At 38.3% G+C, this 144,179-nt stretch overlaps 4 protein-coding genes across 5 annotated transcripts; 3 read left to right on the top strand and 1 right to left on the bottom strand.

Moving 5' to 3' along the window:
• Positions 1-68,222: 68,222 nt before the first annotated feature.
• LOC104221153 (UPF0481 protein At3g47200-like) lies at positions 68,223-70,244 on the top strand. The gene is made up of 3 exons (XM_009772150.2): positions 68,223-68,419; positions 68,664-69,177; positions 69,288-70,244. The coding sequence occupies exons 2-3, from the start codon at positions 68,680-68,682 to the stop codon at positions 70,179-70,181; spliced, it is 1,392 nt and encodes a 463-aa protein (XP_009770452.1). The 5' UTR covers positions 68,223-68,419; positions 68,664-68,679; the 3' UTR covers positions 70,182-70,244.
• Positions 70,245-70,829: 585 nt separating this feature from the next.
• On the bottom strand, positions 70,830-76,766 carry LOC104221154 (metal tolerance protein 10-like). Its single transcript, XM_009772151.2, has 6 exons — positions 76,482-76,766; positions 75,694-75,806; positions 74,249-74,494; positions 73,035-73,115; positions 72,215-72,445; positions 70,830-71,424 (listed from the first exon to the last, which is right to left on the bottom strand). The coding sequence occupies exons 1-6, from the start codon at positions 76,663-76,665 to the stop codon at positions 71,080-71,082; spliced, it is 1,200 nt and encodes a 399-aa protein (XP_009770453.1). The 5' UTR covers positions 76,666-76,766; the 3' UTR covers positions 70,830-71,079.
• A 1,596-nt stretch (positions 76,767-78,362) lies between these two features.
• On the top strand, positions 78,363-87,831 carry LOC104221155 (probable methyltransferase PMT7). 2 transcript variants are annotated; one of them, XM_009772153.2, is made up of 8 exons: positions 78,363-78,759; positions 83,684-84,098; positions 84,759-85,048; positions 85,444-85,827; positions 86,023-86,269; positions 86,355-86,493; positions 87,215-87,405; positions 87,491-87,831. In XM_009772153.2, the coding sequence occupies exons 1-7, from the start codon at positions 78,549-78,551 to the stop codon at positions 87,371-87,373; spliced, it is 1,845 nt and encodes a 614-aa protein (XP_009770455.1). In that variant the 5' UTR covers positions 78,363-78,548; the 3' UTR covers positions 87,374-87,405; positions 87,491-87,831. The 2 variants fall into 2 exon arrangements, with proteins under 2 accessions (XP_009770455.1, XP_009770454.1); XM_009772152.2 differs by having other exon boundaries at positions 78,375-78,759; positions 87,215-87,831.
• Positions 87,832-111,241: 23,410 nt separating this feature from the next.
• LOC138889098 (uncharacterized) lies at positions 111,242-115,974 on the top strand. The gene is made up of 6 exons (XM_070171658.1): positions 111,242-111,436; positions 111,658-111,713; positions 111,975-113,147; positions 113,492-113,690; positions 113,892-114,366; positions 115,427-115,974. Exons 1-6 carry the CDS (start codon positions 111,242-111,244, stop codon positions 115,972-115,974), a joined length of 2,646 nt encoding a protein of 881 aa, XP_070027759.1.
• Positions 115,975-144,179: the final 28,205 nt, after the last annotated feature.

Genomic DNA, 144,179 nt, shown 5'->3' with positions numbered 1-144,179 from the left:
ATCTATTCACGAATATGGTGAAAATCTATGAGGAATTCAGAAGCTAGATACAAGTTTTAACAAGTAAAAGAAGTAAGGTGAAGAGGGGTACGAGGCACCCAGATAATGAAGATTATCAATATTTTCAAATCAGGCAGAGAAATATAAGCATTTTGGTACCTTCATCAATGACAGAGGTAAGTACAATTGGCCACACCCATCTCAGTTATGTTCTATGGGAGCTAACAGATATTATTTAAGAGAAAGATGGGATATCAGGATCCAGTTGGAGTTAGAGTAACCCAAAAATTGTGGATAGGTTGTTATCATTAACTAACGTTTCCGAAAGATGGTGCAAATGTGGTAATAGATCTCCTACTAAGACACCTAGATGGTGAAATCTAGAGTAGTACAATCAGATACGAATACTGGAATATTCAAAAATTTTAGAAGACATGCAGTGGGATCCTAGAAGGGACAAATATTTACCTTAGTATGACTCTAGCCCCGAGTAAAAAAAAGAATGTTAGGCATTCCAAAGAGCCAGTGAGATGAAGCTAGGGGAGCTTAAAGGGAAAGAACTTTTTGTTGAAGTTTTCAGAATAAAGTGATAGACAAAAAAATATTATCCGGAGAATAAGAAGAAAATAAATGAAGCATCATGAGTAAGATGTGATATAGGGATAATAACAGTAAATCAAAATATGACACGATGATAAAGTCTATAGTCAAGTGAAAGAAAATACAAGAGGTGACAAGCCTTAAGGCAATAAAAGAGTATAAGCCATAAAGTCATATTCTTATTTCGAGAAATGAGATGGTGACTTCAACATGATTACCAGGAGGAAAGGTTAGACCCCAGAGTAATAACAATCAGTATGAGTTGGTGAACAAGATAAAACCGAACATGAATTATGGACCGGAGGATTTGATAATGGTCGACATCATGAGAATTTCAAAGATCGTGCTCCAACAATAATAGAATAGACAATAGACGAATAACCTTTAAAGGTTATTTAGGAAGTTGCTTACCTAAAGCAAGAACTCTGAGCAGAAATCTTAAGGGACTAAGTGTGCCAGTTACCGTAGGTGTCACCTTCGTGCGTAAGAAATTTAGTTATCTCTTGTACAGAAGGTTACCATAAGGTGATTAAGGTTCATTGATAATGTGAAAAGACGCCAAAGATGAAGAGGTAAAACAACTATAGGTAGATCGTCGTAGTACTAAATCTTAGTACTCCCCTGAAGGGGGGAATATGGTGTGATATGGTATTAAGTTGGAGTTAAGCAGTTCAGTTAACTATGGAATGGTAAAGGAAGAATGTGGTAAAAAGAAGAAAGGGATGATGTTGCATTTATTCAGTTCCTGCAGATATGTTGCGACTCCAGAACATTATACAAGCACGACACCGGGGAGAGGCAGTAAAAGTTTTCCGCCAGGATGTTATTGATAAATAAGTGTGAATGGATACTTGATACATCAAGAGCTAGTGGCGAGAGATAAGTTAAGACAAAGGATATATCCCAAGAGGGATTATATATATATATATATATATATATATATATATATATATATATATATATATATATATGAGAATGGACCAACGAGTAATTAGTAGTTGATTCAGGAAGAGCCCAGTTATGGCTAGACAAGAGGTTACAAATAAATCAATAGATCATGCAAGATAAATGTAGTGAATCGCAGCATAGTGAATTCAATCTCGCAGATACGAGATCACAATCATTTGGAAAAAAATTTCAGATAGGAGTTGAGGCAGTTAAAGGTACTATTTTTAAGGTTTATGAAAATAAGAGAGAGTGCCACTAAGGAGACAATAAATTTTTTAGCTTAGAAGTAACCCTACGAGCACAAAGGCATAAATTTATGTAACTAAGGATTATTATGGGCGAGTAAGAATAACGAAAATTACCTTCGGGTGTACGATATATCAAGCTCGCAACTTTACAAGAGCCAGAAAGGTCTCCCTAAGTACTACAATGAAAGACTAGTTGAGGAAATAAGGAAGAAGGTTTCCACCTAAGCATAGTGAGCTAGAGAGTAAATGATCCTGTAACAACAGTCTCACTACAATATTGTATACACTCCATAAGAAAGTGGCACCTATCATGGCTAATGAATGGTAAAAAAAAGAAGCTATCAAAGGTGATGTTTGAGATCATATAAGGTACAAGAAATTATAGTATTCGTGGGCAAAAAGGACAAGCCAAGTATTCATGCAACAAGTGATAGAACGACCATCAAAAGTAATTGCTTACATTTAAGGACAACTGAGAAGGCACAAAAGGAAATTTATGGTGCTATCAAGTTAAAGGAAGGTTGGGAGTAGTATAAATAGATCGGTGTAGGTCCTAAGGTAAAGTATTGTAGAGCAACAAGGTTTTAGGTAGATAGGAGTAAGGATATGAAAAGATGAGTGAGAAGGTGACGAGAATATGTATGTCCTCGGGATTAAACCCATCAAAACAAGGGAGCTGATGATTTCCATATGAATAAAAAACTCTATACAGCCTGAATGAACCCAGAGGAGTCTAAGACTAGGTGCATTTAGAAGAGATGGAATGTTGCCCTGGCGGTAGAATAAGGGTGTAATTGTGATAGATAAGAGGATGATTCTTAGGCCTTTGATTGAGTAATGATTTAACGAGAAAGGGATTTCATTAATTGCACGGGATTAGAATACCCCCATAAGATGAATCGCGTTGGGATGCAATGAAATATGGTTATTGAAGTATAGTATTATCCCTAGGTGGATCAGGAAAATCACTTCAGATGTTCCCCAATAAGATGTGAGCCCTAGTGACAGTGTATTACGTAAGAGGTTGCAAGTTATCAGTGATAGATTATAGATCAACATTAAGGTGAATAAACAATAGATGGGTACAAGTTCCAAAGTATGAGATGAGATTTGTTTGTTATTCTTAAGATGAATAAAAATGAGGAAGCACTAAAGGACTTAGATTTATACATATAGGATAAGCAGCGAGAGAGTAACCTGGAGTTGGGTAGCAAGCCTCGGTAATTATAAAACGAAGTAAGTTTTATGGTATAGTATAACCTGCCTAGATGTAGTAAATCCATAAGGATAGATATGCAAGGCTATGAAACAAGAGATAGCAATAGTCTTAAGTTCGATAAAGTACCAAGCGAAAGACATCAATACACCTATAGATTTCTAGAGGGACAGCTTTTCATAATTCTGTATATGTTCATACGGTGAGGCTTATAGATTGGCTAAAAGATGGAGGAAAAAGGGAAGACGAGTCGCTAGGCACTCATATAAGGACACAGTCGTACATACTGCATGATATAAGGTAGCAAATGTTACGATGTTGGAAAAATTCCGACCACATGTCATGGCGTGACAAAGAGGCCTAAAAGGGGGGAATGCCCAAGCGTTTGGATTTATTCACAAAACTGTTGCTTAGATGGCAAGATGAACATTAAAGTATTCGTAAGAGCCATAGTTTATGAAATTGATAAGTGCATCAGTCAACATTCGAGGACGAATGTTCCAAAGGGGGGAATGATGTTACACCCCAAGTTTTCATACGTGAGAGTACATCGTAAGTCATTGATGTAAGCTCGGAAATGAGATTCTATTTGGAAGCAAATAAAGTAAGTTAATAATGTTACCTTGGAGGTTACAAATATTTAAGATCATGAATAACGATTACCAAGAGGGTTGGAAATCTTAGAAGCTAAACCAATTGAAGAAAATAAGTTTCGTCGAAAGTCGACAAGTTTCGAATGTTATAACATGTACTTTGGGGTGAGACTAGGGTTATTAACATGATAAGGAGGTTATTCTATGAGTTATTTTAGTCGTATGATATTCATTTTCTACATTTTGAAGGCAAACAAGTTGTGGAACAAGAGTTGGCAAAGGTCATCACAAGTTACATTCATAAATTTGCTGAAATTTAGGTCAAATGTATCTGAGAATTTCTCCAAATATACTTAGAATAATGGGTTGTTCTACCTACCAAATTGAAGGTCTACGAGTCTAGTTTCTAACGCATTAAACCGTTTATCAATACGACATCGGAGTAGAGAGATATTTGCATTTTCGCGAGACCGCGCAAGCAGCTCCCAATGGGACCCACTTAGGCGGTGGTTGACCTACTTCAATTTATAAACGATTTGGACGCCTATTTTTGCTCATTTTTCAACTGAAGTTCATCTCCAAACTTCTCCTAACCCTCCTAAACATATATCACAAGGGTTTGAAGTGATTCCAAAGTGATTACACCATATTTCAACATCAAAACTTAGTTCTAGTGAAGAACAACACCTCTTTGAGGTTGTGTTGTCATTGAGGATTGTTGTGGGCTGTATTTGGATGAAATTCCAAGTTGTTGCTGCTGTATAAGGTGAGTATAACAACCTACTAATTGTGCTTAAGCTTGCTTGTATGTTGGTTAAGTTGTTAGGATGATAAACTATAAGATAATACTTGGACTAGCTTAAGTCACTTCTATGGTGTTGTATTGCTATTAAGGGTTGTTGTAAAATGAATATAACTTGGATTTTGACTTGAAGTTACTGTAGGAGGTATGTATATTATGTTCTTGCTTGTGCCTAAGGTTATCTTGATATTGATTAAGTTAAATGGATGGGCTAGACCTGAACTAGTGAATAAAGTTGCTAGTTGGGGATAGTTGAAGTTGTGGATTATTTTCGTTGTTATAAATATATGGTATAAGGCTGGAATCATTGATTAATGACTTCATTATCAAGTTAATGATACTTTTATGTTGAAGTAAGAAGTCTATAAGGATTGATAAGGGGTATACGGATTCCAATCGGAGTTTGCCGCTCGTCGTAATGTAGTTGTGACTTGTTGTGGTTATATGGTGTCTTGATATTGATAATTATGTATTGATGGATTGCTCTGGTCATTGTTGTTGGTATATGGTATTGGAGGAGGCCCTTGTTACAATGGAGATGCTGCCCAAATTTACGTAAACGAGCTACTAGCTTAAGTTATAGACTTAGCCTTTGCTCAGCACTGATTTTGAATCTCCTTATACTATGATAGATTGAGTTGACTTGTTTGAAGAGTTGCTTGGAAGGGATTAAGGACTCAACGGGTTTAAGGTATGTTAAGGCACTTTCTTCTTTCTTTTGGCATGGTCTAAAATGAAATGAACATAAACGATACGCTATTTCATAATGACTCTACTCCTAGAAACTAAGGTTGTCCATGTTGTTCTTTCCTTATAAAGTTATTCTAAACAAGTGTGTATGATCCTTAAATCCCACTAAGGTTCATATTGATGGTAGGGATGTCCATAATGTTAATCGAAGGTGCAATGACCTTACATCACTCCGAAAGGGTTAGAACGTGATTCCATGAGTCGAGCATGCATTATATATATGTATCTATTTTACTCTACCGAGCCGCGCTATAGTCGGCCGGGTATGGCACCTATTGTGCAACCACTGATCAGTTGGGTTTACCGAGCTTCACGTGGCCGGGTACGATTCTACCGAGCCTTATGATGGCCGGGTACGTTTTTACCGAGTCCTCTTTAAGGCCGGGTACGGTATGATGATGATGATGCCCACAGAGGCGAATGTTTTTAAAAAGTTCATGTATATATATGTATTATGCATTTCATGTCAGTAGCCCCCAGAGGCACTCAGATGTTACATGTTGTATCTCCTTTATCTCTTTCTTTACATTACTGTTCTTGTTTATGCTTTCCTGCCTAACATACTCGGTACTTTATTCGTACTGACATCCCTTTTGCCTGGGGACGCTGCATTTCATGCCCGCAGGTCCCGATTGATAGGTTGACAGTCCTCCTAGTAGGCTATCAGCTCAGCGAAGGTGTTGGTGCACTCCACTTGCTCCGGAGTTGCCTATTTGGTCAGTATGCTTTGGATATGTATTGATTGATATGGCGGGGCCCTGTCCCGACCTTTATGATTTTATGTACTCTTAGAGGCTTGTAGACATATGTCAGGTGTATGGATAATTGTATGGCCTTGTCGGCCTATGTTTCGAGTTTACTAATGGTCATGTCGGCCTTATAGGCCCGTATGTCACATATATTAGTTTGTATATCATGTTGGGTCTTCATATATTGACTATTCCCTTATGTTTTATTCTTGTTATCTCAGGACGAGTTTTCTAGCTCATTTACTCATGATAACATGATAAGAAAGATATGTTACGTTGGTACTCGGTTGAGTAAGGCACCGGGTGCCCGTCGCGGCCCTTCGGTTTGGGTCGTGACAGAAGTGGTATCAGAGCAGTTCTGAAAAGAACATTGGAAGAAAAGATGAAGTTTGAGATTATAATTATGTCTTTTACTCGTTTAAAGCTATTAGTTTAAATTTCAGTTTTGTTTTAAGTTATTTAACATGGTAGTATGCTTGACATAACGACTATAGTTAATCATTCCCATTGGAAGTTCGCATAAGTATTGTAATAATGTTATATATTTCGGAATTTTCATTAAGTGAAGTCATGATTGAATTATCAAGGTAGGGAACATGGCATAAAATGGGCCATTAATTACATCCCGTAACATTGTTAGCTAAATGTAAAGTAGAATGGAAGTATCAAGAAATTACATTATTAGCATATCTTGTAAAAATCTGATTTTTGTTTAGATTGATATAAGTTGTATGTTTCATACATGGCATGATGACGGGTATATATATAATCATATGTGAAAGGTGAGTTGATATAGCTCGTTACGATGTTAGAATGTTATGAACGGTTCAGACGTACAACTATGTTGCATGTAATGCAATTTTATTAAGTCAATTTGTATAACAACCCCTTTTTCATCAATTTGATTATTTATCGTCATAAACAAATTAACTAAGCAATTATAACTTTGGATTAAAAATAAGTATATGAGAATGAGATGGGATGTATAAGCACGAATTGCAACATTTTATATCAATGGTATGTAGAAATAGAGTTTGCACTAAATAAAATAATAAAAATTCTTCGAAAACATCTCTTACTTTTATAAATCAATTTTTTTTTAGTTTCATATGCAATTCACTTTTTGGGTATACATATATTGGATTTACGAGAAAAATGGTAGTATTAATCACACTTTGTTTATTTTTACTCCTAAAATTTGAATGGCTCGGAAGAATATAATTCACACGTAAAAATATAATCAGCGGTCAACATTTAAAAAATTGTGAATTCTTTTCAAAGAATTTAAGGGCATCTCAAATAGGGATTTCTCATGATTTTTCACATAAAAATAATATGGATGTAATAAATAATTTGTAAACAAATTTATATTACCATCAAGAATATATTTGTGATTAGGGATACGTTCGCGTAACCTGATTATATTTCTAAAAGCAATTCGGATTATGCGTTCGCGCAACTTCGAGCGAATATTTAATAAAAGGGATTTCTCCGTGGATGTTAAAATAATTTCATATAACCCGAGATGTGCAGTTCACTGTTTAAATATAAGGGTGACGATGTTCTTAATTTTATTTTAAATTTCGAACGTATGATATTTTAATAAAAAAAAATAATATTGTCAATCTTATTGGGTACACATATGCGTGACACGATTCTTTACGTTTATAAAAATAGACAAGGCGAATATACGTACGCGTGATTCGTTTCAAGAAAATCTTTAATTTGTAAACAATCTAAACGAAAGCGGTAATAAAATCAGGTAACAAGAAAAAGGGTATTTACTAAATCAAGATAATTAAGCCAAGAATAAGAACAGTTAAGCGACCGTGCTAGAACCACGGAATTCGGAAATGCCTAACACCTTCTTCCGGATTAATAGAATTCCTTACTCAGGATTTCTGGTTCGCAGAATAACAAACAGAGTCATATGCTCCTCGATTCAGGGATTAAAACTGGTGACTTGGGACGCCTTAAAATTCCCAGGTGGCGACTCTGAAACAAATAAACAAATCCCGTTTCGATTGTCCTTCAATTGGAGAAAACTCCCTACGCGCCCTCACGGGGCGGCAAAAAGGAGGTGTGGCAGCTCTGGCGACTCTGCTGAGGATCAACGTTTTTCTTCTCGGGAAAACTGTAACCCAGAACCAATGGTTCAGGGTTTAAAGAATTCGAGCTTAAAATAACTGTTATAGTTGGTTTATTTATTATATGATTTTCACACGTTTATGTTTAATATGCTAAATGTTGCTTTTTACCGCTTTAATATTATTTGAATTGTGAATATATACAACTGCTACGAAACCCCCTTCTTTCTGAGTCTTCTAAATTTATGGTGCACACGTGCGCGTGGCCCACCTTTCTGTTAAAGTCATACCAAATAAGACGAAGTTGGGACAAGTAACTAGGCCGGGTAGACTTTCGTGCTCCCGGTACGTTGCCCCCACTTCGGCTCAAACTGTCCGTTTGGGTGAGCCAGGTTTAGAACAATATGCCTCAGGTTTTTCACCTAGAATAACTCAGCCATGTACCGGATCCCTAGTAGGAACGTCTATTTGCATCATGTACATTTGGCCTTGGAGACTCAACACAGGGGTTGGGTCTGTCTAGGACAGGTGAACCCGAAATAAAAAGACCATCCTGATGCATCCTACTTGCTACCTGTGCATTCATTTGCCTCGGATTTGCTTGTTGACCAGCTTAATTGAAAATATTTTTGAGAGCCGAGGAATAAAATGGGTTATTTTTAAGAAATTCCCAAAAATAATTTTAAATCTTGAAATAAAAAGTGTTTAATAAAAAAAAAAATTTGAAAATGATTTTTTTAGTGTATATTTTCAAAATGAGTTTTGATTTTATTAAAATTAAATTTCAGATACAAAATGAGCACCACACAAAACCCCTCATCCACGAATACAGACGAGTTTCTATTTCAGCTTCAAATGTGGTGGTATGAATTAGGAGAAGATGGTAAAAAATGGGTCGTCAAGCATTTGGGAAATCTCACGGATATTATGAAAGTTAAACCACGTGATGATCTGATTGCGGCGTTAGTAACTTTTTGGGACCCTGTTCACAATGTCTTTCGTTTCTCTGATTTTGAGCTTACTCCTACATTAGAGGAGATAGCTGGATATGCTGGTTTTGACGGAAGTCTATGAAATCAAAACCTGATATTCACAAAGGCTCCCTCGGTACATCGATTCTTCAGTCTTCTGAACATCAGTAATCAAATCAGGAAAAGCAATGTCATCAACGGATGTTGTTCTTTCAACTTCTTGTATTCAAGGTTCGGAAAGCCAGATGGATTTGAAATTCACGAGAAAGGCCTTACTAACAAGCAAAACAAAGACACCTGGCAGATTCACCGTCGCTTCGCCTTCATAGTGGCTTTTCTAGGAATCATGGTCTTCCCAAACAAAGAGCGAACAAGTGATATTCGTACCACGAAAGTTGTGCAGGTCCTCACCACCAAGGAAAATCATACCCTTGTCCCAATCATTCTCTCAGACATTTATCGGGCGTTGACTTTATGTAAATCAGGAGCAAAAGTCTTCGAAGGATGCAAAATTTTGTTGCAAATGTGGGTGATTGAACATCTCCAACAACAGCCCAAGATCATACAGTATGGGCCAAGCAATGATAATTGCATCGAGAGTTATGAGGAAAGAACAAAAGATTATAAGTCGCTCGCGGGGCGCGTGGGGAGTTTTCTCCAATTGAAGGACAGTCGAAACGGGATTTATTTAATTATTTCAGAGTCGCCACCTGGGAATTTTAAGGCGTCCCAAGTCACCAATTTTAATCCCTGAATCGAGGAGAATATGACTCTGTTTATTATTCTGCGAACCAGAAATCCTGAGTAAGGAATTCTGTTAATCCGGAAGAAGGTGTTAGGCATTTCCGAATTCCGTGGTTCTAGCACGGTCGCTTAACTGTTTTTATTATTGGCTTAATTATCTTGATTTTACTAAATACGTTTTTATTGCATGATTTTACTACCGCTTTTTACTTATTGTTTACAATTATATGGACGAATTACGCGTACGTATATTCGTATTATATACTTTTTATAATTACCGGGGATCATGCCACGCGTACGTGTACACAATAAAATTGTCCATGTTATAGTTTTTATAAAAAATATATGTTCGAAATTTAAAATAAAATCAGGAACATCATCACCCTTTTTATTTAAATAATGAACTGCACACCTCGGGTTATATGAAATTATTTTAACATCCTTGGAAAAATCCTTTTCTTAAATATTCGCTCGAAATTGCGCGTACGCATAATCCAAATTTGCTTTTTTTTTTAAAAAATAATCAGGGTACGCGAACGCATCCCTAATTGCGTAAAATTTTTGTAATAATATTATGGATTTTCCACAAAATTGTTTATTATATCTACACATTTTTATATGAAATTCCTGTAAAATTCATATTTTAGGGGATGCCTTTAAATTCTTAAAAGAATTCACAATTTATTAAGTATTGCCCGTTGACTATAATTTTCGAGTATTAATTATGTTCATCCCAAGACTATTCAAATTCAAAGTAAAATAAGAACATGATTAATACTATTCTTCACAAATACAACATATACATATACCAAAGGATGAATGCCATATGAAACTCACAAAAATAATTTATGAAGGGAAGAAGTATTTTTGAACAATTTTTATTTATTTTAATTAGTGCAAATTCTACTTTTATTTACCATTGATATAAAGTGTTGCGATTGGTTCTTATACATATCACCTCATTCTCACATGCTTGTTTTTTGATCCAGAATTATAATTGCTCAGTTTATTTATAACGATAAATAATCAAATTGATGAGAAAAGAGTTATTATTCAAATTGATTCAATTCGAACTGTATTACATACAACATAGTTGTACGCCTAAACATTCATAATATTCTTAACATCATGACGAGCTATACCAACTCACTTTACTCATATGATTATACCTGTCATCATACCATATAATAACTTATACCAATCTAAACAAAATCATATTTGTTACAAGATATACTACTAATGTAACTTCTTAATATTTCCATTCTACTTTACATTTAGCTAATGGTATTATGGGATGTAATCAATGGCCCATTTTTATGCCTTACTCCCTGTTTTGACAATTCACATATACCTATACCAATGAGATTTCGGAATGGCTAACATTATTACAAAGCTTTATATGAATTTCAAAATAAGACAATTAACTCATAGCTATCAAATTGAATTCACTACTAGTTAACTAACATGAAACAAAAAAAATGAAATTTAAACTAATGAACTTGGACAATTGGAAACAGAATTGCAATTCAGGCTTCATGGATTTGTCATGTTGAATCTCTTTTCAACATAAAATTCAAAAGATAAGTACCTGGAAATGAAGGTAGAAGAAGTAAATTTCAGCAGTAGCAGCAGTAACAAAATACTGGCAGAATATCAGTATTTCCACAGATTTGAGCAATAACAAGACCCGAGAAACCCAGATTCACAAGAGTAAAGCTTCTTAAAGAACTTCAGATTTTAAGACCAAATAGTATCAGTACACAGACCCGGACAGATTCCAAAAAGAACAACAAAGTTTCGGATTTTTTCTTTTCTTTTCTATTTTTTCTGTTTCAGCTTCACTGTGTGTGTGTGTGTGCGAATATTTTCTTTTCTATTTCTTTTTCTAAAAGAACTCCTAAATCAGATTTCTTCTCTTTTCAAAATCAGATTTTTCTTCTTAAAATCTTTCTGTTTTAAAATCTGCCTCTATCAGATTTTTCTCTTTCAAAATGTGCCCTCAAATCTGATTTTTTTTCTCTTTCAAAAAAATCTCTCTTATCAGATTTTTCTCTTTCAAAATCTGCCCTTAAATCAGTCCCAATCCCCCTCTATTTATACAGGGCTGTCCTGTACCCTTCTAGTGCTGCCTGGACCCTTTTCTCCTTTTAAAATCAGAAAATTTTCCATTAAAACTGCTTTTGAATACTTTAAATCTAAGTGCTCTTATCCTGATTTTTCAACAGCCCATTACCCTTTGTTTCCCATTAGTATCTTAAATTATAGCCAACCAACATTCCACTTTCAGTCCACTATTCTATCACATTACCCTCACTATTCTGTCCCAAAAAATGTCCCAGATTTCCTACTGTAATTACTGTTATTACTGCCTTAAATTCAGAATCTAACAATACAGATTTTAAAATCTGTTTAAGCAGCTATAACCAATCCTAAAGTTTTAGACTGAATCCTAACTAAGAATGTAACCTTCTAACACAATTACATCTAATCAACATTTGTAAAATCACACTGAATTCAGAACTAACATCATAACAACATATTACTGAAATTATTATAACAATTCAGACTGGAACTTAACATTGAACCATGATCAAACACACACAGGAGCATTGTCAATATACTGACAATGCCCTGTTCAGAAAACAATACATACACATCATACATTTGAATTTACTAATTTGTAAACAAACATGATTTAATTGACGAGTATTAATCAGTTGATTATTTACAACATTTGTCCATAATCAGTTTAAAACAATAGAAGCAGATTGTTTCAATCAGCATCATCATAAATGAGAATTCATAATATAACTAATCGACGAACTTAATCGAGTCGATTACTTACATTGTGAATAATCACAACCAACAGAAACAGTTTCATATTTTGATCATATAGACGGGCATGAGACAAAGATGACAGAATTAATCAAAACAAAAATGTGAAAAATTAACAAGTTATTAAAACAAACGAAAATACATACAGAATACACAAACAGAAATAGAACAGTACCTCTGAATTTTAATCAAACTCGAATTCAACTTGGCTTCGGATTTTGTTTGAAATCAAACAGACCTTAGTCGAAGTATTTTCCACTGAAAATACTTCGACTAAGGTCGATTAAACCTCAATCTTTCGTCTGAAGTGAACAGAATCCAAAAGTCTGGTATTTCTAGGGTTCTTGAAGGTTCGATTTGGGACTTAACCATTTCTGGTCAGATTCGAGGGGGACCAAATACGACACAAGGGTGAGGGTAGCCTAGGGGTCATTTGGTGTCAGTTTAGAACGGATCTGAGTTTGTTCTTGTTTGGTCCGAATCTTCAAAAGAAGATTCGAGAAGCTCGGAACTGATTCGAGCCAAACAAACTTCAGATCCATAACGAGGCATGCTAGGGGGTACTATGGTGTTATTTTGGAAGCCATTGGAAAGGTTTGAGTTTTCAGACCCACCTTCGATTTAGTATTCGAAGAGTTGGGGTCTGATTCGAAGGAAACTAAGGTCAGATTTGTGTAGAGGATGTTCAGGGGGTTCTAGGGTGTTATTTTGGTGACCGGCGACGTTGATGCCGCCGGGTTTCAGGCGGTGGGATTCTAGGGCAGCTAGGGTTAGGGGTGGGGTTTGGGGACGATGATGAACAGTGAGAGGAGGGGGGGGGTGTTCAGTTAGGGGCCAGGGTAGGGATTTGGAATTTATATAGGGGGAAGGTGAATTGATACTAACCGTTAGATCAAGTAGAATGAAGGGCCAGGATCAGTTCATTAAACCAAACGATGTCGTTTGGTTTAATGCCAGGGTCGGCTGAGTCGGGTCAATGGGTCGGGTAGAGGGTTCCGGGTAAGGGCAAGGTATCTCAGCCGTTGGATTGATTTAATCCAACGGTCCTTGATGAAGCGGGACCAAACGTCGTCGTTTGGATTTGCTCCTGAGTTGGACCAGACCTGGGTTGTTTTGATTGGGCTGGGGGGGGGGTTAACTTGATTTTGGGCATGGATTTTAATCCAGGTCCGATTTTTTATTTCTTTTTCAATTATTTCATTTTTCTAATTTAAATTTCTAATTTTAATTATAAAACAATTTTAACTTCACAAAAATATATTAATTACTTTATAACAATTATTTAACACATAGACAAAACATTAATCACACAGTGGAATATTTAAAATAGAACTAATGCATATTTTTTTTGTGATTTTATTTAAATTATCTTTTAAATGCATAATTAAATCCTATATGCATGCAACATATATTTTATTTTATTTTTCATTTTTATTATGACAAAGTAAACATTTACGGACATAACACAAATATTTAACACCACGCAAATTCAAGAATTACACAGTAAAAGAAATTTATTTTATTTTTTGATTTATTTTGGAGTAGTTTTCGTAAGGCAAAAATCACGTGCTCACAGCTGCCCCTCTTTGTGCGGAAACTCGAAGAGTTTTCGTGCAAAGATAAAGTGAGCGGATACATTGAGTGGACTTTGGGATGGCTCCCGATGAGGGAAGTGATACACATGTCAACCTCAAATAGTTATTTGCTACTATTGGGATTGAGAAGCATCCAGCCATATGCGCCACTAAGAGTTCTAAGACAACTAGGGAGATACCAAGTAGTTCCTGATGATGAAGATTTGAGTATGCAAGTAATCGAATTACACCCGGAAGCCACTATTCCCGAGGCTCTAATTCAGCAGATGTGGAATGGATGTCGAATACTTGAAAAGTGATACTCAAGTCCCAGACACTACAAGGGGTGAGATAAATCCTGGATATGCAAGGTGGTTTGAGAAACGGTCTCGCGTGGATGATGTACCAGAACCCGAGCTAAGAAGGCCAACAAAAAGACCCATGTTCAAAACTTTAATGATAAAATCCAAGAGCGGTTGATTTGGGGAGAAAAGGAAAAAGGGTACAAAGCAACTATCCATGCCCTAAAGGAAAATCTGAGGAGCCTCAGTCTGGAGAAAGATTTGCAAGCACAAGAAGCCGAAGGCGAGAAGAAGAGTTTAGCTTGTGAGAATGAAAATCTTCACGCTCGATTTCAAAAAATGAAAAGAGCTTCTGAAACACCAATGAGGAGTTGGAAGGATCAAAAAACCATCGCCAATCTTTTTGAAAGAATGCAAGATTATGATTCCATTCTTGCAGAAAACGAAAGGGCGTTGAGCAAAGCTAAAGAAAGAATCCAACAATTAAACGAAGAAGCCAGATCTAATAAGGAACACCAAGTAAGGCAATCCGAAGAAGACAGGGCACAATTCAAAAAGGAAAAAGACCATTGGATACGTTCAGAAGACCAACTTCGTGCACAACTGGAAGAGGCGAGAAGATACAACAGAGAACATCAACAAGCAGACATCGACAGAGAAAGAGCGCAGGCAAGACTCGATCTGGCCAGACTCCAAGCTCAGTTAGAGTCAGTTTTAGATCATGAGGACCGTATCAGAGATATAGCCACCACTCGCCAGCAGCAATTGCAGAACCAAGACCAACGTCTCCAAGATTTCAGGGCACAAATCCACGACCTGGCGGTCTACACCTCTCAAAGTTATGTAAACTGCCAAGGAATGGATTATGAAAGGTTTACAGAGCATGCACCTATTTTTGCCCGTCATCTGGCAATAGAGTTAGAAAGGATATATCGTACGCTGGGAGGTCATCCAGGTCAAGCCCCACATTGAGCAGATAATCCAATAATTGACAACAAAAGTGGAAAGTGGGGAATGTTGTGAGATGTTAAGAGTTGTATCTTTTATTTTGATTTGAGTGTGTGTGTTTCAAACCATTTTCTTATAAAGGTTTTCAAATGTAATGTCTGTTCCATCTTTGTATAATGAATAAAAGTGTTTGCCTTATGACCGAATTACGCAAGGTCTGATTCATGCGGGGGCATGATACGTAGGCAATCTCTATAAGATTCGACCACAATAAAAAATATATAAAATAAATTAAGAGTGAGTAACAATAAAATTTTCAAGAAAGCTGGGATGACACAAGCAGCCGAGCAAATGCATAATAGAAAGGGGATATTTGTCTAGGAGCATTGCATCTCAACGTGTAATTATATATGTGTTAAACTCTCAAAACTAACAAGTTTGTTCATTTCCAGAATTCAAGCAGTTAGTTTCTCTAAAGAGTATACTGGCATATTATCATTATCACACGAGATCAAAAGGACCAATACCCGAAAGTATGTCTATCCCAGATGTTGACACATGTATTGAGCTAGAAGAGATGGATGTCGGGAAAATGAAAGAAGAGATGTTTAAACTCAAGCAGCAAATGGCTGAGATGTACCAGGCCTGGTCTATAGGGCAGTTACCCCCATCTTACCCAACTAACCCTGCTCCATCAATGGCCCAAACTCAGGATAATCTTACCACTGAATTATCCCCAAATTTCCCCATTTACCAACACTACCGAGGCACCACCTCTCAGACACCGCAGTCCCCCCCTCCTAAACCAGTTCCATACTTTCCTCCACCTGTAACTCCTGTCTTTGTGGCACCTCCCACAGCTACACTCCACAAATCTCCTAGTGAGCCTACATTCCAGGCCCAGGACAACCAATATTACCCCCAGAGCCCACCCTCAAAGCCTCCGAAATCCATTCAACTACTCCTCGTTTTGACCTCCCAATCGAAATTGACAATCCAGCCAAAAATACTGAACAAGAAGAGATGTTCAAGAAGGTCAAAAGTCTAGAACAATCATTCCGAGACATGCGAGGGTTAGGTGTGCAAGTCAGTGTAGCATACAAGGATTTGTGCTTGTTCCCAAATGTACAATTACCAGTTGGCTTCAAGATGCCTAGATTTGACCTATACAATGGGCACGACGACCCAGTAGCCCACTTAAGGGGTTTCTGCAGCAAGATGCGAGGAGCTGGGGGAAAGGACGAATTATTGATGGCTTACTTCAGTCAAAATTTAAGCGGATCAGCTTTGGAGTGGTATACACGCCAGGACCATGGGAGATGGTACACCTAGGATGACCTGGCACAGGCATTTGCATACCATTTCCAATACAATCTGGAAATCATCCCAGATCGACTATCTTTGACAAAATTTGAGAAAAAACACAATGAAAGTTTCAGAGAGTATGGCTTCCGGTGGAGAGAACAGGCAGCAAGAGTGGATCCTCCTATGAAGGAGAGTGAAATGGTAGACTACTTCCTCCAAGCCTTGGAACCGACTTACTATGCCCATTTGGTTTCAGCGGTTGGGAAATCATTCAACGAAGTAGTAAAGATGGGAGGTATGGTGGAAGAAGGCCTCAAGACAAATAAAATCATGAGCTATTCAGCAATTAAGGCAACTACTCAAGCTATTCAAGGCGGGGTAGGAGGAATCGGAAGAAAGAAGAGGGAGGAAGCAGCGGTAGTTGATTCAGGAATTTGGTCGGGACCCAGAGGTTCACCGCCTTACTATAATCAACAACGACCTCGCCAATCAACTTACCACCACAATTCATCCCAACACTACTATCACCCTTCGGAGCCTCATTTTTCCATTAACCATGCACAAACATACAATCAGCCACCTGTTCACGCTAATTGGCGCGCTCCTGCCATACTAGGTACTTACCCACGAGCCTATCCCGGACCAGGTTTCAGGCCTAGGCCAGCATTCAGGGGAGAAAGGGAACAGAAAAAGAAGACCTACACTCCATTGGGAGAGTCCTACACTAGTCTGTTCCACAGGCTGAGACAGCTGGACATGCTAAGACCAATACAATCCAAGCTACCCAATCCTCCTCCAAAGAATCTGGACTACACCATTAGCTGTGAGTATTGTTCCGGTACACCAGGCCATGATACGGAAAAATGCTGGCATTTAAAAAATGCAATACAAGAGCTGATTGATACTAATAAAATCGAGGTTCAAACCCCCGAAGCTCCCAATATCAACAGAAATCCAATGCCAGCCCATCAGGAGGTTAATATGATAGAAATCGTACAAGCTGATGGGGAGACAAAGAAGCCGTCACAAACTGTCATGATGATCAGATCTCATGAAGCCAAACCAGATAAGCAGTTAACAGAGGAAAAGCCGGTACCTAAGCAGAACAGAAATGGTGATGAACCATCTGTGGTAGTCAAGAAGGGATCTTCGAGCAAAGTTGCCACAAAGCAAGAAGGGCCGAAAGTGATAGTACCAGGGGTTACCAGCAAACCCATTGTAGTCGTGGAAGGAGCCCGTATAGATCGGGTTATTATCAAACCTGTAACCCAGCTACCAGTGGTCAACAACAAGGCCATTCCATGGAAATATGAACGGGTGACAGTAATGTACAAGGGAAAGGAAGTCAAGGAAGAAGTTTGTGAGGTGCAAGGTTTGACTCGTTCGGGAAGATGTTTTACTCCCGAAGAGTTAAGAAAAACTAAAAATAATCCAACACCAATAAAGAGAGCTGTGACGGAAGAAGAAGCAGAAGAGTTTTGAAGAAAAATGAAGCTCCATGACTATTCTGTTGTGGATCATCTGAAGAAGACGCCTGCTCAAATTTCATTATTGTTATTACTGATCCATTCAGAGGAGCACCGTTTGGCTTTGATGAAAATCCTAAATGAGGCTCATGTTCCTGAAAAAATCTCTGTAAATCATTTGGGAAGAATAGCCAACAGAATCTTTGAGGCGAACAGAATTACGTTTTCTGATGATGAATTGCCTGTGGAAGGGACTGAGCACAACAGAGCTCTTTACCTCACCGTGAAATGTGAAAACTCCGTAGTAACCCAGGTATTGGTTGACAACGGGTCAAGTACAAACATCTGCCCTCTCTCCACTTTAAGCAAATTGAAAATCAAAGAGGAAAGGATCCAGAAGAATAGCATTTGCGTACGGGGGTTTGACGGTGGAAGCAGAAATTCATTTGGCGACATAGTGTTGGAACTGATACCTATGACCAGTTGAATTCACGATGGAGTTTCAAGTACTGGACATAACTATTTCTTATAATCTGTTGTTGGGTCGACCATGGATCCATGCTGCCAAAGCAGTCCCGTCAACACTACACCAGGCAGTCAAGTTTGAATGGGATCATCAAGAAATAGTTGTGCATGGGGAAGAAAGTTTAAATGCTCACAGCAGTGCCATTGTTCCGGTCGAGGGAATAGAAAATGACCAGGGACCATGGGTATACCAAGTGTCCGATACAGTGTCGGTAGAGAAAATTCCAGAGGGGAAGTACCTTCCGAATCCAAAGATAACCTCTGCATCAGTCATGGTAGCCTATGAAATGTTAAAAAATGGTTTTATACCCGGCAAAGGTCTGGGCTCATCTTTGCAAGGAATTATACAACCAGTATCTCTCCCCGAGAACTGGGGAACATTCGGTTTGGGGTTCATACCCACCGTCAACGGCGTAAAAAAGGCCAGAAAGCTGAAACAAAAGGCATGGGTTCTTCCAAAACCAGTCCCACATCTATCAAAGTCTTTTGTCAAGACCGGTGCTAAAAATCGCCCGATAACAACAATTCCTAAATCCCTGGTCAATCCTGAGGAGGAATTAATTGAAAGATTCGAGAAATTGTTTGACGATGTGAATATGGTGGAAAGCGGGGAAGGTTGTAGCAACGCAGAAGTTCAATTCGTTGGGCCAGAAACAAAGCTTAATAATTGGAAAGCCACTCCTCTCCCCATTCGAAAGGAGTCTTGGTAGTTTATTTTGATTTTCTTTCAGTTTGTTTGGGTTACCTCAGGGTTGTAATCCCAATGCTTATCTTACAGTTTGTTTGAAGTGTGCAAACCTTGTTATCTTTCATCATCCAATAAAATACAGTTTCCTTTTTCATTATCATTCCTGATAGTTTTCTTTTTCCCTTTCTTCTTTTTCTGTACAGTTCTTTTTACGCTGGCTCTAGTGATATGGCATGCATGAGGAATCCTCAGCCCAGTCTTAAAAATCAATCTGGTTCCGAAATAATAATTCAAGAAATATATTGTGATTATGAATCAGAATATGATGAAGATGAGGTTTTTGAAGAGATTAGTAAAGAGTTAATTCACTTTGAGGAAAAAACCAAACCTAACCTGAGTGATACTGAGGACATCAATATAGGGGACACGAGTAATATCCGGGAAACTAAAATAAGTGTCCATCTCAAACCAAGGATCCGAGAAGAGTTAATTAAAACACTCATAGAATTCAAAGATGTTTTTGCATGGTCATATGACGACATGCCGGGCCTGAGCACTGATTTAGTGGTTCACAAATTTCCCACCGATCCAACGGTGCCTCCTGTCAAGCAGAGGCTGAGAAAATTCAAGCCTGATATGAGTGTGAGAATTAAGGAAGAAATCACCAAACAGTTGGGAGCAAAGGTCATTCGAGTCACTCGATATCCTGTTTGGTTAGCTAATATCGTTCCTGTGCCAAAGAAAGATGGCAAAATTAGAGTATGCGTCGACTACCGCAATCTCAACAAAGCAAGTCCGAAGGATAATTTCCCATTACCCAATATCCATATTTTGATCGATAATTGTGCCAAGCATGATATAGGATCTTTCGTGGATTGTTATGCCGGGTATCATCAAATTCTAATGGATGAAGAAGATGCAGAAAAGACGGCATTCATCACACCATGGGGAACTTATTGCTACCGGGTAATGCCATTCGGTTTGAAGAACGCCGGAGCAACCTACATGAGAGCGATGACCACAGTGTTTCATGATATGATACACAAGGAGATTGAGGTATACGTGGACGATGTGATCATAAAATCAAAGCATCAGGCCGACCACGTTGGGGATTTGAGGAAATTCTTCTTAAGACTTCGCAGGTACAACCTCAAGCTTAACCCTGCCAAATGCGCATTTGGAGTTCCATCTGGAAAGTTGCTGGGATTCATAGTCAGTCGGCGAGGCATCGAGCTAGACCCATCAAAAATCAAAGCCATCCAAGAATTGCCACCTCCAAGGAACAAAACTGAAGTAATGAGTTTGTTGGGAAGGTTGAATTACATCAGCAGGTTTATTGCTCAGCTTACGACAACCTGTGAACCTATTTTCAAATTGTTGAAAAAGGATGCTGCGGTCAAATGGACCGATGAGTGTCAGGAGGCGTTTGATAAGATAAAAGGATACCTGTCAAACCCGCCCGTGTTAGTCCCGCCAGAGCCAGGAAGACCTCTGATTCTTTACTTAATGGTTTTGGAAAATTCATTTGGTTGTGTATTGGGGCAACATGACCTCACCGGCAGAAAAGAACAGGCCATCTACTACCTTAGCAAGAAATTCACAGCTTATGAGGTTAAGTATACTCATCTGGAGAAGACATGTTGCGCCCTGACTTGGGTAGCTCAAAAATTGAAACACTATTTGTCGTCCTACACTACTTACCTCATTTCGCGTCTGGATCCGTTGAAATATATTTTTCAAAAGCCTATGCCAATGGGAAGACTTGCAAAGTGGCAAATATTGCTCACAGAATTTGACATCATCTATGTGACTCGAACTGCAATGAAAGCCCAAGCACTGGCTGATCATTTAGCTGAAAACCCGGTCGACGAGGAGTACGAGCCGTTGAAAACCTATTTTCCCGATGAAGAAATAATGCATATCGATGAGATCGAGCAAATTGAAAAACCTGGCTGGAAACTTTTCTTCGATGGGGCTGCTAACATGAAAGGAGTCAGGATAGGAGCTGTAATCATTTCTGAAACAGGGCATCACTATCCTATTACGGCTCAACTACGATTTTATTGCACCAATAATATGGCTGAATATGAAGCTTGTATTTTGGGGTTAAGGCTAGCCGCAGACATGGGTATCCAAGAAATATTAGTCATGGGAGATTCGGATCTTCTGGTATATCAAATTCAAGGAGAATGGAAAACCCGAGATTTGAAGCTCATACCATACCGACAATGTCTACATGATCTTTGTCAGCGGTTTCAATCAGTGGAGTTCCGGCATATTCCAAGGATCCATAATGAGGTTGCCGATACATTGGCTACCTTGGCATCAATGTTGCACCATCCAGACAAAGCTTATGTGGATCCACTACATATTCAAGTCCACGATCAGCACGCTTATTGCAATATGGTTGAAGAAGAATTTGATGGTGAACCATGGTTCCACGACATCAAGGAGTATATTAGGATGAAGATATATCCCGCACAAGCCACAGGAGATCAAAAGAGGACCATTAGGCAATTGGCAAATGGATTCTTCTTAAGCGGAGGAGTTTTGTATAAAAGAACACCAGATCTTGGATTATTAAGATGCATAGATGCCAGACAAGCTACGGCTGTCATGTCTGAAGTACATTCGGGAGTTTGTGGACCCCACATGAGCGGATATGTGTTGGCAAAGAAAATCCTCCGAGCTGGTTATTATTGGCTTACCATGGAGCGAGATTGTATCAGTTTTGTGCGCAAGTGTCATCAATGCCAGATACACGGAGATTTGATTCATTCTCCACCATCCGAGTTGCACACAATGTCGGCACCATGGCCCTTCGTTGCCTGGGGCATGGATGTGATTGGACCAATTGAGCCGGCAGCATCCAATGGGCACAGGTTCATTCTGGTAGCCATTGATTATTTTACCAAATGGGTTGAGGCCAAAACATTCAAATTAGTGACCAAGAAAGCTGTGGTCGATTTTGTCCACTCAAATATCATATGTCGATTCGGAATCCCAAAGGTGATCATCACAGATAACGGTGCTAATCTTAACAGTAACTTAATGAAGGAAGTATGTCAACAGTTTAAGATTACACATCGCAACTCTACCCCATATCGGCCCAAGGCGAATGGAGCAGTCGAGGCAGCCAACAAAAACATAAAGAAGATACTTCGGAAAATGGTAGAAGGTTCAAGACAATGGCATGAAAAACTACCATTTGCGTTATTGGGATATCGCACTACTGTTCGCACTTCAGTAGGAGCAACTCCTTATTTGTTGGTATACGGCACTGAAGCAGTAATTCCTGCAGAAGTTGAGATTCCTTCCCTTCGGATCATCGCCGAAGCAAAGATTGATGATGATGAATGGGTCAAAACCCGTCTGGAACAGTTAAACTTGATTGATGAAAAACGATTGGCCGCAGTATGTCATGGTCAATTGTATCAAAGAAGAATAGCAAGAGCATACAACAAAAAGGTGCGTCCACGGAAGTTTGAAGTGGGTCAACATGTGCTGAAACGTATTCTTCCACATCAGGTTGAGGCAAAAGGCAAATTTGCCCCGAATTGGCAAGGACCATTCATTGTGACCAGAGTATTATCGAATGGTGCACTATGCTTAACAGATATTGAAGGCAAATGCATAGACATGGCGATCAATTCTGACGCGGTAAAGAGATATTATGCATAACTTTTTGAATGTTTGTATTTAGCATTATTTCGAAGATTGGAATGACAAAGGCAATTTATTCTGCTATCCAAACACTATACCCTTTGCTTCCCCTTTGAGCCATATTTGTTTCTTTCCTACCCTCTCTTGGAATCAATGAAAATCAAATATGAAATAATAATAATAAAAAAAAAAAAAAAGAAAATCACTATTATTTAGTGAACTACGTTTGACCTGATTCCTCAGAGAAGGATACGTAGGCGCCTCACGGCTCGGTCATAGGGTGCACGATATGCATAATGTACACAAAAAGAAACATCAAGAGACCCCAATCAAGAAACTGGGGCAGGAATTGTATTGGAAATAAGAAAAAGATTCCAAGAGTTGTAATTTTAAACCCATATCAAAGTTGTTTAACATTTTTGATACCTTTCCATTTCCAACCACATACCAAAAAGACCTTTCGATCAATCTTAGAAAAATGCTGAGTCAAGCAAATAAAGATGGTTCATAACACTCTGGTACAAACAAGAAAAGAAAGAGAAAATGAGAGTCTTATAGGTGAAAACCCACACGGGCACCATAAGACGACGGAAGTTGAGAGAAAGTAAAATGAGAGAGTCTTATTGGTGAAAACCTTCGCAGGCACCATAAGGCGAAAAAGAATTAAGAAATGAACAAATGAGGAAGGTTTGTCGGTGAAAACTCTTTAAGATATTGCAAGTCAAACAGGTCTGTAAAATGAAAAAATGAAGTTGGTTTATGGAAATTTTGGGAAAACAAAATGAGACAATTGAAAGGAGATTGATTAAAAGACCGGGTTGATTAATCCAAAATGCATACCATGATCATTGGTGCCAGTGACTCTAATCAGATAAGTCCTTTATTCCTTCTCCAACAGTCATCCAAATTTGGATTTTTCTTTTCATTCTAGATTGTCGAAATCATCATGTTTTCGTCACTAATAATCTTACTCTTCTAAAGCTTTTGAGATGAGTTTTGTTCCAAACAAATAAGAAAGAATGTCAAGGTATACTACCAAGATTCAAGGTTGCATAGGACAAAAATACGGCCATGATGGGCAGGAGGTAATAAAAAATAATAAGATATGGGTGTAAGAAAAGTGGAATCAAAAGCGGATCAGCAATGTCAGGAGAACATATGATTACGGTTAAAAGGGTTTGAAGGAAAACATACAGTTGGGGATCCTATAGTTAAGGATCAATTACAAGGACAGACAGTCCTTTCAACCATTCCAAGGCAATAAAACAAAGACGAAGAGAAGCCCCATCGTCGGCGAGAATGCCCCAGTTAACCGTCCTGCTTTAAAACTAACAAAGTTTTCTTTGATTTAAAATAGGGGCAAAAACAACATTTGTGTCAGGAAACACCTGGAGAAAGAATTAAAGGAGAAATCAGGCGTCCACCTGGAGAATGAGGATGAAAAACTAAAGAAGAAATCAGGCGTCCACCTGGAGAATGAGGATGAAGAATTAAAAGGAGAAATCAGGCGTCCACCTGGAGAATGAGGATGAAAAATTTAAAAAGAAATCAGGCATCCACCTGGAGAATGAGGATGAAGAATTAAAGGAGAAATCAGGCGTCCACCTGGAGAATGAGGATGAAAAATTAAAGAAGAAATCAGGCGTCCACCTGGAGAATGAGGATGAAGAATTTAAGAAGAAATCAGGCGTCCACCTGGAGAATGAGGATGAAGAATTTAAGAAGAAGTCAGGCGTCCACCTGGAGAATGAGGATGAAGAGATAAAGAAGAAATCAGGCGTCCACCTGGAGAATGAGGATGAGGGATAAAAAAGAAGTCAGACGTCCACCTGGAGAATGGGGATGAAGAATTAAAAAGAAATCAGGCATCCACCTGGAGAATGAGGATGAAGAATTAAAGGAGAAATCAGGCGTCTACCTGGAGAATGAGGATGAAAAATTTAAAAAGAAATCAGGCATCCACCTGGAGAATGAGGATGAAGAATTAAAGGAGAAATCAGGCGTCCACCTGGAGAATGAGGATGAAAAATTAAAGAAGAAATGAGGCGTCCACCTAGAGAATGAGGATGAAGAATTTAAGAAGAAGTCAGGCGTCCACCTGGAGAATGAGGATGAAAAATTGAAGAAGAAATCAGGCGTCCACCTGGAGAATGAGGATGAAGAGATAAAGAAGAAATCAGGCGTCCACCTGGAGAATGAGGATGAGAGATAAAAAAGAAGTCAGGCGTCCACCTGGAGAATGAGGATGAAGAATTAAAAAGAAGTCAGGCGTCCACCTGGAGAATGAGGATGAAGAATTAAAGGAGAAATCAGGCGTCCACCTGGAGAATGAGGATGAAGAATTAAAGGAGAAATCAGGCGTCCACCTGGAGAATGAGGATGAAAAATTAAAGAAGAAATCAGGCGTCCACCTGGAGAATGAGGATGAAGAATTAAAGGAGAAATCAGGCGTCCACCTGGAGAATGAGGATGAAGAATTAAAAAGAAATCAGGCGTCCACCTGGAGAATGAGGATGAAGAATTTAAAAAGAAGTCAGGTGTCCACCTGGAGAATGAGGATGAAGAATTAAAAAGAAATCAGGCATCCACCTGGAGAATGAGGATGAAGAAATAAAGGAGAAATCAGGCGTCCACCTGGAGAATGAGGATGAAAAATTAAAGAAGAAATCAGGCGTCCACCTGGAGAATGAGGATGAAGAATTTAAGAAGAAGTCAGGCGTCCACCTGGAGAATAAGGATGAAGAATTGAAGAGGAAGTCAGGCGTCCACCTGGAGAATGAGGATGAAGAATTGAAGAAGAAATCAGGCGTCCACCTGGAGAATGGGGATGAAAAATTTAAGAAGAAGTCAGGCGTCCACCTGGAGAATGAGGATAAAAAATTAAAGAAGAAATCAGGCGTCCACCTGGAGAATGAGGATGAAGAATTTAAGAAGAAGTCAGGCGTCCACCTGGAGAATGAGGATGAAGAAATAAAGAAGAAATCAGGCGTCCACCTGAAGAATGAGGATGAAAAAATTAAGAAGAAGTCAGGCGTCCACCTGGATAACAAGGATGAATGATTGAAAAGGCAATCAGGCATCCACCTGGAGAATAAGGAAATACAATTGAAGGATCAGCAGTCAGGCGCCCACCTGAAGAACAGAATGACAATATAGTTTGACATTACGGGTGAAGTCAAAAGCCCGCCCATGTGAGAAAGGAGCACACGTAAAGTCAATAAAACAGAGGATTCCAACCAAATCCCTAGCAAGAACAACAAGAAGTCCCAAACAAATAAAGGAAATACGGGACACAATGAAAGGAAATGCAGAACAAGTCAGAAGCAAAAGATGCCCAAAAGTCACCAAGACATCAAGACAACAAGAAACGCAAGGGCATGATCTAGATAAGATTCTGTAATTTATATACCATAGTCTAGTTTAGCTTTTGTTTTACCTTTGAAGCAAGGTGTAATAAGGAGGTCAGCAAGCAGTAAAAGCAGCACAAAACAGCAGTAACATCACAGTCCCACGGTAGTCCCAGCTACCCAAAACTTCCCGAACTACATTGACCTGATTCCTTTATAGCCAAGGATATGTAGGAAACCTTTGAAGCAGAGGTTCAGTCAACTCTTTCAAAAAAAAAAAAATACTTCCCACGGAGTATTTAAACGGGCAAAAATCGCTCGTATCCGCTCACTTTATCTTTGCACGAAAACTCTTCGAGTTTCCGCACAAAGAGGGGCAGCTGTGAGCACGTGATTTTTGCCTCACGAAAATTACTCCAAAATAATTCAAAAAAAAATAATAATAATAAAAACAATTTTTGCTTAGTGTGCAATTTTTAGAATTTGTGTGGCGTTTATTAAATATTTGTGTTATGTCCGTAAATGTCTACTTTGTTTGTTAAAATGAAAAATAAAATAAAAACACATGTTGCATGCATAATTAGGATTTAATTATGCATTTAAGAGTTAATTAAAATAAAATCACAAAAAATATGCATTTATTCTATTTTAAATGTTTCACTATGTGATTAATATTTTGTCTATGTGTTAATAATTGTTAAAGGTTGATTAATGTCTTGAAATATTAATTCTTGTTTTTATAATTTTAATTAGGATTTTAATAATTAAATTGGAAATTAAAAAGAGTGGAAATTAAATGGGCAAAACGGATCTGGGCCAAAAATCCTGAACAAAATCAGGCCCAAACAAATCAAACCCCTCAGCCCAATCCAAACCCTACGTCTGGTCCAATTTAATCGAACCAAACGACGGCGTTTTGTCGCGTTTCATCAAGGACCGTTGGATTAAATCAATCCAACGGCTGAGATCTCACAACCCTTACCCATAACCCCCTACCCGATCCACTGCCCCGATCCAGCCTGACCCCAACATTTAACCAAACGATATCGTTTGGTTAAATGAATTGATCTCAACCGTGCATCTTAATTGATCCAACGGATGAGATCAATCCACCCCATCCCTATATAAATCCAAATCCCTAACCCGGCCCCCTAACTAAACACCCCTCTCTTCACTATTCATCATCCTCTCCGGAATCACACCCCTAACCCTAGCCGCCCTCATTCCCCATTGCCTGAAACCCGACGGCAACAACGCCGCCGGTCACCACCTTAACACCCCTGAACCCCCTGACCTTCCTCTATCCGAATCTGTTAGCCACTTGGCTCGAATCCTCCCGAAGGTTCTCGAATCTTCATTTGAAGATTCGAGCCAAACTCAGATCCAAACTCAACCACCTCCGATGGTCCCCAAATTAACACCGTAGCTTCCCCCAACTACCCTAGCTATGGATCTGGTGTTGGTTTGGCTCGAATCACCTCAGAGTTCTTCGAATCTTCTTTTGAAGGTTCGAACCAAACATGAACTCACTCAGATTCGTTCCAAACTAACACCAAATGACCCCTAGGCCTCCCTCACCCTTGTGTCATCTTTGGTTCCCTTCGAATCTGCCCAGAAGTGTTCGAATTTAAGATCCAAGAATCTGAAACCCTACAAATTTTCCAATCTTGGAATTTTTCCAATTCGAGTGAAGGATTGAGGTCTAAGAGACTTTAATCGAGGTATTCTCAATTGAGAATACTTCGAATAAAGTCTGTTCAGCCTCAAAAAGGTCCGAATCCAAGTTGAGTTTGAGTCCGTATGAAATTGAAGATTCAGAGGTATTTTCCTATTTCTTTTGTTTCCTACATATGCTGTTGCCTATTTTAGTTGTCTGTTAATTTTTTCATATTTTTGTTTGTTTAATTCTGTTATTCTGTCTCATACCCGCTTACTTGATCAAAGTGTGAATTGTTTCTGTTGGTTATGATTGTTTATAATATGTGTAATCGACTCGATTAAGTTCGTCGATTAGTTTTTTTGTAAATTCTTATTGCCATTAATGCTGTTTGTAATACCCTGTTTATCTGTTTGGAATTGATTATTGTCATTTTGTTGAAGTCAGTTAATTAGCTCTTCCCAATTAGTTGCTTCTTGTTTAATAAGTCAAAAAGTTTGTCAATCATTTGTGTATTGATTTCTGGGCAGTTAGTTTCAAAACTGACAATGCCCCTGTTTTCATGCCGACTTCAATTTCGATTCAAATTTTGTTCTGTTGAAATTGTTAATATGTTTGTATGCAAGTTCAGTGTTCAATCTGAATTTAGCTTTTGTACATTAGCTATTGCATTTCCTTGTTTAGCATAATCTGTAAAGACAGAATTGTTTGTTAATAGGATTGGTTATAGCTGTTTAAATCAGAAAGATAATTAAGCCTGAACAGATTATAAAATCTGTTTTGTATCAGATTCTGATTTTTTTGTTTTAAGGGCAGTAATAATAGTAGGTTTTCAAGGGTATTTCTGGGATAGAAACAGTAGGGTAATGTAATAATAGTAGTGTACTGATAGTGGTTTGGTAATGGCTATTATTTAATGAAGTAATGGGAAACAAAGGTTAATGGGAATGCTGGAAATCAGGAAAAGTTCACTTAATGGGATTTAAAGTAGTTAAAAACAGATTTTGGATATGATTTTCTGGTTTTTAAAAGAAGAAGGGGGTCCAAGCAGCACTAAAAGGAAAGGGGTAGACATGTATAAATACAGGGACTGATTTTAAGAGAGAAAAACGGGGATTTTAAGAGAGATCAGATTTTAAAAAGAAGGAAAAAGATCTGATTAAAAGAGAGAGAGAAATAGATGAACACAACCAGATTTTAATACACACAGATATAGAAATTAAGAGAGGAAAACACACAGAAGCAGAAACAAAAATCTGAAAAGAAAGAAGAAAAATAGAAAAAGAAACAGAAAATAGAGTACTCATATACACATAGAGTCGAAAACAGATAATAGAAAAGGAAAAAGAAAATCTGAAACATTATTTTTCTGGAATCTGTCCGGGTCTTGTTTGTTGATACCGCTGGGTTTTAAAATCTGAAATTCTTTAAGAAGCTTTGCTCCTGTGCATTTGGGTTCCTCGGGTCCTGTTTTTGTTGCTCAAATCTGTGGAAATACTGGTATATTTTGCTGCTTTGCTGCTGCTGTCACTGCTGAAATTTATTTCTTCTACCTTCATTTCCAGGTACATATTTTTAAGACTCATGTTGTGAAAAGAACATTGGAAGAAAAGATGAAGTTTGGGATTATAATTATGTCTTTTACTCGTTTAAAGCTATTAGTTTAAATTTCAGTTTTGTTTTAAGTTATTTAACATGGTAGTATGCTTGACATAACGACTATAGTTAATCATTCCCATTGGAAGTTCGCATAAGTATTGTAATAATGTTATATATTTCGGAATTTTCATTAAGTGAAGTCATGATTGAATTATTAAGGTAGGGAACATGGCATTAATTACATCCCGTAACATTGTTAGCTAAATGTAAAGTAGAATGGAAGTATCAAGAAATTACATTATTAACATATCTTGTAAAAATCTGATTTTTGTTTAGATTGATATAAGTTGTATGTTTCATACATGGCATGATGATGGGTATATATATAATCATATGTGAAAGGTGAGTTGATATAGCTCGTTACGATGTTAGAATGTTATGAACGGTTCAGACGTACAACTATGTTGCATGTAATGCAATTTTATTAAGTCAATTTGTATAACAACCCCTTTTTCATCAATTTGATTATTTATCGTCATAAACAAATTAACTAAGCAATTATAACTTTGGATTAAAAACAAGTATATGAGAATGAGATGGGATGTATAAGCACGAATTGCAACATTTTATATCAATGGTATGTAGAAATAGAGTTTGCACTAAATAAAATAATAAAAATTCTTCGAAAACATCTCTTCCTTTTATAAATCATTTTTTTTAGTTTCATATGCAATTCACTTTTTGGGTATACATATATTGGATTTACGAGAAAAATGGTAGTATTAATCACACTTTGTTTATTTTTACTCCTAAAATTTGAATGGCTCGGAAGAATATAATTCACACGTAAAAATATAATCAGCGGTCAACATTTAAAAAATTGTGAATTCTTTTCAAAGAATTTAAGGGCATCTCAAATAGGGATTTCTCATGATTTTTCACATAAAAATAATATGGATGTAATAAATAATTTGTAAACAAATTTATATTACCATCAAGAATATATTTGTGATTAGGGATACGTTCGCGTAACCTGATTATATTTCTAAAAGCAATTCGGATTATGCGTTCGCGCAACTTCGAGTGAATATTTAATAAAAGGGATTTCTCTGTGGATGTTAAAATAATTTCATATAACCCGAGATGTGCAGTTCACTGTTTAAATATAAGGGTGACGATGTTCTTAATTTTATTTTAAATTTCGAACGTATGATATTTTAATAAAAAAAAAATAATATTGTCAATCTTATTGGGTACACGTATGCGTGACACGATTCTTTACGTTTATAAAAATAGACAAGGCGAATATACGTACGCGTGATTCGTTTCAAGAAAATCTTTAATTTGTAAACAATCTAAACGAAAGCGGTAATAAAATCAGGTAACAAGAAAAAGGGTATTTAGTAAATCAAGATAATTAAGCCAAGAATAAGAACAGTTAAGCGACCGTGCTAGAACCACGGAATTCGGAAATTCCTAACACCTTCTTCAGGATTAACAGAATTCCTTACTCAGGATTTCTGGTTCGCAGAATAACAAACAGAGTCATATGCTCCTCGATTCAGGGATTAAAACTGGTGACTTGGGACGCCTTAAAATTCCCAGGTGGCAACTCTGAAACAAATAAACAAATCCCGTTTCGACTGTCCTTCAATTGGAAAAAACTCTCTACGCGCCCTCACGGGGCGGCAAAAAGGAGGTGTGACACATGAAATAAGGGAACTATGGGAGCAACTAAGACAAATAAACAATAGCATGCAAGAGACTTGGCTGATTATTGGAGATTTTAACAATGTCTTGTACAACATGATAGACTCAATGGTCAACCAGTACATCAAGCTGAAATGATAGAGTTTCAAGAGTGCGTAAAGGATATTGGACTGGTGCAATTAAACAAAAAAGGATGTGAATGGTCATGGTGTAATAAAAGAGGTGTTGAAGAGATAATTTATAGTAATATAGACTGGGCATTTGAAAATGCTTCCTAGCTAACTCACTACAGTAGCCTTGAAGCAATTTACGAATTGCCAGGTATTTCAGATCACTCTCCCATCATTATCAACACTGAGGTAATGAGGAATCATATACCTAAACCCTTCAGATTATATACCGTATTACTTAAGCAGGAGAAGTTTGAAGAAGCAATTTCAGAGGTATGGAGCCAAAAAATTCAGGGCTATACAATGTTTTCTGTTTGGAGAAAGTTGCAAAAGCTAAAGGAGAGAACAAAGATAATGAATAGAGAACTGAATTCACTAGAGAAAAAGATAGGACATGCTAGAGAATAGTTGAAAAATGTTCAAGGAGAAATTGGTGAAGACCCTTTTAACATCCTGTTAAAAAACATAGAGAAGGAGCTGCTAGTACAGATTGAAAAATGGAAAGGTATCAATGAACAGGTACTAAGGCAAAGATCAAGAGCAATGTGGATTTAGGCAGGAGATCAAAATTCAAAATTTTTCCATACTCACTTGAAGGCCAAACAATCAAGGAATAGAATATCAACAATCTTTAATGACCAAGGGGACAAATTGACATATGCTGCTATGATAGAACACGAATTCAGAGGATTTTTCCAAGCTTTATTGGGTACATCAGCTAGATAATTGCCTTATATTGATATTGAAATAGCAAGGGATGGTCACTGTCTTAGTAATGAGCAACAAGAACTCCTTAGTGCAAAGGTAACAGAGGAGGAGATTGACAAAGCAGTTAGAGAATTGCCTAATAAAAAAGCACCGGGAATTGATGGATTCCCAGCAGAATTCTTCAAAACCTATTGGAGTATGATTGGAGAAGAAACCAAAGAAGCAATTCAAGAGTTCTTCAAAGAAGGCAGAATGCTGAAAAGTATAAACTGTACTACTATGACTTTGTTTCCAAAGGTCACAAGTCCAAGATTTGTCAAGGAGTTTAGACCAATAGCATGTTATACTACCCTGTACAAAATTATAGGAAAGATCATTACAGATTGATTGAAGCTGGTAGTTGAATCTATTGTGGGACCTGCTCAGTCTGGATTCATAGAGGGGAGGAACATATTGGACAATGTAATTATAGCTCATGAGCTGGTAAAAGGGTACAATCAAAAAGGGGTTTCACCTAGGTGCTGTATCAAAATTGACATAAGGAAAGCATATGACTTTGTGGAATGACCCTTCTTAAGGATGACTATGATGGAGTATGGATTGCCTGTGGGATTTGTGAAACTGATAATGGAGTGTGTGACTACAGTCAGCTATTCTTTTATTGAATGAGGGATTAACAGAAAAGTTCCAAGCCAAAAAGGGATTAGGACAAGGAGACCCTATGTCTCATTACTTATTTGTGTTGGCGATGGAATATCTAAATAGATCTCTGAAGAAGCTGAAACACATTCCAGATTTCAACTATCATCCAAAATGCTCCAGGAATCATATAACACATATCTGCTTTGCAGATGATACAATACTATGTAGTAGAGCACACAGGATTTCAATACAACTATTACTAGGGAGACTTAATCATTTCTCTGAGGTTTCAGGTCTGCAAGCTAATATGGAGAAGAGTGCACTGTATATAGCAGGGGTTTTAAATGAATTTAAGGAACAGATACTAGAAGAGCTGCAATTCACTATAGGTGACCTTCCATTCAAGTATTTAGGTGTACCACCATCTTCAAAGAAGTTGTCTATTCAATAATGGATGCCTCTTGTTGAGAAGATAACAACAAGAATTAACTGTTGGACAGCAAAATTCTTGTCGTACAGTGGGAGATTGCAGCTGCTAAAGAGTGTGGTTTTTGAGATGCAAACGTACTGGGCACAGGTTTTTTTACTAGCTAAGAAGATCATCAAGCTGATAACTACATTATGTAGAACTTTCCTGTGGACTGGAAGTAATGAACCTTTTAAGAAAGCATTGGTAGCTTGGGATACTATATGTAAACCAAAATCTGCAGGTGGACTTAATGTTCTGGATCTCCACTATTATAATAAGGCTGCTCTATGCAAGTTATTATGGGCCATAACTGAACGAAAGGAGACTTTATAGATTCAATGGGTTCACAGCTTCTACATCAAAAATAAAAATATTGGAAATATGAGTACTCCAAAGCACGCATACTGGATAGTAAAGAAGATTTTTGATGCAAGGGAGTGGTTTAGGCAGAATAATCCTACTGAAACTCTGAATAACTTTTGTAAGACAGGTAAGTTTTGTATTAAGAAGTTATACATTGCCTCAAGACCACAATATCAGAAGTACAATGGGAAGAGACTAACTATTGCCTCAAAAGCAATACGTAGGCACCAGTTTATCCTTTGGTTGGCACTACATAGGAGATTGTCTATAATCGAGAGACTACAAAAATGGGGAATAGTAGTAAGCAAAGATTGTGTACTGTGCATAAGTAACGTGGAGGAAACATTTGAACACTTGCTATTTGATTGTGCATACTCCAAAACCATGTGGGCTAAAATGTTGAGCTGGGCAGAGGTAAAGTATCAGATAGGAAGCTGGGACGAGGAGATTGCATGGATAGCAAAAGTAGTTGTAAACAGAAGGAAGGGTGAAATATTAGTATTCTTATTTACATCAGTGGTTTATCATGTATGGAATGAAAGGAACAATAGAAGATTTCAAGGAAAAGAGATAACATGCAACAAGAGAATCAATGAGATTGTTCAAATGTTACACATAAGAGGACAGAGTGTAGAAAACTGGAAAAAAGAATTAGAACAGCTCAACAGTTATCTTAGCTAGTTAGTCTGTAATTAGAAAGCTAGGTATTGATAGCAGAAGTGTTTCCTTTATGTTTTGTTTATTGCTTATAGATATGATGTATAAGAGCTAGCTCTAGAGTCCATAAGAGCTAGGAAAATGTAAATATTATACTTGGTTAAATAAAGATTTTGATTTTAACCAAAATAATAATAATAATGAAGTTCGTTAACAAGACTAATAGCCTGTTTGGCAAGCTTTTTTTTGGCTAAAAGTGTTTTTTTTTTTGCCAAAAGCACTTTTGGCCAAAAATCGAGGTGTTTGGCCAAGTTTTTGGATGAAAAAAAAGTACTTTTGAGGAGAAGCAGAAGCAGTTATGGAGAAGCAGAAAAAAGTAGTTTCTCTCTAAAAGCACTTTTTTAAAAAGTACTTTTGAGAAAAATACACTTAGAAGCAATTTTTTAAAGCTTGGCCAAACACTAATTGCTGATCAGAAGTGCTTTTCAAATTAATTAGCCAAACACAAACTGCTTCTCACCAAAAGTACTTTTGAGAAAAACACTTTTGAAAAAAAGCACTTCTCAAAATAAGCTAATTTTTACAGCTTGGCCAAACAAGCTATAAAATCTATTCCCAACTTATAGATATCACCTGTATGGACTCTTTCTTAATTGTATCATATCTTCAGCTAATTCAATATTGATTCCAAGAAATTATAGGTCTTGCGAGACAACTCACTTACATGTGATTTTAGGTCTACCTCGTCCTCTTTTATCCTTTACTCGCCATAGTTTTACACCTACGGACCGGTGCATATATAGGCCGACGTAGAACATGACCAAACCATCTTAAGCATAATTTTCTCTTATTTTATCCTCAATGTGTGTTACTTGCATCTTCTGACGAATATGATCATTTTTAATCTTATCTAGTACTGTATGACTGCACATCCATCTTAACCTCCGCATCTCTGGAACATTCATCTTGTGAATATGTTGGACTTTAGCAACTCTAGAAAGATAGTTCTTTCTCTACTTGAAGTTGTGTATTTCTCTAATATGGAGATAATTGAAAATACCGAAATGGAATATGTTATTTTTTTCCCTGCATTATTCTTATCAAATTCACAGTTATACGTAGACTAGATCAAGTGAAAGACGAATCTAAAACAATATTCGTTGCATGTGAAGAAGACATGGATGAAGCATTGTCAGCTGGGAAAAACATTCTTATTCTCATGACGATTGACTTACTATAAGTGGTGTTATACTCAACATCTAATATTTTTTCCAGTTTCATCAAAATGTTATTATATTTATCAGAATGTAGTATTTTTGATGTGGAGTATAGATTTGAACCTTAAATTTGAAAGCATCAAGTTAAAATCCTAAATCTGTATTGGTTGTGGACAAGCTTTCTCCATGAAACTCTGTAATTTATATTGCAAGATCAGGCCACCCTGCTTTAGAGATAAAACACACACGAAAAAGTAGATATTATTACAAATTCGTGTTGCATAATCTCAAAATACCAAAAAATAAACTCGAAAGTCATGGTGAGGCGATAAGTATAGGTTACTAGGCCGTTTCATATAAATTTGCGAAATTTCAGGTCAATTGAAGTTCGTAAAAAAAAATTCTTCAAAATCAATATGTAAAAATACACACGAAAAATTAGAATTATAATAATAAATTCGTGTTGCACAACCCCGAAACACCATAAAATAAACTTGAAAGTCATGGAAAAATAATGAGTATGTCACTAGGCCGTTTCCTACGGACTTACGAAATTTCAGGCCAATCGGAGTCCGTCAAAGAAATTCTACAAAATCATCATGTACTAATATACACGAAAAAGTAGATACAATCACAATCATATTGCATGACCCAAAAATACCATAAAATGGATCCGGAAGTCATGGCAAAGCAATGAGTATATATTGGTCACTAGGCCGTTTCATATACACTTACGAAATTTTAGACTAATCGGAGTCCGTCATTTTTTTATGTATTAATATACATGAAAAAATAGATATTATCATAGATCCGTGTTGCATGACCATGAAACGCCATAAGATGAAACTGAAAATCATGGCGTAACAATGAGTATTTGTCACTAGGCCGTTTCCTGTAGACCTATGAAATTTTAGGCCAATCAGAATCCGTCAAAAGAATTCTACAAAATTATGAAAAAGCAATGAGTATTGTTCACTAGGCCATTTCTTAAGAACCTATGAAATTTCAGACCAATCGAAGTCCGTTTAAAAGATCCTATGAAATCAGCATGCACTAATACATATGAATCACGATACATCTTCGTGACACATGGGTGAGTGGAATACTGTGCACTATGAGCCTCCTCAAGGATCAACTCTCTCGTCCCATAAACATTCAGAACACAAATCCGGACCTGAAGCCGCATAATACCATCATCCGCAATCACAACCTTCTTAGAATCACCCCGCTGCACCACGTCTGTAAACACCAACAAGTGAGGGTCATCAAACTAGCAAGCCTTGATGCACTCTAATGAATGACTATTGTTCATTTGATCGTTTCTGAAGGGTCAAATTTTTTTTTAGGCGATCCGAGGCTGGTTACCCGAATTCATGAAATGGTGTGGACATTAGCACACGAAAAATTAAAAATCATGTTGAATTCCAGTTTTATGGCCCTAAAACACTAAAAAAGAGGAACGATCATGGAGAAACAATTACTATGGTTCAATACGTCGTTTACGATGGGCCCACAAAATTTTAGGCTATTCGCCGGTTTCCTGAATTCATGAAGATGGCGTGGACATTAGCACACAAAAAATTGAAAATCATGCGAAATTTTTATTTTATGGCCCTAAAACGCTAAAAAATAAGGAACAACTATGGAGAAGCAATGACTATTATTTATTAGGTCATTTATGATGGGCCCAAGAAATTTTAGGCGATTTAAGCCCGCTCGCGAATCACCTAAAATTTTGGCGGCCATAAAAAACGACCTAAAAACAATATTCATTGATTCACCTTGACCGTTCCTTATTTTTTTGGCGTTTTAGAGCCACAAAACTACAATTTCATTCGATTCCTAGATTTTCGTATGCTATAGCCCACGCCATCTGCACGGGTCGGGGCGATCAAACCTGGATCGCTTAAAATTTTGACGGCCCATCAAAAATGACCTACGGAATAATAGTCATCGTCTCGCCTAGACCGTTTCTCGTTTTTAGCGTTTTAGGTCCATAAAAATGAAATTTCACTTGATTCCCAGATTTTCATGTACTATAGCCCACACCATATGCATGAGTCCGAGCGACCGGAACTAGATCACCTATAATTTTGTCATCCCATAATAAATGACCTAACAAACAATAGTCATCGCATTGCAATGACCTTTCCTCATTTTTTGGAAATTTATACCATAAAACTGAAATTCCGCCTGATTTTTAAATTTTCTTGTGCTATAGCACACGCCATCTGCATGGGATTGGACAATCTGGCCCGGATCATCTAAATTTTTGCCGACCCATAAACAATAACCTAAGGAATAATAGTCATCGCCTCGCAATGATAATTTCTCGTTTTTGCCATTTTATGGCCGTAAAACTCGAATTCTGTCCGATTTCTTGATTTTCGTGTGCTATAGCCTATGCCATCTGTATGGGTCCGGGCGACTAGATCCGAATTGCCAAAAAATTTGTTGGCTCATAAAATATGACCTAAGGACGATAGTTATCACATCGCCATGACCTTTTCTCGTTTTTCGGCGTTTTAGGGCCATAAAATATGTATTCCGCACGATTCCCAGATTTTCGTATGCTATAGCCCACGCTATCTGCATGCATTGAGGTGACAGGATCCGGATCGCCTAAAATTTTGTCGGCCCATAAAAATCGACCTAAGGAACAATAGTCATCGCTTCTCTATGACCGTTCCTTAACATTTTTGGTGTTTTAGGGCCATAAATGTGGAATTCCACCCGATTCTTAGATTTTGGCGTACTATAGCCCGCGCCATCTGTATTGGTACATGCGACTGGACCTGGATCATCTAAAATTTTGTCGGCCATAAAAAATTACCTAAAGAACAATAGTTATCGCCTCGCCATAAACGCTTCTCGCTTTTTGGCATTTTATGGCCTTAAAACTCTATTTTCGCCCGATTCTGAGTTTTTTCTGTGCTATAGCCCACGCCATCTGCATGGATTCGGGCAACCGGACCTCGATCGCCTAAAATTTTACCGAACCATAAAAAATGACCTAAGGAATAGTAGTAATCGCCATGCCATGACTGTTCATCTTTTTTTTTTGATGTTTTAGGGCCATAAAACTGAAATTCTACCCGATTCTCAGATTTTCTTGTGCTATAACCCACGCCATCTGCATGTATCTGAGAGACTAGACCCGGATCACATAAAATTTTGTCAGTCCATAAAAATCGACCTAAAGAACAATAGCCATCACCTTTCCATGATCGTTCCTCATTTTTTAGAATTTTATAGCCATAAAACTAAAATTTTGCCTGATTACCAGATTTTTGTGTGCTATAGCCCACGCCATCTGTATGGGTCCAGGCGATCGAACTCGGATCGCCTTTATTTTTTTCGGCCCATTGAAAAGGATCTAAGGACCATAGTCATCGCCTCGCCATCACCGTTCCTCATTTTTTGGCGTTTTACAAACAAACAATAAAATTAGAATTTTTTGGCATTTTTGGCTTTTTAAGGCAACAAAATTAGAATTCTGCCCGAATCCCAAATTTTCGTCTTCTATAGCCCGCACCATCTGCATGCATCTGGACGACTAGACTTGAATCACCTAAAATTTTTCCGACTCATAAAAAATGATCTAAAGAACAATAGTCATTACTTCGCCATGACCGTTCCTTTTTTTTTTTGGTGTTTTAGGGCCATAAAAAAGGAATTCTACATGAACCCTAGATTTTTGTATGTTATAGCTCACGCCATCTGCATGGTTCTGGGCGACCGAACTTGGATCTCTTAAAATCTTGTCGGCCCATCATAAACGACCTATGGAACAAATTCATCGCCTTGCCATGACCGTTCCTTGTTTTTTGGCGTTTTAGGGCTATAAAATTGGAATTCCGCTTGGTTCCCAGATTTTCGTATGTTATAGCCCATATTATCTGCATGGGTTGGGGTGACCGGACCTGGATTGACTAAAATTTTGCCGGCCCATAAAAACGGCCTAAGGAACAATAGCCATCGCCTCGCTATGACTGTTCCTCATTTTTTGCTGTTTTAGGTCCACAAAATTGGAGTTTCGCCCGATTCCCAAGTTTTCTTATAATACAGCCACACCATTTGCATGGGTCCGGGAGACCAGACTCGGATCGCATAAAATTTTGTCGGCCCATAAAAACAACTTAAAGAACAATAGTTATCTCCTCCCTAAGAACGTTCCTTGTTTTTTGGCGTTTTAGGGTCATAAAACTAGAATTCTGTCTGATTCCCAAATTTTCATATGCTATAGCCCACACCATCTGCATGGGTCCGGGTGACCGGATCCGAATCTCCTAAATATTTGCCGGCCCTAAAAAATAACCTAAGGAACAACATTCATCACCTCGCCATTATCGTTCCTCATTTTTTGCGTCTTAGATCCATTAAATTGGAATTTCGCCCGATTCCCATATTTTCGTGTGCTATAGCCCATGCCATCTGCATGGGTCCGGGCGACCGGACTTGAACGGCCTAAAATTTTGTCATCCCATAAAAAATAACCTAAGGAACTATAGTTATCGCTTCGCCATGATCTTTTCATATTTTTTGGCGTTTTAGGGCCATAAAATAGGAATTCCGCACTATTCCTAGATTTTCGTGTGCTATAGCCCATACTACCTGCATGCATCCGGGCAACCAGACCCGGATTGCTTAAAATTTTTTTGGCCCATAAAAAATAACCTAAGGAACAATAGTCCTAGACTTGCCATGACTTTTTCTTATTCTTTTTTGTGTTTTAGGGTCATAAAACTAGAATTCCGCTCGATTCCAAGATTTCGTGAGCTATACCCACGCCATCTGCATGGGTCCAGGCGACCTGACCCAGTGCGCCTAAAATTTTGCCGGACCATAAAAAATGACCTAAGTAACAATAGTCACCGCCTCGCCATAACCGTTCCTAATTTTTTGGCGTTTTAGGGCCATAAAATTAGAATTTCACCCGATTCCTAGATTTTCGTGTGCTATAGCGCACACAATTTTTATGGCTCCGGGCGACCGAACCCTGATCGCCTAAAATTTTGTCGGCCCATCAAAAAGGCCCGAGGAACAATAGTAATCATTTCGCCATGACCGTTTCTCATTTTTGGGTAATTCAAGGCCATAAAACTGAAATTTTGCCCGACCGCCTAAAACTTATCCGGACCATCAAAACGACCTAAGAATATTGGTCACTATCCCTCCATGACCGTTCTTTGATTTTTAGCCTTTTAGGGCCATAAACGAGAATTCAGCCCGATTCACATATTTTCGTATGCTAGGGCTCAGGCCCCCAGATCCAAACCGTCTAAAATTTATTCGGACCATCAAAACGACCTAAGGAACATTGGTCACCGAAAGGCCATGACCGTTCCTCATTTTTTTGGCATTTTAGGGCCACAAAATGAGAATTCGGCTTGATTCCCATAGTTTCATATGCTAAAACCCACGCCTTCCGCATGGGCCCAGTTCTCCGAATCTAGACCGTTTAAAATTTACCCGGAGCATCAAAAACAACCTAAGGAACATTGGTCACTGTCCTTCCATGATCGTTCTTCATTTTTTGGCATTTTAGGGCCTTAAAACATGAATTCAGCCTGATTCCCATATTTCGTGTGCTATAGCCCAGGCCTTCCGCGTAGCCCCTAGCCCCTAGACTAGGACCGCCTAAACTTTATCCGAACCATTAAAAATGACCTAAGGAACATTGACCACCGCCCCACCATGACTGTTCCTCATTTTTGGTATTTTATTGCCATAAAACAAGAATTCGGCGTGATTTTTATATTTTCGTGTGCTATAGCCCATGCCTATCGCGTGGACTTGGGCCCCTGGACCCGGATCGTCTAAAATTTATCCAGACCATCAAAAATGACCTAAGGAATATTGGTCACCGGAAGGACATGATTGTTCCTCATGTTTTGGCATTTTAGGGCAACAAAATAAGAATTCGGCTCGATTTCAATATTTTCGTTTGCTATAGCCCACGCCGTCCATGTAGGCCCAGTTCCCTGAACCCGGACCATCTAAAATTCATCTGGAGCATCGAAAATAACCTAAGGAACATTGGACACCGCTACGCCATGCCTGTTCATCATTTTTTGGCATTTTAGGGCCTTAAAACCAGAATTTGGCCCGATTCCTGTAGTACACGAAAATATGAAAATCGAGTGGAATTCAAGTTTTATGGCCGCAAAATATTATAAAAGGAAGAACGGTCATGGCGTGGCGGTGACTATGATTCCTTAGATCTTGTTTAATGGATCGAAATTTTTTTAGGCGATCGGGGTCCAGGGGCTAGGGTCCACATGGAAGACTTGGGCTATAACATACAAAAATATGGAAATCGGGCGGAATTCCAAATCTATAGCCGTAAAACACTAATAAACGAGGAATAGTCATGGTGGGCGGTGACTATAGTTCCTTAGGTCGTATTTTATGGCCCGAAAAAAAATTAGGCAATCTGGGTTCGGAGGCTTGGGCCCACACGGAAGGAGTGGGCTATAACACACAAAAATATGGGAATCACGTGAAATTCCAATTTTATGGCCGTAAAATGCCAAAAAATGAGAAACGGTCATAGCGGGGTGGTGACTATAGTTCCTTCGGTCATATTTGATGGATCGAAATTTTTTTAGGCTATCCGGGTCCTGAGCCCAGGCCCACGCAGAAGGTGTTGGCTATAGTACACGAAAATATGAGAAATTGGCTGGAATTCCAGTTTTATGGCCGTAAAAAGCCAAAAAACGAGGAACGGTCATGACGGAGTTCCTTAGGTCGTATTTGATGGCCTGAAAATTTTTTAGACGATCCGGGTCCGGAGGCTCCGGCTCACACGGAAGGCGTAGGCTATAGAACATGAAAATATGAAAATTGGGCGGAATTCCAGTTTTATAACCGTAAAATGCCAAAAATGAGGAACTGTCTTGGCAGGACGGTGACTATGATTCCTTAGGTCGTATTTGATGGCCTGAAATTTTTTTAGGCGATCCAGGTCCTGGGTCCGGACCCAAATGGAAGGCGTGGGCTATATCACTCGAAAATGTGGGAGTCGAGAGAAATTCTAGTTTTATGACCATAAAAAGCCAAAAAACGAGGAACGATCATGGCGGGGGTGTGACTATGGTTCTTTAGGTCATATTTGATGGCCCAAAAATATTTTAGGCGATCCAGGTCCGCCATTTTCAATACAAACTTCATTCTAACATCAAGCATTGCTTAGCTGGTGATTTCGTGATCTTTATATTATGTGCATTGACGAGCGCAAAACACAACACAATATTATTGCTTGCTTGTCAAAGATAATAAATTCACATGGATTGGATTTAAATAATGTTCGAATAATCTCCAGTTGATTACTATCCAGGAAAATTAACATTTGATTTGATGACTATTACTATGATTAACTACTAAAAATTAAACAACTAACAATTGATCAAAAAGACAACAGATGAGCGACGAAGAAATATCAGCGAGAGGAATAAGGGTATTTGACCAGATAGGTACAAGATAATTGACTCGAGATTCAATTCTTGAGTTAATTCACTCTATAATACGGTTGATTCTCACGAATTCAACTAATAATCAAATTATACTTGAAGTTAATATTCCTCTTTCGATTAAACGTTAATTTCAGTAATTAATCCAATTGAAGCACGGTAAACAATTGCAATAATAAAATGATAGTTATGATCTAAAGGGCAACTTCTCACGAATATTTCCCTATTTTCTAGTTCGATTAACAATTCAAGAGGCTCTTTTGATAACCTATTTGAATCACGAATTTAAATTATAGCATAAAATGTGAAGAAATTCAATCTCCTCTTTCGATTAAGCAAAACAATAAATAACTCCACAATTAAAGCTCCATCAATTAATTCTAACAATTATCAACAATCGAATCCCTAATCAAGTTATTGAAACACTGTATCTGTTGTCACACCTCCTTTTTGCGCGCCCGCCCCGAAGGGTAAGATGTGCGAGAGAGTTTTTTCCAATTTAAGTGACAATATTCGAAATGAGATTATTTATTTAATTCAGAGTCGCCACTTGGGAAAGGTTTGGCTTTTGGTGTCCCAAGTCACCGGTTTATCTTGAATCCCAAATCGAGGAAATTTTCGACTTTTCCAAATGAAGTCTGCGAACCAGAAATTCTAAGTAAGGAATTCTGTTGACCCGAGGGAAGGTGTTAGGCACCCTCGGATCCCGTGGTTCTAGCACGGTCGCTTAAATTGTTATAATGGCTAAATATCTGATTTGAATACATGTTGTGACTTATGTGCTTTTATTAAGTTTAAACCGCTTTTATTATTATCATTTGTTTTTATAGAATTGCAACGTCGTGAAAATGCATCTCGAACCACGTCACAATCAATGCACCCGTAGTTGTTAACACATTTCGATTCCGTTGCGATTTGAATTTGGGTCACATAAATGCGCACCCGAATTTAAGAATGTAATTTAATTAAGTCGCGCCTAAAGAGTCTAACGCGTTATTATCTTTGGGGAAGGCAGCGACATTCACTAAACAGTCCATCCCAACTTCTAAGTATTTACTATGACCAATTATTGAGGGCCCCGCAATTTGCACTTTTTATTTGGCGAGGCTCGTCCCGTTATTTTAGAAGGATATCCTAAAGTGGCTACATTTCTATTAATTTCGTTTCTAAAAATAAGAGAAAGGAAAATCTTATTTAGTTACGTGCTACGAGCATAACATATTGCATACTAGATTAAGACAAATGTCAACAGAAGAGAATGTTACTTAAAATTTGAAATATAAATAAATACAAAATCGACAAAATAATATATTCAAAGAAGATTAATTATTCTATAACTAGGTTAGCTTCACATAATTATGTGGATAGACCAATAATTATTTTTGGACTATTCAAAATAAACATCAACCTTGAGTCTTAGTGCTTATTCGAAAGTTTATTAGATCTAAATTTTAACCATCTTGCTAGATTCACGCCTATTAGATTAAAGCTCTTAACCCCGCACCATTGATTCGTACTCCCAAATATGTAAAACCTGCCGATTCTATAGAATTAATAGCCGCTTTATTTACATGGTGAGCCGATGCAAACATTAATTATTAAACTACACTATTAAACCTATATTGAAACAGGGAATTCAAACAAGAGAGTTGACATTAATGGTTAATCCATTGGCATTAACTAACATAATATGAAATTTGCTTGAAATATGCGTTGAAATCAAACTTGAACGGGCCATGGTAAAACAGCTCAAAGATCCAACGGGATACATACAAATGCCTGCTAATATTCTGTGTTATGTTATCATCACCAACCAAACTAAATTGCTAAAACACATGGACATATGTCTAATTGATCTAGCACTGTACTATTTAAGAGTCCCAAAATAGAGTTCGAGTACGTTCCAATTCATGAAAAGTAAATACAATTGGGATGAACCTAAACAACCACGAACTACTTTATCATTCATTCTATTACTACATCTTGAGCACAGACATTGGGAAAGCATGTGAACATTTCATTTCTTTGTTTATTTCAATTCAACTTCCAATTCAAGCTTACATCCACCCATAGTTTCAGAAGTGTGTACCTAGATGCTGAAATGCAAAAGAAGAAGCAGAAGGTAGAGAAATCAGCAACAGTAGCAGAAGATAGCAGCAACGACAACAAATACAGCAGCAATGACAACCCCAGGTAGAATAAACCAAGCAGTAACTCAATGATACAGGACCCAATGTTGATTTTTCAAATACTCAAAGGAAAGATCCTAAGTCTGACAGAACCAGTAGCAGCTTAATGCTAATTTCCAAACAGAAAGGATGAGGAAAAGCAGTGTTTTCAGTTTCAATCAAACAAACAAAAATTTCTTTTCTATCTCCCTCCCTGATTTCTGAACCCTCTCTTTCTGATTTTCAGAACTATCTTTGCTTCCTTATTTCAGAACTATATTTTCTGATTTTTAGAACTCTCCCCCTCTCTGAACTCTCCACTGTCTTTTCCAGTTTTTTCTAGCTTCTGTCTTGTCTCTGTCTTGTATCCCCTTAACTAATGGAAATACTCCTCTATTTATAGCCTAGCATCATACCATCCACCAGCCTGTTAAACAATTCAAACTCCCCATCCCCCCTCCTGTTTTTCTCCTGTTCTTTCCACTCATTAGATTAAAATAAAACCCCCTCCATGAGATTCCCCTGACATCCCTTCTTTAAAATGGTTTATTATTTATAAACTAAATCAGGGTATGGGCAGCCTGAATATGCCCTGACAGCACATGCTGTCCAATACACCCTAACTCATTCATAACTGACAATGCACATGCTGTCTACGTAGGGACAGATTTTATGTCAATTTGAACTTTGAAACCTATGTTAAAACTGCAGCTATAAGCAATCCTTAAACAATTTTTGATTCAAATGCACAGGCTAGACATAGTGCATTTAATTCTCAGACCTTAATCGACCAATCATACATATCAGTCAAATAAATACCATTCCAAATTAAAACTCATTGACGACATATATCGACTCGACTATACTAATTATAACACAGAACAAGCAGTTGACCAAATAAACAACATAAATAAGGCAAAAACTGTTCTTGACAAATTCACACGATACAGGTGAAAACTACAGGCATTATTGATTTGACGATATCAATCGAATTGAAATATGTATACTACTATACGGATTCAACATAACAGAATAAAAAATCGACCAAATAAAAGGTCTTATGGAGATGGAGAACAACTGACAACAGAAATCCCAAAATAAACAAACAAACTAAATAAACATGCCGATAAACTAATCTAAACTAAAATAGACAACAAAAGGTAGAAGTGAACAAACCAGAAAAGCTTAAACACAGATGACCCAGGCCCGAGCTTGATTTGCCCATTTGAGGTCGAACAGATCTTAATCGAGGTGTTCTCGACCGAGAACACTTCGATTAGGGTCTATTAGATCCCGAACTTCCGTCTAAATCTAAACAGACTCCACAAATTCTTGTGCTCTAGGGTTCAAATCTTCAGATTTGGGGTTTTGGGATTTATGGGTAGATTCGGACCAAACCAAACTTGGTTTGGTCACGAGGAAGGTCAAGGGGATACCTGGTATGAATTTGGGGGGGGGGGGTTGGTGTAGGTCGAGGTTCGGCTCGAATCTTCAAATGAAGATTCGAGATGGTGGGGGAAGATTCGAGACCCACGGCTGGTGGATCTGTGTTCAGGGGGTCGAGGTGGTCCTAGGGTGTTAAGATGGTGGTCACCGGCGTCCTTGCCGCCGGATTTACGGTGAGGGGAAAGGGGGGCGGCGCTAGGGTTTCGTGGGGTTTGGGTCTGGTGAAGACGACCTAAGGGCGAGGGGGGTTTGGCTTAGGGCACGGGGTGAAGGGGGAGGGTTTATATACAGGACGGGGGATTGGATCTCTGGCCGTTGGATCATTGGTGATCAACGGCCGTGATCTCTTGACTTAAAGAGACAACACCGTTTGGATTAATGACGGGCCCGAACTGGACCGTTAGATCTGTTTGACCAACGGTTCAGATGGGGGGTGCCAAAAAACAGCGTCGTTTCCTTTATGTCTGGGGCCGGACTGGGTTAGTGAGTTTGGGCCTAAGTTTTGGTCCAATTCACTGGCCCAACTCCGTTTTAACTTATTTTCTTTTCCCTTCTTTTAATTTTTGATTAAAAATACAATTCCTATTAAATTGCAAAAATCAAAAATAAAATCACACAAATATTAATTAATACTCAAACAACAATTATCACTCACATTAAACATCCAATTAAAATAAAATCCCTTAATGACGAAAAAATAGAATAAAAGATGCATATTTTGTGATTTTCCCTTTAAACCAAATTATGGTTTTGATCAATTCCTTATAGTAGAACAAAATCCCATCTTTATGTGCGACATATATATTTTTTGTATTTTCAATTGATAGAACTAAACAATCACAGATAAAACTACAAAAATGACCGGCAAATTTACAAAAATTATACACGAAGACAATTTATTGTTATTTTGATTTCTCTTGGAGTAATTGTCTTGTAAACAAAAATCACGTGCTCACAGCTGCCCCTCTTTGTTCGAAAAAACATGAAGAGTTTTCGTGCAAAGATAAAGTGAGCGGGTATGAGCGATTTTGTCTGTTTGACTACTCCGTGTGAAGCACATTTTGAAAGATTTGACCGAACCTTTGCTTCAAAGATTTCCTACATATCCTGGGCTAAACAGGAATCAGGTCAATGTAGTTCGGGAGAGTTTGGTAGCTGGAACTACCCTGGGATTGCGATGCTTGCCATTACTGCCGTTGCTGTTGCCACTACTGCTTACCGACCGCCTTATTACAACCAAAGGAAATTGAAACTGAACTAACTATTTATGCCTGTCAACCGCTAGTTACAAGATTCCTATCTATAATTCTTTTGCAACTTGATCTTGGGTCTTAGCTGATTCTGCTTGTAAACTTCGATCCGAATCTTGATGCTTGCAAGTTGTAGGCGCCTGTTTATTTCTGCGATATTGAGTGAGAAGGGATTGGTGGAACTCGGGACCTTGATCAAATTTGGAGCGATCTGCCCTTTGTTTGTTCCAATATCTCGGAACATCTTCTTTTTGTCCTTTTCTTCTTTTCTTTATTCTGGATTGAGACTCATCCCGTAGGTCGTCTCGATCCATGCGCCTCGAGGTCAGACCGCTGAGACAAACAAAACAAACGAACAAAATATTTCTGCCCCAGTTTTACTAGGAAAATTTCATGAATTAATCGCCATAACAACTTACAGAATTGATGAGGGGATTGGAAAACTTTAGTCTACAAAAAGCAACTCAGGGATTGGGGTCCTAATGTCGTCATAAGGTAAAAACGCTCAGTTCAGGGATTGGAGCCCTAATGCTGGCTAACAGAAAAATGCTCAGTTCAGGGTTGGAGCCCTAATGCTGGCTAAATGGAAAATGCTCAGTTCAGAGTTGGAGCCCTAATGCTGGCTAACAGAAAAATGCTCAGTTCAGGGTTGGATCCCTAATGCTGGCTAAATGGAAAATGCTCAGTTCAGGGTTGGAGCCCTAATGCTGGCTAACAGAAAAATGCTCAGTTCAAGGTTGGAGCCCTAATGCTGGCTAACAGAAAAATGCTCAGTTCAGGGTTGAGGCCCTAATGCTGGCTAAATGGAAAATGCTCAGTTCAGGGTTGGGGTCCTAATGCTGGCTAAATGGAAAATGCTCAGTTCAGGGTTGGAGCCCTAATGCTGGCTAACAGAAAAATGCTCAGTTCAGGGTTGGGCCCCTAATGCTGGCTAAATGGAAAATGCTCAGTTCAGGGTTGGAGCCCTAATGCTGGCTAACAGAAAATGCTGGTGATTCTAACTGACCCTCTTTTTGAGTTTTCTTCTTTTAGTAAAATGTAAAAGAGAATTTTGGGGAAACTTCCCTTTCGAGTGGATTCCTTATTGCCAAGCCGTTTCTTGTACTCATGAATTTCTTTTCTTTTTGGGCGACAAACTGCTTCTTGTACGGTTGCTTTGGGTCACACCTGTTCCAATTTTCCAAACAAAGAACAATTGTCAGTTCGGAAATGGCGGTTGGTTCGGTGACCTTGATTGTTCCAGTTGCTTTGTTGCGTCCTTATTTCTGTTGAGAAACTCTGCCATTGATTTGATTCACAGGCGAAACCCTTTCAGACTGCTCAGACTCGCATTTCCAGATTCTGTGATGATATGCCCGTGTAAGGCTTCGGTTCTTCCATCCCATTATACTTGGGGATTTTTAGTGGGGAATTTTATTGGGGAGACTCTGTGGGGATTTGTACAAGGGGAGACCCATGTGGGGATTTGTCTAAAGGAGGCTCTGTGGGGATTTTTACAAAGCAGACTCGCTGGGGATTTGCTGGGGCAGACTCTTTGGTGAATTTTTACAAAGGGAGGCCCTGTGGGGATTTGTACAAAGGGAAACCCTGTGGGGATTTGTCTCTCTCTCTCTCTTTTTTTTTATATGTGTGTGGCTCTACTTCGAATGCAGCCAACATCATGATCCATCGGGTTTGGACAAACGTACCACTGAAGCGGGGTATTTTCTTCTTACGAAACGGAACTCCGTAAAACCGGCCCTGCCACCTATTCTTTCCAGTATATCTGGAACTTGGGGTTAAAAAGGGAAGGGATTCAAAGAAAAGGAAAACAAAGAACGGAGAAAGAAAATTTTAGAAGAGAAGTGTCTCTTTCGGGACAAGAAGGACTTATCTGATGGAAACATGCTGCCTTTAAATTGACATGACATGCTTTTTGGACTGGACGCCTGACCTTCAATGAACTTGCATTTCCTCATGAACCAAAATGGATCTATGCTTCCAAACCGGTGGAACTTTGCCGAGACTTCCTGAGGTGGAGTCATCCTTTCGGCCGACAGCGCCCTTTGCGGGTTTTCGCTAGTTGACCTCTCTCATTTCTCTTCTTGTTGTCGCTTGATAGCACTCTTTGCGAGTTTTTACTAAACAAGCTCTCTCATTTTGGTTTCTCTACTCCTATCGCCTTGCAGTGCCCAAAGGTTTTCACCGACAAGACTCTCTCGTTTTATTCCTCTCAATTCTGAATGTACCGGCCTCCAATCGTGATATCTCTTGGCTCCCCTACCTTTGGTAATTGATCCGAAGGACTTGTGCTTGGTAAAGAATGGTAGATGAAACTACAACTTCTAAGCCGTTTGGTGTGCCCCGGTTTCAATCTCAGGGTAAATTGGATTTTATTTTGGTGTGACTGAACCTCAGAGAGAGGCTGCCTACGTATCCTTTCGGAATCAAGTCAGACGTAGTTCAGGCTCAATCAATGTTTTGTTTTGTTTGTTTTTTTTTCTTTCTTTTTTTTTCTTTTTTTTTTGATAACCCAAAGAAATGTAACCGACTCAAAGGGCTTGTAGAGAGAGTTGATAGTGTTTGGGGTAGTGGGAATAAAACCTTCATCATCTCAAATGTGTCAGGACCAATTGGAGTATAACTCAGACATAGTACCTTTTGACTGCATCCGCATTCACTGCTGTTTCAGGATCATTTCCTTCAATATCACCTAGATACAACGCTCCTCTCGGTAATATCTTCCTGATGATGTATGGGCCTTTCCAATTTGGAGCAAATTTTCCTTTCGCTTCCTGGTGATGGGGCAGAATGCGCCTCAATACCAGTTGACCCACTTCAAAATTCCTGGGTTGGACTTTCTTGTTGTAAGCATGGGCCATTCTTCGTTGGTACAATTGCCCGTGACAAACCGCAGCCATTCGTTCTTGTCAATCAAAGTCAACTGCTCCAATCGAGTCTTAACCCACTCGCTATCTTCAATTTCTGCTTCGACAATGGTTCGGAGCGAAGGAATTTCTACCTCTGCTGGTGTCACAGCCTCGGTCCCATAAACCAAAAGATAAGGGGTTTCTCCTACTGACGTGCGTACCGTAGCGCGATATCCCAACAATGCAAAGGGTAACTGTTCATGCCACTGTCGGGAACTCTGGATCGTCTTCCTCAAGATCTTCTTGATGTTCTTGTTTGCTGCTTCCACAGCGCCATTGGCCTTGGGCCGATAAGGAGTGGAATTCCTATGCGTTATTTTGAACTGTTCGCATACATCCCCCATCAAGTGACTATTCAGGTTTGCCGCGTTATCTGTGATGATAGTTGCAGGAATACCAAAACGACAAATAAGATTTGAATGCACAAAATCCACTACAGCCTTTTTAGTGACCGACTTGAGAGTGACAGCTTCCACCCATTTTGTGAAGTAGTCGATAGCAACCAATATAAATCTGTGTCCATTTGAGGCCTTCGGCTCGATCGGACCAATGACGTCCATACCCCAAGCAACGAATGGCCAAGGTGTAGACATGGGATGCAGTTCTGTGGGGGGCGCATGAATCAAATCACCGTGCACCTGACACTGATGACACTTTCGAACGAAGCTAAAATAGTCCTTTTCCATGGTCATCCAGTAATAACCTGCTCGAAGGATTTTCTTTGCCAAAACATACCCGTTCATGGGGGGCCTGCACACTCCTGCGTGTACTTCATGCATGATCCTTCCCGCCTCCTCGGCGTCAACACATCTTAGCAGATTGAGGTCCGGGGTCCTTTTATACAATACCTCGCCGCTCAAAAAGAAACCTCTTGCATGCCGCCTGATAGTCCTCTTCTGATCTCCGGTAGCATGTTCGGGGTATTCTCGTGTCTTTAAGAACCTCTTGATATCATGGTACCATGGTTGTGTACTCGATCCTGCCTCGATTACGTTACAGTAACCGCGTGTCTCCCTGATTTGGATTTCCAAGGGATCGACGTGGGCGTTGCCTGGGTAGGGTAACATTGAAGCTAAGGTAGCAAGTGCATATGCTAGTTCATTGTGACACCGCGGGATATACCTGAACTCTATTGATTTAAAACGCTTGCCGAGATCCTCCACGTGCTGTCGGTAAGGAATAAGCTTGATATCCCGAGTTTCCCATTCACCTTGGGCTTGCCGGATAATCAGGTCAGAATCTCCCATAATCAATAAATCTTCAACATCCTGATCGATCGCCATATGCATTCCCATGATGCAGGCTTCATATTCAGCTGTATTGTTCGTGCAAAAGAAGCGCAGTCTAGCTGTAGCAGGATAGTGCTGACCAGATGGTGAGATCAAAATTGCCCCAATTCCTACACCTTTGGCATTTACGGCCCCATCAAAGAACATCTTCCAAACATGAGCGTTTTCCGAGACTACTTCTACGGTGTTTATTTCTTCATCCGGAAAATAAGTACTCAACGGTTGGTATTCTTCATCAACCGGGTTTTCGGCCAAATGATCTGCTAACGCCTGGGTTTTTATTGCCGTGTGGGTGACATAGACTATGTCAAATTCAGTGAGCAAGATTTGCCACTTGGCCAGTCTTCCAGTAGGCATTGGTTTCTGAAATATATACTTCAAAGGATCCAGCCTGCTTATGAGGTAAGTAGTGTGAGCTTGGAGATAATGTCTCAACTTTTGAGCAACCCACGTCAAAGCACAACACGTTCTTTCTAGCAGAGTGTACTTGGCCTCGTAGCCGGTGAATTTCTTGCTCAAGTAGTAGATCGCTTGTTCCTTCTTTTCGGTTATGTCATGTTGCCCGAGGACGCAACCGAAAGAATTTTCCAAGACTGTCAGATACAAGAACAGTGGTCTCTCTGGTTCTGGCGGGACCAAAACCGGGGGATTTGAAAGATATTCTTTGATTTTGTCAAAAGCTTCTTGACACTCAGCCGTCCATTTGATCGCTGCATCTTTCCTCAATAGCTTAAATATGGGCTCACACGTGCTCGTCAGCTGGGCAATGAATCGACTGATATAGTTTAACCTGCCCAACAGACTCATCACGTCTTTCTTCGTTCTTGGGGGAGGTAGATCTCTGATAGATTTTATCTTTGTTGGATCTAATTCGATACCTCTCCTGCTTACTATGAAACCCAAAAGCTTGCCCGATGGGACTCCGAAAGCGCATTTGGCTGGGTTCAGCTTCAAGTCGTACTTCCTCAGTCTCTCGAAGAATTTCCTCAAGTCTTGGATATGATTGTCCCGCGTCCTGGACTTGACTATCACGTCGTCCACATACACCTCTATTTCTTGATGCATCATGTCATGAAAAATGGCAGTCATGGCCCTCATGTAAGTTGCCCCAGCATTCTTCAGACCAAACGGCATAACCCGATAACAGTAAGTGCCCCAAGGTGTAGTGAAGGCAGTCTTCTCGGCGTCTTCTTCATCCATCAACACCTGATGATACCCAGCATAACAATCTACGAAAGACTGTATCTCATGTTTGGCGCAATTATCAACAAGGATGTGGATGTTGGACAATGGGAAATTGTCTTTGGGACTCACCCTATTCAAGTCTCGATAATCCACACATACCCGTGTCTTCCCATCTTTTTTCGGCACTGGAACTACATTCGCCAACCACGTGGTGTACTGGACTACCCGAATTACTCCCGTTTCAGCTGCTTGGTGATCTCTTCTTTAATTTTGTCTCTGATATCAGTTTTGAACTTTCTTTGCTTTTGTTGAACTGGAGGACAATCAGGGTGGATTGGCAATTTATGCACCACCAGATCAACGCCTAGTCCTGGCATGTCATCGTATGACCAAGCAAACACATCTTTAAATTCAAAAAGGAGTTGAATTATCGCGTCTCGCATTTTCTCGTCCGTGTGAATACTTATTTTGGTCCCTCGGATTTCTTCAGGAGTTCCCAAATTAACCGGTTCAGTGTCATTCAGATTCGGCTTAGGTTTATTCTCAAAGTGTTCCAATTCTCGGTTTATTTCCCTAAAAGCCTCTTCTTCGTCATATTCTGGTTCTTGGTTCATTATTTCACAATTAAATAGCTCGTTGTGATCTGGGCGTGAAGTCCGCAAGCATGTCATATTATTTAAAGCCGCATTATTATAACTGAAAGAAAAGATAAAGGAAAAATAACAAAAATCAGAACAAAGGAAAAATGAGAAAACAATGATTTTTATTTTCTTGGAATTTGGAAGATAACAATGTTTATAACTCAGGAATTCAAAACAACAATTGAAGGGAAAAAACATCCAAGTTATATCCTGGGGATAACTCGTGATGCAGGAAAGGTGGCAGGACAGGTCTACCCGGACTCCTGTCTAGTAGGGAATGGCGTGGCCTCCCAGTTTCGAAGCTTGGCGTTTGGCCCCACATATAGGATCTCAGCGGTGCTTGTGCCTTTTCCTAGTTGAACCATGTGAGCTTCGTAGAGAATTTCTCTCATTGCCCCACATATCTCCTCGATCTCTTCGACCGTGAAAACCTCATCGTCTTCTTCTTCGGTGTATTTTGGTCCGATGAAAGTTTCATATAAATCCGGCAATGGCCGAGGCAGTTTCCAGCCCTCATTTTTCCTCTTCTTTGCCCACTCTTCATCTTTTGGAGTGGGTTGAAAACCTATCCCAAAAAGTTTCTTGGTGGAAGGCAAGGTGATGGGTTCCGTTATTCCTTGCAATGTTCCTCCGAGCCCTTTCCCTGGCCTGAATCCATGCCGGATCATCTCTTTAGCCACTATGATTGAGGCGTTAGACAAGAAAGGTTGGGGGAAAGGTCTTCCCTCTTCATACTGCTCCACTAGCACGACTTCGAAAGCCTGATAAACCGTGTGCTTGCTCCCTTCCCTTAGTTCAAGATATGGGATGGATGGGTCCCGATAAATAGACTGTTCGTCTTCTCCGTGGACCACAATTTCCCCGTCTTCATACTCAAACTTCACCATTTGGTGAAGAGTGGAAGGTACAGCCCCTGCCGCATGAATCCAAGGTCTGCCAAGGAGAAAATTGTAAGACGTATCCATGTCAAGCACCTGGAAAGTTATTTCAAACTCCACTGGTCCTATAGTCAACACCAAGTCTATTTCCCCAAGGGTGTACCTCTTGACACCATCAAAAGCCCTTACGCAGACATTATAGGGGCGGATTCTTCCGGTCCCAATTTCCATTCTCTGTAACGTGGAGAGCGGACAAATGTCAACACCTGAACCTCCATCCAACATTACCCGCTTGACGTAGTAGTCTTCGCATTTAACTGTCAGATTTAAGGCTTTGTTGTGAGCCGCTCCCTCTGGAGATAAGTCGTTCTTGCTAAAAGAAACCTGGTTAACGGCGAAGAAACTCTCCGTCATTCGTTCTAGTTGTTCGACTGAGGTTTCAACTGGTACGTATGCTTCATTCAGGGTCTTGAGCAAGATCTTTTGGTGTTCAGCCGACCTTATCAGCAGAGATAGCATGGACACTTGCTCGGGGCACTTGCGTAGTTTATCTACCACTTCGTAGTCTGGCATTTTCATCTTTTGGAAGAAAACTTCCGCTTCTTCAACGCTTACAGGCTTTTTTGGTGGGAAGCGTCTCCGTGTGGCGTTGTTTAACTCTTGAGTGTTCGAATACCTTCCAATGAAAGTATTTTCCGGAAGTTCTCCCGTGACTTCTCTGCCTTTGTACGTAACCAACATTCTTTGATAGTTCCATGGTACTGTGGACGGGTTTGTCATTGGCTTTTGTGGCACGCGTCCGATAACCACTGGCTCATTCAGCCGAGGTGGTTGAATTGTCCCCCGGACCACATAGGCCCCTTTTGGTACGTACATTGGTTTTGCCCTTTTGACTTCGAAACTCTGCGGTTTCTCTGCTCGACCTCGTGGAACGTAAAGAACTTCATTCCTTACAGGCACCATCATTACTGTCTCTTTCTCCACCTTCTCTTTGGGCTCGCCCTTGACAGTACTGACCTTCTTTTCCCCTTTCTCTAGCTTCGGGGTGGTTTTAGGCCTTTTCCCTGCATCGACGATGGCGATTATAGCTTTTAAAGCAGGATCAAATTCTTTGTCCTCGCAGATCATTCCAATCAGCGGCCCGTTATTGTGAGCAGTCAACAGATTGTTAGTCACATTTGGGACCTCCTCGTCCCTTAGTACTATTTTCCCTTGCTCTATTAAATTCTCGACCACCCTTCTCAAAGCCCAACAGTCATTTGTATTGTGCCCTTCCGCTCCTGAATGATAGGCGCACCTAACACCGGCTTTGTAAGTAGGTGATGCCGGATTGTGCCTTGTCTGAGGGACTGGCTACAGGAAACCCAACTGGACTAGCTTTGGGAACAAAGTAGAATATGGTTCACCGATGGGTGTGAAAGTCCGTCTTCTAGGTGGTTCCTGGGGGCGGAAGTTATTTTGAGGAGGCTGTGGATTATAGTGGTTGCGGTAGGGAGGCTGATTTCTGGGAGGTGGAGCTTGGCCTCGATTGGCTTGCTGTGGCGGATGGACATAGGGCTGGGTATTCATAACCATGTAGGGTTGAGGAGCATATGTCATATTTTGGTGGGGGTAGTAGTGTTGTGGGGTTCTTTCTGGAAAACGGGGCCTGGGATTACGATATTCCCTTGCTTCTGATGCTGCCATGGACGTTTCTTCCTTTTTCTTCCCTCTTGCCATTCCTCCGGACCCGCTTTGGACGGCTTGGGAGGTTGCCCTTATGGCTGCCTGACTTAAGATTCTACCCGTTTTCAAACCGTTCTCCACCATCTCCCCGATCTTGATTGCTTCCGCGAAAGGCTTTCCCATGGCTGACATCATATTCTGGAAATAGTCTGATTCTTGAGCCTGGAGAAAAGTAGTGACCATTTCTATCTCGTCCATGGGAGGTTTTACCCTCGATGCCTGCTCGCGCCACTTAATAGCATATTCTCTGAAGCTTTCTGAAGGTTTCTTCTTCAAGTTTGACAGAGAATTTCGGTCTGGTGCAATGTCGATGTTATACTGGAATTGTCTCACAAAATCTCTGGCGAGATCATCCCATATATGCCATCGAGATATGTCTTGGTCCATATACCATTCTGAGGCTATTCCTACCAGACTTTCCCCGAAGTATGCCATTCCTCTTTTCCGCCGGCTCCCCGCAATTGGTTGCAATATTTCTTGAGATGAGCAATGGGGTCGCCGTGCCCGTCGTACTTCTCAAACTTTGGGGTTTTGAAACCCACGGGTAGGTGCACGTGAGGGAACATGCATAGATCGGTATAGGAGACACTCTTCTGTCCGCTTAAACCTTGCATGTTTTTCAAACTCTGCTCAAGGCTCCTCATTCTTTTTGCCATCTCATCTTGTTCAGCAGTTTTAGGGTTTTGATCCTGCCCAGGTGCAAACTCGCATTGAGGCTGTGGAGGATGAGTGCTGGTGGCGAACCGAGTTGGTTCCAGTGAGAAAGATGGTGCTTGGAATGTGAATGAGGATGAGTCAAAATTTGGCTTGTGTGTAGCGGGTTGCGCCACGATCGGACAGGGAGGTGCAGTGAATATGTTCGTAGCTACGTCTGTTGTTGACAACCGGGGATAAGAATTAGAGGGTGATCCAGCAGAGAAGGCCGAAATGGCTGGGTACCCGAATAGCTTATGGGGACGTTGGAAGTCCCACTTGTCCTGGAGAACAACTCAGGGAACCCAGGGATAACACTTGGCGGCTCTTTTCTGTTACTCCAGTCATCCAGCATTTCCAACATGCGGAGCCGCAGGATTCTATTTTCCTCCGCAGTTGCGGATTCGGGCGTGAGGACGGCCGAGATCGAACTCTCCTCGGAAACAGGAACTGTCGGCAACGGAATTTCTGAAGACATTTCTATGCTTCCCTTTGATCTTGTGAAGTAAGTGTGAGTACCCCCTCTTGACTTAACAACAGGTAATTGAACACTCCCTTTCGACCTCGTGAAGTATGAATGTGAGGCCAGACTTTCACCAAACCAACCGCCATTTCTAAAACCTGGAAGGACTCAACGACAAAATGAACGGTTAGTTCGAAACAAATAACAGATAGGTAATCTCACGTTGGGGCATGATGCACCTATACAGTTAAGTGAATTCCTACATGTTTGCAACGAAAGCATGCGTCATTCCGGCTTCCTTTTAGGCTTCCCCTTTATTTTATTATTATTATTTTTTTTATTATTATTTTTTTATTTTCTTTCTTTCTCTTTTTATTACTGTTTACAATTTTTGCAGTTAAAATGTGACCGGATCCGATGAGGATTGCCTACGTATCACGATGCCGCGTGAATTAGATCATTACGTAGTTCAAAACAGATGAGTGTAAAAGAAGCACACGTTTTATTACTGAAACGATCTATTACAACCAACATTTTTGAAAAAGGAAAAATAACAAACCTTGAAAATAAACATAGACTCAAACAGACTAATGCACCCTGATGCGAAAAGACGGACAGAAGATGCTAAGATACAGACTCGACCTATGAATACATTAAGGTTTCGAAAATTGGTGCCCGCGGGGCATCGTTCGGCCTCGCCGCGGTCCTGGGTGTGAGATCCCTTTCAAGTCAGCTCATGCATGGTCTGCTTGACATAACCCATCACTGCCGAGAGAACGGTAATGCTGGTCATGTTCTCACACCGTAGACACCGTCTGATGATAGCATGGGCAATGGTCCTGATCTTATCTCTAGTTTGCTTCTTCTCTATGAGCAGGCGTTTTATCTGATCACTGCACGTCTTTAAAACCTAAGAATCTTGCATATGCTGATTCTTCAGTTGTCGTACTTCTACCTTCATCCGGGCCAACAAGTCTTAACAGTATTTGCTCTCAATTTGGAAATCCTCGGCCTGATTAACTGCTTTAACCTCAAGTGTAGCCATCTCTCTCTTCATTTCGGCAACAGTTTTCACGTGGTCGCGTTTCAATTGATTCAAGTATCGGTGATGCTTATCTGCTCTTGTACCCCACTGTACCTTGAGCTCTGCCATGACGTTTTCAGACTTTTCTAAACCATCTCGCCATTCCCTGACTTCACTTTTCAGCCCTTTTATCAACTGCTCGTCTGATCGACTCCTTAGTTGTTTATCAAGAGCCAATCTCAATTTCTGAATTTGGGCCCTAAGTTCTTCATTTTCTTGGGCCAATCTATTCTTTTCGCCTCGATCCGTAGCGATTTGCATACTGTTAGTGAATTTTAGACTGTCAACCTGTTGCTTCAAATCACTGATCTCTGCCCGATACCCCTTTTCTTTTGCTAACCAGTTCCATTGCTCTTGGGATGACTCAACGAAATCTTTGAGATGAGGTCTTTTAGCTGGTCTCTCGCAGGATATGTCACCTCTAAACCAAGCGTGATACCCCGGGGCAACTTCCCCTTTAGCCGTATCCATCACACAAGTGTTTGCTGTCAGGTGTTGGCACTCACTCCAGATTTGGCGGACTTCTTCTTCGGGGAAACGACCGTCTGGACTGATTTCAATCACTTGGGTACTCAAGTCTTCATCTTTCGGCACTACTTGATACCTCCCAAGTTGCCTCAAAACCCGATACGGTGCATAAGGTTGGATGCTTTTAAGTCCCATCAACAGAAAGTGGGGCCTGGTTGCCGGCATGTATATGATTTCCTCAACAGGCAACCATCCGAGCGTCCACTGGATTTGGTTGGCAGTGAGAGTTCGAAAAAATGACGTCCAAGCTATGACTCCCTCGGGTAGACTAAACCCTTTGATTCTTGTGTAGAATCTCCAATACAAGTTTTCTCGGGCGAACCGTAACCCAAGAGTAGGGAGCGGTGGCATAAATGATCGGTCATCCACATTTGCAACAATAGGTTACATCCTTCGAAAAAGTCACCCCTGGCTCGGCAAGCAGTGAGAGCCCGGAAGATGTCAGCCATAATCACAGGCGCCAGAGTACTTTTATCTTGGGTGAGCAAAGTACTGACGACCCCAGTTACTTTTAGATCGATGTTTCCGTCTTTCCTTGGGAACCCTATAAGACCCAAAAAAGTTGTTATAAAAGCTACCAGCATGTGTTCATCCCACTTTTGTCGGTTACCTCTACTGCATAGTTTGAAGTCTGGCTTATTGAACCCGCCCACGTGGCCGTATCTAGCATATATGAGGTGGAGACTGCAGAAACCTTTGGCAAGATCTGGATGGTGAAATGTTCGGGGTATTTTAGAAACCTGTGTACCGTGACGGCCCTAGGTGCAATCAAGTACTTGAACCTTAACGGGGCTTCATCACCTCCGATGTATCCCGCTATTTCTCCCAATGTCGGGGTGAGCTCAAAGTCCGAGAAATGAAATACATTGTGTGCTGAATCCCAGCAAGTGACCAATGATCTGATAATATCACCCCGAGGCTGAATGTCTAGTAAATCCGGGAGATCTTTCAGATACTTCTTTACTTTGTCTTGCCCCTCCCTTGCCTAAATCATTCCACCATAATCGCAACTCGAAAGGGATCTTGGTCATTATTGAAAAGGGTTTGTTTTGTATCGTGCTCATCCTGCACATTTATTAAGGTGATTATGCCAACGAAAAGCTTTCATTAGACTCAAAAAATAAAACTATGTTTTCTTTTTTTGTAAAATGATGGACTCGGTTTTCGAATGCGGCCTTTTAGCACTTCGGGAACAAAGATTTTAAGGCTGCGAGGATCAACCGGTCGAAAATAAAAAACGATGACCAAAGACGACCGTTTATGCAATGGCAGCCTTCCGCCGTCCCTTTCGGGAACATTCGGCTGTTTTTGACAACGAAAGCATCACTCGATTTTTTTTATTTATTATTATTTATTTTTTTTAGGAATGGTGACCCGATATTGGGAACATGGCCTCGCAGATCCTCGGGGACGAGGATCCTAAGGCCATTGGGCGATTTGGTCAAATTTAAAAATGACTAAAATGGCTATTTATGCAAAGATAGCCTTTCGGCGTCCCTTTCGGGAACATTTGGCTATTCTCGACAAAAATGGCATCACCCGACTCACAAATTAAAATTCTGGTATTTTGGCTATTTCCGAAAACGGGGAGGTTGGACCCGATGAGGGTTGCCTACGTATCTTGCACCCTGGATTTTTTTTTATATTTTATATTTTTTTTATTTTGAAAAGAGATAAAGACTAAAGAAAAATCTTTTTAAGGAAGTATTTGGACTATTAGTCTGAATTTATAAAAGAGATACTACAAAAGAAATAACATTTTTTGAATTTTGAATTTTTCCTTCTTTTTTTACTTTTACAAATTTTATTTTGAAAGTGATTAAAAGAATTTTATATATATATATATATATATATATATATAACAAGTCAAACTAAAAGACAATTTTTTTTAAGAAAATTCTGGCGAGATTTTGACACTACTTGGACATTGGTTTTATTTTTCCAAAATAAGTAATTATCTCCCTACACTATTATTTTCTCTTTTTTTTTGAACCCTTTTTAGAAACCGGTCAGCATGCAGATCTGAAGCAAATAAATGCGCAAAACAAACGAGATGCAGCAAGATGGTCTTTTCATTTCAGGTTGCCTGTCCTAGACGGACCCAACCCCTGTGTTGAGTCCCCTATGTCAAATGCAACATGATGCAAATAAGCGTTCCTACTAGGGATACGGCATGAGGTTTCGTTATACTAGGTTTATAACCTGGGTATATGTTCTAGACTGTGTACCCGAGCGGACAACTCGAGTCGAGGAGGGGACAACTTACCGGGAACCAAAAGGCCATCCGGCTTCGTAACTTGTCCGAGCCTCTTTTTTATTTCAGGGTATTGACACTAACAGAATAGGGAGTCTCAACCAGTAAGCACATCCCCGGAGGTGAAGAAAGAAGGGTTTCGACACAGTTTATATACAGTTCAGATAATATCAAAGTGGTAAAAGACAACATTTAACACATTATGCCAAAACATGTAATAAAGATCAGATAATAAAGCCAAATATAACAATTATTCTAAGCTCGAATTCTTGAACCCTGAACCGGAGGTTCTGGGTTCTAATCCCCAGCAGAGTCGCCAGAGCTGTCACACCTCCTTTTTGCGCGCCCGCCCCGAAGGGTAAGATGCGCGAGGGAGTTTTTTCCAATTTAAGTGACAATATTCGAAATGAGATTATTTATTTAATTCAGAGTCGCCACTTGGGAAAGGTTTGGCTTTTGGTGTCCCAAGTCACCGGTTTATCTTGAATCCCAAATCGAGGAAATTTTCGACTTTTCCAAATGAAGTCTGCGAACCAGAAATTCTAAGTAAGGAATTCTGTTGACCCGAGGGAAGGTGTTAGGCACCCTCGGATCCCGTGGTTCTAGCACGGTCGCTTAAATTGTTATAATGGCTAAATATCTGATTTGAATACATGTTGTGACTTATGTGCTTTTATTAAGTTTAAACCGCTTTTATTATTATCATTTGTTTTTATAGAATTGCAACGTCGTGAAAATGCATCTCGAACCACGTCACAATCAATGCACCCGTAGTTGTTAACACATTTCGATTCCGTTGCGATATGAATTTGGGTCACATAAATGCGCACCCGAATTTAAGAATGTAATTTAATTAAGTCGCGCCTAAAGAGTCTAACGCATTATTATCTTTAGGGAAGGCAGCGACATTCACTAAACCGTCCATCCCAACTTCTAAGTATTTACTATGACCAATTATTGAGGGCCCCGCAATTTGCACTTTTTATTTGGCGAGGATCGTCCCGTTATTTTAGAAGGATATCCTAAAGTGGCTACATTTCTATTAATTTCGTTTCTAAAAATAAGAGAAAGGAAAATCTTATTTAGTTACGTGCTACGAGCATAACATATTGCATACTAGATTAAGACAAATGTCAACAGAAGGGAATGTTACTTAAAATTTGAAATATAAATAAATACAAAATCGACAAAATAATATATTCAAAGAAGATTAATTATTCTATAACTAGGTTAGCTTCACATAATTATGTGGATAGACCAATAATTGTTTTTGACTATTCAAAATAAACATCAACCTTGAGTCTTAGTGCTTATTCGAAAGTTTATTAGATCTAAATTTTAACCATCTTGCTAGATTCACGCCTATTAGATTAAAGCTTTTAACCCCGCACCATTGATTCGTACTCCCAAATATGTAAAACCTGCCGATTCTATAGAATTAATAGCCGCTTTATTTACATGGTGAGCCGATGCAAACATTAATTATTAAACTACACTAATAAACCTATATTGAAACAGGGAATTCAAACAAGAGAGTTGACATTAATGGTTAATCCATTGGCATTAACTAACATAATATGAAATTTGCTTGAAATATGCGTTGAAATCAAACTGGAACGGGCCATGGTAAAACAGTTCAAAGATCCAACGGGATACATACAAATGCCTGCTAATATTCTGTGTTGTGTTATCATCACCAACCAAACTAAATTGCTAAAACACATGGACATATGTCTAATTGATCTAGCACTGTACTATTTAACAGTCCCAAAATAGAGTTCGAGTACGTTCCAATTCATGCAAAGTAAATACAATTGGGATGAACCTAAACAACCACGAACTACTTTATCATTCATTCTATTACTACATCTTGAGCACAGACATTGGGAAAGCATGTGAACATTTCATTTCTTTGTTTATTTCAATTCAACTTCCAATTCAAGCTTACATCCACCCATAGTTTCAGAAGTGTGTACCTGGATGCTGAAATGCAAAAGAAGAAGCAGAAGGTAGAGAAATCAGCAGCAGTAGCAGAAGATAGCAGCAACGACAACAAATACAACAGCAATGACAACCCCAGGCAGAATAAACCAAGCAGTAACTCAATGATACAGGATCCAATGTTGATTTTTCAAATACTCAAAGGAAAGATCCTAAGTCTGACAGAACCAGTAGCAGCTTAATGCTAATTTCCAAACAGAAAGGATGAGGAAAAGCAATGTTTTCAGTTTCAATCAAACAAACAGAAATTTCTTTTCTATCTCCCTCCCTGATTTCTGAACCCTCTCTTTCTGATTTTCAGAACTATCTTTGCTTCCTTATTTCAGAACTATATTTTCTGATTTTTAGAACTCTCCCCCCTCTCTGAACTCTCCATTGTCTTTTCCAGTTTTTTCTAGCTTCTGTCTTGTCTCTGTCTTGTATCCCCTTAACTAGTGGAAACTCTCCTCTATTTATAGCCTAGCATCATACCATCCACCAGCCTGTTAAACAATTCAAACTCCCCATCCCCCCTCCTGTTTTCCTCCTGTTTTTCCACTCATTAGATTAAAATAAAACCTCCTCCATGAGATTCCCCTGACATTCCTTCTTTAAAATGGTTTATTATTTATAAACTAAATCAGGGTATGGGCAGCCTGAATATGCCCTGACAGCACATGCTGTCCAATACACCCTAACTCATTCATAACTGACAATGCACATGCTGTCCACGTAGGGACAGATTTTATGTCAACTTGAACTTTGAAACCTATGTTAAAACTGCAGCTATAAGCAATCCTTAAACAATTTCTGATTCAAATGCACATGCTAGACATAGTGCATTTAATTCTCAGACCTTAATCGACCAATCATACATATGAGTCAAATAAATACCATTCCAAATTGAAACTCATTGACGACATATATCGACTCGACTATACTAATTATAACACAGAACAAGCAGTCGACCAAATAAACAACATAAATAAGGCATAAACTGTTCTTGACAAATTCACACGATACAGGGGAAAACTACAGGCATTATTGATTTGACGATATCAATCGAATTGAAATATGTATACTACTATACGGATTCAACATAACAGAATAAACAATCGACCAAATAAAAGGTCTTATGGAGATGGAGAACAACTGACAACAGAAATCCCAAAATAAACAAACAAACTAAATAAACATGCTGATAAACTAATCTAAACTAAAATAGACAACAAAAGGTAGAAGTGAACAAACCAGAAAAGCTTAAACACATATGACCCAGGTCCGAGCTTGATTTGCCCATTTGAGGTCGAGCAGATCTTAATCGAGGTGTTCTCGACCGAGAACACTTCGATTAGGGTCTATTAGATCCCGAACTTCCGTCTAAATCTAAACAGACTCCACAAATTCTTGTGCTCTAGGGTTCGAATCTTCAGATTTGGGGTTTTGGGATTTATGGGTAGATTCGGACCAAACCAAGCTTGGTTTGGTCACGAGGAAGGTCAAGGGGATACCTGGTATGAATTTGGGAGGGGGGGGTTGGTGTAGGTCGAGGTTCGGCTCGAATCTTCAAATGAAGATTCGAGATGGTGGGGGAAGATTCGAGACCCACGGCTGGTGGATCTGTGTTCAGGGGGTCGAGGTGGTAATAGGGTGTTAAGATGGTGGTCACCGGCGTCCTTGCCGCCGGGTTTACGGTAAGGGGAAAGGGGGGCGGCGCTAGGGTTTCGTGGGGTTTGGGTCTGGTGAAGACGATCTAAGGGCGAGGGGGGGTTTGGCTTAGGGCACGGGGTGAAGGGGGAGGGTTTATATACAGGACGGGGGATTGGATCTCTGACCGTTGGATCATTGGTGATCAACGGCCGTGATCTCTTGACTTAAAGAGACGACACTGTTTGGATTAATGACGGGCCCGAACTGGACCGTTAGATCTGTTTGACCAACGGTTCAGATGGGGGGTGCCAAAAATGGCGTCGTTTCCTTTATGTCTGGGGCCGGACTGGGTTAGTGAGTTTGGGCCTAATTTTTGGTCCAATTCACTGGCCCAACTCCGTTTTAACTTATTTTCTTTTCCCTTCTTTTAATTTTTGATTAAAAATAAAATTCCTATTAAATTGCAAAAATCAAAAATAAAATCACACAAATATTAATTAATACTCAAACAACAATTATCACTCACATTAAACATCCAATTAAAATAAAATCCCTTAATGACAAAAAAATAGAATAAAAGATGCATATTTTGTGATTTTCCCTTTAAACCAAATTATGGTTTTGATCAATTCCTAATAGTAGAACAAAATCCCATCTTTATGTGCGACATATATATTTTTTGTATTTTCAATTGATAGAACTAAACAATCACAGATAAAAACTACAAAAATGACCGGCAAATTTACAAAAATTATACACGAAGACAATTTATTGTTATTTTGATTTCTCTTGGAGTAATTGTCGTGTAAACAAAAATCACGTGCTCACATCTGTCAACAACCTAATAGAAATTACTCCATAGCAATGGAGTATGACATCTCAATAAGGTTCAAAAACAAAGAAAATATCAATTCTAATGATTCGATACAAACTCCCATATTGCGCTGATTGCAGGTTGAAATATTGATAAATTCTTGAGTCTTCTTGCCTTGGTTGGTTCTCCAATCTTTTTGTAGGTTAAAAGTCCTCTCAAATCGTATTTTTGGTATATTTATACCATGTAGAAACAAGACCGAACGAAACTACCCTCTCCTAGGTGAAGTAGGAAACTACTCTGTAACTTTTGTACACCCGCGCCGCTCCATGCGTCGCGCTTGTGAGGAAGTTCAGAGAGGTTGCCAAAAGTCTGTCAGACCACATTTGCATTGTGGTGCCGCGCTTCGCGGTGCGGTTGTGCCTTTTTCTTAGAGTAAATTCTCTCATCTAACTTTTGATATCCAGACTTGGAGCTCAACCCCTGAACGTGATCTCGACTTAATTTTTTGGGCTTCTACTCAGACTTCAAAGCTCCAACTTATTTTATTTAGCTACGACTTACCTTAATAGCTCGGAATCGTTTCCCGCAAGGCATAAAATACGTAATAAGTGTAATTCACTATCATTTAAGCTCAAACACACGTAAAATACAGTAATTAGAGTGCAATATTAAGGTTAAAATACGGGTTTCTAGCTTACCATCATGCATGCCCATGACTATTAGAGTGTCATTTAAGTATATGCATTACACGTCAAACAAAATACTTAATTTGTTCTCAATTTCCATTTCAAATGTACCTACAACATTCATTAGTACCCAAATAAGTATAAAATGCCATAATCAAAATAAGTTGGGCATATTCAATATCGAATACAAATAAAAAGCGGTAAAAACATGAGTAAAGTAACATTAAAACATATACAAGTATGCCCTACATCACTGTAGCGCATGAAAATGTGGGAATCATCATGTTCCTGTTTGTTGGCCCTAAAAACCCAAAAAAAGGGAATGGTCATGCCAAAGCGATGACTACTATTCGTTAGATCGTTTTTTATAGGACCACAAAATTTGAGGAGACTCGGGGCCGATCGCCCAGAATGCATGCAGATGGCGTGACCTATAGCACATGAAAATCTGCGAATCGTCCTAGATTCCTTTTTTGGCCCTAAAACACCAAAAAATGAGGAACGGTCATGTCGGAGCGAAGAGTATTATTCGTTAGGTTATTTTTTATGGGCCCGTAAAATTTTAGGAGATTCGGGGCCAGTCAACCGGATGCATGCAGTTGGCGTGGACTATATCATATGAAAATCTGGGCATCGTCATAAATTCCTGTTTTTGGCCCTAAAATACCAAAAAATGAGGAACGGTTATGTCGGAGCAATGACTATTATTTGTTAGGTCTTTTTTGATGGGCCTGCAAAATTTTAGGAGATTCGGGGCTGATTACCCGAATGCACACAGATGACATGGACTATGTAGCACACGAAAATCTGAGAATCGTCCTAAATTCCTGTTTTTGGTCCAAAAAGGTCAAAAAACGAGGAACGGTCATGCCTAAGCGATGACCATTATTCGTTAGGTCGTTTTTTATGAACCCGTAAAATTTTAGGAGATTCGGGCCCGAATACTACTTTTGAGTTCCATTCACCTCAGTCATTTGCTAGATATAATAAGTGACAAACTTCAAATCATATGACTCGTTGGACTGTAACTGATCATGAACTTGAATCGAATATATCATCTGTCCGACTAATCAAAATTCGCATTATGTAACTAGCCTGTTTCATTTCCAACTCTTTTATATATATTTCAAGAAAGCTAGGTGAATGGTTTCATTCATTGGTTCGTAACTTGTATTGTATATTTAGCTAATCTTGTTGCTGAAACTTGAGATGTAGACTCAATTCATACCTTATTTATTTCAGCGAAACATCAAAAAGAAAAAGAATAACAATATAAAACAAAAAGAACTGATTTGAATATATTTTAAAAACTCTTTGCTAAAATCTTATTCTCAGAAAGAAGACGACAAAATAAAACATCTGATTATATTCTCAATTAAAGTAATACTATATGTCTTTATTTTTTCTAAAGCACCCAAATGGCACTTTAACATTTATTCTTGCCATGAAAGGAAGGCTTGTATATTCCAGCCTTCATAATCCTTTAAAAATGCTGCATCCCTGTCAAACAATATCATTCTTTTTAGTCTTCATTACATATTGTAAGCCTCTTGTACATAGCATCAAGTCTTGGTATTTTCACCATCAAAGGTTGTGGTGGCCAGTTTAGTAAATACCTCTTCGCCATTTACCAAAAGTCTCTGATTCAAGCTCGGATTGGAATCATCTTTGGTAGGAAGCACTATACCTCCAAAGTGGAACTTAGTGGAGCGAATTAATCCGAATTAATTGGAACTAGACATCGGGTGGTGAGAAATCTATAAAAGAAGTCTATAATTTTCTTTTTATCTAATTTCTGTTGACTACCTTTTAACTAGTATTTAAGTTACATATTACATTATTAGTACAATTTAACATGTGATAATAGGTTAGTTTGTCATATAAATTTTCATACAATTACGTTATATATAACTTGATTGTGTAAATATTTTCTTTTTTGCAACGTCATTGCATAAAACTTAAACTCTTAACTAACATCGTTTGTTCAATAAGGTATGTACGAAGAAAAATGTCCTTAGAATCTGAAATGGTGGACATCATTACAATCTCAAGACTACAATCTATACCAAGAAGGCGTCAAATACCAAAAGTTCCATTATTCATGAGAATTGACAATCAAAATAGTGATGACTATGATCCTAAAGTGGTTTCATTGGGACCTTACCATCATGGAAAGCCAGAGCTCAATTTTGTTGAAGATTTCAAGCCTAAGTCTCTAGAAATGTTCATTCATGGCAGTAATAAAAATCAAAATTTTTTCCTCGAAAAAATTCTCGAGGAGATCGAGGATGTTAGAAGTTGTTACCTCGAAGAAGTCACGAATAAGTATAACGACTATGATTTTGCTCGAATGATGCTCCTTGACGCATGTTTTGTTCTAAATGATATCGAGATAGTAACAAGGTCTACACCAAATTCTGCCTCTAAACAAACCAACACAATCAAGCATCTTGGTATTGCAGTTTATTTGATCACTAGACGTGACCTATATTTGCTCGAAAATCAGGTACCCGGCCTTTGTCTGGAAAATTATATTGATCAAATATTACTTTTTTATATATGAATATTAAATTTTGAACATACGTTAGTGAAAATCCTGAATTCGCCACTGGACAGGTACCCTTTCGGATTCTCAAGCTCTTGGTTACGTTGAGATATGGTGATGATGAAGGTAGTGATCAATATTATCCATTTGAAAACAAAGTGAAAAGCTATTGTTCTCAAATGTTTTTTGATAAGCAAGAGGACAACATAGAAGAGAACGCGATGATGGAGATAGAACCTCCTCACCTTCTTGAAGTTTTTCGACGAGTACTTGTCACTGGTAACGATGAAGAAGTAATTAATGTCAAACAATCGCGTTGTGATTTCATCTTTGATTATTTTCTTGATCGTTTTAGAAAGAATCATGAACTAGTACACAAACCAGCATTGCTCATAAATGTGTTTCGTTCAGTTATGGATTTAAAATCAAAGGGCATTCATTTTAGGCCTAGTGGAATTGATTCTTTAAAAGGTGTAAGATTTACATCTCACTATTACTATGCAAAACTCAAATTACCATGTTGGTATGTTTCAACATACACTAAAGTATTTTTCATGAACATGATAGCTTATGAATTGTGCCCAAATAGTCCTAATGATAGAGCTGTGGTATCTTACATAAATTTCATGAAATCTCTCATTATTTCACCTAATGATGTGAAAGAACTAAGAGAAGAGAAGATTATATTCAACACATTGGGAAGTGATGAAGAAGTTGTACAAGTTTACAAAGGATTAAAGACTTATGGGGCAGATGATCCTTTAATTTTCAAGAATGTGAAGAGGAATATTCAAGAACATTATAATAGCAAAGGGAAGACTTGGATTGCTGAATTAATAGATACATATTTTAATAGTCCATGGTCTCTAACTGCTTTAGTTGTTACTATTTTTCTTACTTTCTTGACTGTTGTTCAGACTTACTATGGTAGCCCATTTTATCATTCTCATGAAGAGAATATGTGATTTATTTACTTTGTGTGTCTGATTCATGTTTGTTCTAATAATGTGGAATAATCATTCGTACAACTTCATTAATTTTAACTTTTCTATTTAGTTTCATAGTCTGTGGTCACAAAATACTAAAATAGTTGTAGCACTAGGAGTCTACCACCTTCCTGCCAATTCTTATTTGAGCAAAATACAAAACTGGCAATTTGGCTGAAAGTAATTGCATTTTCTAGCCGAAAAGTGTAGAAACACATGTAAATTTTTTGTATACGACACACATATACACAAAAAATACAAATTTAGGCAATTAATTTTTTGAAACGGCTAAAGATATACATCTCTCTTATTATAGCGGCTAAAGATATACATCTCTCTGACTATTTCTCCTACAAAACCTAGACCGTAATTCTTAGGGGTGAGTGTATACAATATAGAGATTTTTTCACTATATTACGGTTCAGGCCCAACTATCAAGGTATTGTTCACTTTGACCAGATCTCTCTGAACCACCTCAAGCGTTTTGAGTTTGACGAGTTATCCTCTTAGATTTTAACCAAAAGGTGTCTCAATAGTTAAATCATGAACTCGCCCTTAAACCCCATCTTGAGTTCAACCATTAACGATCCATAAGCTGTTATAAATATATGTAGCTAAACCATATAGTGGGATTATAAATACGTAGGTATTTACCTGTGTTCATGAATCATTAGGCATCTTGAGTTAAAAATAAACATTAGGTTACATAAATTTTGAGAATGCAAATTCAACAAGTTTCAACATTGTTGGGTTCTCCACATTAAAGAACTTTTTTTTTGGTAAGTTACTACTTTAGGTGCAAGGAAACAGTGTCCAAAGAATAAAGTTAAAGCTCAAACTAATTATTAATTATTAATTACCTAGTTTATTTATGTCATTAGACCATAGTCTTGTGCTCTGGTCTATGAGTGAACTCGAAATCAACATGCACAAAAGCTCTCTCAACATCAGGAAGCTGCTCTAATTTTTCTTGCAATGTTTCACCAATATTATGTGCTTGGCTTAGAAGCATGTCCTCTGGCAAAACTATATCAACTTCCACAAAGTAATTTGCACCAAATGTGTATGCTCTCACTGTGTCAATGTGCTTTATCTCTTTGTGATGATTCCATATAAGATATGTCAATTTCGCCAGAAATTCTGGTGGAGCTGTTCTTCCGATGAGTGATCGCATGTTTTCGATTACTGTCTTTGCCCATGTGCCAATTGTGTATAGTGCTATCTGCAAATACATAATGTTATCGTTAATAATAATGGAAAATTTGGAGGGATATCTTTGAAATTTTCTACTCATTTTATTTGCTCATTCATTTAGTGATAGTCGTCCACCACAATTGGTTTAGCACGACTAGACATGAAGTTTAAGAAATAAAAGAGATAACTGACACAGAAGTTAAATATGCTTAATATATAAGTCAGTAATACCATATATACGTACATAAAGGTGTCAATCTTGATATAAAAATATAAATAAATGTTTGGAGTTTCTAAAGCTATAAAGATGTCAATCTTGTAGGACAAAAGAAAAAAAAGGAAATAGTGCCTAGTAAATTGAGACAGATGTAGTGTCGTATGTGTGTGCACGATGCATCCACGAGTATGACCTAGTGGTCAATAAAATTGGTATAAAGGTTGAAATTAGGATTCCATTACTAGTAGAGACAAAAAATACGAGTTATTCCACACGCCTAAGCCTTGGTGAGTAACAAGGTGTCCGGTAAATTTTTTAGTGAGAGATAACATGTACTAAGTGAAATAGTTGAGTTGTGCGCCAGTTGATGCAAACATCACTATATATGTGCAAGTTCTCTCCATGTGACCTAAAGGTTACAGGTTCGAGCCGTGGAAGCAACCACTAATCCTTGCATTAGGGTAAGATGTCTACGTCATACTCTTTGGGTGCGACTCTCATTCGGATCTTGCGTGGACTTACAATACTTTATGCACCGGACTGCCATCTAGAAAAGTAGAGATAAAAACAAAAGAAGTATAAGTGATGATTGTGAACTCACCAATATAGCTCCCATGGGATCAATCCACCAGCAGAATCGAATTGCTAAAACTGCAGTCACTAATCCAACAGAGTTGGTAATGACATCAAAGAAATGGTCTTGAGCATAGGCTCTTACAATTTCATTCTTGAATCTTCGACAATACAACATCAGCAGAAATTTTACCACAGTGACAGAGACCATGATCCCAATCATCCATTTTTCCTTCTCAGAATCCGTATTAGGACGAGACTGATGATCATAAGCATTAAACCAGAAGAAACAATAAATCTGGTGTTAAAGAGTGGAGCATTAAGCATTTTACTAGTGAAATTCAATTACTTTTACGGTCGGACCTCTCTATAACAGTATCCCTATATAACAACACCTCACTATAAAAGCCAAACTTTTTCGGAACCAATTTTTAAATTATGTTATAATATATATTCTCTATAACAACATTTCGCTATAACATCCAAAAATATTCGAAATAAACGAGATTGTTATAGAGAGGTTTAACTATGCATAAATTTAAGATAAATACACTGACAAAATATTTTTTTATGATATAACTGTAGTTTAACTTGTGATAGTAAGTCAATTATCATGTTTACCAGGTTACCAATTACTCAATTTATTTGATTTTATGTGACACTCATTATTTATTCGTCTGTCCAAAAAATAATGACACATATCTAAAGTTGAAAATAATTTAGCCTTAAATTTTCATTTTAACCTTAAAGAAGTTTTTTATAGATTACAGAAATGCCTTGATAGGTTTAAAACTATAAGTTTAAATCTATTCCTAGTATAGAATCCTTCAGAAAACTGAGTCACATACCTTATATATGAGTTCCTTACCAGACTCAAATAGTATTTGTAATCCAAGAGTTGCCATCACAGATGCGAAGACAATAATACCCTGTAAATATGATATGATAAAATGTTAAAGAATGCGAGGGTCTCCTGGAAACAGCCTCTCTGTCCCTCGGGGTAGAGGTAAGGTCTGCGTACATATTACCCTCCCCAGACCCCACTTGTGGAATTACACTGGGTTGTTGCTGTTGTTGTTGTTGGTAGTCTTTAATTAAGAAGAAACAAGGAAATAAAGGATTTTGATATGATAATTAAAATGTTAGTTTTGGCTACCTTTTCATTTAGAGCTTAGCTTGTGTACACCGAGCGGTTAGAAATTTTTTACACTGTCAAATTATAATAATGGCATATAATTACAGGTAACTATCTATAGTAACCCTAATTTGATAACTTCAAATATAAAATAATAGGACAAAATACACAAATAGTATACTTAACTGCTCTAACGGACAATGTAAATAATTAGTACATTAATTATGAAGTTAATTGACAAAAAAAGTAACTTTTGATACCGGTAACATGATATGATAACCTATAAGGGATGGTACACAACCTATTACAGCAAAAATAATATAAAAATTAATGTATATAAGTTAACTCCAATCTTTTGTCAATCTTTAAGTATGAAGAGGAGGGTAGATGTTTTGCTTCTTTTAATTGTGTATAAAGGCCAGTTTACTTACCAGAAAAGGTGGCAAAATGGTTTAAAAAAACAGTTATCCATCCATATTATCCATTAAAACATGGGTTGGATAATGAACCATTTAAAAATGGGTCGAATATGGATAAAGAACCATATTATCCACTCAGAAAATGGTTAACCAAATGGATAACTAATATGTTTAGCTTATACATTGTAAAGCTTCAAATTGGAGTTCCTCAAAGTTTGGAAGACAAAGAATTCTCTCATATGTACTGATCATATTTAAGAAGCCAGGGATAATATGGATATCCATATACGCCGGATAAACCCGTTTTTATCCATTTCAAATACGGGTCGGGGCGGATAATTTGTCCATTTTTTTAAATTATCCGTTTTGGCTCGCTCATACCCGACCCGGCCCGACCGTCTGCCACCCCTACTTACAAGTATAAATCTTAAAATCACACTGCACACTGACACAAAGTATAAAATGCATGTAATAAATATCAAAATGTGGCATTATATTTGAAACTCACCACAGGCTGCATTCTCTTTTTACCAATTGGATAGTGGTATTGGTTTGGTTTTTTCATAGCATAAACAGTGAACCACAGAATAAATCCAGACAATAAGTCTAAGAGAGAGTCCAAAGTTGATGCAATCACAGCCAAAGATCTGCTTGCAATAGAAGCATAGATTTTTGCAATGAAAAGAATCAAATTTGCTATGTTTGATACATGAATTGCCATCCTTTCACTCTTAGCAAGCTGCTTCATTTCATCCTGTCAAATATCAAGTGTAGACAGCAAACATGTTTTATTAGGTTGTCTGTTCCACTTTTCAAGTTACTAATTATAGCAAATAATTTTTTTTGCGATATCAGTGTATATATATTGTATTGTATTATATTGTACTGTATTGTTTGATAAATACAATGTTTGAATAGATTGTATCGTTTGTCGTCGTTTCATGATATCAAGTACCAGCAATATGAAGAATACATTTGCAATATCATAAAGAAAAATTATGACACGGAATAAAATTATTACTATATAAAGAAGCAGGGTAAAAGATAAAATAAAATAATTTAATTATAATGAAGGGCGAAATGAGAGAAAAGACAAGGTAACGATGAGACCACACCAAATTGGTCGTTACACAAAGTAGTACTTTTCGTCGTTACGTAACGACGGATTTAACGATACGATACAATAAAATTTAAGTAACAATCAATGATGGTTAATTGATCACCCTTCATCAAAAAATTACACTGATTATATAGGTAAAATATTAATCTTTATATATATATATATATATATATATATTGAACACTCTTTAATTTATTGGAGATTTTTTCATTTCTTTCAAGTTTGAACACCCTAAATTCCTTGAAAAATTTCCTAAGTGAAGTAAGGAACTTGAAAAGTAGGAAAGTAGACCTCCCACAAGTAAACTTATGCCGAAAGCAGTGGCGGAGCCACTCATTGGCAAGGGGACTCAATTGGCATCCCTTCACCGGAAAATTACACAGTGTAAATATATTAAATTCTTAATTTTATGTGAATATACTATATGTTGACTCTCCTTGATTTTTTGTGTGCTTACTTATTTATATTTTGACTCCCCTTAGTTAAAATCCTGGCTCCGCCACTAGCCGAAAGCACACAACTTCAGAAGAGTGGAACACTTATACAAGGAAAGATGTACGTAGAAGAAGAATTTTCACTAAAGCAAAACTTCCAAAAATTTGACATTTCCTAAGAGTAAGAAATTAAACTTCGAAAAGTTAGGGAACACCGGCCCCGACATCATGTCACCTATCTGTGAAATATTGACGTAACAAGAAAACTTACACTATTAGTATACATATCGTATAAGATATTGTTTGTCTTATATTTCAGGTTACTAATTTTATTTATTATAAATAAATAATGGTAATAATTTTTTAAGTAACTTAATAGTGTGAGGAAAAGAGACAAACCTCGGTTAGACTTCCGGGTAAAAAGCCAGATTCATGAACAGTGTCCATCTCATTGAACCCTTCAAGCAACCTTTCTTGCTTCTCGTAATATTCAGCTACTTTGCCTTGTTTTTCTATATATAGAGATATTAAAATGATCTCATCAAGTCGTGTAACATAAAAGACAAAATCCTTAAAAATATGATTTAATTTATAATAGTACTTAATTCATATATATATTCCAATTTATATGTCATACTTTCCGTTTTAAGCTATCGAAAAAAATGTCATACCTCTTTGTTTAAAAAGACTAAAACCAATTTCTTTAGTTGAGTAGTTCTTGAAGACAAAAGAAGAAGAAATTAAAAGGATATCCAAACCAAAGTTAGAACTTAAAACCATTGGTAGAATTGAGTTGTACTTAAAAGAGCAATTTACTTTTTAATCTTGTTTTAAAAAGAATGACATGATCTTTTTTATATTTAAAAAATAATATTACTTTAATTTTTTTTTAATTTTACTGCACAAATATGTTGAAATGTAACTCATAAGTTTCAAAGCCGTTCTTTCTTAAGTTTTCATCTTTTATCAAATAGATTCACATAAAATAAAATCGAGAGAGTAGTTTTCTAGGAGATAGTTAAATGAATTCAATGACAATTAAAATGCAATGATTTAATACCTTCAGATTAATCAATATTTGTCTTAATTCAACCATTTATTCAAGTAGTTTTTACTTCGACAAGTGCAAAAAATGGAAAACAATATCATAAAAGGACAAAAAAAAAGATAAATTGAAGGAAAATTACTAGAAGGGCGACGCAAGAGTCGACGTAAACTGAAAGATTGACGATGATCACCAGTGCCATATTCAGGGACACGAAACTCCCCTATATTCAGCCTCCACGACGCCGACGGTGAAGAGGAAGATAACGGCACCGGCTGATGGGTGGCGCCGCCATGATCACCGCCGTTGCTGCCAACGATCTCCATGAAAATTGTTACTAGTATTTGTACGAGTGAAAATGTACTTGTGTTTTGATATTTATCATTTGCAAGTAGGGAGAAGCAAAAGGACTCTTCTATATATAGGTTTAGTTAAAGATACTTTTGAGGAAATATTACACATAGATATAATGAGAGGAAAAATAGGCTCAAACTGTGGGAGTTTGTTGCTACGTAGGAAGTTTCCTTCAATTTTTTACCCCATGGAAATAGATACAGTAACAAATAGTAATATGGTTCACTAACCATAGGAGTTACACGTTTCTAATAACATTCACATAAAGAACTTCACCCTGCCTAAATATAAACATGTATGATAACAACAACATCGGTAAAAATTTATTGGCATCCAAAGTTTGCATAAAATTAAACTACTCCCTCGGTTTCATATTATATGATGTAGTTTGACTCGTGACGGAGTTTAAGAAAAAAGAAGAAGAATTTTGAACTTGTGATCTTAAAAGCTTGAGGAGTAAAAAGTTTGTGGGGCCATGACATTTGTGTGGCTATAAAAGCTTATCATTAAGGGTAAATGAGTAAAATAAAAGAGGGGTTGCTCTGATGGTAAGCAACCCCCACTTCCAACCGAGAGGTTGTGAGTTCGAGTCTCCCAAGAGCAAGGTGGGAAGTTCTTGGAGGGAAGGATGTCCGGGGGTCTATTTGGAAACAGTCTCTCTACCTTAGGGTAGGGATTATACTGGGTTGTTGTTGTTGTTGTTGTAGTAAAATAAAAGAGTTTAAAATTGAATTATTTCGAAATTTAGAAATGTGTCATTTGTTTTAAAACAGACTAAAAAGAAAAATATCTCGTTTAATATGAAACGGAGGGAGTAATTTATTATAATTAAATGGTGGATGGTTGTATTCGCAGGAGAAATTCAAAAATAGTAGCTAGATTTACAAGTGGTCATTCAAAAATAGCCACAGTTTAAAAATAATTAAAATTTAGCCACTTTTTATTTAAAAATAAATCTGAACGAAAATACTGTTCCAAATCCGGAAAATACTCCACCATAATATACTGGAATTCAAGTATAATATAATGGAACTCCAGTATATTATACTGCAATTCCAGCATAAGTATATTGGAACTCCAATATATTATACTGGAACTATACTGGAGTTCCAGTATAATATACTGGACTTCCAATTTATTATGTTGGAACTTTCCGTATTGCAGCAAAATAGTGACTATTTTTCAATAACTTTAAAAATGTTAGTTATTTTTCAATGATTAGTCCGAAAACTGGCTGGCCCGTACTATTTTTACTGTATTCGCCCATGATTGAACTCGCCGTCAACTTCCTAATACGCAGTTGAACGGCTGCATCCGCCCTTGATTGAACTCACCGTAACTTCCTAATACACAGTTAAACGGCTGCATCCGTCCCTGATTGAACTCATCGTACCTTTAAAATTATGAAAAAAATGGAATATACCATTTGCTAAAATTTTGTGTAGTAACTTTTATAATTAAACTGCATATTATGTTAAAAATACTATTCAATTAAACCCATAGCTCAAAAGCTACATCCACATACTACTAGTTATATCAAACAGAGAACGAGGGAGCAATGTGTAACACACAGTAACTTTAGGGAAGGCCTTCATAATTAAAAGGCTTAAATTATTTTTTCTTGCCTTTATAGAAACCTTAAAAAAGGAAAATAAAATTATGTTATGTTAAAAATGGAAATTTCACTCATCATTTCCACTTAAGCTCTGAACACACACAAAATCTGAACTCTCTCGATCTCATAGTATAAACACTATCTTTCCTTAAGCTCTTTTCTTGATCATTACCATTCTAAGTCACTCTACAGATCCAAGATTTTAGTGTATATGTAATATTTTATTTAAATTTCTTAAACATGGGATCTTGGATAAACATGAGGGCATTTGATTGGAATACAGGGCAAACAATTATGATAGCCCTTTTGGTAATGGTAGGATCTTTTTATACTGGCACACTTTTTGGGCAAAACCCATCTTTGTATTTGCCTCAACAAGAGCAAGAACAGCTTCAACAGCAACAACAATTGTCTCTTGCTTCTAATTTTAGTTCCTCAGAATTTACCTCAGGTTTTTACTTTTATTTGTCTCTCTATTATTCCCTCAGTTCCAATTTATGCATCGATATTTGATTGGTTATGGAATTTAAGAAAGAAAGAAATGCTTTTGAAAATTGTGGTATGTGCCTAAAAATTATGTAAAATAGAAAATTTAAAGCTAAATTGTTTCTAAATATAAAAATGTATTTTTTTGTATAGACTAGAAAGAAAAGTGTAGTAACATGTAGTTTGAAACTTTTGAGTCTTAATGAGGATGATGCTGAGAGTATTTGATTTATAGTGGAAGCAAGTTTTGTTCTTTATCAGATCGGTATCAGCTTCACATTTTCTCACCGGGTGCCAGAAAGAGAAATAGGATCTTTGTTGTGCAAAGTTATTGTATTTCTTTCTTTCTTGTTAGCTAATAACATGACGAGAAAATTATTTAGAGTTGCATAGACAATGGGTGTTTTTTTGGGGGGAGGGGGTATAAAGGCAGAAAATGGATTTTCTGCCTTAGAAAATCCCATGTGGGCAAGATGGCCTTTGAGCGCATTATACCAAGCCTGAGGAGCTTGCTTCAGGCCATAGATTGCCTTGCGCAACTTACAAATATGAGTTGGATTATCAACACAAGTAAAGCCTGGAGGTTGCGTCATGTACACTTCTTCTTCAAGGTCACCTTGAAGAAAAGCATTGTTGACGTCGAGTTGACGAAGGGGCCAGTGAAGCCGAAGGGCAATAGCAAGTATGATTCGCACAGTAGTGGATTTAACAACCGGACTGAAAGTCCAGTGAAAGTCAACGCCCGACCTCTGAGTGAATCCTTTTGCAACTAGTCTCGCCTTGTAACGATCAACTGATCCGTCTGCTTTCCTTTTAATCCTGAAAAGCCACTTATATGAAACAACATTCTTAGAGGGGTCATATGGAACTAGTTCCCAAGTATGGTTTTTCAGTAAAGCATCAAATTCTGAATTCATGGCTTTCCTCCACTCAGGGTGCTTTTGGGCTTGTTTGAAGGTGTGTGGTATAGTTCTGAGTAGGCTAGGTAATCAAAAATCTGTTTTGGTTTCTGGATGTTGTTCTGTGAGCGGGTGACTATACGAGTTGGAGGGGTGGGTACGTGTGGTGGAGCAGGGGGAGGTGCCATTGAAGTGATGGATTTGGAGTGTGGGGAACGACGATTGTAGACTATCAGAAATGGAGTGGGTGATTTTATAGGGGGATTGGAAGCTTGGGGTCTCACAGAAGGCTTAGGGGATGGGTTTGGGCAGCAGGGATCTTGGGGAATTGGAGTTGGAGGAGGAGTAGTACACATACCTGGAGTAGAGCTCTGTGAAGGAGGGGAATCCGCATCTTTCGCTGGTGTTGCGCCGGATATGGTGGACTGAGCCGTGTTTAGTGGAGAGAGGAGAGGAGGTATCGTTGGGGGCTGGGACTCAGAGGTTACGTGGGGGGAGGGGCGGGTGTTTTGATGAGAGGGGGCAAATCAGAAAGAGGGGAAAGGTTGGGGTGGATCTGGGTAAATCAACAGTAGTTGTATTTGTCCAATCTAACTTAGTGGGTCTAATGGTAGTATTAGAGAATAAACTTTTGAAAGGAAAATTATTTTCAAGAAATTGCACATCTCTTGATAAATAAATTTTAGAAGAAATAGGATCAAAGCACTGATGACAATGACGGGACAAAGAGAACCCAAGATATACACATGGTTTAGATTTAGGTTCAAGTTTGTTTTTAGAGTACAGTTTAAGCCAGGGATAACATAAGCATCCAAAAGTCCTTAGAGAGGCATAGTCAGGTGACTTGCCAAATAATTTTTCAAACGGGGAAGAGTTATTCAAGAGTGATGTGGGTAGACGATTAATTAAATACACATTATGGTGACATGCGAGAACCAAAAAATCGGTGGAAGAGACGCCTCATGTAAAATTGTTCTTGCAGTTTCAATAATATGACGATGTCTACGCTCAGCAAGAGCAACTCGTTGAGGCGTATAGGGTGGGGTGGAAAGATGTTCGATACCATGAAGCGAGAGATAAGAGTCAAGACTTTTATACTCTCCTCCACCATCAGTATAAAGCGATTGAATTTTGGTACCGAAATATTTTTCTGTTAAAGGGTGGAATTTTTGGAACAACTCCTTGACTTCGCTTTTATTTTTTAGTGTATAAAGCCACATGTATCTTGTGTATTGGTCAATAAAGATGCAATAATATAATTTTTTATCAAGGAACAAAACAGGAGAGGGCCTCCACAAATCACTAAAAATAATTTGAAGCGGTTTAGAGCTTTCCAAAGTTAATGTATGGAACGGAAGCCGATGGGATTTATTAGACAAACAGGAATTACAATAATGAAACTTATCTCGTTCAACAAATGGTAGCGAGAATTTATTCAAGACATAATTACGGACTCTAGAGTGCGGATGACCCAGTCTTTGATGCCAAGTGGTCAGAGAGGTTGTAGTGGTAGATATGTGAGCTTGTAGATGTGAATTGGGCCACTCATACAGTCCATGTTTCTTCCGGCCGTACACCAGCGGGGTTCGCGTTTTCAGATCCTTCACAACAAAAGAAAAGGGGAAAAATTCAATAGATGTTAGATTATCATGACATAGCTTGGATACAAATATAAGATTGTGTTTAATGGCTGGAGCACATAGAGTATGGTTTAGCTTAAAACATTATTTGATGCTTGTAACTGTGTAGAACCAGTTTGTGAGATGGGAATTTTGTTACCATCACCCATGGAGACATCCTCGTTACCGTGGTACGGTTGTAGGTTATGCGGCTCCGTTGTGATGTGATGTGTGGCACCAAAGTCAACTATCCATGGGTTAGCAGTAGTGTTGAAACCTGTGATGTAATTGGTTTAACCTCAAAGTGATTGTGTGACTTGGATCGGCAAACACTTGCAACATGGCCAATCTTGTTGTATAATTGACAACGAATAACAACAGTGGTGTTATTGTTTGGGGGATGATATTGGCTGACATTATTGGGGCGAGCATTCTGGCGCCATGGTTGAGAGTTATTGGTGTTGTTGTTGTTGTAGTATTGGCGGCGATTATTGCGATAGTTGGAGTTGTTATTTGACTTGTTGTGAGTGGCAACTGCTGCTGTGATAGGACCAGGGGTTTTCTTAGCTTCCTCATGCCGAAGAAAGAGCTCATGGTCAAGCAGCTTTTCATATAGTTCTTCATAGGTAACTGTAGTATCACGTGCCCATATGGCAGTCGAGATCTCACGAAACTCAGGGCCAAGTCCACTAAGGATTTTGACTATGAGTTCGGAATTAGTGACCGGGGCACCGGCAGTAGCAAGTTCATCTGAAAGGGACTGAATACGTTGAAGGTACTCGGTGATAGGAGTGGTGTCTTTGGTGATTCGGCCAAGTTGATCACGAAGACTGAAGATTCGAGTCTGGGACTTGTTTGCGTAGGCAGTATGCAAAGAGTCCCAAGCCTGTTTTGATGTGTTAGCAGCGACAACTGTGGAGGCTATGGTAGGGTCAACGGAAGCCATAAGGGCGTTTTGAATAAGTTGATCCTGACGGAACCAAAGTGTGTAAGCAGGATTAGGAGTTGTGTTGGTTCCAAAAGTGGTGCTCGGAATGGGGGCTGGGGTGGATCCATCAAGATGACCATAGAGGTCATGGTCATACATAAGCATGAAGAACTGAACTTTCCAAGTAGCAAAATTGTGACTGCCACTAAGTTTGATAGGTAGTTGGGAAGCGGGGTTGAACTGAACTATGGTGATGGTACCAGCAGTGTTGTCGGCAGTGACAACTCTGGTTGTGTTTCCATCTTTCGTCATTGGAGGATTTGGTGTTTGGAAATATAAAAGATCTAGCTCGTTAGAGTAGTATAGGTTCTGATACCATATAAAGACTTGAGTAGATGATGGAAAATACTGTATGAGTTTAAATACAAGATACAATAAACATCTTTGTCGAGTTCTATGTAAACCTAATAACTGATGAATCCTATCTAAATCAAAGGGATAACTCTAAATGTCTAACTATAATATCATCTTATTCTAGAAGATAAATGCAATCTAATCTAAAGAGATAAATACTAAAAACAAACTGATCAAGAACTGGTGATCCAATAGGGGGTTTGGGGGGGGGGGGGATAAGTGGAAATGGATAAGCTTTTGTGAGGAAGCTGTTAAATTTTCATTGTGGGTGGGTAAATTGGATAGAGATTTGATAATTTAGAGTTGTTTTGCTTTTTTACTAGAGCAATATGACATCCTCAATACAGAAAGAACAAATCTTTTCCTTTGTTGTTTGCTGTCTTTAGGCACTTAATCATAGTTGGTACTAGACAGAACTAAAGGTGATGTGCTCTGATCAAATTTAGGTAAATGCTGTGCCGCGCTTATATAACAAAGGTACAGCTCTAGTACTTCCCTATATAGGAAAGACAGTGAGGTGGATTATTAAGTGCTTGGCTTCTATAATTGCTAATTGGTTTGGTTGTCATTGGGTCTGAGTATATGCTGAGTTTGGCCTGAGAATTTATCATCAGAAACTTTGATTTTATAAGGTATAAGACGATGGTTGGATCACCTTGCTTTAGAGTTTATGCAGATTAAAGTACCTAGTGTTTGATGGTGAAGCAACAGCTTTCTCTTAGGTAGTCTATCCGTTCACTGTGTGGTTGAGGCTGATAACTATTTTGTATAGCATAGCGTCTTTGATTAAAAGCTTTATATAACATTTTTGATAGAGAACAAATATGAAGTCTCATCAAGAGTCACTCGTGAACATCATTATGACACTTAGCTTTTGGGATAAGTCATGCGCTATTTGTTACACCCTTGCACAAGAGATATCTTAAACTGACTAGGAGTGCCGAAAATATAGAGAGCGCACTGACTATACAATGACTTATTTTATTGGGTTTCAGAGAATTTTAATTCTGATTCATATTATGCATGCAGGTGCTTTGAAGTTTAAAAACAAGGTGTCTCTTTCGTATCGGGTGATACCGTTGAAAATCCCTGAAACTGGGGTAAATGTTTGTCCTTTGAAATTTAACGAGTATATCCCATGTCATGACATGTCTTATGTTAAAGAGCTAATGCCAAAACTAGATCTTTCAAGGAAAGAAGAGCTGGAGAGGCATTGTCCTTCGGTTGACAGGCGCTTGTTCTGCTTGGTGCCACCTCCAACTGATTATAAGATACCAATAAGGTGGCCGATTAGCAGGGACTATGTGTGGCGGAGCAATGTGAACCATACGCGTCTTGCAGAGGTAAAAGGTGGACAAAATTGGGTGCACGAGAAGGATCAACTTTGGTGGTTTCCGGGTGGTGGAACTCATTTCAAGCATGGGGCTCCAGAGTATATTGAGAGGTATGTATAGTCTCTTTTCTTTTTCATGTTCCCATCTGTCATTCTTGAACTTGCAGATTTTGAGAATTAATTTTTTTTCTGTCAAGAGCATATGTAAAAAAATCGATAAGGATTTATAGAAGTCTTACGCCACTCCACCTATTGCCATTGCCTTAAGGTTTAGGACTAAATGCTCACATATTCTCATACAGAACATATAAGGTGATATTTCTCTTACCAGCTGCGATGAACTTTGAGTAATCGATGGAAGTCCCTTTAGTTATTGATCTACTGGTCTTATGGTTCATGATGATCTGAATACACTATGATACATAACATTTACTAAAGCTCTTGAATAACAAGCATGCCTATCCTGATATAACTATCAGTAAATCTCTTTTGGTACTACATTGTAGTTATCCTAGAAATTCATAATTCGATATGAACAGGGAAAATATCCTTTTGCACAAGAAACACTAGGTATATAAGCTGCTAAAATATCTGATAAAAATGTTGGTGATATTATGTTTAAGTTAACAACGATATACTCTGGAAAGGGAAAAACTTTACTGAATATTTCCATTATAGTCATCTATTTCTTCTTAGGTTTGAGTTAGTGTCAATCTTGTGTCGACCTTTGCATTTATGTATCTCATTAATTTAGTTATTTCTTCGGCGCAGGTTAGGAAATATGACAACTAATGAGAGAGGTGACTTGCGTTCTGCAGGGGTATTTCAAGTGCTTGATGTTGGTTGTGGGGTTGCCAGTTTCTCCGCCTATCTTCTTCCTTTAAGTATAGAAACAATGTCCTTTGCTCCCAAAGATGGTCATGAGAATCAAATTCAGTTCGCTTTGGAACGAGGAATTGGTGCTATGATATCTGCTTTAGGAACAAAGCAGCTACCATATCCTAGTAACTCTTTTGAGATGGTGCATTGTTCCAGATGTCGAGTTGATTGGCATGAAAATGGTGAGCGTTGTCTTCACTATATAAGAAAAGATTAAACTTAGATGTGTTGCTGCTATTTGAAATAGGCCTATTTTTTCTCCAAGTTAGACCAGTGAACCGATAGGGGATTTAGGTTTTTTATTTCATGGAGTAAAAATGCGGCTCTCATCATCAATAAACTCTTGAAACTCTTCCTAAATGTTTGGCTTTTACACCCTGCATATTCATTGGCTATCGGAAACAGCCTCTCTACCTTCACAAGGTAGAGGTAAGGTCTGCATACACACTACCCTCTCCGGACCCACATATGGGACCGCACTGGGTTTGTCGTTGTTATTATGTCCTGCATATTCGTTAGTGACACTCTTCCTAAAAGAAGTTACTGTGTTCATTTTTTTTCCTGGGTGTTGGTGCAGATGGTATTCTACTCAAAGAAGTGAACCGCCTATTAAGATCAGATGGATATTTCGTCTATTCAGCTCCACCAGCTTATAGAAAGGATAAGGATTTTCCACAGATATGGGACAAATTAGTAAACCTGACTTCAGGAATGTGCTGGAAGCTCATTGCACGGGAAGTTCAAACAGCAATATGGATTAAGCAAGAAGATAATTCATGTCTCCAGCATAACGCAGAGGAGAAACTCGTAAACATATGTGATTCTCAGGATGATTTTAAACCATCATGGAAAACACCTCTGAGGAACTGCATTACCCTAAGTGACACATCATCTAATACAAAGAAACTACCGCCTCGGCCACAACGTCTTTCAGAGTATTCACAAAGTCTTAGTCGGCTAGGTTTGTGAATTCTATTCCTTTGTGCAGTTATATTAATAAAGAAATTATCCTGTTGGCTCAGTTGTTTAGTTTTGGCAACAATCTTAAAATGCCTGAAAATGTAATACGGTATTGATCGTGAAAAGTTCTTATATTGAGCTTTCATCTTTGAGTAACTATCATTAGTTGTGACATGTTATAATCTATTCTCTGTAGGTATTGATCGTGAAAAGTTCTTGGCGGATACAATTTATTGGCAAGATCAAGTTCGCCATTACTGGAGACTGATGAATGTAGAAGAGAAAGAAATACGTAATGTAATGGACATGAGTGCTTCCCTTGGTGGATTTGCCGTCGCCCTCAGTACATGGCCTGTCTGGGTGATGAATGTAGTTCCTGTAACGATGAACAACACCCTTTCTGCCGTTTATGACAGGGGTCTTATAGGCACTTTTCATGACTGGTATGGTGTTATTTAATAGCTTATACTTTATACAGTTCTAATCTAGTTAAAGGGTGCCATAACGATGCAATACTGGGATTTGTAGGTGTGAGCCATTCTCCACATACCCACGCTCTTATGATTTATTGCATGCCAATAATCTTCTCTCTCACTACAAAGGCCGTGAAGAAGGTTGTTTGGTCGAGGATATCATGCTGGAAATGGATCGTATTATACGACCTCAGGTAAGCATATCGCATTCAGACTTTTGAGGCTTATGAGATTACAAAATGTCAATCAATTCATAAGCTGAACACCTGATATTTCATGGAACCACACTCTTATTGCTTGTGCGTTCAAACATGATATTTCACAAGACGTCCGTTCCTTGTATAGAAGACTTCTGCCAAAAGATTAATGTATTCTTAAAAAGTAGTAGCATTTAAAGGTATCTTCACCTTTACATCAGTTCACAGAAATGCTGAATGCATTAAACAGGCATCAGACTGTGAGCAAAGAATTGGAAGTGAAATAGAAGCAAAACTCAATTCTCCATAGGAAAACAGAAATATACGGGATAATCATAAAGCAAGATTATTATTAGTTTCATGCTGCCTTAGTGAAGGGGAACCTTGGAACAACGGTGATGTTGTCTCCTTGTGACATATAGGTCACGGGTCCGAGCGGTGGAATCAACAATTGATGCTTGCATCAGGGTAGGCTGCCTACATCATACCCTCTTGGAGTGTGGCCCTTCCCCGGACCCTGCGGAAACGTGGGATGCTTTGTGCACCGGGCTGCTCTTTATGCTGCCTGTGAAAGGGAGTCCATCTTTCAGAATATACACTAACGAATACAAAGTTTCTGATTGTCATTGTTCCATAAACCTTAACACAATCTAAAACTATCCTATGCTCGAAGTTTCAACTATGATCAAACTCAATTTTGTCGTCAACTGATGTGCAGGGATTTATCATTATCAGAGATGAAGAAGCCATCATATCGCGTATACAAGTTCTTGCACCAAAATTTCTTTGGGACGTCCAATTACATTATCTAGAAGACGATCAGAGAAAAATGGGACCAGTCTTATTTTGCCGGAAAAGGTTTTGGGCCATTGTGTAATGCAGTTTTTGCATTATGTTTGTCACTGAAAGGTGATTTCTAAGTATCCATGCTAATTTCTTCAAACTTAGTTACTGGATAGTAGTGAATCAAATCTGTATATCTCATCAAATGCAGTTAACTTTTTCACCAGTCTGCATGCCATTATATACAACAACAATAACAACAACAACAACAACAAAGTAAAAATTTCATAAGTGGGGTCTGAGGAGGGTAGTGTGTACGCAAACTTTACCTCTACCGTGGTATGGTAAAGAGGCCGCTCCCGATAGACCGATGCCAGGATGTAGTCTTTCTTTTTGCCCGCTTTGATCTCTTTTTGAGTTACTGTTTTGTTTGGAGTAACAAAGTTGTAAAATTTATATGAGAGAACAGCTACTTCAATGTTGTAACATAGAGGACAGTGAATTCTTTGTCACCATAAAGAATTAGAAATGCAAAATATTAGTTCATTGTAATTACATTTATTTCCATGTGGTATTCATGACCTCGTCTTTGCAACATTATTAGCGTAAAATCAGCAAAACAAATCTTAATTGCTGTTATTGGTCATCACTCTCAGATTTGACGAGGAAGAATTTAGGGTTAAGGAAAGATAGAGAGGAAGTTCGAGATATTTCTAATTGATGAAGAGCAAAAAATGAACCGTCTGTTTATTACAAAACAGGGTCCTTTTGTATATATACATGGCCCAATATATATAAAGAAAGAAAAACTGACTAATGGACCTAATCTAATACACATAAATAAACAATAATTGGGCCTGGACCACATTTGTTTCAGCCCATCTCTAGACTCCCAACATCCCCCTCAAGTTGGAGGGTGAGAGAACCCCAACTTGTGAATATGGAGATGATGAGAAGGCCCACACAGAGGTTTAGTGAAGACATCCGCGAGCGGAGAAGCACTGGAAGTGTGAGATAAACTGATGAGACCTTCAGCAAATTTGGTACATACAAAATGACAATTCAACTCAATGTGTTTGGTCTGCTCATGGAAGACAGGATTGTGGGCAATGTGAATGGCGAAGATGCTATCACAATAAAGGGGAACAGGAGAAGCAGAAGAAACTCCAAGATCAGACAGGAGCCTGCATACCCAAGTGATTTCAGCCACAACCTTGTTCATAGATTTATACTCAGCTTCAGCTAAAGACAAGGAGACCACTGCCTGTTTCTTGGATTTTCACCCAATGAGACTGCCACCAAGGAATAAGCAGAAACCAGAAACAGATCTCCTGCTATCAGGGCAGGAGCCCCAATTACTGTCACAATAAGCCTGCAAGGATAGATCAGGAAAGTTCGAGAAGATGAGGCCAAGATCAGAAGTGCCTCTGAGATACCTCAATAGGTGCAAGGCTGCCTTCATGTGAGGAAGGCAGGCTGCATCATGAACTGACTAAGATGTTGCACAACAAACCTGACGTCAGGCCTGGTGTGAGTGAGGAAATTGAGCTTACCAATGAGGCTTCTATAATCTTCAGGATTAGGGAGAGGATCCCCTTCTTTAGCCTTCAACTTCACATTTAACTAAAGAGGACAGGTTACAGCAGAACAATCGGAAGAATAAAAAGTAGCTAAAAGGTCATGAATAAACTTTGTCTGATGCAGAAGAACCCTAGAAGATGTATGAAGAACTTTAATCCTAAGAAAGCAATTAAAAGAGCCAAGATCTTTAATTTTAAATTGAAGATCCAAAAAGGTCATGAGAGAAGAAATTTCAGAATCACCAGTGCCAGTCAATATAATATCATTCACATATACAACTAGAATAACCATAAAGTTGCCAAAACCCTTGGTGAACAAAGAGTAATCATTGAGTAAATGTACATAAACCCTAGAATGTAAGGCTTGAGATAACTTAGCATACCACTGCCTGGAAGCTTGCCTCAGCCCATATAAAGGCTTTTGAAGCTTGCAAACTAAAGGAGCATAGGAAGAAGAAAACCCAATAGAGAGACCAGGAGGGAGTTTCATAAAAACTTCCTCATCAAGATCACCATGCAAGAATGCATTGTTGACATCAAGTTGGAACATAGGCCAACCTTGCTTGATAGCCACAACAATTAGGTCTTAACAGTAGACATTTTGACAATAGCGGAGAAAGTCTCATGGAAGTCGACACCCTCCACATAAGTATCACCCTTTACAACTAATCTAGCTATATAACTTTCTATATTCCCATCAGCTTTATACTTTACCTTGTAAACCTATTTGCAGTCAATAGGCTTTTTGCCATGGGGCAGCTGAACAATTTCTCAAGTTTTCTTAATCTCCAAGGGCTCAAATTCCTTCCTCATAGCATCCTGCAACGCAGGGACAGTTGCTGCCTAGGAGTAGGAGTGAGGCTCAGGAATATGAAGTTGAGTAATAGAGGGAGCATCATGACTGGATGGAGGTATTAGAGAAGAAGAATGGCAGACAAAATCTTTAAGATAAGTAGGGGGATTATGGGGTCTAGAAGATCTTCTCAGAGGAAGATCAGAAGTAGGAGGATTGAAAGAATGTGAAGGAAAATCAGAATAAGAAGGAGGAGAAATAACAGGGGAGGAAGAAGTATGGGAAGGAGGAGAAGAAGAAGAAGAAGAAGAAGAAGAAGAAGAAGAAGAAGAAGAAGAAGAAGAAGAAGAAGAAGAAGAAGAAGAAGAAGAAGAAGAATGAGAGGAGGAAGGATAAGGGTCAAAAGTGTCTGAAGAGAGAGGAGAGGAGAGGAAAAAGTGGGTAAGCCAGCAGATGAACTAAGGAAGGGGAAAATGTGTTCTTTTAAAGTAACTTTCCTAGAGATGAAAACTGTTTTGCTAGAGAGAATATATAGTTTATATTCCTTCTTAGCAAAAGGATATCCTATAAAAACACATGGAATAGGTCTAGGATGAAATTTGTTCTTATGGGGTTTAGTATCAGTAGAATAACAGAGACACCCAAAAGCTCTAAGATGAGAGTATGCAGGTACAGTCCCAAACGACAGTTCATAAGGACTTTTCCCAAGAAGTAAGGCAGAAGGAAACCTATCGACTAAGTATGTGGCAGTAAGAATACAGTCTCCCCAGAATTGAATAGGGAGGTGAGATTGAAAAAGAAGAGCCCTAGCTGTTTCAAGCAAATTTCTATGTTTTCTCTCGACCACTCCATTTTGTTGTGGAGTGTATGGACATGAAGTCTGATGAATAATTCTGTTATCGGAGAAATAGTTAGTTCCTGAAGTACTGGACCCCAATTCAAAGGTATTATCACTTCTAATAGTTTGGATTACAGACTGAAACTAAACTATGGTAATAAAACTTTTGAGAAGGTCAAAAGAATTGCTCTTGGCACCCATTAGAGGAGTCTAAGTGTCTCTTGTGTAGTCATTAACAATGGTTAGAAAGTACTTAGAACCAATATAGATAGGTGTAGAATATGGACCCCTGGTATCTATATGAATCAATTGAAATGGTTTAGTAGTTTGTATAGAACTGTCATGGAAAGGCAGTCTTATTTGTCTTGCTAAAGGACATATAAGACAAGTAAAAGACTGTTTAGAAGAAAAAATACAACCAATATTATTCATATGTTTCATTTTAGAGAAAGGGATATGTCCAAGTCTATAGTGCCAAACAACATCAATACTGTTGACTTTATTAGGTACATCAGTGGTATTTACAGAGGATGTATCACTAGTTACAGGAAAAGAACAAGAAACAGAACTAGAGATATTAACAGTAGGAGAGTTTGGAACACAACATTGTTGGGCAACAGAAGTAGCTTGTTTAAAGAGACTGTTAAGACCATTGTCCAACCTACCAAGCACCACTGACTTCTTTAGTGAAGGGTCCTATAGAGTGCAAGCAGCCTTGGTAGACTGTACAATATAAGCATCATGGCACAATAACTTGTGAACACTAATGAGGTTATATTGGAAACTAGGAATATAAAGCACATTGTGAAGAATAAGATCAGGAAATAAGACTAGAGAACCAATATTAGTAACTTTGACTTTATAGCCATTGGGAAGGATAACTAGGTGAGGAACAGGTAAGGTTTGTATGTTAAAAAGCAAGCTTTTAATGCAGGTCATATGATCAGATTCTCCTGAATCTATTATCCAAACTATTCTATCTATTCTGCTCATCATACGTGCTCCATAAGACACTCTTTTTTTTTTGGGGGGGGGGGAGGTGGGGGAGGCAACATACCAGCAAAATTGGCAGACCCTATGAGGCTGGAACCAGGAGGGGAAGCAATGATTTGGGCTTGCTGCTGAAGTAACATTATCAGTTGGGAATACTGGTCCTTGGTAAGGCCAGGCACTGCAGATGGACTCTAAGACTGAGACACATCAGCACCACACTCCATAGTAGGAATACCATGCATTGTGTTGGATTCAAGATCAACATGAGCAGTTGATCTTTTAGGGCCCAAATTCTTTGCAGGTTTGAAATTGGAGGGAAAGCCATGCAGCTTATAACACTTGTCAATGTTGTGACCAGATTTTACAATATTTGCATACCCCAGAAAACCTAGTAGACTCAAAGGAAAATTTAAAAGGAAAATTAGGCATTGACACTGTAGTATTATGTGTTGATGTAAACTTCAATATACCAACAGTGAAGGAAGCAGAATTAGAGGGAAACTGAGTCCCAACAGATACCTACCTATGCTTCTCATAAGACAAAAGAATATTGTATACTGTACCAACAGAAGGAAGAGGCTTCATCCTTAAAATGTTACTCCTAGTTTGAATATAAGTTACATTTAGACCCATAAGGAATTGATAAGCTCTTTGTTCCTCATCCTCAGCTGATTTGGCCCCACAGGTACAAACCATTGCCCTACCAACTGAGATGGAGACAATTTCATCCCACAATTGTATTATTTTATTGAAAAATGCTATATCAAGTGACCCTTGAGAAATATAGGCCAGTTCTGAAGGTACAAGAGGGGGTGAATTGTTGACTATTTAAAATTTATTCGACTAACACAAGTATTAGTTGACTAACCACAACACAGAATGAATGTAAGCAGTAAATAAAAGTAAATAATACACAGCGATTTATACTGGTTCGGTACCGTTGTGGTACTTACATCCATTTTTCCTTGGGCCACAAGGGTTCCCTTAAGATCTTTGGACAAAGTTACAACACAGATGGTTTTTAATGCGTTCACCACCAATAAACAGTATCAATACTGAGTTCAAAATAGTTGACACAACTCTCTTTTATGTTGTAGATCTCCCTCTCTTTTGAGACACTGATAACTAAGGATTACAGTGTTTGAACTAAGAAGTAGATAGACTTTGAATACAATATGTATAGTTGCGCAATCTTCTTCTTGAAAGATTAGGCTTCTTATAGGAGAGAAAAGAACCGTTGAGTCTTCAGCGAAATCAGAGGCACAAGATCTTTGATTAAGGGATTTGACCCAAGGGGTGCCTCTTCGAATCTTGCTCTTTGAAGAGCCCAGATTCGATTGTGAACTTCCTTGTCACAACTTGATTTAAGGAGTCATTTACGCCGGGAGTAGCTTAATTCACGAGCGTGGTAATTGATGACTATCTTCTTAATTATAGAATCCATGATTGGCAATCTGAGTTTCCTTGATTGAGGACGAGTCAATCTGCTTCTTTTGATTGCTCATTAATGTAGTAACATTATCTTCATTATTTCCTTACTTGCTATTTCGAATCCATTAGCAATCTTGCTGAGCATCTCCATTCTTTCCTTTTTGTTTGTCCTGCAAATATAACATAAGATAATATAGTCATCATTGAAACTTAAACTTAAACCTATCAAGTTCCTTTTTCAACTCAAAAACCTTGGCACCATCAGCCTTACCATATCTCTCTTCTAATTCATTCCATATATCCTTAGCAAATTCAGAATACTCTACACTTCAAACAATATCTTTAGACAAAGAGTTTATTAGCCAAGATATTACAAGATCATTGCACCTCTGCCATTGTCTGGCTAAGGGTGACCCATCAGGAGGTCTCCCAGTAGCACCAATTATAAAATCAGTTTTATTTCTAATAGACAAATCAACTAATACAATGCGTCTCCAACTACCATAACAGGTTCCATCAAAAGGAGTGGAGACAAGAGAGGTCCCAAATACATCAGAAGGATGAACATATAAGGTGTGATAGGGAAGGATATAATCGTCCTCATGAAACACAGTACACGAACTAGTAGAAGATGTAGGGGTTTGAGTGGGATCAGAATTACCATTCGTCATATTGGCAACAGAGTAAAAATTAACTAAGATAATGAAAATACCAACAAGTATATCACTAGAATAGAGGAAAATAGAACAGGTATACCAGCCTCTTTCGCAACCAGAAAGAGAACAACCTTCAATGATAAGAAAAATGGAGCAGAAAACCCTAGCTCGGAAAACAGTCAAATTATGAAGAATATCGACGAATCTTTTAGATTAGATACAGAAAAACTCCATCGCGCTGAGAAAACCCGCCAGAAACGAAAGAATCAACCGAAAAGACCACCGAATCGACGATCACTGTCGAACTTCGAAAATTCGATGAAAACCGGCGAGGGTAGAATCGATCAGAAGTGTAACACTAGACGAGCACTGATCTGTGCTCTGATACCATGTTAATAGTCATCACTCTCATAGATTTGACGAGGGAGAATTTAGGGTTAAGTAAAGATAGAGAGAGAGTTCGAGATACTTCTCATTGATGAAGAGCAAAAAATGAACCATCTGTTTATTACAAAATCGGGTCCCTTTGTATATATACATGGTCCAATATACGTAAAGAAAGAAAAACTAACTAATGGATCTAATATAATACACATAAATAAACAATAATTGGGTCTGGGCCACATCTGTTTCATCCCATCTCTAAACTCCCAACAATTTCTTTATGCATAAGTTTTGTAAAAATAGCACGGTATAACCAGTTTTCGGATTGGTCATTCAAAATAAGTCAGCGTTTACCAAGTCAATGAAAAATAGCCACTATTTTACTGCAACAGAGACCGGTCCAGCATAATATACTGGAGTTCGGTGCACCTGTATATGAACTCCAGCATATTATGCTGGACCGATATACTTTGCTAGCTCCAGTATAATATACTGGAGACTGGAGCACCGGTGCTCCCAACTCCAGTATATTATGCTGGACCGGTATACTTGCTAGAACTCCAGTATATTATGCTGGAGTTTTAGTGTACATATGCTGGAACTCCATCATATTATGCTGGAGTTCCAACATACTTATTCTGGAACACCAGTATAATATGTTGGAGTTCAAGTATACTTATGCTGGAACTCTAGCATAATATACTGGCGTATTTTCTGGGTTTTAAATAGTATTTTCGCTCAGATTTATCTTTACATGAAAAATGACTAAATTTCGATTCCTTTTGAAATTGGGCTATTTTTGAACGATCAGTTGTAAATCTGACTATTTTTGAATTTCTCCCATAAATTTTAGTAGATAGAATTAGCCATGCTAGGAGAGAGCTAGCATGTATCTACTAGAACAGTCGAGTTAGGCACAAGTTAGTTAGGACTTCTTCGGTATACAAAAGTCTTTGTCATTACTATCGCTTTTCATTTTTTGCTGGTCTTTTCAGATTGAACTATCACCCTAACAAAACAGGGCTATATTACGATAAATAACTACATAGCGTTGAAACCTCTTCATTTGATACAGATTGAGTGTTACTTTTTTTTTTGTGGGTAAGGACTTCTTTACTCTCTTTTCAACTGTAATTTTCATTTAGTGGGACCAGCTGAATAACAACCCTAGACTATCTGGAGAAAAGTTTAGCTAAATTATGTCCAAGAAATAAAAGAACCAACTATTAGAAACCAAAAAAAAAAAAAAACATAAGTACATATCTGTAATATTTGTTTTTGAAAATTCACAAGAAAAGAAAAACAGTGAAAGACAATGCCAAAAGATGAAATGTCGCCACCCTTAAAGCTAGAGGCCGCGCCAATGGAGGCAATACCATTCATTTGATCATATGATATTAATTTTTTTTCTAATTCGTTTTGAAAACATTAAATATATTTTTATATTTGAAACCCCTGTCGATTCTAATATTCTTACATACCCGTTATGATACTCTCTCATGAAAATAACAAATACTCTTTCTATTTTAATTTATTTCAACCTTTTCGGAGTACGAGAGTCAGATGAGTGTAAATTCGAACATAAACATTTTATGTTATTTGAAATAAAATTTATATTTAAAAGCTACATATATAGATATTACTATAAGTTACAATAGCGAACAATTCAAAATATTTAAAAATTATTTTATAAAAAATATAATTAAAGCAAACCTTGCTTTGACTCCCTAAATAGTAGTAATACCTTTCATTCTTTTTAAAACTGCAGGAGTAACAGGTTCATTCTTTTTCAAACGATTTAAAATCACAATATTCAACTTATAATATGTGAAAAGTTCATCTTCTTAAATTTTATACACGTTCAAATATATTATCTTATGTGAAATAAACTGTTGTTAGGGTTAATGACATGTTGTTTACAAATATATAAATATCATATTCATATAAGGGAGAGGAGCACTATTAAATGAAGTATTTTAATTTGACATGACAAGACAAACCCCACGCTTGTCGGACATTGATATTATTACTCTCCAATCTTCCACTCCTATCTGCCGTTATGTCTTTTTTGCCAGTTCAGCTCTAGCTCTGTTTCTGCAACAAAACCAAACCTGTGGTTTCTTGGATTCTCACACTTGCCTTTTGATTAATCCCAAATGCTTGTCTTAATTTATACTAGTAGTAGTTTCTTTAATTTACGTCAAGAATTGAGTCTGCTCACGTGCATGCATGAACAACTTAGTAGCTGTAATTGCTCTAGTAGCTTTTGTAATACCAGGGGCGTACATAACCTAAAGGTGAGGAGTTAAACTGAATATGTGTTTCATAGGTTAAATTTACTACTTTATGTTCAAACCGGGTGAAATTTAGGGGGACCGAAAGGAGGCTGGGATCGCTTTTGCCGTAAAATTATATTGTATGTATAAGATAAAATTCGTTAAGCATTCTATATATTATAATTTGTATCATCTTGACACCGCCCAAAAACATATCTTAAGGAGTCAAAACCTTTGTGAGGTTGTAGTTTGGTTGTAGGTTCTATTCCCATGGCTCCACCCCTTGTTCAAACTCTTTATATGTAAGTGTTGAAAATAGAAAGAATCTAACTTATATATACCAGTAGCATAAAAAAATATTTATATTGATTAAATTATCTTATCTTCATATAATTATTTTATTTTTAAGACTACTAGTATCATTGTTTTATTAGAGAGTTACCTTTAGATATCTTTGGTATAATCCACCATTACTGATGTGTCGCTCCAACTAGACTTTATTTTTTTAACAATCTGAGTTTGTTTATCTTTGTGAATCGATAAACAAAGATTAACATGATATATATTGCAATACAATTATTCAATATGGTAATTAAAATTGCAACAAGAACAATATTTGTATTATGATTATATCTTGAATTGAAAAATTATATGCCGTGCATACCACCTCCACCTACAATGTAAACACGCTTAATTTTACCAGACACAAGTAAAATTGCTAAATATAATTGCATTCATTTCATGGAAAAGAACAAAGACATATTTCAGTTGACCAGTCAAACAGACATATAATTAAAGTCTCTAACCAGCATACTATAGCCCGAATAAATAGAGACTAAGCCATTCAAGAAAATCAAAGTAGCTAGGGAACAAATAAATAAATGTAGTACAACTGTAACTGCAGTTAGGTACAGTTTATTTAAAGCAGGTAAGACCTGAGAAAGGAAAGATAGATCAATGAGAAAGCAAAAGGAGAGGCAAAAAGAATGAGAGGAGGAGAAAGACTGATCATAGAAAGAGACTCTTTACATCAGATTGAATCACTTCTTTTCCTTTATTCAACAGCCAAAAAGTTAATACGCCTCTTTGATAATTTTTTGTAAAACTAGTAATCTTAAATATGATATGAAATTTATGAAGCTATACAAGCATGTCACAAGAATAAGCTTTAATATAATACATAAAGTATATACTATTAATAATAATTATATGTTTATTTAGTACAACTTTCACTCTCTCTATATATATATAATTCTCAAGATATTGTTTTACAGGTCTGTTTAGCTGATGTTGTAATAACACAAGTTGTACACTGCCAACATATTCTTTACCGCAAAGAAACATTGATATATCATAATTAAAACAATTAGTTAGTTGTAAACAAAAACTTTCCAGTTCAAAAGACATAGAATCTAAAATATACGTTAAGAATCACTGGAAATTTTGGATAAAATATAGACATGAAATTTGACTCAAATATCACAAAATAATAAGAAGGGGGGGGGGGGGGGGGTTGAAAGAAGAGGAGAAATCTGACCTATTTTTTTTTGGTCAACGAGAAATCTTACCTCAATGACTTGCTACTGAAAATAACCTCAACTAATTTAGTCTCAATATAATACTACTAGAGTAGGTTCGAATATTGTTTGTAGTCATTTCCATCTAAATCAGCCTCAATTTCCAAAGCTCAAGATCCAAAAAATTAATGCTTTATTATTTCTTATTAATATATAAAAAAAATTATTTGATTCGATTTATTTTGATTTATCAAATAAAAAATTTATTATAATTGTTTGATATGATTATAAATTTATATTGAGAGCTACAATTTTAATAAAAGTAGCTTAATAATCAACAACAATAATATACATATCCGGTGTATCTCCACAAATGAGGTTTGGGATGGTAGTATATATGCAAACCTTGTTAGGTGTTTGTCCTGATTTTCTTACCATAATTGATTTTCCTATTTCATGAAGGAAAGGACAACATACCATAATTGTGTTTTTCTTTTCCTAGAAGGAAAATATAATTTTTTCATATTTGGCTAATCCCTTTTCTTGTAGGAAAACGTTTAGAGTTCTATAAATTGAGCATCCACAATGTAGCCATGTGGCGCTTGAGAGTCATGTTTAGGGAGTGAACTTTACGGGACAAGTGTTAGCGTGTCACTTGTATTTGCCTCTTCGTGAGGTTGTTCTCTCGATATTTTGTACTCTCTTTTATTATAGTGGATTGCGCATCTTCGCCGTGAACGTAGGTCAATTGACTCAACCACGTTAAATATTTGTGTCTCTTTTTGGTATATTTCTCTTTATTATATGATTTATCGTCGTTCAAGGTTTGTTTTATTAACGTTCGCATAACACTTGATTTTCCGATCCTAACTTACTCCTACCTTACGAAGGTAGAAAAACTGTTTCCGAAATACCCTCGGCCAAGGAAACAAAAATAGTTTAATAATCGATTCAACAAAATTAGGTTCAGCCAATTTTTTAAGAATGATTGGAACTCCTAATCGTTAGTAAAAGAGAAAGTGGTAAAACAAGAAGTTAGGCAGACAAGTGTAAGTGCAGTGCATTATTAACACATGAAAGTCAGTGCCTCTGCACCTCTTCTTGGCATAGACCACAACTGCAATAAATCTAGGGAAGAGAGAGTTTCTTGAGACTAAATGGAAGAAAATAAAAAACTGTAATGAACTGAAAATTCTGAAACCTCAGTATAGTTAGTAAAAGTACACATCTTTGTGCAGACTATGGAAAGAAAGATCATGGGTTTTTGCCACGTGTCAAGATAACTGTGTAGTTTGAGAGACCTACCAGGGTGAGTGAGAAGGAAAGGTCATTCATTAACTCACAAGTGCAATTGTCATATCCCTCTCACATGTATTTATTTGTCTTGTCACATCAACCTAGCTAGCAACCAAGAAATGAGTAAGAGGAGACTAGAAATACAAGTTATTAGGGTAATTTTTAATCCAATTATATTTTTGTAGGCGAAATACATAGTTTACCCATTCAATTTATACTCAAATCTTTTTTACACATATGTTGACCATATGTATAATTTTATATACCAAACTTTTCAAATGTGTGTCAATTACACACTACTTTTGATCAGTCTCTGGGACGTGTGAAACACGATCAATGCGGCGCGTGAAAAGTTATTTTCTGTCTCACCTGACAAATTACAACGGCTAATTAGTGGAATTGGGCCCATTTTCTTAACTCTAACGTCTAATTCTTTATCTCCTTTTTATTAAAAGCAATCATTTTCATCTTCTTCATATTAAAAGGAATTAATTTCAGAAAAATTCAAATAAACCCTAACTATTTCGATCCACCCATCTAAATCAAAACGGTTGAACAACCTAAAATAGAATACTAACCTGAAAATGAAGAATACTAACCTCAAAGGTTAGGGCTGAAGAACAAGGATTTCAAAATGGAATTATGTTTGTTAATCTGGTCGCGGAGTTGTTTTTAATTAACAGGATCAGATCTTTTTTGGGTCGGAATTAAGAAAAGGGTCGGTTTGTCCATTTTAATTAAAGAATCCTTTGTTTTTTAATTTAAATAAGCGCGTGTATACACATCATTGAATATTAATGAGCATGCTCAAAAGTAGTGTGTAATTGACACACATTTGAAAGGTTTGGTGTGTAAAGTTATACCCGTGGTCAACAGGTGTGTAACATGGATTTAAGTATAAGTTGAATGGATAAACTATGCATTCCGCCTATTTTTGTATAAAGATGATGTTGAATATTAGTTTACGTGTATCTCAATTAATTTATAAATTATTTATCTCCTTCACTAATATAAGTATCGTGTACTCTATCCACCAAGATCTTCACATATGAAAAGAAATTACTTGTGTTTTGCCTTCGTTAAAATTTAAACCAATACTATGATTCTCAACTCATAATCTATTTAAACTCGAGATCTTATGATTCTCAACTCATAAACATTAGGCCAAAACCTTAGGTGCTAACCACTTTTATTATGTAAATTCATGGGTTTGTTTTTTGTTTAGTTACTTACCCACAAGCCTAAAAATAGCATGAGCTAGCCAATTTTCGGATTGGTTATTAAAAATAGTCAGCGTTTGTAAAGTCGTTGAAAAATAGCTATTATTTTGCTGCAACACAAAAAGTTCCAGCATATTATACTGGAGATTGGAACATCTGTGTATGAACTTCCAGCATATTTTGCTGGACCGATATATTATAAAGGAACTCCAGTATATTTTGCTGGAGTTCCAGTATATTATGCTGGAGTATTTTTCGAATTTTGAACAGTGTTTTCGTTCAAATATCTTTACATGAAAAGTGCCTAAATTTCGATTACTTTTGAAACTATGATTATTTTTGAATGACCACTTATAATTCTGATTATTTTTTAACTTCTCCACCTTTTATTAGGCAAATAACCAAAGCCGCAATTGACTCATAAACCGGTAGAAATAGAGTAATATAAAGGGAAAGGTTTGGATTTAGACTTAGGTATATACCTAGTATTGGGTTATTTTTTGATGCATTATCTTTCTATTACTGCTATATTTTTTATTTTCTGTTCGATATCTGGTATCTGTATTGGAGCTCAATTAAATTCGAATTCGCGCAAAAAAAAACCCACATTGGGAGGTAAGGCACTCTCTAACAAAGACGACTCCATATCCAAGGCTCGAACACGAGATATTTGGTTAAAGATAAATGAGTACTTATCACTCCATCACAACCGTTGGTGAATTATTACTGCTATCAGATTTCTTTTGATCCATTTATTTAAAAAGCAATGTTAAAAATGACTTTTGGTAAGCATTTACCTAATTCCTGCACTCTAGGCATTTGTCCAGTTTTTGAGCTAACAATATGAACTCCACTAGATCTTCTTCCAAATTAATGCTTTATCATGTGGATTGGCATATGTTATGTCTGTACCAAATCACATGCTTTAGTCAACAGTGTAATCTAACTTAGATTTTCTTCGACTAAAGTTAAATGCATTTTTGTTGATGCTTCAACTGAGTGTCTAGAAAGTAAAAATTGACTAAACAAAAAAGTAGTAGGAGACTTTTCTCTTTAGTACGTACTAATCATTCTTCATCTTGAGGTCCAATATTCACTCTTCACGACAAAAATAAAAAATAAAATAGTAAATACTATCAGAGGCGGAGCTACAATAGAAGTTACGAATTTTATTGAACCAGAGGCAAAGCTACAATAGAAGTTATTACGGATTTTGTTGAACCAGTAGCTTTGATTCTAAAGATGTAAAGTGGTTATTTAGGTTTTGTATTTGTCAAGTTTAGGTTCTGAACAGTTAACTCTTTGGTCAAATTTATTATTTTCTGTTCCCAGAATGATTTAATGTGGATTCATTATATTTGTGAATTTACAAGTTTTACGGCTATGTCGGCCTACCGCATTCTTCTCTTTTAATTTTGTTGGAGATTAATAATGTGAGCAAACTCACACAGACAGAGTTTGGAATATGATTTACGATCAAGAGTCCGGACTCTTGATTCATATGTTGATCCTAACTTGTTTGAGAATATGACATAATTATTGTTGTTAATGTCAGAATGATTTCATGTCATGAAATATGCATAGTCCAATAACATTGGTTTGTAAACTTATTACTTAAGTGGTTTTCCCAATGTTACCACGATGATTAATTGAGCACTAAAAAGCTATTAAAACCTAACTGAAAATCACTATTTCTCATTGCTGAACTTCTGCCAAAAAAATCTAAGTCATATCATCATAGAGGACCTTATATAGAAAAGATTTAGCTTTACTTTTGAATGTAACAGACAGACCACTATAAACAAAATTCTGCGTGTATTTGCTAATTCATTCAGTATATTTTTTTCCTACGACAGTTTCTGGCACTTAAGGTGTCTTCTTGACATGGCAATGAAACCTAATTTGAGCACTGGACTTCACCTTGTTGATATGATGTAACCTAACCGTCTAGTTTGCTAGTGATATTGTCCGATCTGGATCTAAGCCCGCAAGGATTTAAAATACTTCGTTAGGTCTAAGACTTGTTAACTAATATACTCAGTATTCTTTTTGTGTTTTGCTGATGTGAGACTCTGTCTAATGTCTGAGGTGTTACATACACCCCTTCTTATGGACTCAGCGTGCTCATTGAGGTTTGCCCCTACGAATGAGATTCGCCTAGACTCGACACTAAAGTTTACCTTGCCTAATTATCATGATTGCCTAAACTCGGTGGAACAACTTTAAAAAAAATTATTTTTTTGAAATGGATTGAGAACCATAAAATCATAAGTGATTTCTTCTCATAGTAGAAATAAAATATTACTTAAGTGATTTCTTTTTATCGGTCTAATTCTTAATGAATCGAATTACCTGAGATAAAATATTTTCTTGAAAATCAAATATCTAAAGTGTAAAGCGTGTGTGAGAGAGAGAAGGGGTGCGGGCCATTATCTTAATGGCACACAAAATGATGATAGAGTTGGCTAGAACAGGAGGAAGTCAAAGGGGAGGGGAAACAAGAAATTGAATTTTGCAATGAGGGGTCTATGTTTTCACATATATGGGTTATGTCCCCCAAAATCAAGCAGGATCAACTAGGGACCTAAAAAGCTTTTTACACCAAACACTAAATAATCATAATCACATTTTCCATACAATAATACATAGGACAAATAATTACTGACAATTTATCTAAACCATATTTAGTATATGAACTTTATACTATGTTTAATTAAATGGGTCCCTAATAATCACATAACTGTTGCTTCAATTGCCCCCGATTTATTTACTAAACTTTTTTCTGTCAACCCACTTTTCTCTATTTTTCTACAACAAAATAATATACTCAAGAGAAAAGAAAAACTTATAAGAGAAATTTACTCACTCTTACCGTTTCTTTTGTCCCATTTTAGTTGTAATGTTTTCTTTTTGCATACCTTAAGAAGTTATAAATAAGAAATACTCCCTCTGGTTCATTTTAAGTGCTTTTTTGACATTTTTTTTTTTGTGTTTCACAATATTTGATTTCTTCTTTCCATTTTTTTTTTTGTTTTCTGTTAGTCACCTTACAGCTAACCATCTTCATCTCATCTTTTCTTCTTCTAAGTGTCTTATTCACGATCAGCGCACCAAAAAGACTGAGCTGAGGGAAGCCCTATGAGTCACTGCTCTAGGAGTAGTTTGTTATACTTTCAAGGAGCAAGTTAAGGTTAATATGGTCAATTTTATTGTTAATTAATGATAAAAGGTGAATTCTTTAATATATATGTAAAAAGAGCCAAAAAAATCATTTGAAGTGAACATGAGAGAGTACTTTTTAACTAATCTACCATTATATCTCTTTAATAAGTGCGCATTCTATTAATATTGTGTACTTTCAAGAATAATCAATACTCCTTCCGGTCCATAATAAGTGACCAATTTGTTTTAGATATGCCCATTAAAAAATATTAAATTCTATACAAAAATACCTAGTATGACTAAACTACCCTTAATTAAATATTTATTGTGAGGAGTAAGAAAACTTTTTAGGGATATGTACATAAGGGTAATTTTGTAAAAACAAATTGAATTTTTTCTTGATTATATAAATGGACACATATTTTGGACCAAAATAAAAAAGCAAATTGGTCACTTATTGTGGACCGGAGGGAATATTAATACAAAAATAAAAAAAATAATTAATTCTATCTTTGTTTTTAAAAATGATACTCCTTTCATTCATTTTTACTTGGCATGTATACTAAAAATAGATTTTTATTTTTACTTGTCACTTTACGCATATCAAGAGAAGACAAAAAAATTTTTTAGTTATACCCACAATATTTATTATTCATTTCAAATTATTTTTCTCAAATCTAATAAAATATGCATCAATTAATATAAGTATCATGGTAAATTATGCACTTTATTTATTATTTCTTAAGAGGCGTGAAAAATCAAAGCATGCCAAATAAAAGTGAAGGGGAGTAAATATTTTGGGACAAGTATCAATGGATAGAGGGAGTAATCATTAATGATATTTTCCCTATTTGGAAAGACTATTTAAAAACAATGTCTTTTTCTTTTTTACCTTTTCAATTATGATTTGAAGTCGTAATCATGAATTTATAGTGACACCATCAAAATTATACAACTGACATTTTTAAAGATTTAAAAGAAAACATTTTGGAGGAGTCATTTGATTGGAGAAGGGGGATTTTAAAATAACAGATTAAGGTGTACCATTAATAAAATAATAGATGAAAGTGTACCATCGATTTAACAAATTAAGAACAACTAGTCTTTCTTTAAGACAATATATAAAAATATTTTCATGTTTTTTTTTTTCTTCAACTTTTTCCCTATTAGGAAATGTTGATGGGGGCAAAGATGAAAGCAACAAATCCAAAAAGATAATCAAATCTCTCTGTATACTTTCATGTAATTACTTGCCACAACTAATTTATTAAGCAATTCCTGTCCCCACTTTGTCTCTCCACTTGGTTTACAACATGCCATATATAATTAATTTATTTCTTATTAATCTCAACGATTTATGTGATTACTTGAAAACGCATCCAACTTGTATATATTGGCATCTGAATGTGCATATGGATTTTCTGTTCATAAATAGAAAAACACAAAAGAAATAGAAAAAGAGAAGAAAAGAAGAATATAAAAAAAGAACAACAAGCATTCTTATTTAGGTGGTTCAAATTGCCGAAAAAGTTGCATTGACTATTGGTATGGATATCTCCTGGCAACAAAGGAAAAAAATCATGTGATTAAATTTACATTGCAATCCCTCTCTAAAAAGAACTCCTGAAACAGTATCTTCCAAACATGGATCCCCCATTAATCAAACCACGTATCTCACCGGAACCTCCGGATATGCACAACCAAATGAATGTAGAATTACCAACCTACTCTTATAAGGAAATGCTCCTGGACAAACCGGAAAGCCATCAAACTGATTACTATGAAGTTGACTCTCATCCAAATTCAGATTTTGATAAAGGGAAACACATAGAAGGCTCAATTCCCCTTTCCCAAGATGACAAAAAGCGCCTCTACCTTCCATGGTGTTACTCCGTGATCATCAAGGTCTTCAAGCGGAAGATGCCTCACCATTTTCTTCGGTCTAAACTAATTGAACTATGGAAGCCATCCAAACAGTTAGTCTTGATTGACCTAGGATGGGATTTCTACACAGTCAAATTTAGTTTAGAAGAGAGTATGGTTAAGGCTCTCCACCTTGGCCCTTGGTTCATCTCTGGGAAATTTCTTGTTCGTGCGGAAATGGGAACCTAAATTCGTTCCTCAAGAAGCCACCCTTATTTCTACTGCCATATGGATCCGGTTTCCTCGATTACCAACAGAATTCTATGATAAGGACATCCTAGAAAAAGTTAGAAGGAAACTGGGCAAACTATTAAAAATCGACCAATGCACTTCCTCTACTCTCAAGGGACGATATGCCCATATTTGTATTCAAGTGCCACTGGAAACCCCAATGGAAACATCAGTCATAATAGGAGACCATAAGTAGGCAATGATCTATGAAGGAGAAGGGACTCTGTGCACCATTTGCGGCAGAATTGAGCACATTGCAACAGGTTGCAATTACCGGGCAGCCACACCTAAAACAACCCATGAGCCACAGGAAGCGCAGCAGAGGAAAGTAGTGCAGACGGAGGAGAGTGAGTGAAAAACCGTCACTTTTCCAAGAAGAAGGAAGCAAGGGCTAGCAAAATCAACAAACAAAAATGGCGGAGGATTGAACAAACCACACCAAGCTTCGCAGGCGGACAATATACAGGTAAATTTGTTCGATGCTAACTCAGGTAAATTTCTTCAAACTCAAACTCTGTGTTACAATTCAAAAAAAAAGTCAACCCTCCCCAAAAATTCCACAAAATGCCCAATGGCCCAATGAATAACACAAGCCCCACCAAGCCACAAGGGCTGACCCAACAATGACTGACATCCAGTACGCGGGCCTAGCCCAGCACAAGCGCCAAACATAAGGCGGGGCCGGGTCCTAATGACTCTATTGACCCCAATCATGAACCCCTCATTCAAGGCAGCTTTTTGAGCCCAACTTCCGAGATCTCTCATCTCAAAGATGGTGAGATACCCAATGGGGCCGGTCTCTTTTCTCCAAATGGGTACCACTCTCAATCCACAATTGTCAGCCATCTTACAACCCAAATACACTCACCTACGCTTCCCCTACCAATCCTTCTGAAATAATCTCTAATGGGAAATATCAATAGTCGCCACCAACAATCAAATGCCCTATTTGGTACCCCCTCCCCATCTCCAGATGAAAAGACTCAAACCATCAATTCCATTAGATCCCTAAGTAATGACTAATCCACACCTAGCTCCGATTTCCAATAACCCCTTCACTGGCCGAGATGTGACACTAAAAAGGAGTACTGATGGAACGCCAGTCTCTTAAGATCACCCATTTCATTACCCAAAGTAGTAATTCAAAAAAACAGAAAAATGGAAAACGAAATGTCATCAACTATCATCACCTCTCTACCGCCACCACCGCGCCACCACCAGACCACCAACCGGCTTCTTGGTTAGAGGTTGCTCTTCGGGGCCAGGGCCTCTCTTACAATTTCACCTTAGGTAATCAGAAGGTGACCCTGATTGTACAAAACCCAACTCACCTAGCCACGGTCACAGTGGAAGCATTGAGCAAAGCCCTAGCGGCCTTAAGGCCTCTCCTATGGTAGTCGACAATCAACAGAGACAACAACTCACCATTAACTGACCCACAAACACTCAGCAACCACATACTGCAGAGCTTCCAAACCCTACCATTCTTCCCAGATCTGACGAAGGAAGATCCATCAGCGGAGCCGGTCTTCGTAATGATCGACCATCAGACGCAACACAAGCCATCATCTTCTGCTACAAGAGATAAGAGTACTTCACCCTCTCTCCACAACATCAAAAAATGAATCTCCAAAGCCCTGGAAATCCTCAAGAAGAAAAATGCCCCAGATGAAGAGGGAGCAACCTATGCCACACCACAAACGGACTCGCTCCTACTGGACTCAGTGAGAGCGATAGAGTTCAGCATAGAAACCAGCAAGGTGATAGTTGTTCTCTGTCCCAGAGCGATGGTTAAGTGTGGAATGAGTCTAGTCTTTATCCAAACCCACGGGCCCATAAAGCCCTTACTGAATCTAACCTAGTGCTGAGTCTCAAGAGGAAATCCCCCCACCTCCAATGAAGGGTTTTCAAGGACCAAGGAACCCTCAAGAAGGACCTCACCAACCACCCCAACTCCACTGATGAATTACATCATATGGAATGTTAGGGGGGAACAATGCCGAATTCAAGAGACACTGTTTAGAAATGGTGAAAATGCACAAGCCAGTGATAATAGGCGAAATCTGAGTGATTTAACTATTGTCTATGCTTATGCTTGATTATATTCCAATGTCAAATTATGGATAATTGATGGAAAAACAGGCTCTACTCAAAATATGTATGCCTTGCAGGATGAGAAGCCTAATGATGCTTTCAACAGGAGATTGGAATGATTTATGAGCAAGAATAACCCCTAGGAGTCGAGTGTGTGCAAGGATGAGACGAAAAAAAATCACAAAATTTGCGAGCTACTGAAGCGCGCGAACTATCGCGCGAAGTTTCAAACTTCGCGCAATAGTTCGCGAAGGTTTCTGCCTGGAAGCTACTGAAGCGTGCGAACTATCGCGCTAACTTTGAAACTTTGCGCGATAGTTCGCGCGGGTCCTATCCGAGGGAAACTTTATTTAGGGGTAAACTCGGAATTCTTTCTAAAATCCCACTTAACTTACATAAAGCAAGAACTCCATTATGGAGAGGATCAGATTTTAAGGGGATTAAGTGCAAAAATACTATTCATCCTTGAGAGAGAAAGAGAAGGAGGAGCTTCATCTTGGAGCTAAGAAGAAGAAGAAGAGCATCTTGGAGAAGGATTTAAAGAGTTCTTTCAAACTTTCTTTTTGTTGCTTGTTAATATTATGTTTAAAACTTTTATTGTTGATTTTTTTTTGTATGATTATGAGTAGCTAAATACTCTAGTATTCTTGGGTCATGGATGTTAGATGATCTTGTTGTTTGAAGCTTAGATTGAAGATCTTGAATCTATCGTTATGGGTTGTTTATTTGATTCTGTTTCTAATTATTTTACTGCGTAGCTAACAGTGAAATATTATTTACGAATCTTGAATTAAACTTGAAAAAGGAAATTCTTGATTGCATATAGAATCAAATAGAGCAAGATCCGGATCCTGGGCATCGGGTGAAAGATTTGCAATTAAGACAGACATATACTTAATTGCCTTGTTTGGTTGAAAAATAGGAGTTGTAAATGCATTCTTGCTAATATTAATACCATAGACATATAGGTATTAGTTTAACTTGAATAGATTCATAAGAACTCGAAAGATTCTTATGAATATTATTAACCCGGATAATTCAATAAATCAATCTTAAGCTAAAATAGTAGCATGATCTCTAGCAAGTCCATGACCCGGGAATATATTTACCCAAATTGTTATCAAAATATTGTGTAATTGGTGTAGTAATTTTGTATTGAATTATTGTTTAATTACTAAGTAAATTGTAAATTGGTTCTTTATATAATTTGTGATAATTTAGCTTGAATTGATAATTGTTTGAGTCTACATCAGTCGAGAAGTTGATCATAATTCCTCGTGGGAACGATACTTTACTTACTACTATATTACTTGTCGATCGCGTGCACTTGCGTGAGTGTTTTGGTCGCAACAAGTTTTTGGCGCCGTTGCCGGGGAATTAAAATTAGCTACTTGACTGTTTTAAGATTTTATTAGCTATTAATAAAAACCTAAATTTTCCATCTACTTTGTTTGTGTTGCGCAGGCTCTTCTCTTGAATGCGGAGGAGTAGAAGCACAAATAACCTCTTCCCTTTTGATCCTGAAATTGAACGAACAATTCATAGAACAAGGAAGGAGTGGGAAGCTAGAAACAAAACAGAAAGAGAGTTGGACATTCAAGTTCAATCACAGCCAACAGTGATGGCAGGTAATCAAGAACGTGCGGTGATAGAAGCAGCAAGGCCAAACCTTGCTAGTATGACTCAAGCCATTGTGAAGCCTGAAATCACCGGTCACTTTGAGCTTAAACAGTACATGGTGCAGCTGATACAGTCCACTGGGCAATATGTTGGTCTATCTCATGAAGACCCACAAAGACACATTCAAAATTTTTTGGAAATAACGGATACTTACAATTATCCAAATGTTTCCAAGGATTATGTCAGGCTGACCTTATTTCCCTTTCCATTATTGGGGGATGCTAGAGAATGGTTGCAAAAAGAGCCAGCTAATTCAATCCACAATTGGGATGATTTAGCAAAGAAATTCCTAATCAAGTTTTTCCCCACCAAAAAGACAAAGTTTTTGCGGAGTCAGATTCTTGGGTTTCAACAACGGGATGGTGAAACTCTTCGCCAAGCTTGGGAAAGATACAAGAAACTACTTCGGGATTGTCCTCATCATTGTCAAACTGATGAAGTATTGGGCCATAATTTTGTTGATGGATTAGACGAAACTTCCAAAATGAATCTTGATTCAGCTTGTGGAGGTAGTTGCATGGCAAAATCATACAGTGAAATACAACTTCTGCTGAATAACTTTACTGCTAATGATCATAATTGGCAAGGTGAAGGAGAACCAAGAAGAGCAATGAAACAGAAAGCAGGGTTACTTGAACTGGATGACATTTCCGCCATGAGAGCAGATTTAGCAAAGTTGGCAAATCAAATGACCAGAATGACAATGGGACCATCACAACCAATGCAGCAGGTTCAACAAATGTCAGTTTGTTGTGAAATGTGTGGCGATAATCACACAAGTGATATGTGCCCCGTGAATCCTGAATCTATTTACTATGTTGGGCAATAAAGCAGAGGGCCGATGAACCAACAGGCACAATATGGGAACACTTACAATGCAAATTGGAGGAATCATCCTAATTTCTCTTGGGGTGGAAATCAATCAAATCAGAATCAATATAGACCCCAAGGAAATTTTAATCAACCTCAAAGGCCACCACAACAGGCAGAAGAAAGTACAAATGATTTATTAAAAAAATTGTTGCAAGACAATCAGCAACTCAGAACGGACTTCAGAAATCTTGAAAGGCAAATGGGACAACTGGCTGCAAATCAAAATACTAGACCTGCAGGGGCACTTCCTGGTGATACAGAGAAAAATCCTCAAGTGAGTGCAATTACACTTAGAACAGGAAGGGAGTAAGAAGAAGTTTCATCAAAGAAAAAAAACAAGCAAATACCGGAAGGTGAATTGATTCCCAAATCAACACAAGAGGAAAAGAAAGATGATACAATTCTAGCACCTGTAAACATTCCAAGGCCACCACCACCATTTCCACAAAGGTTACAGAGAAAGAATGACGATCGCATGTTCAACAAATTTCTCTCTATGTTGAGTCAGATTCAATTGAATATTCTGTTGGTAGATGTGATTCGTGATATTCCAAAATATGCCAAATACATAAAAGACATTGTGGCTAACAAGAGGAGACTGATTGAATTTGAAACAGTTGCACTTACTGAAGAGTGCACTTCAAGGGTCCAAAATAAGCTTCCTCAAAAGCTAAAGGACCCTGGCAGCTTTACTATCCCTGTGAGAATAGGCAATGTTGATGTAGGCCATGCACTTTGTGATTTGGGAGCAAGCATAAATCTGATGCCATTGTCTCTGTACAAACAATTGGGTTTGGGAGCTCCAAAACCCACCAGAGTGATGTTGCAACTAGCAGACAGGTCCATAGCTTACCCGGAAGGGGTGATAGAAGATGTGCTACTGAAAATTGGGAAATTTATTTTCCCAGCTGATTTCATTATCTTGGATTTTCAGGCCAATGAAAAAGTTCCTATTATATTGGGAAGACCTCTCTTGGCTACAGGTGATGCTATAATTAAATTAAGAGAAGGAAAAATGATCATGAGAGTTGACAACGAGGAAGCTGTTTTCAATGTATATAAAGCAATTCAACTGCCGCGGCAGTATGAAGAATTATCTATGATATCTGTCATGGATATTGATGAACAACTTGTCACCTCAAGTGTATATTTGCAGGATTCTTTAGAAAAAGCAATTTTGTTGATTGAGAGTTTGGAGTTTAATGATGAGGTTGAGGAGATAAAACATACTTTGAATGCAACATGTGAATATATAAAAGGTTTTAATCCCTTTGAACCTTTGAACAGGCAGATGGTCCTCCTCTGAAGCCCTCAGTTGAAGAAGCTCCCAAATTGGAATTAAAGCCTTTACCTTCTCATCTTCATTATGCTTATTTGGGTAGTTCTGAAACGTTACCAGTTATTATTTCGGCTAACTTGTCTGAATTGCAGGAGGAGAAATTGTTAAGAGTACTACGTGAGCATAAAAGAGCAATTGGATGGACAATGTCCGACATAAGAGGTATTAGTCCAGCTTTTTGCATGCATAAAATTCTCATGGAGGAAGAGCACAAGCCAAGCATAGAACAACAACGCTGCCTAAATCCGAACATGAAAGAGGTGGTAAGAAAAGAAGTGATTAAATGGCTTGATGCAGGTATTGTATTTCCAATATCTGATAGCAAATGGGTAAGTCCAGTCCAATGTGTTCCAAAGAAAGGAGGAATGACCGTAGTAACAAATGAAAATAATGATTTAATTCCCATTAGAACTGTTACTGGGTGGAGGATTTGTATAGATTATAGAAAGTTGAATAATGCCACCCGAAAAGACCATTTTCCCCTTCCCTTCATTGACCAAATACTCGGTAGGTTAGCCGGGCAGGAGTACTACTGTTTTTTGGATGGTTACTCGGGATATAATCAAATTGTTATAGTCCCAGAAGACCAAGAAAAGACCACATTTACATGCCCCTATGGGACATATGCATTTAAAAGAATGCCATTTGGTCTTTGCAATGCACCTGCGACTTTTCAAAGGTGTATGATGGCTATTTTCACTGATATGGTTGAAAGATTTGTGGAAGTATTTATGGATGATTTTTCTGTATTTGGATGTTCTTTTGATGAATGTTTAATGAATCTTGATAAGGTCCTTGCTAGGTGTGAAGAAACAAATTTGGTACTAAATTGGGAAAAATGCCATTTCATGGTACGTGAAGGCATAGTCTTAGGGCATAAAGTGTCCAAGAATGGATTGCAGGTAGATAGAGCAAAGATGGAAGCAATTGAAAAATTACCTCCACCAACATCAGTTAGAGGCATTCGTAGTTTCTTAGGCCATGCGGGTTTTTACCGTCGTTTCATCAAGGATTTTTCAAAAATCTCATCTCCTTTGTGCAGGCTTCTTGAGAAAGATACATCTTTCAAGTTTGATGATGCTTGTCTGAAAGCATTTGATGAGCTGAAACGAAGATTAGTTACTACACCGATTATCATTTCTCCAGATTGGAAACTTCCATTTGAATTGATGTGTGATGCAAGTGATATAGCCATTGGAGCTGTTTTGGGCCAGCGGAAGGAGAAAATATTTTGTTCCATTCACTATGCGAGTAGAACTCTTAATTCATCTCAAATGAATTACACTGTTACTGAAAAAGAGTTGCTCTCAGTAGTATGGGCATTTGATATGTTTAGATCCTATCTAGTGGGGACAAAAGTCATAGTTTACACAGATCACTCCGCTATAAGGTATTTATTTGCAAAGAAAGATGCCAAGCCAAGATTAATTCGATGGGTTCTTCTTTTGCAGGAATTTGATTTGGAGATTCGAGATCGAAAGGGAACAGAGAATCATGCTGCAGATCATTTATCCAAGCTGGAAAATAGAGGCCATGTCACTGAAGGAGAATCAATCAAAGAAATATTCCCTGACGAACATTTGCTAGCTATCACTTCGGATGAAACCCCGTGGTATGTTGATTATGTGAATTTCATTGCAAGCGGGGTGACTCCACCAGAATTCACAGCTGACCATAGAAGAAGGTTCTTACATGATGTGAGATTCTACATGTGGGACGAGCCTTTTCTATACAAGCAATGCGCAGATCAATTGGTAAGGAGGTGTGTCCCTGAGGAGGAGATGAATGCAATATTGCAGGACTGTCATTCTTCTCTTTATGGAGGTCATCATGGTGGAACCAGAACTGCACAAAAGGTTTTACAATCAGGTTTTACTGGCCAAAATTATTTAAAGATGCACAGGCTTTTGTTAAAAATTGTGACAGGTGCCAAAGAACTGGAACGATCACGAAGAAGCACGAGATGCCTTTACAAAATATTTTGGCAGTAGAGCTTTTTGATGTCTGGGGAATAGATTTTATGGGACCATTTCCGTATTCTAATGGGCACAAATATATTTTGGTCGCAGTGGACTATGTGTCTAAGTGGGTTGAGGCCATTGCTCTTCCTACTAATGATGCAAAGGTAGTGGTGAGATTTGTGAAGAAGCACATTTTCACACGTTTTGGAACTCCGAGGGTGTTGATAAGTGATGGAGGAACACACTTTTGCAACAAATTATTGAAAAATGTTCTAGCAAAATATGGTGTAAGACACAAGGTTGCTACTGCATATCACCCTCAAACGAGTGGTCAAGTTGAAGTGTCAAACAGGGAGGTGAAACAGATTTTGGAGAAAACTGTGAGCGCAAATAGGAAAGACTGGTTCGGTAAGTTAGAAGATGCATTGTGGGCTTACCGAACTGCATACAAGACTCCAATAGGTACTTCTCCATACATGTTGGTTTATGGAAAGGCATGTCATTTTCCTGTTGAGCTAGAACACAAAGCTTATTGGGTAATCAAAAAGCTAAATATGGATATGGACTTAGCCGGTGAAAAAAGACTGCTACAACTCAATGAACTTAATGAGTTTCGGTTGCATGCTTATGAAAATGCCAAGTTATATAAGGAAAGAACCAAGAGGTGGCATGATAAGCACATCCAATATCGTGAGTTTGTGCCGGGTCAAGAAGTTCTTCTGTTTAATTCAAGGTTAAAGCTTTTTCCAGGAAAGCTTAAGTCTCGTTGGGCAGGCCCTTTTGTGGTAGTAAGTGTAACTCCTCATGGAATAGTTGAATTGCGAAACATTAATTCAACAGGCACGTTCTTGGTAAATGGTCAACGAATTAAACACTATTGGGGCGGTGACATTCAACGTCACAAAAGCTCAGTAGATTTAACGATGTATAATGCAATAGAGCGTCGTGCCGCGACGTAAAATAGGGCGCTGGTTGGGAGGCAACCCAACGATTGTGGTAGTTGTGAATATATAATTTTCTTTTAAGGAACCAATAAATGCAGGTGAACAAGGGCAGAATCTAAAAAAAAACCTTAGTTCAGGTCTCACTAAAACGCGCGAACTATATAGTTCACGCGATAGTTCGCGCAACATTCTGCCTGAGAGCGCTAAAACGCGCGAACTATATAGTTCGCGCGATACTTCACGCACCATTCTGCCTGAGAAAACTAAAATGCGCGAACTATATAGTTCGTGCGATAGTTCGCGCATTTCAGACGAGCTTATAAGACCTGAAATTTCAGGCGTTTTATTTTCTATGTTGGGTTTGTTTTATTTTGTTGCTTCTTTCATTTTAGTGAGATAAATAGATAATACCCCTTCCCCTTCCATTAAAACCAAACCCAAAACCCCCAAAACACAACCATCTCTTCAAGCATTCATCTCATATCTCAAAATACTTAGGGTTTCTTCCCTAAAACCATTAACAGCTTCACCCCACCTCACGAATTCTAACAAGGTATGAACACTAGTTTAGTTTTCTTTAGTTTTTTTTTTATGTTACACGTGATTTTCTTTTGCTATTTTCAGATTTTAAATTTCTTGTTGAATGTTAAGCTATTAATATAGTTGTATCTTGTTATTTGGGTTTCAACCTTGCTAAAATATATTGTGGGTTTAGTTTGTTGTAAGTGTGGGGTGCATAGTACTTGAATGGGGTGATGAATGAACTTTTGTGGGAAGCCATTGTTGCAAGACCATTAGAAAAATACTGTGAAAGCTTACTGCCCACAAGGTGTTTGTGGAAAAGCCTCAATGAGCATGATTATGTAGTTATGACCAATTTTGCGTGTGAAGTCTGAGTAACCGCAGCAAGTCATAATTGTTTTGTTGGGATGAGTTAATATGTCCACATTTTGCAGGTATTATGGCACCAACGAAAAAGCGCCTAGCCACAGGTCCATCATTAAGCCGCCAAAGGGCTGCTCCAGCGCGCTCTTATGATAGCACCAAATTTGTCTCCCTTGAGGCTCATAATCGTTTCATAGCAAAGGCGGTTAAGAAGGCAATTGCTGAAAGGGGCATCCACATTAACAAGGTCAAAGAACGATGCCCCCACATGTTCAATGAGTTGATGAAGCGGGGGTTTCAAGCTTTCATTGACGAGCCAGGGGAGGCTAATGAAATGGTGGTACGAGAATTTTATGCCAATCTACCCGAGCACGTCCATCAGGTGGTCACAGTGCGCCAGAAAGAGGTAGATGCCTCCATTGAGGCGATACGCGCAGCTTATCAACTGCCCGATCCTTTGCTTGAAAATTCGAACTTCTATGAATATGGGCGTCATCCAACCGATGCCAAGTGGGAACGCTTCTTTGATGAAATTTGTGAACCAGGGAAAACGATAGAATGGTTAGAATTTGGAGAGAAGTTTCATTCAGCCGCCTTAACTCAAGAGGCGAAGTGCTAGTTGTATGTGATCAACAGTCGACTTATTCCCTCCACAAATACTACAGAGGTGAATGGACCCCGGGCTGCGTTGATTTGGTGTTTCATCAAAAGCCTTCCCTTCGACATGGCCAAAGTGATACATGATGAAATGTTCATCAGATGTCCCCAACGCCAGTATGGTTTCTTTTTCCCTTCTTTGGTGACTAGACTTTGCAGGAATGTGCAGGTGCCTGAAAACATTCGTGTGGATGGGCTGGTAAGAAAAAGCCACAAGATAAGACTTGGCCCGACCACCAGCGAGGCAGCCCCAGTAGCAGAGATAGGTAGTGAGAATGAAAGTGGTTCGAACGCTTCGGAGGAGGAAGAGCATATGGATGTGGAGGGAGAAGTACTGGCTCAAGCACCCAGGAGATCAGCTGCAGCACTCTCACGCGCAGCATCCTCTTCAAGAAGTGCCAGAGTATCCCGATCCACCACATTGGAACAAGAGGTGGCTGAGATATGCACTTCTATCCATGATTTGAATACTCGTGTGGACATAATAGCTGACCGACAAGTCAAGTCGGAAAAGAAGTTCATGGGTTGGCTGCGAGCTTTGGGGCGTGCATGCAACGTGAATCCCGAAACTGTGTCTGATCAAGAGTGACTCCTCATGGAAGTACTTCTGTTTCATCTCCTGTTTATAATGAAAGACATGGGGACATGTCTCGCTTTAAGTGTGGGGTGGAAAGGAGGAAAGGAGGGTAGTAATTATTAGTAATAATTATGGATTGTTAGGTTGTTTAAATTGTTTCGGATTATTGTTTTGTTTTGGAGGTGTGGTACAATATATAATATTTTGGGATTGCGTGATTATTTCACTTTTGGATGTTATATTGGCGCGGCCTGATGACAGATTCTTTTAGATAAGGAGTTCTTGAGGGACTGAGCTTATTGAAAACAACAAAAAGATTTTTGTTTTTATTTGTAATATATTTTAGTTTTAGGAAGTATAACAAATTCCCCTTGGTTTTTCTTTAAGCCACGGTTCTTTTCCAAGGGTTTATGTTGAACCGAGCATATGTAGTAGGTCTAAATTTTTTTTTTTAGGAGTTTTTAGTTCCAAGAATGAATTTTTTTCTTTTTAGGATGCAAGCTATAGAAGAGAACCCATAGCGTTGACACACATGAACACAATAGAACCTAAAGTGTAATGCTTAGTCTTAATTGTTGAATCTCACTGAAAGTGCCTTAATTTGTATGTTTGTACTGAATTGAATACTCGTAATGGAGTGTCTTGATGAGCTGATCTGGAATGAGTCATATGCCATGTGTGGTGAGTATTTGTGTAGTCCATGTATTGTACTTGTGTCTAGAACTTGCCCGGTATGTGAGTTGAAGCGAAATTTGAGGTGATGCTTGGTTTGAAAGCATGATGTTAGGCTTTCTTTGACATTTTTTTTTAGCTTAATTGCTTATCACAAATAAAATTTGTCCCTAGTTAACCCTTTTGAGCCTTTAGACTTTTGTTTGGCACCCGCATTACAAGTCTATACCCTTTTGTTCTTAATTGACATTGTCTTGATCCTTTTACCTCTTAAAGCACGTTAATTATGAGAGGAGAGCTAAAAGAAGTAAGAAGGAAATAAGTGTGGGGTGGCTTTTGAGTGGAACCAATAAAAGGATGAAAGGGGCACTTATGTTGTAAACGAATACACCACTAGCAGAAATTGAGTGACAAGAAAAATTACATTGTGTTTTGCTCTTGCTAGTGGGAATGAATTAATAGAATGCTTAAAGAAGAAGGGCGTATTTTTGGAATGATATTGTGTATAAATGAGAAGTGGGTTGAAGAATTTATGCTGAAAATTGCTCGTGTGATGTGTTAAAGTGCTTAGGGGTTGAGTCACTATTCCTAAATACATCCTACCCATCCCTTAGCCCACATTACAACCATGAAAAAGTCCTAATTGATTTTGGATTGAGCTAGCCTACATTAGTAGATATTTACATTAAGGGCAAGCTTATGGTACTAATAGCATGCATGTGACTTCTTTTGTGAGAGTGAGTGATTTCCTTGATATATGTGAATATATGAATTAAATGTGATGGATTTAACTCAGTTTTTGTTGATATAATTGTGAGGGCATATGATTCGTGACAGAAAAGCAAGTCTTGACTTCTATCTAGAGTACTTTGAGGAAGTGTGAATATTGCATGGCACTTGAGAGTCGACTTTGAGGCTAGGATTGTTCACTGCTAAGCATAATACATGTACATTGTTCTAGGTGTAAGGCGTTAAGGGAAAGAGTTGAGTAAAGAATTCTCTAGTTGATTGTTCGAGGACTAGCAATGAATTAAGTGTGGGGTATTGATAATAGTCGAAATCTGGGTGATTTAGCTATTGTTTATGCTTATGCTTGATTATATTCCAATGTCATATTATGGATAATTGATGGAAAAACAGGCTCTACTCAAAATATGTATACCTTGCAGGATGAGAAGCCTAATGATGCTTTCAAGAAGAGATTGGAATGATTTATGAGCAAAAATAACCCCTAGGAGTCGAGTGTGTGCAAGGACGAGACGAAAAAAAATCACAAAATTTGCGAGCTACTGAAGCGCGCGAACTATCGCGCGAAGTTTCAAACTTCACGCAATAGTTCGCGAAGGTTTCTGCCTGGAAGCTACTGAAGCGCGCGAACTATCGCGCTAACTTTGAAACTTCGCGCGATAGTTCGCACGGGTCCTATCCGAGGGAAACTTTATTTAGGGGTAAACTCGGAATTCTTTCTAAAATCCCACTTAACTTACATAAAGCAAGAACTCCATTATGGAGAGGATCAGATTTTAAGGGTGTCACACCTCCTTTTTCCGCACCCGAGGGGGCGCAAGGGAGTTTTTTCCAATTAAAGGACAATCGAGACGGGATTGGTTTAATTATTTCAGAGTCGCCACTTGGGAGATTTAGGGTGTCCCAAGTCACCAATTTTAATCCCGAATCGAGGAAAAGAATGACTCTATATTACAGTCTGCGTACCAGAAATCCGGATAAGGAATTCTGTTAACCCGGGAGAAGGTGTTAGGCATTCCCGAGTTCCGTGGTTCTAGCACGGTCGCTCAACTGTTATATTCGGCTTATTTATCTGATTTTTAATACAATTATGAACCATGTGCAAATTTTATCTTTTACCGCTTTATTATCATTATTTTTTAGGAATGTGAACATCGCTTAAAACATATCTTTGGACTGTGTCACATGAAATGCACCCACAATCCGAAACATATTTTATTTGATGTTTTAGGATTTGGATTTGGGTCGCATGAAATGCACACCCGAGTTTAAGAAAGTAATTTAATTAAATCGTGTCTAAAGAGACTAACGCGTTATTATCTTTAGGGGAGGCAGTGAAATTCACTAAACGGTCCATCCCAAATTCTAAGTATTTATTATGACTAATTATTGAGGGCCCCGCAATTTGCATTTTTATTTGGCGAGGCTCGTCTCATTCATTATTAAAAAAGGGAATTTGCAACGTTATGGAAATGCATCTTATACCACGTCACAGTCAATGTACCCGTGATTAGAGACACATTTCGATTTCGTTGAGATTTGGATTTGGGTCACATAAATGTGCACCCGAGTTTAGGTAGATAACATTATTAAAGGCGCGCCTAGAGCAACTAGCGCATTATTATATTGGGTAGGGCCGTGAATTTTGCTAAACGGCCTGTCCAGGAATCTAAGTGTTTAATACATATATTTTGTGAGGGCTCCGCAATCTGTACATTTTTATTTTTGGCGAAGCTAGTCTCGTTTTTTTTGTTTATTTATTTATTTGTTTTTATTTACCCTTTTTATTTTTTTTAAAAGGATGCCATTTTTACGCCTTTAACAGTACTAAACCTTACGACTTTTTTACAACTAAAATCTCATAACTTGTCAAAAAATTAATAAAATGAGTTTAGTGAACGAGTGTTTCGGGCGTAGCAAGAGCATGTACTAATAATAATTTTGTCCGAATGACCTAAGCAAAGGAAAGGACGAACAGATTAACGTCGAACTTGTGTCATAGAACAACTAGCCCAACTTAATTAAATGACATCAAATAAACAAGAATAACACAACGCAAAATGAACAAAATGCATAGGATGAACACACGAGCAGAAAGTTATCATACCAATTTCTATATTGCATCTTCGAACATTTAACGTAACATTTCCTTATCTAATACTTGAGGTTTACTAACCTTTGAACCTCAACAACCTCAGAACGACAAACACGATTCCGACGGAACTCAAGCCGGACCTCTCTGAACGAAGAACAACGACGGAACCTCGGACAGCGCCTCGACGTACCGGACCTCGACGAACCAAAGTCGACCTCGACGGAAAACAGAAAACTCGGCCAAGCAAGATCGCAGCAACCCACCGTTGCTCGGAAACGCAGCTACAACTGCTTGGCATGCAGCGATAGCTGCTCGTCGGACTGAAAATGGCGGACTAGTTCATTGGAGCTAGAAGGAGGAGGGGTGGTCGTTTGGTGGTGGTTTTGCTGGGGTGACAGTAGGGTTGTTGATGGTGGTTTTGGTGTGTTGGTAGTGGTTTTGGGCAGTGGGGGAGTTGAAGGTTTGGTTGATTGATTATGGCGGGGTAGCGGGCAGCAATGGTGGTGGTGTTCGGACAGTAGTCGATGGCCGGAGCTGGATGGGTCGTTTGGTGAGTTGAAGAAGAAGACGATGGTGTCTTCCTCTTCAGGTGGTTTGGTTTTTGGCGACGGGGATGCGACGGGTCTGGTTTTTTGGAGTAGGGTTTTCTTGTTCTTCTTCTATTGGAGAAGATGAACAGTGCCCGTTCCAAAATTTTCCCAAGTCTGTTCGTTGGTTTTTTTTCTTTCCTTCCAGGTTTTCTTTCTTTCTTCTTTATGAAGAAGAAAGATCAACAGTAGTTCCCTCCCAAAAATTCCAAAAGTCCCTTTTCCAAATGTTTCATCCGTGTATTATAATGGGTTTGCCCCAAAAAATGAGCCCACGCGTGGTGGGGTTCAAGGTTTGTGTCCCCCACGCGTGGTGGGGTTCCCCATGTGTCCTGGACACGGTTTATTATGGGCTAGGTCCGAAAATTAGGCCTAAAACCGGGTAGTTTGAACCCGAATATTATTCTTTTGCCCGGACCCGAGAAATAGGAACACGTTGCTTAACTAGTCCTATGTAAGCAAAATAACTACCAAAAATAAGACTAGTATTTAAACAAAACTATATCTTTTTAAATATTTTTTCAAGATTTAAAATAGCTACAAAATATTAATGAAACTATTTTTTTTGTAATTTTCGTTTTAAATATTAAGATAAAATATGAGGTAATATTTTTGTATTTTTCAAAGTTAAAAAATGACTATAAAACCTTAATAGAACTATATTTTTTGTAATTTTCGAAATTATATAAAGTACAAAAATAAAGTGCAATTTTTGTATTTTTCAAGTTTATGAGAGATACATAAACTAAAATTTATATATATATTTTTTGAAATTTTCTTTTTGCAACGAAATAAAGTAAAAATAGTTAAAATAGCTATACTAGACCCAATTTCACATATTCATGCTAAAAATGTGAAAATTCTCGGGGAGGGTCAAAAATCACGTGCTTACAGCTGCCCCTCTTTGACTGGAAACACGAAGAGTTTTCCGACAAAGAACGACTAGACGTGTTTTTGACCCGACCATTACTTGGACGGACTACACTTGAGGAAAGGGAGGGAATGTGACCGAGCCCTGGTATCTGAGCTGCCTACATATCCTTGGTTATACAGGAATCAGGCCACGTGTAGTTCGGGAATGAGAGAGAGATGGTAGAGTGTACCGAGGTGAAGAGCCGATCGAGGTGCCGTTCCGTTGAGGTTCCGGTCCGCGGTCCTGTCATTACAACAAAAATGAAAACTGAAAAAGACTAACTAAGCCTATCAGCTACTAGTTACAAGGATTCCTATCTCTTAAGTCTTCTGAAACTTGGTCTTGAGTCTTGAATGGTGCTTCATACAGACTTTGGATCTGAACCTTGATACTTGCTAGTTGTAGGTGCTAGTTCTTGAGCAGACCACATTTGTTCTCCACTTCCGTAATTTGGGTTCTTTTTCTTTTTTCTTTTTTCTTTTTTTTCTTTTTTTTCTCTTTTTTCTTCTTGTTTTTTTTTTTTGTTTTTTGGTGACCAGCTTCTGTTGATCATCCCAGACTGTTGACTTGCATTCTTGGGGCGAGCTTCTTGTTACTTCTATCTTGGATTGAGTGCTGGGGATTTTTGTTGTAACCTTCTGCTTTCCGGTGGGTCACTGTATGTTTCTCCGTTCTACAGGCGGACTCCTGACTTCTTCTATCTGCGACACGCAACAACCTCCGTTCTACAGGCGGGTCCCTGACAATCAAAACAAACAAAACAAACAAAATTTCCTAACCCAGTTTGTACTAGGAAGATTTGTGAGTCGTTAGCAAAATTGTAACTCACTTAACCCACTGATGCAATGATGAGAGTAAACTAAAGGCTAGGATGTGCATCTCCTATGAGTAAAACCAAAACTCTTGCTAGCAAATGTGTCTGCTAAAATAAAAACCTCAATGACTCAAACTAGAAAGTGTGTCTTCTATGGTTGAATCGGAATGAGCTAAACTAGGAAGTGCGTCTCCTAAGGGTGAAAACTTCAGTGACTAGAACTAGGAAGTGCGTCTCCTATGAATAAAATCTCGATTAGGAAGTGCGTCTCCTACGGGTAAACTTCAAAAAACTGGACTAGGAATTGTGTCTCCTATGGTCGAACTTAAAATGAATCAAACTAGGAAGTGCATCTCCTAGGGGTGAAATCTGCGTCTCCTATGGGTGAAACCTTAATGATTTTAAACTAGGAAGTGCTTCTCCTATGAATGAAAATATTTTAGGAAGTGCGTCTCCTATGGGGTAAAAGTAAACTTAGGCAGTGTGTCTCCCTATGGGCAAAACTAAACTTTGAGGAAGTGCGTCTCCTGTGGGTACAATAAACTTAGGAAGTGCGTCTCCTATTGGGGATAACTGTTCTTAGGAAGTGCGTCTCCTACTGGGTGAAACTATTCTTAGGAAGTGCGTCTCCTATTGGTACAATGGATCTAGGAAGTGCGTCTCCTATTGGTGAAATAAACTTAGGAAGTGCGTCTCCTACTGGGTAAAACTTGCTTAGGATGTGCGTCTCCTTAGGAAGTGCGTCTCCTATCGGTGAACTGAACTTAGGAAGTGCGTCTCCTATCGGTGAAACTGAACTTAGGAAGTGCGTCTCCTATTGGTGAAATCAACTTAGGAAGTGCATCTCCTACTGGTGAAACTTTTTAGGAAGTGCGTCTCCTACTGGTACAATGGATTTAGGAAGTGCGTCTCCTATGGGTAAACATAAACTTTAGGAAGGAAATGTATGCCTCTGTTATCTGGGCGGGCTCCCAATTTCAACACTTGAAAAAAGACTGAATGTATGCCTCTGTTATCTGGGCGGGCTCCCAACTTCAACACTTGAAATAAAAAGACTGAATGTATGCCTCTGTTATCTGGGCGGGCTCCCAACTTCAACACTTAAAATAAAAAGACTGAATGTATGCCTCTATTATCTGGGCGGGCTCCCAACTTCAACACTTAAAATAAAAAGACTGAATGTATGCCTCTATTATCTGGGCGGGCTCCCAACTTCAACACTTATAATAAAAAGACTGAATGTATGCCTCTATTATCTGGGCGGGCTCCCAATTTCAACACTTGAAATAAAAGACTGAATGTATTCCTCTGTTATTATGGGCGGGCTCCCAATTTCAACACCTAAAAGTAAAAAGACAAAATGTATGCCTCTGTTATCTGGGCGGGCTCCCAACTTCAACACTTAAAAGTAAAGACTGAATGTATGCCTCTGTTATCTGGGCGGGCTCCCAACTTCAACACTTGAAAGTAAAAGCTGAAATGTATTCCTCTGTTATTATGGGCGGGCTCCCAATTTCAACACTTAAAAGTAAAGACTGAAACCAACATATCCTATTTGAGGGCGGATGAACCCAACATATCCTATTTGAGGGCGGATGAACCCGACATATCCTATTTGAGGGCGGATGAACCCGACATATCCTATTTGAGGGCGGATGAACCCAACATATCCTATTTGAGGGCGGATGAACCCAACAGATCCTATTTGAGGGCGGATGAACCCGACATATCCTATTTGAGGGCGGATGAACCCAACATATCCTATTTGAGGGCGGATGAACCCAACAGATCCTATTTGAGGGCGGATGAACCCGACATATCCTATTTGAGGGCGGATGAACCCGACATATCCTATTTGAGGGCGGATGAACCCGACAGATCCTATTTGAGGGCGGATGAACCCGACATATCCTATTTGAGGGCGGATGAACCCAACATATCCTATTTGAGGGCGGATGAACCCGACATATCCTATTTGAGGGCGGATGAACCCAACATATCCTATTTGAGGGCGGATGAACCCGACATATCCCATTTGAGGGCGGATGAACCCCACATATCCTATTTGAGGGCGGATGAACCCGACATATCCTATTTGAGGGCGGATAAACCCGACATATCCTATTTGAGGGCGGATGAACCCGACATATCCTATTTGAGGGCGGATGAACCCAACAGATCCTATTTGAGGGCGGATGAACCCAACAGATCCTATTTGAGGGTGGATGAACCCGACATATCCTATTTGAGGGCGGATGAACCCGACATATCCTATTTGAGGGCGGATGAACCCAACATATCCTATTTGAGGGCGGATGAACCCAACATATCCTATTTGAGGGCGGATGAACCCAACATATCCTATTTGAGGGCGGATGAACCCAACATATCCTATTTGAGGGCGGATGAACCCAACAGATCCTATTTGAGGGCGGATGAACCCAACATATCCTATTTGAGGGCGGATGAACCCGACATATCCTATTTGAGGGCGGATGAACCCAACAGATCCTATTTGAGGGCGGATGAACCCAACATATCCTATTTGAGGGCGGATGAACCCGACAGATCCTATTTGAGGGCGGATGAACCCGACATATCCTATTTGAGGGCGGATGAACCCGACATATCCTATTTGAGGGCGGATGAACCCGACATATCCTATTTGAGGGCGGATGAACCCAACAGATCCTATTTGAGGGCGGATGGACCCAACATATCCTATTTGAGGGTGGATGAACCCGACATATCCTATTTGAGGGCGGATGAACCCAACAGATCCTATTTGAGGGCGGATGAACCCAACATATCCTATTTGAGGGCGGATGAACCCAACATATCCTATTTGAGGGTGGATGAACCCGACAGATCCTATTTGAGGGCGGATGAACCCGACATATCCTATTTGAGGGCGGATGAACCCGACATATCCTATTTGAGGGCGGATGAACCCAACAGATCCTATTTGAGGGCGGATGAACCCGACATATCCTATTTGAGGGCGGATGAACCCGACATATCCTATTTGAGGGCGGATGAACCCGACAGATCCTATTTGAGGGCGGATGAACCCAACATATCCTATTTGAGGGCGGATGAACCCGACAGATCCTATTTGAGGGCGGATGAACCCGACAGATCCTATTTGAGGGCGGATGAACCCAACATATCCTATTTGAGGGCGGATGAACCCGACATATCCTATTTGAGGGCGGATGAACCCGACATATCCTATTTGAGGGCGGATGAACCCGACATATCCTATTTGAGGGCGGATGAACCCGACATATCCTATTTGAGGGCGGATGAACCCAACATATCCTATTTGAGGGCGGATGAACCCAACATATCCTATTTGAGGGCGGATGAACCCGACATATCCTATTTGAGGGCGGATGAACCCGACATATCCTTAAGACTTGAAGATGTCTTACCTTGAATACTTGTTGGGGATTGGGATGAAATTTCCCTTTCTACCTTCCCCATTTTTTTTTTGTTATTATTATTCTTTTTTTTTGTTATTATTTTTATTATTATTAGCTTCCTCCTTTGAAGTCTAACCGCTGAGGATACCGACTTTCCAACCTTGTGTTGGACCCCTCGCAACTGCTAGGGATAACACTGTTGAGGAATTATTTACTTACCTGTTGGGGGTAAAATGTTATCAGCTGGGGGTACCTGACTTCCAGAAAATTTTCTAAATGGAAGGAAAATTTTCTGCCCCAGTTTGATAATATCCCTTGTGGCATGCGTTTCTGCCTCAATGCCATTTCCCTTACCTGTTTCAAATCAAACAAAATTGTTAGTTTAAAACATGGTGGTTGGTTGTGATACTCCCAATGGGATGGCTTTTCCTTTTTTCCTTCCTTGCTTTGCGTTCAACAACTTGTTGGGGATGATATTATGTGCTGGGGATAATCCCTTCCTCCTGGGGGATATCCCTCTTCTTTTGTGGCATAGCTTGGAAATTGGCATTTCCCCGACCTTTTAGTCTAGTATGGATTTCGCCAAATCATGCTCACTGCTCTCCTTGCTCTGTTCACGGGCCTTGTCTTTGAGGTTTATAACCTTGGTTTTGGCAAGGATATCCCTCTTGATGCTCGTCAATCCTTTTGTCAATTCCCTTTGCTGGGGATATCTTTTTTGACACTGACCTCGCGCTTGTTCCTTGCTGACTATACCATTCGGATATACTAGTCAGATCTCATCTTGGAAAGCTGATGGCATATTTTGAAGTCATTTCATACTTGTTCTGACCGGACAGACTCTATTGGGGAAATTTTTTATGAAAGGAGAAAGATAACAGAAACAAAATAAAAGACAAAGGAAACGATGACTCTTTTACAAAAGAAACTATAAATAAAAACCTATCAAACGCAGATACCGACTCTAATGGCCATGACATGCATATGGGGCCTATCCTTTACCGTCAATCATCTTTCAAGATCCTCAATTGGTGATTCCCCATCTGATTCTTAATCTTATTCGACTTGCAGTGCCCGAAGGGTTTTCACTATCAAGTCTCTCTCATTTTTGGCTTTTCTCTCAGCTTTCATCGCCTTATGGTGCCTGTGAAGGTTTTCACCGATAAGACTCTCTCATTTGTATCACTTTCCAGCTGGGGATTTGGAGTGTCGCCGGTATGACTCTTTCTGCTGGAGATTAGAGTCCTTTCTGCTGTGGAACAGAATGTTATGTTCGCCGTTAAGACTCTTCATTTGTCTGACTTGGCATCTTTTGAAGACTGATCGGAAGGTCTTTATTTGGACCATAATGTAGGTTTTGGATAGGCTAGAAAGAAAGGGTATAAAAGGCTCAAAAATACATTAATTTTGGGTTATTAAGTTACAACCTTCGGAATTAGATTTATTTACAACAAACGCAACTTTTGCCCCAGTTTCTTGCTTGGGGATATTTTAATTGATTTTTTTTTCATTTTTTTTTCCTTTCAAAACTATGACCGAGCCGTGAAGCGCCTACGTATCCTCTTTGAGGAATCAGGTCAAACGTAGTTCCCAATTCCTCTGTTTCATTTGACTTTTTTTTCTTTGTTATCATTTTCCTTTCTTTTCTTTTTCTCTTTTTTTTCTCTCTTTTTTCGTTTTGTTGTTTTCTTTCTTTCTCTTTTTTTTCTTCTTTTTCGTTGCTACTGATTCCGAACGAGGGGTATGAAAGAAAATAAATAAGGCTCAAAAGGGGTTAACGAAGGATAAAGTGTTTGGGTAGCAGAACAAGATGCCTTCGTCATTCCAATCTTCAAAACATGCCAAGTGCAAACAACACAATCAAACAATAGATTTATAGTCTCTTCCGATGGTGCTGGACTTGACAATTATATTCAACATATGTTTGTTCATTTGTCACTTCTAAAGCACCGTTGGGCGACACTCTCATTCTCATTATTATGAACGACCCTCATGCCAATTTAGGCGAATCTTTCTTTAACGGTTTTCTTTGTGTTTAACTTGCCCCAGTTCCACATGACTCGAGCTCTGAATAATCTCAAACCGTCCTTATTTTCTTTAAATGGTCTGAATCGCCTTTCCAGGATTTTATGATTAACTTTTAAGATTAGGCCAAAACTGGGTGCGCATGTCATGTCCCTAGAATCGGCATTGAACAAAAATGGTAAAAAGGACTAAACAAAAGATGACTGGAAATAATAAAAGACCGGACTTTGTATTAGACTACCGGTGAAATGGTTTAAATAACAAAACAAACAAAACAATCTCGAACAAAATCCTAAAAACAAACTGGATAAGACAACATTTGACTCATAACCCTAATAATCCGAACAACAGAAATGACAACAAAATGAGCCACCACAAGCTTCTCTCTTGCTGACCAAGGAACAAAACGTCCTCCCACTTTATCAAAATTGGCATTTTAGCCACTGAGCTTTGCATCAATACTGCCGAGACCATTACCAGCTTCAATCTCATCAACCTCCGTCGGCAAGTTCTCGAGGAGGTTCGAGTGCTCCATGTCACTGTTATTAATCGCAACCCGCCCTTCTCGGATCATTTTCTCTACTTCCCTTCTCCAGCTATGACAGCTCTCAATGTTGTGCCCTATGACATTGGAGTGGTAGGCGCATCGTGCTGCCGGATCAAAGCTCCTTGCAAGCGGATTTATAGTACATGCGGGGAGTGGCTCAATCGAACCAGCATGCCTTAGCCTTTCAAACAGACTGGCATAAGATACCCCGATGGGGGTGAGAGCCTTTCCTCGTTTCAGCAACCTCTTCATTCTTGCATGTTGACAGGGCCGGAAACCTGATCCAGGCGGCTTTTGGTAGGCTTGTGTAGGTGGGTAGGCATTTTGAGGAGCCGGGTGCCTGGAAAGTGAAGTATGGCGGGGAAAGAAGTGGTGTTGGGGAGCGGAGAAGCATTGAGGAGTGATGGAGCTACTCGGGTAGCTGGAAAGGCTGCCATAAGTGGGTTGGGATGGAGAGTATGGGGGATCTTCCATTATGGTGTTGGGTGCTTGGGAAATGACCGAGCTCAAGAGACTTGGCGGTGGAGGGGGTGGTGCTTTTCCCGTTATCCATGCCTGATACATGTCTGCCACATGTTGTCTCAGCATTCTCACTTCTTCTACCAACCCGCTGTTCCGTTCGATCAATTGTTGTCGGTCATCAGTACCGACCCACTCGGTTCTGCGGTTCTGAGCCATTGTCCTTTGATTTTGCTTTGCAGGGAGGAGTTACCACAACCAACCACTTTCTATATATGGACACATCAAAGGGAAGCCATCACGTTAGTGTTAGGGCATTGGACAGACAATCATATATCAGAGATACAATGTACCTAAGCAGTTAGACAATTGTGCCCCCTGAAAATCTTCCACACTCTCTTTTATTTATTTATTATTATATTTTTTATTTTTTATTTTAGTGGTGGTCGAATCTTATGGAGATTGCCTACGTATCACGTCCCTGCGTGAATCAGACCTTGCGTAGTTCGGACCAATAAAAGATAAACAATACTAAACACATTTTTTTTCAATTTTCATATTAAAACAAACTGGGTTTCAAAGGTTTGAAGATGACCTACAAACTCGAAAATCAAATAACCCATATATTTTAATCAAGAGATTTATAAACTCAAAAACAAAAGGCTAACTCCCTTTCTTTGTTCGACAAATGCAACCAGATGGTTATTTTTGCAAATGTGGCCCCTTCCAAATTTCACATGAATTTTGAGGCCGGGGAGGATTATTTTATGACACTTTTACAAACTTGTCCGTTCTTTTACGAAAATAACCTTTCGACAACTGACAGATACTCTAAGGCTATTTCGGCAAGAACGGTTTAAGACGCGGCCGAAGCTGGCTCGGCTTATTATGACAAAATTTGAACGGTATTCACCCGACCGCCGACTCTTTTTTCAAATTACAATAAAACGTGGTGTTGCAAACACGGTCCTTCAGCGCCTCGGGGACGAAGATTTATAGGGCTGTGTGGGTCAACTAGACCAAAAATCTTAAAAATGACCCGAAAGTGGCTGTTTATGCAAAGTCAGCCTTCCGGCGTCCCTTTTGGGAACATTCGGCTATGTCTTGATAAAACAGCGTCACCCGACTTCTTTATGACAAGATTAAAATTTGACATATTATTCTTTTATTATTATTTATTTGTTTTTGGCTTTTTAGCAAAAGGTGGGGTTAGACCCGATGAGGGTTGCCTACGTATCTCACATCCGGTGAGAATCAAACCCGCGTAGTTCGGGCCAATAAAAGATAAACAATAACGAACATTTTTTCTTTTCACTTTTCATATTAAAACAAACTGGGTTTCAAGGATTTAAAGATGACCCGCAAACATGAAAATCAAACAAACCGTATGTTCTAATCAAAAGATTGGTAGACTCAAAAGCAAAATTCCAGCTCCCTTTCTCTGTTCGACAAATGCAACCAAATGGTTATTTTTTGCAAATGTGGCCCCTTCCAAATTTCACATGAATTTTGAGGCCGGGGAGGATTATTTCGACACTTTACAAACTTGTCCATTCTTTTACGAAAATAACCTTTCGACAACTGAAAGATACTCTAAGGCTATTTCGGCAAGAACGGTTTAAGACGCGGCCGAAGCTGGCTCGGCTTATTATGACAAAAGACGGTATTCACATGACCGCTGACTCTTTGATTTTTTTTCCTTTTCAAATTACAATAAAAGACTTGGCGTTGTAAACACGGCCCTTCAGCGCCTCGGGGACGAAGATTTATAAGGCTGTGTGGGTCAACTTAGACCAAAAATTCTAAACATGACCCGAAGGTGGCTATTTATGCAAAGTCAGCCTTCCGGCGTCCCTTTCGGGAACATTCGGCTATTTATGACAAAACAGCATCACCTGACTTATTTATGACTCTTTTGTCGTTTTTCAAATTAGAAAACTCAATATTGCAAGCACGGCCTGTCAACGTCCCGGGGACGAAGATTTTTAATGCTGTGTGGGTCAACTGGACCAAATCTTTTAAAAAAAATGACCCAAAAAGGTGGCTGTTTACGCAAAGTCAGCCTTTCGGCGTCCCTTTCGGGAACATTCGGCTATTTATGACAAAACAACATCACCTGACTTATTTACGACTCTTTTAAAATTCGACATGTTTTTCATTATTTGTTTGTTTTTGGCTTTTTTAGCAAAAGGTGGGGTTGGACCCGATGAGGGTTGCCTACGTATCTCACATCCGGTGAGAATCAAACCCGCGTAGTTCGGGCAAATGAACTACTTTAAAAGAAGAAAGGAAGCATTTTTTGATTGATTTTCTTTTTACAAGAAACACTTCTAAGATATATTTTTGAATTTTCATTTGCTCTCTTTTTTTTTCTTTATTCTAAAGAAGAAGAAGAAAATATTTTTCGGAATTTTGCTTTTAATAAAAGAAATGCTTCTCAAAATATTTTTTTTGGATTTTGAATTTTCTTTTCAATTTTGAAAAAGAATCAAAATATTTTCGGATTTGTTTTTTTTTTATTTTATATTATACTATTTTTGAAAACAATTAGAAAGACTTCCTAAAGAAGTCAATAATGGAGAAAATATTTTTGGATTATTTTAATTTTGTCATTTTCATAAACAAATAAATAACACATATTTTAAAAACAAGACTCTTTTTTTCATTTTTATGGCAAGACAAACAATTTTCTTTTCTATTAATGCTTTTTTTTTAATAAAACAAACTAATAAGACATATATTTTTTATTTTATATTCTCAAAATTTCGGCAGAGTTTCGCGGCAGAGTTTCGACACTACTTGGACATATTTTTTTTTAATTTTATATTCTCAAAATTTCGGCAGAGTTTCGACACTACTTGGACATTTGTTTTTTTTCTTTCTAAAAATAAGTAGTTATATCTCTACACTGCCATTTCCTCATCTTTTCACGATTTTCTAATTTGTGGAAAATGATGACAACATACAAAATCTTTTGAATTTTCATGCCTTGTTTTTATATGTATTTTTATTTTTTATATTTATTGTTATTTTCAAAATGTGGCATGGGAAACATAAGGATTTCCAAGACATCTTGGATTTCGCAAATGTTCCCCATGCGCTTTTTTCAACATATGAAGCGTGGGGGACATATGGGAATTCCAAGACTTCTTGGATTCCACAAATGTTCCCTAGGTGCTTTTCCCAAAAATGAAACGTGGGGGACATAGGGAATTCCAAGGCTCCTTGGATTCCACAATTGTTCCCCATGCTTTGATTAAAATAACACCATGCTGGAAATGACCCATTCGCCCTTGACTAAATACAACATGTAGCACATAGGATGCCATAAGATGGTCTATTATTTTCAGGTTGCTTGTCCTAGACGGACCCAACCCCTGTGTTGAGTCCCCTAAGTCAAATGCACATGATGCAAATAAACGTTCCTACTAGGGATCCGGCATGTGGCTTCGTTATACTAAGTTCATAACCTGGGTATTTGTTCTAGACCTGGCTTACCCGAGCGGACAGCTCGAGCCGAGGGGGCAGCGTACCGGGAATACAGAAGCTTCACCGGCTTAGCAACTTGTCCGAACCTCGTTCTAAATTGGGATTTGACACTATACAGAAAAGAAGTCGTACGAAGTACGCCCTTCTTCATGATTTAGAAGACTCAGAGAGAAGATGGGTTTCGGCACAATTTATATACAGTTCACATAATATCAAAGCGGTAAAAGCAACATTTAGCACATTAGGCTCAAAACATGTAAAAAATCAGATAAAGCCAAATATAACAATTATTTTAAGCTCGAATTCTTAACCCTGAACCAGTGGTTCTAGGTCTATCTCCCCAGCAGAGTCGCCAGAGCTGTCACACCTCCTTTTTCCGCACCCGAGGGGGCGCAAGGGAGTTTTTTCCAATTAAAGGACAATCGAGACGGGATTGGTTTAATTATTTCAGAGTCGCCACTTGGGAGATTTAGGGTGTCCCAAGTCACCAATTTTAATCCCGAATCGAGGAAAAGAATGACTCTATATTACAGTCTGCGTACCAAAAATCCGGATAAGGAATTCTGTTAACCCGGGAGAAGGTGTTAGGCATTCCCGAGTTCCGTGGTTCTAGCACGGTCGCTCAACTGTTATATTCGGCTTATTTATCTGATTTTTAATACAATTATGAACCATGTGCAAATTTTATCTTTTACCGCTTTATTATCATTATTTTTTAGGAATGTGAACATCGCTTAAAACATATCTTTGGACTGTGTCACATGAAATGCACCCACAATCCGAAACATATTTTATTTGATGTTTTAGGATTTGGATTTGGGTCGCATGAAATGCACACCCGAGTTTAAGAAAGTAATTTAATTAAATCGCGTCTAAAGAGACTAACGCGTTATTATCTTTAGGGGAGGCAGTGAAATTCACTAAACGGTCCATCCCAAATTCTAAGTATTTATTATGACTAATTATTGAGGGCCCCGCAATTTGCATTTTTATTTGGCGAGGCTCGTCTCATTCATTATTAAAAAAGGAATTTGCAACGTCATGGAAATGCATCTCATACCACGTCACAGTCAATGTACCCGTGATTAGAGACACATTTCGATTTCGTTGAGATTTGGATTTGGGTCACATAAATGTGCACCCGAGTTTAGGGAGATAACATTATTAAAGGCGCGCCTAAAGCAACTAGCGCATTATTATTTTTGGGTAGGGCCGTGAAATTTGCTAAACGACCCATCCCGGAATCTAAGTATTTAATACATATATTTTGTGAGGGCCCCGCAATTTGTCCCTTTTATTTTTGGCGAAGCTAGTCTCGTTTTTTTGTTTATTTATTTATTTGTTTTTATTTACCCTTTTTATTTTTTTTAAAAGGATGCCATTTTTACGCCTTTAACAGTACTAAACCTTACGACTTTTTTACAACTAAAATCTCATAACTTGTCAAAAAATTAATAAAATGAGTTTAGTGAACGAGTGTTTCGGGCGTAGCAAGAGCATGTACTAATAATAATTTTGTCCGAATGACCTAAGCAAAGGAAAGGACGAACAGATTAACGTCGAACTTGTGTCATAGAACAACTAGCCCAACTTAATTAAATGACATCAAATAAACAAGAATAACACAACGCAAAATGAACAAAATGCATAGGATGAACACACGAGCAGAAAGTTATCATACCAATTTCTATATTGCATCTTCGAACATTTAACGTAACATTTCCTTATCTAATACTTGAGGTTTACTAACCTTTGAACCTCAACAACCTCAGAACGACAAACACGATTCCGACGGAACTCAAGCCGGACCTCTCTGAACGAAGAACAACGACGGAACCTCGGACAGCGCCTCGACGTACCGGACCTCGACGAACCAAAGTTGACCTAGACGGAAAACAGAAAACTCGGCCAAGCAAGATCGCAGCAACCCACCGCTGCTCGGAAACGCAACTACAACTGCTTGGCATGCAGCGATAGCTGCTCGTCGGACTGAAAATGGCGGACTGGTTCATTGGAGCTAGAAGGATGAGGGGTGGTCGTTTGGTGGTGGTTTTGCTGGGGTGACAGTAGGGTTGTTGATGGTGGTTTTGGTGTGTTGGTGGTGGTTTTGGGCAGTGGGGGAGTTGAAGGTTTGGTTGATTGATTATGGCGGGGTAGCGGGCAGCAATGGTGGTGGTGTTCGGACAGTAGTCGATGGCCGGAGCTGGATGGGTCGTTTGGTGAGTTGAAGAAGAAGACGATGGTGTCTTCCTCTTCAGGTGGTTTGGTTTTTGGCGACGGGGATGCGACGGGTCTGGTTTTTTGGAGTAGGGTTTTCTTGTTCTTCTTCTATTGGAGAAGATGAACAGTGCCCGTTCCAAAATTTTCCCAAGTCTGTTCGTTGGTTTTTTTTCTTTCCTTCCAGGTTTTCTTTCTTTCTTCTTTATGAAGAAGAAAGATCAACAGTAGTTCCCTCCCAAAAATTCCAAAAGTCCCTTTTCCAAATGTTTCATCCGTGTATTATAATGGGTTTGCCCCAAAAATGAGCCCACGCGTGGTGGGGTTCAAGGTTTGTGTCCCCCACGCGTGGTGGGGTTCCCCATGTGTCCTGGACACGGTTTATTATGGGCTAGGTCCGAAAATTAGGCCTAAAACCGGGTAGTTTGAACCCGAATATTATTCTTTTGCCCGGACCCGAGAAATAGGAACACGTTGCTTAACTAGTCCTATGTAAGCAAAATAACTACCAAAAATAAGACTAGTATTTAAACAAAACTATATCTTTTTAAATATTTTTTCAAGATTTAAAATAGCTACAAAATATTAATGAAACTATTTTTTTGTAATTTTCGTTTTAAATATTAAGATAAAATATGAGGTAATATTTTTGTATTTTTCAAAGTTAAAAAATGACTATAAAACCTTAATAGAACTATATTTTTTGTAATTTTCGAAATTATATAAAGTACAAAAATAAAGTGCAATTTTTGTATTTTTCAAGTTTATGAGAGATACATAAACTAAAATTTATATATATATTTTTTGAAATTTTCTTTTTGCAACGAAATAAAGTAAAAATAGTTAAAATAGCTATACTAGACCCAATTTCACATATTCATGCTAAAAATGTGAAAATTCTCGGGGAGGGTCAAAAATCACGTGCTTACAAAGGGGATTAAGTGCAAAAATACTATTCATCCTTGAGAGAGAAAGAGAATGAGGAGCTTCATCTTGGAACTAAGAAGGAGAAGAAGAACATCTTGGAGAAGGATTTAAAGAGTTCTTTCAAACTTTCTTCTTGTTGCTTGTTAATATTATGTTTAAAACTTTTATTGTTGATTTTTTTTGTATGATTATGAGTAGCTAAATACTCTAGTATTCTTGGGTCATGGATGTTAGATGATCTTGTTGTTTGAAGCTTAGATTGAAGATCTTGAATCTATCGTTATGGGTTGTTTATTTGATTCTGCTTCTAATTATTTTACTGCGTAGCTAACAGTGAAATATTATTTACGAATCTTGAATTAAACTTGAAAAAGGAAATTCTTGATTGCATATAGAATCAAATAGAGCAAGATCTAGATCATGGGCATCGGGTGAAAGATTTGCAACTAAGATAGACATATACTTAATTGCCTTGTTTGGTTAAAAAATAGGAGTTGTAAATGCATTCTTGCTAATATTAATACCATAGACATATATGTATTAGTTTAACTTGAATAGATTCATAAGAACTCGAAATATTCTTATGAATATTATTAACCCTATAATCAATAACCCGGATAATTCAATAAATCAATCTTAAGCTAAAATAATAGCATGATCTCTAGCAAGTCCATGACCCGGGAATATATTTACCCAAATTGTTATCAAAATATTGTGTAATTGGTGTAGTAATTTTGTATTGAATTATTGTTTAATTACTAAGTAAATTGTAAATTGGTTCTTTATATAGTTTGTGATAATTTAGCTTTGAATTGATAATTGTTTGAGTCTACATCAGTCGAGAAGTTGATCATAATTCCTCGTGGGAACGATACTTTACTTACTACTATATTACTTGTCGATCGCGTGCACTTGCGTGAGTGTTTTGGTAGCAACAGCCAGCCATGCTTGTTCTGCTTGAAACTAAAATGGCAGACCGCCAGAAACTTGCTCAAGAGCTCCAATTTGATATGATCATCCAGTCTCCTGCAGTAGGGCTCTCTGGGGGAATTCTGGGGGAATAGTGTTCATGTGGAAAGAAGAGTATATGGCAGTTGAAGAAGTGGCCACTACCCCCAAGGCATTCATGCAATGGTAAAGGTAAGTCTCAACCACTCTCCATGGCTCTTCTCAGCTATCTACGCTAGTAATGCTTTAGCTACTGGGAAACTTGTCACGACTCGGATTTTCCTACCCTCAAGAGTCGTGATGGCACCTACTAATGTGAGCTAGGCAAGCTGACTGTTTGAACAAATTACCTTCTTACCAATTTTATATTCTTTAACAATTATAAAGAGATAACGTGTAGACAGTGAAAATTACAATAAGCGAAAGAAATGTAAGAAACTATCTAAAATATGTATCTAATACAACTATTTGAGCCTCGACCACCCAAAACTGGTGTCACAGTTTCACAGACGATCTAAGAATACTACATACAAAGCCTGAAAGATAAAAGACACATTGTTTCTAAACTAAGTAAATGAAACAGGGGTAAAGGGATACAGGGAGACGCCAGGGCTTGCGAACGCCTGCAGGACTACCTTGGATCTCTGCGTGGACTGAAGGCAGCCACCCAATCTACAGTCCAAAAGCTGCTGCTATGGAATCTGCACACAGTGTAGAGTGTAGTATCAGCACAACTGACCCCATGTGCTGGTAAGTGCCTAGCCTAACCTCGGCAAAGTAGTGACGATGCTAGGACCAGACTACCAGATAAACCTGTGCAGTTATATAATATGCACCAGAAAATAAAACAGAAATAAACAAGTGAAGATGGGAGGGGGTACATGCTGCGGGGGAATATCACTACCAATAGGAAATTAAGGGAAAGGCATAAGGGCAATCTAGAATTTACAGCGAAACAATAAGGAACTCGTAACCAATCGATAAACACTTTGTATTCTCAATTGTTGCGGCGCGCAACCCGATCCCAAAATATAATAACACTGTTGCGGCGTGCAACCCAATCCATATTATTTATCACTATTGCGGCGTGCAACCCGATCCAATTATATTATTGTTGCGGCATGCAACCCGCTCCAATTATAATATTGTTGCGGCGTGCAACCCGATCCAAATATAATATTGTTGCGGCGCGCAACCCGATCCAAATATAATATTGTTACGGTGTGCAATCCGATCCATATATACAGTTCAACACTAATCACAACAAGAGTCCCGGCAAGGGATCAATAAAGAAACAACACTATCCCAGCAAGGGAATCGACAGTATAAGTAAACACGTCCCGACAAGGGAAAAACTAGCTATAACCAAACTTGTTCCAACATCTAACTACCTCAACTAGCACCAATATTCAATCATAAGTAATTTCCACGAGAGTAATCAAAATCCTTGCTCAACACAGAGAATCAACAACTTAGACATTTGTAGTATTTATTAAGAACACAACAAGTCCAATTTGAGACTCACGGTCATGCTTGACACCAACGTATAGATACTCGTCACCATGCCTATACATCGTACTCAACAAGTAATATGTAGTAAATAGGACAACTCCTAATACCTCAAGCTAAGGTTAGACCAAACACTTACCTCGTTGCCACGAACACAATTCAAGTCTCAACTATCACTTTACCCCTTGATTCCACCACTAATTTGATCGTATCTAGTCACAAGTTACTTAATTATATCAAATAATGCTAAATGAATCAATTCTAATGCATGAAAATAAGTTTTACCCAAAAAGTGAAAAATTGTCCCGGGGCCCACATATTCAAAACCTGAGGTTCGAACCAAAACCCGATTACTTATTCTCCCATGAACCCATATATATAATTTGTTTTGAAATCGGACCTCAAAATCGAGGTTCAAATCCCCAATTTTTGAAAACCTAGGTTCTACCCAAAACACCCAATTTCCCCCATGAAAATCATTAATTTTGAGTTGAAATCATATGAAAAGATGTTAATGATTGAAGAAAATGAGTTAAAATTGACTTACAATCGATTTGGAAGAAGAGTTGCCTTTGAAAAATCGCCCAAGAATGTTTTAGTTTTGAAAGAGTGTGAAAAATGAAAGATTTTCGGCTAAGTTATAAAATTACACGTTGCAAATGTCGCAATTGCGAATCTGCAAAGTGACCCTCGCATTTGCGAGGCCGAAATTGCGAACAAATGATCGCATTTGCGATAACATGCCCAAAAGGGGTGTATCGCATTTGCGAGGATGGGCTGGCGTGGGCTGTTTCGCATTTGCGATTCAGCCTTCGCATTTGCGAGCCAATGCGAAGCCTGCAGGCCTGCAATGAAACAGCTAAAGCCTGCAACTTCTCAAGTCCAAAATCCACCCTGTGGCCTATCCAAAACTCACCCGAGCCCTCGAGACTCCAAACCAAACATGCACACTAACCTAAAAACATCATACAGAATCGCTCGTGTATTCAAATCACTAAAATAATATCAACAACTATGAATTTAGCATCAAAATCATGAAATTTCTTAAGAACTTCAAATTTTTCAATTTTCTCAAATACGGTCCGATTCACGTCATTTCAAGTCCGTTTCTTACCAAATTTCACAGACTCATCTTAAATCACATATAAGACCTGTACCGAGCTCTGGAACCAAAATACGGGCCCAATACCCTCAAATTTTAAATGCATTTCATTTCCAAAACTCATAAATAATTCCAGAAAATAATTTTTTAAAAAAAATTATTTCTCGGGCTTGGGACCTCGAAATTTGATTCCGGGCATACGCCCAAGTCTCATATTTTTCCACGGACCCTTCAGGACCATCAAATCAAGGGTCCGGGTCCGTTTACCCAAAATATTGGCTGAAGTCAACTTAAATCCATTTTAAAGTCAAAATTCATTATTTTTCACAGATTTTTCACATATTGGCTTTTCGGCTATGCGCTCGGACTGCGCACACAAATTGAGGTGATGATGAAAGAGGTTTTTAAGTCCTAGGAGCGCAGAAATTTATTTTAAAACAAGTGATAGCCTTTCGAGTCATCATAAAACTCCTATGGGAGAACCTAATCACAATATCAAAAAACCTCACAACCAACTGGTTTGTAGGAGAAGACTTCAATGAAGTCTTAAAGGCGAGGGATAAATTTGGGGGCAATACCATAACCCTAAGTCGCATCAATTTGTTCTGGAACTGTATAAATGAGTGTAACCTTTTAGACCTAGGCCATAAAGGAAGTAAATACACTTGGACTAATAAAAGGTACAGTAATAGAACTTCTCTAATCCTGGAAAGAATAGATAGGTTCTTTGCCAATGAATGTTGGATTCAGCAGTACCCGGAGGCAACTGTACTGCACCTCCCTAAGACCCACTCAGACCACTGTCTTCTTCAAATTAACTTGGTAGGGTCTCCAAATAATAACATACCAAGGCCCTTCAGGTTTGAGTCAATGTGGGTTAGCCACCCATCCTTTTCTAACATCATTAATAGGGCATTCTCAAATCATTGCAACCTCCTTCAATCCACTAATTCCTTCAAAACTCTGGTCACCAAGTGGAACCAAGAAATTTTTGGAAACATCTTCCACCAAAAGAGAAGAATATACAACATCCCACACCAAAGACCCTTGGGCTTTCACCAACCATTCCATTATGTCCCCCATTCTGTCTGAAGGCCAAAAAGCTTTTATGGACAGACCTCTTGAACTGAGTGAGATAAAAAAGGGCAGTCTTCTCCCACAAACCCTTTAAATCTCCTGGCCCTGATGGCCTCCACCCTTTCTTCTACCAAAAGTACTAGGACATAGTAGGTGACTCTGTCACAAACTTCTGTCAAAAATGCTTTTCTTTATGTTTTATGGATGACACCATGAACCAAACTCTATTGTGCTTAATCCCTAAATGCCCCCAAGCTTCAATGTTAAAAAGCTTTAGGCCAATAGGACTGTGTAATATAATTTACAAGTCAGTCACAAAAATCATATTGAACAGAATAAAGCCTATCTTGCCTCATATCATTAGGCCAAGCCAAGCCAGCTTCCTTTCAAATAGGAGAGCATGTGATAATGCCATCATTGTTCAAGAGTACATCACTCACTTTAGAAAAATGAAAGGGAAAATGGCAACATGATCCTAAAAATCGACCTAGAGAAGGCCTTTGATAGGCTGGAATGGTCCTTTAATAGAGACACCCTTGCTGCTTTAAACTTTCCACAAGGCTTATCCAAACCCATCATGTCCTGTATCAGTTCATCATCCATCTCCATTCTTGTCAATGGGGGAAAAACTGATTCCTTCAAACCTTCAAGAGGTATTAGGCAGGGAGACCCTATGTCTCTCTACCTATTAATTATGTGCATGGAAAGACTATCAAGATCAATTGATAAGGTTGTTCTAGATAACCAGTGGCAACCTATTAGTATAAGCAGATCTGGCCTAAAAATATCTCATCTCTTCTTTGCAGATGACCTAACCCTCTTTGCTAAAGCTAATGGCAGGAACTGTAACACCATACTCTCCATTATCCAGAATTTCAATGAGTAGTCAGGCCAGAAAATTAATCTTGCCAAGTCAAGAGTCCTGTTTTCCTCAAACACTCCACAAGACTCCATTCAGAACCTCTCCAACTCCATGTCCATCCAACACACCACATCCTTTGAAAAATACCTTGGTTTTCCATCCTCCATAAAAAGCAAACCAGTGCAGACTACCAATTTATCATTGATAACATGCAATCCAAACTGGCTAGTTGGAAAACAAACTGCATAAATATGGCTGGAAGAACAGTACTGGCCAAAACATCTTTAAACAATAGTCCTAGCCATGTCATGCAGTACATCAACCTGTCCACTAAAGTTACCAATCATATTGACAAAATTCAAAGGAACTTTCTTTGGGGCACCACCCCTGAAAAGAAGAAGCTCCATTTAATCAAGTGGGAGGTGGTCACAAAGAGCAAGGCTGATGGAGGGCTAGGACTCCAAAAGGCTAGTATTAAGAACAAAGCTTCTCTTACTAATCTTGCCTGAATGACTTACAAAAATACCAACAGTCTATGGGCAAAAGTTCTAATTCATAAGCATTGCAACATGTACAATAATGTTAGGTTACTTAGAGCCTCTAGATTCCCTAGACTCCCAAAATCAACAACCTGGCAGTGCATCCTAAGGGGCTGAGAAAACTGCAATAAAGCAATCAGATGGGTAGTACACAAGGGAAACAGGGTCAGCTTCTTAATTGATGCATGTATCCCCAATCAGCCCACAATCAGATAGTTGATTAAGGGTCTTTTAAACCAAAATGACCTCAATGCTAAGGTTAGCTCAATCCACAACCTAGGAACTTGGGACACATCATCCTTGTCTATTGCCCTCCCCCAAGTATCCTGAATCTGTTAAACTCTATGCTTATTCCCCCTGTTCCAGCTAAAGAAGACAACCTCATATGGAACTTGACTCCTAATGGCCAATTCTCAAATAGTTCTGCTTACTCCTTCCTAAGCAAGATTGGCACCAGTCCCCATTCTAGTGAGGAAGACTCCTTCAAATGGATCTGGAAGCTGCAAGCTCCCAGCAAAATCAAAAATTTCATTTGGCTCCTCACCCATAAGAGACTCCCAACTAAGAGCTTCCTCCATAGAATTGGGATAAATTGTGACCCACAATGTCCTTATTGTAACAATGGCCAGGAAACTATTAACCATTTCTTCTTTAAGTGCCCTAATGTTGTCCACTTCTGGAATAAAATGCTGTCAAAATCTTCCTACACAGTTAACAACAAACTCCAGTATTCAATGGCCATCCAGTGGCCATCAACATGGAACTCAATCAGAAATGTCTCTTTCAACAGCTATATCCTATGGGACAATCTCATTCCCTTCTGCTTCTAGCACATCTGGTTAACTAGAAACAACAACATATTCAATAACAAGAAGGAACACATCAACTCCACAAACACAATCTCCAAAGCTACGGAATACCTTATGCTTACAAAAAATAGCTCTAGAAAAATAACTCATCAAATTGCATTAAAATGGGAACCCCCAAGCAGAGGATTCTACAAGCTAAACACAGATGGAGCAGCATGGGAGAACCCAGGGAAAGGAGGATCAGGAGGAGTATTTAGGAATCATAATGGCGATTGGATAATGTGGTACATGGATAATATCCCTCACACAACAAACACTAGGGCAGAATTTCAGGCACTCCTAAGGGGTCTACAACTTGCGGAGCAAAATAACTTAACTCCTCTGGAAATAAACGCAGACTCCTCTGAAATCATCAATATGCTATCGAAAGGAAGCCTTATTTATGATCCTTTAATTTGTGAATGCAGTTCATTAATTCACAGGATGGACAGGGTGGTAATGAAGCACATCTATCAGGAGTAGAACAGAGTAGCTGATGCACTGGCCAAGGAGGCAACAAAAGAAGTCTTTTTGAACAAGTCTAGGATATTATGAGTTCCTCCGATGTTTGTCAATGATATATTTTGGGCAGACATCCTAGGAACTGAATTGGTTAGAACTCTTGTGGGTTGTAATATAGACACAATCGTGCATAACATTACTACTATGGGGGTACTACAATACCCTAACAATGACTCTGATGTACTATCTTTTGTTATCTAGCCATATATAATATAATATCCCTTTAACCAAAAAAAAAAAAAAATAAGAACATATCCACGTGCTAATGTGTTAGTAGCAGATTAAGGCATTAAAGCAAAAAATTATATCACTTAATTCTGAATGGTTGATAAATTAAAAAAATATATATATACAACGTTTTTTATATTATATATATATATATATATATATATATATATATATATATAATTAATTATTTATTTGGTGCAGACATCGGATACGAGTAAATACTTTTTCTATTCATGTGTTGTCTCAAGCTTGTGCAGCGCATGATTTTTTGCTGTATTACTGGGTTCCAGCTATATCAATTTAATTCAATACTTAAACCTCAAAAATTATAAAATTCTATAAAATAATTTTAAAAATAATCGTTTTCATCCTCATTTTCAATTGGCCCTATCAGTTTTTTATTCTTTTTTATTTGTTTATAATCAGGGTGTCCGGTCAATTTTTGTACACTTTAAGTATTTCGCCAGACACCCTAATTCCATTGATACAAATATCAGATAACTTTGTCCATCAAATAATTTTCTTTTCTACTGAGATTTGGACAAATTTGAATTAAACAATTCCGCTGACATAAAATTTATCCTATTTAGAGGATGTTTGACTAAGCTTATAAGCTGGCCAAATTAGCTTATAAGCACTTATCGACTTATCTAAGCGTTTGGTAAAGTTAAAAGTACTTATAAGTCAAAAATAAGCCAAAAGCCATAAGTTGGTTACTCCCAGCTTATTAATTTTTAGCTTATAAGTACTTTAAGTTTGACCAAGATTTTTACTATTTTATCCTTAAAATATTCCTTTTTAGAACAAAATTCCTATATTGATACTCACTGGCTCAAGTATTTTTTTAACCTAGACTCCCCCTCCCTCCTTTTCAAGTCTTCAATTCTCATTGACTATTTAAGATAAACAAATTCTCTATTCATTTACATATTTATATATATGTGATTGTGTATTAATGTTTGAACTGTATATAATAAATAAGGACATATCAAATTTTTGATGCATTGCTTTCTAAGTGTTGTGGTGATGAAGACAGTG

The sequence above is a fragment of the Nicotiana sylvestris genome, chromosome 4, assembly GCF_000393655.2.
Source record: "Nicotiana sylvestris chromosome 4, ASM39365v2, whole genome shotgun sequence".
NCBI lineage: Eukaryota > Viridiplantae > Streptophyta > Magnoliopsida > Solanales > Solanaceae > Nicotiana > Nicotiana sylvestris.
The sequence above is the reverse complement of the archived record's forward strand: the minus strand, read 5'-3'. Positions and strand labels throughout refer to the sequence as shown.

What these genes read in the sequence shown, in the direction of transcription:
- LOC104221153 (XM_009772150.2), top strand. Translation starts at nt 68,680, where the DNA reads ATGTCCTTAGAATCTGAAATGGTGGACATCATTACAATCTCAAGACTA. An exon ending in TATATTTGCTCGAAAATCAG is followed by an intron (nt 69,178 to 69,287) that starts GTACCCGGCCTT and finishes GCCACTGGACAG; the next exon opens with GTACCCTTTCGGATTCTCAA.
- LOC104221154 (XM_009772151.2), bottom strand. Translation starts at nt 76,665, where the DNA reads ATGGAGATCGTTGGCAGCAACGGCGGTGATCATGGCGGCGCCACCCAT. An exon ending in ACTCTTGCGTCGCCCTTCTA is followed by an intron (nt 75,807 to 76,481) that starts GTAATTTTCCTT and finishes CTCTATATATAG; the next exon opens with AAAAACAAGGCAAAGTAGCT. An exon ending in AAAAGAGAATGCAGCCTGTG is followed by an intron (nt 73,116 to 74,248) that starts GTGAGTTTCAAA and finishes TCATATTTACAG; the next exon opens with GGTATTATTGTCTTCGCATC.
- LOC104221155 (XM_009772153.2), top strand. Translation starts at nt 78,549, where the DNA reads ATGGGATCTTGGATAAACATGAGGGCATTTGATTGGAATACAGGGCAA. An exon ending in GCTCCAGAGTATATTGAGAG is followed by an intron (nt 84,099 to 84,758) that starts GTATGTATAGTC and finishes TCTTCGGCGCAG; the next exon opens with GTTAGGAAATATGACAACTA. An exon ending in AGTTGATTGGCATGAAAATG is followed by an intron (nt 85,049 to 85,443) that starts GTGAGCGTTGTC and finishes GTGTTGGTGCAG; the next exon opens with ATGGTATTCTACTCAAAGAA.
- LOC138889098 (XM_070171658.1), top strand. Translation starts at nt 111,242, where the DNA reads ATGATCATGAGAGTTGACAACGAGGAAGCTGTTTTCAATGTATATAAA. An exon ending in GTTTGGAGTTTAATGATGAG is followed by an intron (nt 111,437 to 111,657) that starts GTTGAGGAGATA and finishes TCTGAATTGCAG; the next exon opens with GAGGAGAAATTGTTAAGAGT. An exon ending in GCGAAACATTAATTCAACAG is followed by an intron (nt 114,367 to 115,426) that starts GCACGTTCTTGG and finishes CACATTTTGCAG; the next exon opens with GTATTATGGCACCAACGAAA.